The 144179-nt window shown below is 43.4% G+C and overlaps 1 protein-coding gene across 1 annotated transcript; it reads right to left on the bottom strand.

Annotated features, from left to right (window-relative positions):
• Positions 1–34078: 34078 nt before the first annotated feature.
• LOC136626666 (alpha-2-macroglobulin-like) lies at positions 34079–143478 on the bottom strand. Its single transcript, XM_066601684.1, has 36 exons — positions 143353–143478; positions 134757–134940; positions 130159–130318; positions 129123–129175; positions 126664–126684; positions 126286–126442; positions 122254–122338; positions 112660–112780; positions 111696–111810; positions 101993–102102; positions 101474–101647; positions 98476–98709; positions 95470–95542; positions 91424–91569; positions 88554–88709; positions 84890–85021; positions 84500–84608; positions 82547–82619; positions 77762–77987; positions 73983–74103; positions 73476–73594; positions 72330–72381; positions 69745–69828; positions 69452–69628; positions 67916–67991; positions 64357–64513; positions 60184–60252; positions 59402–59564; positions 57574–57755; positions 56021–56236; positions 55755–55882; positions 54606–54696; positions 43674–43742; positions 38450–38552; positions 35466–35507; positions 34079–34208 (listed from the first exon to the last, which is right to left on the bottom strand). The coding sequence occupies exons 1-36, from the start codon at positions 143418–143420 to the stop codon at positions 34183–34185; spliced, it is 4272 nt and encodes a 1423-aa protein (XP_066457781.1). The 5' UTR covers positions 143421–143478; the 3' UTR covers positions 34079–34182.
• Between the last annotated feature and the right edge of the window lie 701 nt (positions 143479–144179).

The raw sequence follows: 144179 nt of genomic DNA, 5'->3' as shown, positions 1-144179 counted from the left end.
AAGTAGAAGGGGAGGCACGGAGATCAGGCAGTGCATGTTCAGCGCAGGCAGCGGAACACTCTCCAAGGCCTTTGCCAGCTTTATGGCTCCCCAGCAAGACTGTGTCACAACTCCCCAGTCAAGGCTGAGTCAGAGGGAGCACTGTAAAAAGATGGTGAGGGAGTACGTAGCCGATCGTACCACCGTCCTCCGTGACGCCTCTGCTCCGTACAACTACTGGGTGTCAAAGTTGGACACGTGGCACGAACTCGCTTTGTATGCCCTGGAGGTGCTGGCTTGCCCTGCGTTTTGTCAGAGAGGGTGTTTAGTGCAGCTGGGGAAATCATCACGAATAAGCGTGCCGACAGGCTTACACTCATAAAGATGAAGAAAGCCTGGATTTCCCCAGACTTCTCTTCTCCACCAGCGGACAGCAGCGGTACCTAAAGATTATTTTCGCTGCAACTGCGGATGCAAGCATTGTTCTCTATCACCTTAAAAAATGGAGACCTTTACCTTTGTCAATCTGTGTATGATATTCGTCCTCCTCCTCCTGCTCCTCTTCCTGAAACCTCACGTAATCACCCCGAACGGGCAATTTTTCTGTGGCCCAAAAGGCTCTTGTAACTTTTCTAAACAATATTTAGACGTTTCAATTCTCATTAAAGCATTGAAACTTCCACCTGAACCAAATTTTATTTTAACTGGGCTGCCTCCAGGCCTAGTTACAACTTAAGCCATAGTAAGGTAAGCGATAAATGGGTTTCACCTGCCCTCTGGGTTGGGCATGGGCAATTTTTCTGGGGTACATTTGTACTGTCGGTACATCAATTTTTTGGGCCCTCGCTTAGAATGTAATCCAAGTAATTTTTAAGGGCTTCGCCTGCACTCATGGTACACCAATGTGTCGGGGTTGGCCTACACTTTTGCTACAGAAATGTAACTCTGTTCTGCCTACCTATACCTCTGCCCCAGTAATGCTAGAGGGGTCTGACTATACTTCTTCAACAGAAATGTAACTTTGGTCTGCCGATACTTCTGCTCCTGAAATGTTACCTTGGTTTGTGTATACTGTTACTACTGTAATATTACTAATACTGGGCTCTGCCCATACTGCTTCTACGGAAATGTTACTAGGGCCTGTCTATACTGCTACTACTGAAATGTTACAAATACTGGGCTCTCCCTATACTGCTGCAATGGAAATGTTAATGTGCTGCTTTGCCTATACCGCTGCTACGGAAATGTTACTGGGGTCTGTCTATACTGTTACTACAACTGAAAAGTTACTGGGGTCTGTCAATACTGCTGCAAATGAAATGTTACTGCAGTCTGTCTATACTGCTGCTACAGAAATGTTAAAGGGGTCTGTCTATACTGTTACTACTGAAATGTAACTAATACTGGGCTCTCCCTATACTGCTTCTACGTAAATGTTACTGGGGCCTGTCTTTCTGCTAATACTGAAATTTTACAAATACTGGGCTCTCCCTATACTGCTTCAATGTTAATGTTACTGGGGCCTGTCTATAATGCTACTACTGAAATGTTACAAATAACGTGCTCTTCCTATACTGCTGCAAGGAAAATGTTAATCTGCTGCTTTGCCCATACTGCTTCTACAGAAATGTTACTGGGGCCTGTCTGTACTGCTACTACTGAAATGTTAAAAATGCTGTGCTCTCCCTATACTGCTTCTACGTAGATTTTACTAAGGGTCTGTCTATACTGCTACTACTGAAATATTACAAATACTGGGCTCTCTCTATACTGCTTCTACGTAAATGTTACTGGGGTCTGTCTATACTGCTACTACTGAAATATTACAAATAATGTGCTCTCCCTATACTGCTGCAAGGGAAAGGTTAATCTGCTGCTTTGCCATACTGCTTCTACGGAAATGTTACTGGGGCCTGTCTATACTGCTACTACTGAAATGTTACTAATACTGGGCACTGCCCATACTGTTTCTACGTAAATGTTACTGGGGCCTGTCTATACTGCTACTACTGAAATGTTACTAATACTGGGCTCTCCCTATACTGCTTCTACGTAAATGTTACTGGGGCCTGCCTATACTGCTACTACTGAAATGTGACAAATACTGGGCTCTCCCTATACTGCTTCTACGTAAATGTTACTGGGACCTGTCTATAATGCTACTACTGAAATGTTACAAATAATGTGCTCTCCCTATACTGCTGCAAGGAAAATGTTAATCTGCTGCTTTGCCCATACTGCTTCTACGGAAATGTACCTGGGGCCTGTCTATACTACTACTGAAATGTTACTAATACTGGGCTCTGCCCATACTGCTTCTACGTAAATATTACTGGGGCCTGTCTATACTGCTACTACTGAAATGTTAGAAATACTGGGCTCTCCCTATACTGCTTCTACGTAAATGTTACTGGGGTCTGTCTATACTGCTACTACTGAAATGTTACAAATACTGTGCTCTCCCTATACTGCTTCAACGTTAATGTTACTGGGGTCTGTCTATACTGCTACTACTGAAATGTTAAAAATACTGTGCTCTCCCTATACTGCTGTAACGGAAATGTTAATCTGCTGCTTTGCCTATACCGCTTCTACGGAAATGTTACTGGGGCCTGTCTATACTGCTTCTACGGAAATGTTACTGGGGCCTGTCTATATTGCTACAACTGAAATGTTTCTAATACTGGGCTCTGCCCATACTGCTTCTATGGAAATGTTACTGGGCTCTCTCTATACTGCTACTACTGAAATGTTACTAATACTGGGCTCTCCCTATACTGCTTCTACGTAAATGTTACTGGGGTCTGACTATACTGCTACTACTGAAATGTTACAAATACTGGGCTCTCCCTATACTGCTGCAATGGAAATGTTAATGTGCTGCTTTGCCTATACCGCTGCTACGGAAATGTTACTGGGGTCTGTCTATACTGTTACTACAACTGAAAAGTTACTGGGGTCTGTCAATACTGCTGCAAATTAAATGTTACTGCAGTCTGTCTATACTGCTGCTACAGAAATGTTAAAGGGGTCTGTCTATACTGTTACTACTACTGAATATTACTGCGGTCTGTCAATACTGCTGTAAATGAAATGTTACTGAGGTCTGTCTATAATGCTGCAAATGAAATGTTACTGGGGTCTGTCTATACTGTTACTACTGAAATGTTACTGGGCTCTGTCTAGACTGCTGCTACTGAAATGTTACTGGAGTCTGTCTATACTGCTGCAAATGAAATGTTACTGGGGTCAGCCTACACTGCTGCTAGGGAAATGTTAAAGGGGTCTGTCTATACTGTTACTACTACTAAAATGTTACTGGGGTCTGTCTGCACTGCTGAAACTGAAATGTTACTGGGGTCTGTCTGCACTGCTGGAACTGAAATGTTACTGGGGTCTGTCTGCACTGCTTGAACTGAAATGTTACTGGGGTCTTTCAATACTGCTGTAAATGAAATGTTACTGGGGTCTGTCTATACTGTTGCTACTGAAATGTTACTGGGGCCTGTCCTACTGATACTACTGAAATGTTACTGGGGTCTGTCTGCACTGCTGGGACAGAAATGTTACTGGGGAATGTCGCAACTGATACTACTGAAATGTTACTGGGGTCTGTCCCTACTGTTACTACTGAACTGTTACTGGGGTCTGTCCCTACTGTTACTACTGAAATGTTACTGGGGTCTGTCTATACTGCTGCAAATGAAATGTTATTGGGGTCTGTCCCTACTGCTGCCAATGAAATGTTACTGGGGTCTGTCCCTACTGCTGCCAATGAAATGTTACTGGGGTCTGTCCATACTCTTACTACTGAAATGTTACTAATTCTGGGCTCTGCCTATACTGCTGCTACTGCTATGTTACAGGGTTGTGGAAACGGAGGCTTCCCAAAGACATGATGGTGGCGAGGCCGCGCTAATAGGTCCCCAGGCGCGACAATTTTTCAGCGACGCAGTTACTGGGAAGGTGCATATAACCACGGACATGTGGACAGGACACGTACTGCCTCAAAAACATCCCCCTCCTCCTCCTCCTCCAACAATGAAAACATTCTTGGCAAATGCTTTAGCAGTGGTCCATCTGGTGGCAGTCCAAGAATTTCACCCTAAACGACACAATAAGAATGCCCCCCCCACCACGGCCCACTTAATCCTGGCCACATTCCGAAAACCAACTAAATAAAACTGCGCTAATAGGTCCATACTCCACAACTTTGTCCTGGCCACATTCCAAAAACCAAGTAAATAAAACCGTGCTACTATATCTACACTCCATAACTTCATCCTGGCCACATTCCGAAAACCAACTAAATAAAACCACGCTACAATATCTACACTCCACAACTTCATCCTGGCCACATTCCGAAAACCAACTTAATAAAACCGCGCTACAATATCTACACTCCACAACTTCATCCTGGCCACATTCCAAAAACCAACTAAATAAAACCGCGCTACTATGTCCACACTCCATAACTTCATCCTGGCCACATTCCGAAAACCAACTAAATAAAACCGCACTACTATATCAAACACTCCATAACTTTATCCTAGCCACATTCTGAAAACCAACTAAATAAAACCGCGCTACAAGGTCCACGGTCGCGACCACTTTCCCACCAACGCGGTTACTGGTAAGGTGCATATAACCACGGACACGTGGACAGGACACGTACTGCCTCAAAGACATCCCCCTCCTCCTCCTCCAACAATGAAAACATTCTTGGCAAATGCTTTCGCAGTCTTCCGTCTGGCGGCACTCCAAGAATTTCACCTTAAACGACACAATAATAAAGCCCCCAACCATCCCCCCACCACGGCCCACTTAATCCTGGCCACATTCCGAAAACCAACTAAATAAAACCGTGGTAGTATTCCGTTATCCCTAGCTGAAGCTTTCAGCCAACTGGTAGAGCAATGGTGGCTTCCAACTTGTTGGTACTGCTAAGTCCAAAGATAAGCGTACAGGTGAGGTCAGAATACAGGTGACTATAGAACACAGCATCCCTGCAAGGCAAGGGACAGAGTTGCAGCAGGTACCGATCCTTAATGGAAGCAGGCCAGCTGAGAACCACATACTCCCTGAATGATTTTGGACTGACCGATGATGAGGCCTTTACTTGTGATCATCTTTGGTAATTCCTAAGAAAGATGCGTGGTAGTAGCCGGAAACTTGGATTGCTATTTGCTAACACTTTGAAATGGACAACATAAACCATAGGAATGAAGCCTTTCGATTTTTCAGCTTGAGATAAGAAGGAGTGCAGACTTTCAGTACCTTAAATATCCTTTTCATTGCAATCAAATGCCCCTGTCTCATCTCAGAAAATACTAGCTTTTCCACATAGGTGTTGTCTATCTGTCTATACTGTTACTACTAAAATCCCACTAATACTGGGCTCTGCCTATACTGCTGTAACGGAAATGTTACAGGGGTCTGCCGATACAGTTACTACTGAAATGAAACTGATACTGGACTCTGCCTATACTGCTGCTACTGAAATGTTACTGGGGTCCGGCTATACTATTACTACAGAAGTGTTAATAGGGTCTCTCTAGACTCCTGCAACATAACTGTTAGTGGTGTCAGCTTATACTTTTGCTAAAGGAGTATTACAGGGGTCTGTGCATACTATGGGTGCACTAAGTGTTCCCATCGCGGTGTTCAACGTACATGGCCCAAAAAAAAAATAACCCAGACTGACTAGGGCATGCAGTGTGGGTCGAAGCCCACATGTATTTTATCTGACGTTAGCTCTGCTGTCCAGGGCACTGCAATGGGATTTATTTATGTACCGCCGGTGGCTTCCTGGGACCCCCCCATGCTGTGGGTCTACACGGACTTCACATTAGGGAGTTGTACCTGCCTGTGTATACTTATAAAAAACCCCAGTCTGACTGGGGCATGCAGTGTGGGCCAAAGCCCACCTGTATTTTATCTGACGTTAGCTCTGCTGTCCAGGGCACTGCAATGGGATTTATTTATGTACCGCCGGTGGCTTCCTGGGACCCACCCATGCTGTGGGTCCACACGGACTTCCCGTTAGGGAGTTGTACCTGCCTGTGTATACTTATAAAAAAACCCAGTCTTACTGGGACATGCAATGTGGGCCGAAGCCCACCTGTATTTATTCTGACGTAAGCTGTACTATCCGGGACAAACTACAGGAGCAATACAGCGCTAATGAGATGTGCACAGCTACGCTAGCATTGGAGTCCGCTCTGGGCCCAAGATTGCTGATGGTTTGTGCAGAGGCCTATGTCCTGGGTGCAGTGAAAGTCCGCTTCCTGCCTACGATTGCTGAAGCTGTGGGCCGAGGCCTATGTCGTGGGCGCGGTGCCAGTCTGCCATGTTTGGCCGTTCAGATTTATTAATTATTCATGTCTTGGGTTGCCTAGGACCCACCTATGCTGTTGGTGCGCACTTAGTTCCCATCGCGGTGTTTGACCTGTCTGGCACAAAGACACTGACTGACTTGGGTAGGGAGCAGAGTGCAGATGGCTTTCCCCTTGCGGTGTCGATTGAGCTATGCGACACCTTGACAGAATGAATACTGTGTGGGCACATGAATTCCCCATTGCTATGCCCACGTTTGCAGCTCCTGACGGAGGTGGCACAGGATTGGATTTCTCATTGCTTCTGTACAGCATTGTGGGCTATCGCCCCGCCCCTTTTAAAGAGGGTCGCTGCCTGGCCCTGCCAATCCTCTGCAGTGTGTGCTTCCGGTTCCTCCTCATGGCAGACACACTTATAAATAGACATGAGGGTGGTGTGGCTATGCAGCCAGCGTGTGGCATGAGGGCAGCTAAAGGCTGCGCAGGGACACTTTTGTGTGCGCTGCGGATGCAGGGTCGTGTGCGGGGGTTGGGCAGCATGTAACCCAGGAGAAGAGGCAGCGGTGTGTCCCGCAGGCAGTGCTTGTGCTTAGTTGGAGGTAGTGTGGTGCTTTGCTAAGGTGTGCCTTGCTAATAAGGGTTTGCTCCTCCGGCTTAGAATCCCAGAAAGTTGGATTATGTCCTTACTTCGTGGTCCCCCCCAGACATGGGCCTACTCCTTACCCGAGAGTTCAGCTTGCCTGCAGTCAAGAGAACTTGGAGGTATTTTTGATGAGCCAGACCGTGCGGGGTTGGCGGTATCTCGTCTCATGTCTCTACATCAGGGGCAGCAGTGGGTAGAGGACTATTGCTCTAAATTTAGACTGTATGCAGGTGAAACCTCTTGGAACGATAGCGCCATTAAATGTGTTTTTGTTGGGTCTTTTTTTTTTATTTTTGGTCATATATCTCGATGACATTCTGGTGTACTCGCAAATTTTTACCGTAAATTCATTAAGAATTATTCTGTTATTGCTCAACCCCTGACTGATCTTACCAAGAAGGGTGCCGACTTGGTAAGATGGTCGCCAGAGGCCCTAGAGGCTTTTAGTCATCTCAAAAGGGCATTTACTGCTGCCCCGCTGCTAGTACAGCTGATGCGCGGCGACCGTTCTTCATTGAGGTCGATGTGTCTGAGGTGGGGGCGGGGGCTGTATTGTCTCAGGAAGTCAGCTGGAGACCTGGGTATAGTCCATGTGCGTTTTTCTCGCGAAAGTTCAGTTCGGCGGAACGTAACTACGACGTGGGTAATCGTGAGTTATTGGCGATTAAGTGGTCTCTAGAAGAGTGGCGTCACCATCTTGAGAGGGTAAGGCATCCCATTACCATGTATACTGATCATAAAAACTTGGTATATCTCGCCAATGCTAAGAGACTCACAGCTCGTCAGGCCAGGTGGGCATTGTTTTTTGCCAGGTTTAACCTCGTCGTTACATACAGTATATTCCAGGAGAGAAGAACGTGAAGGCAGACGCCCTCTCAGAGTTTCGGTTCACCGGAAAGTGAGACAGTGGCTCCCGAGAATATCTTGGCATCTGGGGTGGTGGTGGCAGCTGTAGAATCTCGTTCGTAGATCTCGTTCCTCATCTACAAAATTGTCAGCAGGACGCTCCCTCAGGGGTGCCGGGGGGCAGATAGTTTGAGCCAGAGACCTTGCGTTTGAGAGTCATTGAAGAGTCTCACTCATCTGTTCTCGAAAGCCATCCGGGGGTTCAGGGGACTCTGGATCTTTGTACTAGACACTACTGGTGGCCAGGCATGTCTCGTGAGATCCACGACTTTGTTAAGGGATGCTCTGTCTGTGCAGGCAGTAAAAGTTGGCGGTGTTGTCCGGAGGGGCCTCTGAGACCATTACCGGTACCTTTTCATCCATGGTCACATTTATCGGTAGATTTTATCACCAATCTACCTGAGTCTCAGAAGTTCACCACTATCCAAGTTGTTGGAGACTGTTTCTCAAAATTGGCACATTGTATGCGATATAATTTTCCAAGATTTTTGTAAAATAAATCATTCGTCTACATGGGGTTCCCAAGAACATTGTATCTGATTGCGGTGTTCAGTTTGTTGCGCTATTTTGGCGAGCCTTCTATGGAAACCTGGGAACGTCGCTTTCCTTCTCGTCAGCATTCCACCCGCAGACTAATTGTCAGACTGAGCGGAAGAACCAGGATTTAGTGCAAGATTTATGGTTGTTTGCTAGCGAAAAGGCTCATCAGTGGGCAGAATTCCTGTCGTTGGCAGAGTTTGCGCTAAACAACCATACTTGTTCTTCCACTGGGGTATCTCCATTCTTTTGCGTATATGGTCAGCATCCTCGCTTCCTTACAGCTACTCCGTCTGCCTGTCCTGCAGCTGATGTCGCCACATATGCGCTGCAGGGGGTATGGAAAGTACAGAAGAGCCTGGAAGCAGCGGGGGCTCGTATGCAGTTGCGTAGTGGAGGAGTCTGTCAGTATCTGAACCTTACAGGATGGGACAGAAGGTATATTTGTCTTCTAGAAATCTCAAATTGAACGTTCCGTCTTTGAAACTGGTGCCGCGTTACGTGGGTCCCTTTGTCATCACGCGTGTAGTAAATCCGCTTGCTTATGAACTTGATTTGCCAGCTACATGGAGGGTTCATAGGGTTTTTCATAAGTCATTATTGGAACCTTTTGTCACTTCGCTGAAGTAAAAAGAGTTTTTACTTTCTCCAAAGTGGCTTGTGCCTCCAGGGACCAGTTAAAAGTGTGTGCTTTCTATGTGAGGGAGGGGATGGGAGAGAATACCTTTGAGAAGTCCTTAATAAATCTTCTGTAGAAGTTAGCAAAACCGATCATGTGCTGTACTTCAAATTTTTTGGAATGGGCCAATCCAGGATAGCTTTAGTCTTGCTGGGGTCCATACTCAGACTGTCTGGGGAGATAATGTATCCTATTTGTGTCTGTTCAAACACACTTCTCTACTTTGGTGTAGAGATTATTCTTTTGAAGTCAATCCAAGACCACACAAACGTGCCTGCAATGTTCCTCCAAGTTATCAGAGAAGATGAGGATGTTGTTGAGATATGCCACTACAAATTGGTCCAACAGGTCTCGAAGTATGTCACTGATAAAGTGCTGGAAGGTGGCGGGAGCATTGCAAAAGCGGAACGGCATTACTAGACATTCTAAGTGTCCATATCTTGTTCTGAAAGCCATTTTTCATTCATCTCTAGGGCGGATCTGTACTAGATTATATGCTTCTTTGAGGTCCAGTTTCCCAAAGCCTCTCCAGCATTTCTAGGATAGCGATTCTTAATAGTGATCTTGTTTAGTTCCCAGTAATCAATGCATAATCGAAGGGTAGAATATTTCTTTTCAACAAAGAATATGGGTGGCCCCACTAAGGAGGAAGAGAGCCAGATGAAGCCCTTCTTTAGATTTGCATCCAAATATTCCTGAAGGGTTTTCAACTCTGATTCTGAGAGGTTGTAGATATGCCCAAATAGAATAGAAGATCCAGGGAGCAGCTCAATATGACAGTCAAATGGCCAATGAGGTGTCAGCTGTCTTCTTGCTGCAGACATCCCTGAACATCTGGTATTGAACAGGTACCTTCTCAAAGTCGTGTTGACCATCCTCAGGGTCTTGCATTGGTTTAAGGGCAGATGGTGCTATCTGGCAGATCTCTTTACAGTATTCTGAAGGGAAGGTAATGCTCCTTGATTCCCAGTGATAGAGGGATTATGGGTAGAGAACCAGGGAATCCCAAAAATCAATGGAAATTTAGGGGATGAGATTAGCTGGAAGCTGATCATTTTCTTGATGGTCAGGATTTATGCAGGGCTCCAGTTCATTTTTTTTTCCATGTGACAGGTCCCAAGGACAAGGATGACCCATTCATGTTTTCCATATCAATCAGTATGGGTTTCAGTCTGGTGGCAATGTTTTTGTCAAGAGCGAATTTTAATTCCATGAAGTTTCCTCCTGCTCCTGAATTCAACATCACCGAGCACTGCATCTTCTGATTACCCATTAAAATCTCTATTGGTAGGACAAAATAGTGGAGCGGGGGAAGGGTTTTCCCACCATCTTAAATTACTGGTGTAAAGGTGTGTTTGGTGGCATCCCCTTGTTTCGTTGTCTTGACATTGGTTTCAGTCTGGTGGCAATGTTTTTGTCAAGAGCGAATTTTAATTCCATGAAGTTTCCTCCTGCTCCTGAATTCAACATCACCGAGCACTGCATCTTCTGATTACCCATTAAAATCTCTATTGGTAGGACAAAATAGTGGAGCGGGGGAAGGGTTTTCCCACCATCTTAAATTACTGGTGTAAAGGTGTGTTTGGTGGCATCCCCTTGTTTCGTTGTCTTGACATTGGCTAGGGCAAGAGTCCTTTGGAACTTGTTTTTGACAGTTTAAGGCATAATGCCCCGAGCTTTCACAATAAAGGCACAGATTTTCCACATGGCACCTTTCTTCTTCAGGTGTGGAAAGGAGTTGGCGGATGACATCAACCTGTATCAGTTCTGGTGCTGCTTCAGTCCTTGGCGGGGGGACTCAACGTGGATTGACTAAAGGAGTAAGGGGTGTAGGTGTCCAAACCCAGCAGTCTCTCTTTTCACTGTTCGGAAAGACTCTGGTCAATTTGGATGCACAGCTGAATGAAGTCTTTCAGGTTATCAGGGGTCTCCACTCTGGCTAGTTCTTCATCCTGTAAGCACTCAGATAAGCCCCGACAAAATTGACTCTGTTGCGCAGCTGGATTCCATGTGGTATCATTTGCCCAACTATGACATTCCGCCGCATACTCTGCAATGGAACGTCCAACTTTTCGTAAGTGTTAGGTCCAGGAGACCAAGGCGTCATCCGGTCTCCTGATTCTGTTTTGTTCCAGCAGTCACAGGGTTACTGTGTCTGGCTCCTCCACTCAGCTTAGGAGGATTTGTAATCAAGCTTTCTACTTAAACCATCCAGTCTGTACCCATGATACTGTTGTTGTCACTTCCTGTGTGATTGCTTGCAAGCTCCAGTCTTTGTCGGAATGCAGTTTGTTGTGCACCTAACCACTGTACTATCTCTTAGTATTTTCCAAGATTCCTGTGTGCCTACTACTGGGTTCTATCTGTTTAGACTTTATATATCTTATCGCTGCTCAGGTCTGCTTCTGGTTCCACTTTCTGTGTGCTCCTGCATATGTGCGTGCTCATTCCAGTGACCCTGGATTTCCTCACCATCAGGTAGAGACGGACATCTAGCAGTCAGGGTCAGGAAAGGCGGTCTGTACCTCTCCACCTTCTGGAGTACCTCCAGCACAGGGACACCTCATCCATCTAAGTGCAGGGTAAGGTCTCTTTTTATTGTACCGAGTTCCTGTACTCTGTTCTGTCTTTGCATTGGTGTCAGCATTATAACACTCACCTCAATGTTTTTAAACTGATGTATGTTTGTTTGTCACACTTTTTTCTGTCCATCTATATGTACTGGTACACCTTCAAATGGAGGGGTGACGGGGCAAACTTGACCGCATGGATGGATGAGAGTTAATTACTATAGATGAGCGAGTATACTCGCTAAAGGCAATTGCTCGAGTGAGCATTGCCTTTAGCGAGTATCTCCCACACTCGAGACTGCAGGTTCGGGTGCCGGCAGCGGGCACGGAGCTGCGGCAGAGAGCAGGGCGGAACGGAGGGGAGATCTCTCTCTCCCTCTCTTCCCCCGCTCCCTCCTGCTGACAGCCGCTACTCACCGCTCCCCCGTGCCGGCACCCGAACCTGCAGTCTCAAGCTGGGGAGATACTCGCTAAAAGCAATGCTCGCTCGAGCAATTGCCTTTAGCGAGTATACTCGCTCATCTCTATTAATGACCCATGTTCAGGCTGTGATGAATGTAAAATGTGTGATGCAGATATTGACTGGGGATAAAAGTTTCCTCCCCCCTCTGCATAAGACTTTACTTGTTTGTGATGTGGATGGGCAGACTGTAAAGTTTAAATGAAGGTATGAAGAAAGACGCAATCGGCCAGTATCGAAGGGGTGGAGCTTGATGATGTAAAAGTACGTAATGGGTCATCCCTCTCTTGTTCACAAAGGAGGGGGTAAGAATCTTGGGCAGCCAGTAAAAGTTTTTTTTTTTTCCCTCTCAAATTTGATAAGACATTGCAGGCAGGATCAGATTAATAATGAATTTGCTCAAAGGATATCACATTTCAAATATGGATAGATGTTTCTAGATTATTCTGCCCCGATGTAACTCATGTCTGTTATTGGTGCTAACATCTTACAGGCCTTATCTGCATCCATCAAATTTTTTTCCAATGTTGTAATACTTTGAACCCGGCTACTCTTCTTCCAATTGAGTACCCTGGTTCAAAGGGGGGAAGGAGGAAGGCATAGGTGATCTAGGTATTGCAGATCAGCTATTTTTAATTTTTTTGCAACAAGATTCTGATCTATTTGAAATAGAATATCAGCCTGATTGTCTAGCATTGATGCAACAAGAAAATTTAAGTTTTAAAAAGTTAATGGAACCCCTTGTTAACAATGCATATTTTGAGCTTTTTGTAGATGGTCCCAGGGTGATTGACGACTGCACACCGGATATGCAGTGGTCACACAACAAGATATTCTAAAAGCAGAATGCCTCCGCATGTCTCAGCACAAGAAGCGGAACTGAAGGCCCTCACTGAGGCGAGTAGAGTGGCAGAAGGTAAGACAGCAAACATTTACACTGATTCCAGGTATGCATTTGGCATAGCTCATGATTACGGCCCAATATGGAAGGCCACACAGTTTCTTACCTCAGCAGGACAGCCAATTAAGAATGGTGCAGCACTGCAGAGTCTCATGGAGGCCCTACTTCTACCTGACAAAGTGGAGAGCTCACACCAATTCCTACACTGGAGAAGCAAAAGGCAACACCCTCGCAGACCACACAGTAAAGGCAGCGGCCTTCAAGCCGTGGAAGAAAAAAAGAAAAGAAGACATTGAAAAAAAAACTTTGGACATTGAAAAAATTTGAACATTGATAAAAACTTTGGACTTTGATATGCTAAGGACTTTACAGTTACAAGCCAGCAAGGAAGAAAAGGAAAAATGGACTAAAAATGGGAGCAGCAGAAACAGGACGGCGTATGGCGAACAGTCAACAGAACTTTCCTACCACGGTCCCTGTGCCCCATGATGGCCCAGCTGATGCACGGAAAGACGCACTTATCAAAGCAGCAATGATGTCGGCACTTGAACGAGGACAGGTGGCTCCTGGGTTTTCTGTAGCTGCTGCATCATTTGTCCAATCTTGCATGAGCTATGCAAGATTGGACCGCACAGAAGTTCATAAATGAGGTAATCAGCAGATACAGGGTACCAGAAGTGATTGAGTCAAGCAAAGGTACACACTTCACAGGTGAAATAATGCAACACATCATGTCTGCTCTGGGTATATCCCAGGCCTTATACAGATCCTACCATCCAGAAAGTAGAAAGCATGAACGGTACCCAGAAATTTAAGATACAGAAGGCAATAGAGGAAACTGGCAAATCTTGGATTGAGTGCCTTCCATTAGTTTTTCCTCAGGAGGGTACATACCACAGTAGCTGAGCTTGGGGAATGATTCTCGTTAATTTTGTCATAGGCCTCTCCAAGGAATTGTCAGTAACACATTCTGCAGTCTCTGCTTCTCTCCCAGTTCCTACAGACGAGTGTCACAATCTAAAACCAGGTGACCGGGTCTATGTGAAAAAGTTTGAGATAGAAGGACTGCAAACCCGGTTTGAAGGTACCTACCAGATGTTGCTCACCACCCCAACTGCAGTGAAGCTCGAAGGAAAGCCCACTTGGATCCACGCTTCACACCACAAAAAGGCCCTGGGTCCTGGACCACAGAACTCATGATCCTGCATATCCTTTACATGCTATGGGCAGGGTGGGGGACCTGGGTTGAAGTGGCTGTCACACGTTCAGGGGCAGGAAAGGAGGGAAACTGGAATCCCTAGTCCGGAGAACATGAAGGGGAAGTGACATTGTGGTACAATTCCTCTAACACACACATAGCCACATACACCTTTGATTAATGTACACTAGCCCTCTGTTTCAGGGATCAGAACAAATTAATACAATCAAATGTGCAATATGAAGGCTACACTAAGGGTGAGAATTCAACATCACATCGTACTAAGAGAGAAATTGACGCTCCAGGTGGCAGTTTTGATCCACATATATATAGACTAGCTGATATACCCGGGTTTGCCCGAGTTAATTTGGTACTGGTGTTTATCTGGTGTTCACACGGAAAATCTAATGCAGTCGTGGTTACTTTACAGATACCGGGGAAAAAATATGTTCACCATTTTGCATTGTTCTTTGTGTTACCCAGGAAACACCACATGGAGGCAACCATGCGACGTTTCCTTTATATAAAATGACATCAGGAAGTGAGAGAATTAGATTACGTACATAAAATTTGGACGCTAATTCTTTTCCGCTTAGAATTGAATAATTGAGTTGGGACCCATTAACGTTTCCAATTTATGACATAATCAATGCCTGTGCCAAATTTCAAGTTTCTATGACACCGGGAAGTGAAAGAATTAGATTCCGTACGTAAAATTTGGACGCTAATTGTTTTGCGCTTAGAATTGAATAATCGAGTTGGGACCCATTAGTTTTTCCTATTTATGACATAATCAATGCTCCTGGCAAATTTCAACTTTCTATTACACCAAGAAGTGAGAGAATTAGATTCCGTATGTAAAATTTGGACGCTAGTTCTTTTGCGCTAGAATTGAATAATCGAGTTGGGACCCATTAACTTTTCCTATTTATGACATAATCGATGCTTGTGCCAAATTTTAAGTTTCTATGACATTGGGATGTGATAGATTTAGATTATGTACGTAAAATTTTGACGCTAATTTTTTTGCGCTAGAATTAAATAATCGAGTTCGGACCTCCTTACTTTTCCTATTTTGGACATAATCTATGCTCTTACCAAATTTCATGTTTCTACGATATTGGGAAGTTGGAGAATTAGTGGCGAGTTAGTGAGTGAGTCAGTGAGGGCTTTTGTCTTTATGTATATATAGATACAATAGGAGTGCCAAGGGGGTTGGCAGATAAATTCAAGGCCAGAGATCAGGTTAAAGCAGGTTTAGAGTCCTTATTTGGTATTGTCACTATTAACAAGAATGTAGACTGGATAAATGATTATCCCCTTGATCAAAAAAAGTATGAGTAACGGACTAGACAATGTGACACCGACATTACCCTTGTTCGAAAAAGATGAAGAGCCAGTCCCGATAATGCCAACTACCGTACGTTACCAAAGACATGGAAAGATAGACTAGTACTGCACCTGCCTCGATCTCCTAAGATGGACTGTCAGTGGATTTCCTATTTGCCTAGGGATAGTGCAGAAGACCTTAGGTTCCAGCGAGAGCACACTCTGCGGGGTGTTAACTTGTACAGATAGAGGGTATGGATGTCCGGAAAATGAGCCCAGGGAATCCATGGCCTCCTTCTGAGGTGAGGTAGGGATCCCCCCTCCTAGGAGTAGGGGCTTATGGGCAGTGGGAAACCCCTGACGCAAGGAAGAGGTGACCGAGGAAGAGGGCAAGGTCTGGTGCTTGATCTCCATATAAAGTTTTTAGGGGGGTTTGAGAGAGAAATATATATTTTTTTAGGTAGAAAATATATATATATATATATATATATATATATATATATATATATATATATATATATATATCATTATGTGTCTTTCTTTTCATATGTATACTAATTCTATTTATATATACAGTATATATACACAAATATATACACACACACTACTCCTATGCTCTAGTACAAAAACTTAATTTGTCGCCTTATATCAGAAAGCTTTGCAAGGCTGAGAGAGATGTGTCCAGAAATTCAGAGATAATACAGAACCGCATACGAAGGCCGCGTGCTTGGCTATTTTCCCAGTATCAAGATAACGACTGTTTAACTACATATATGACTAACACTGACTGCCTCAGGTGGAACTGCGGACTTCACATATATGGTTATGCGGTGGTTTTGAGCCAATGAGACCATTACCCATTTCTAGTGACGTGACCAAAGGGTATAAGACCCCATGTAATCTGTAATAAAGTGCGCAGTTATGTCCCTGTGTGAGGAACTATACCAGACCCCCGTGTGTGGTGTTTCTTCTTTACCGCTGGCATCGGGGCATTGGGGTGGGCCTGATTGGTGCTGTACGCAGAATTTCCCTGACAGTCTCTTCTGCTGGGTGGTTCCATCTGGCAGTGGATCAACAAAATCCATAACAGTAGGTTATGTAACCTCCCTTCGGCCGTGGCACAACGGTTCGGATCATCAAAGATTTAACCCATAGCGGTCGTGAAGATATCAAGGCTATCACAAAGATTACTGTTGATCTCTATGGATGATGAGGCCCAGGCAAGCGCTTCATCAGTGAGGAGGTTGATGATAAAGAATACCTTTTTCTGGTCACTGGTAAACAAGGTGGACTGCATCTGAAAATTGATTCGGCATTAATTTAGGAAACCTCTGTATTGGTAACAATCTTCCGCAAATTTCGTTGGCAGTGGTATGCAGATGTCTGCCGCTGAATTGCGCATCTCCATGAGTTGCTTTTGTAATCCATTGATCTCTTGTTGCATATTAGCAAACTTTTTCTAGTAGGAGGCACAAAATTCCTGGAGCTCCTAAATTAATTTTTTTTAGAGTAGCCACTACGGAATACTGTTTGGGTGTGATTATTTTGTATTGGTTTCAGGCAGTTGGTTGGAGCCTCAGATGTAATAGCCAAAGGTTTGGAGAGTAGTCAAGGAACAGCCAAGAGTCAGCAACAGGAAGTCTCAGTTTGCAGTACAGATGGATGTGGCGGGTAGAATAGTCAGAAGGGAAGCCAAAAGTCAGCAACGGGAGATCTCGGTTTATAGTATAAATGGATGAGACAGGTAGCATAATTGGAAGGGAAACCAGAAGTCAGTGTCAGGAGGTCTTGTAGAAATAGCGGAGGAACAGGTAAATGGAGCTTGATCAAACGGTGCTGTGGAGCAGAATAATCATGCACTAAGGTAGTAGCAGGGTCAGGCTTTTATGCGAAGTGCAATCAAGACAGAGGGGGGTCAGGACCAGGAGGCAGGAACTAGGTAACTGGGATCAGGAAACATGGCTGAAAGACAAGGGAACTCGGTAGTGAGAGCTACTCACTGCAGCACAGGAGGTCTCGGGTTCGATCCCTGACAAAAGCAGTCACACATGCTGAGTCTTGCTTCTCTCTCTGTTCCACTAAGTATCCATAGGGATCTCTGGTGTGGAGAGCAGATGCCTCAGAAATTGCTGTATGTTCTCTTATGTCAGAAGAGATGTCGAGCAAGTGATAGGAAAGTGACTACCTTGGAAAATTTACTGAATAGCTAAGCACTAGCTATAATTTGGCTGAGCGCTCAGCCAATCAGCACAGCCCTTTCAGGAGGCGGCCTGCTGAAAGTGCTGTACAGCAGTGTTGGGGAGCCAGCCGGAGGACGCGTCTGAGCGGCAGAGAGGTGAGTAATTTTTTTTTCTTTTTTTACCAGTTAATGATGATTTTCAGGGAAGGGCTTAAATTTCAAGCCCTTCCCCAAAAATCATACTGCGGGATTTGCCACAAACCACTGCTTTCAATGGGACCGGCAGAAGCAATGGGATAGCATGCTGCACTTCTGCCACATCTGTCACAGCTGTGACAGCTGTGGCAGAGGATTCCTTTATCCCCGCAGTCCCCACGGGGATGAAGGAAACTCCTGCCACAGCTGTTGCAGCTGTGGCAGAAGTCCGCGGCATTCTCCCTATCTTTTCAATGGGACTAACGATGCTGCCGCTGGCCCCATTGAGAAGACTGGCGATATCCCGGCGTCATGCCGGCATCTTTCTTGCGCTGCGAGGTGAGTGTTTTCACTTGCTCTCGCAGCACAAGAGAGAATAAAACGCCAGTGGGTGTCAGCCCTAACTGTCCTATCTGAGGTATGTGGTCAATCAATTGGTTTGTGGTATAGGGATGTCTGTATTGAGTTGTTTGAAATTTTTATGGTGGCGTCCAAAAAGTTTATTTCTGTATATGAGTAGCTTAATGTCAGGTTTATGGTGGGGTGAAATTCATTGACTCTCGCATGAAATTTTATTAGTTCTTGTTCAGTGTTGGTCCAAATGATTATGATGTCATCAATGTAGCGGAAGTAGGACAGTGGTTTGCTGGAGCAGAGGGCCAGAAAGTCACTCCAGTTTTACCATGAAAAAGTTGGCATATTGCAGTGCCATTTTACTGCTAATGGCAGTTTTGGTGAGTTTCAGGAATATCTTTTTGCCAAAGGAGAAATAATTGTGTATGAGGATGAACCTTGTGAGTTGTAACACGGATTCAGAGGCAACCCCGTTGGCCTCAAGGTGTGCCTGGCAGGCGATCAGTCCATCTTCGTGTGGGAAGTTGGAGTATAAGGACTCCACATCCATGGTGGCCAGGATTGCGCCATCTGGGAGGGGACCTATGGTTGAACAGTGAAGTGCTCTGTGTAGGTGACCAGGCATGAGGTGTGAACAGTCCTGTTCAGTGTGTATGTGTTATGTATGATGAATTGTGGATCCACTGTGTCGTCCTGCCGAGTGGAACCACCCGACAGGATAGACAGCGGACATCGAGGAGACGACTGACCAGACTGCAGAAATTCAGTACGAGAACGAAAATGGGCCTTACCCTGAACTGTGAAGGATGAGCTATCCCTGTCCTGGAGATACTCCTGAAGGTGGAGAGATCCAGGCCGCCTTTCCTGACCCTAGCTCCTAGATGTCCCTCCGTATTTGGTGAGGATGGAAATCCAGGGTCAAATGTACCGGGTCACACAGGTATGAAGGATTAAACATGAGAAAGAAACCAGAGACAATCCTGAGCAGAGATGACAGGTACAGAGAATGGACAAACAAACCCAGCAGCAAAGAAACGGAAGCTGGGAACACCAAGGTACAGTGTTAATTGGTTTAGGATAAACACAGAACTGAACACAGACAAAAGGCTTCTCAAGCAGCTTGCATGCAGTCACACAGGAAAAGACAACAACACCCAAGCATTGTGGGTAAGGTCTGAAAGGTTTAAATAGGAAGCTGATTGCAAAATCCCCATAAGGTGGGTGGAGGAGCCAGACACAGTAACTCTGTGAATGCTTGAAGAAGCAGAAACAGACTCAAGAGACAGGACGACGCATCTGTTTGCTAGACCTAACAGTACCCCCCTCCCTAAGGCCTCTCCTCCTCCTCCCCATTCTCTGAAAAAATTCCCGAATCAGGCATGGGGCATTGATGTTCTCAGAGGGCTCCCACAACCTCTCCTCAGGCCCATAGCCCTTCCAATCTACTAAAAAATGGGTCTTTTTCCTAACCATTTTAGCATCCAGAATAGCTTTGACCTCGAAGGTGTTTTCTGCCTGTATCTGGGATGAAACCAGCCTGTGTCCTTTAGAATACCTATTGAGTACTGGAGTTTTGGCAGGGAAACGTGAAATGAGTTTGGAATATGCAGGTAGGGAGGGAGTTTCAACCTGTAGCAAGCAGAGTTAATTATCCCTATTTCCTCAAACAGGCTCAAAAACCGTGGAGCAGTTTGTAAGAGGGTACCCTCAACCTGATATTCTTCGAGGAGAGCCAAACTTTATCCCCAGGTGCAAAGTTGGGGGGCAGCCTTCGCTTGCGATCTGCAAACCTCTTCCACCGATTTTTCAAGATTCATCTTGGTCTCTTGCCATATCCTAGCAAAATTCTCTATGGAGGAAGCTGCTGCAGGAACCTCGGGGATGATGGTGACAGGCAAAGGGAATCCCGGGGTGGTGTCATAGACAATGAAGAATGGAGAGGTTTTAGTGGAGTCGCTAACATTTGGGTTGTAGGAAAACTTGGCTCATGGCAGAAGGCTGACCCAATCATCCTGATGGGAATTAATGAAGTGACAGAGATACACAGACATAATTTGACTCCCCTACTCATTGAATTGTGGGTGGTAGGATGAGGAGAAGTCCAGGAATATGCCCAAGAGCTTGCAGAGAGATCTCCAAAACCTGGACGTAAATTGCACTCCTCTGTCCGATACAACCTCTTGGCCAGCTGCCCTGTGGAAGGCAGCCCAGGCAAAGGCACAAAATGTGCCATTTAAGAGAAGCGGTCCACCACTACCCATATTACGGTACAGTTGTTGGAGGATGGTAGATCCATGATGAAATCCCTGGCAATATGTTGTCATGGGACTTCAGGTATGGGTAACAGACACAGAAGGCCCGCAGGTCTTGACTTCATTATTTTGTTCTGAGCATAAGAGGCACAGGTTGACACAAACTCATAAATATCTTGTCCAATAGACGGCCACCAGTACTTCCAGTGGATGAGTTTGTTGGTCTTTCGTTGACCGGAGTCCCCACTTAACCAAGACCCGTGGCCCCAGACCAAAACCTTTCTTCTCTTGGCCTCAGGTATGTAGGTTCTCCCAGGTGGCACGTTCCTCAACCAGGCAGGTGCCGCAGTTACCAACCTAGCAGGGTCGATAATGTACTGTTGAGTCTCCTCCACATCCTCACAATCGAAGTCTCTGTTAGCGCATCAGCTTTGACATTTTGAGCCATGGGTCGGAAATACAACAGGAAATCAAATTGCGTGAAAAACAAGGACCATCGAGCTTGCCGAGGATTAGGCCGCTGAGCGGTCTGCAGGTATGTCAGGTTTTTATGGTCCGCATAAATTATGATAGGATGAGAGGCTCCCTCTAGTAAATATCACCAGAACTCCAGAGTCATTTTAATGGCCAACAGCTCCTGATCCCCGATGAAGTAGATCCATTCTGCCAGAGGAAATGATTTTGAGAAAAACCCACAGATTCTCTTTTTGCTAGATGCGGCTTTTTCCAGTAAGACCACCCCTGCTCCAGATGATGACGTATCAAACTCATGTAAAAATTGTTTCCCCTCCTCTGGTCCATGTAATAATGAGGCCGGTGAAAATGCCTCTTTAGAAGCCTGGAAGGCTGATTCTGCCTGTGGAGGCCAGTGGTTGGCATCTGCTCCCTTTCTCATGAGGACAGATATGAGTGCCGTCAGGGAGGAAAAATGCTGTATGAATTGCCGATAGAAATTGGCAAACCCCAAGAATCACTGCGTAGCCCGGAGTCTGGAAGGTCGAGGTCAATTCAAAACTGTGGAAACTTTCTCTGGTTCTATCTCTAAACCTTGCTTGGAGGGAGGAAGTGAGCTGTGACTATTGTGAATGGTGGCTGCTGTGTTATCTTGATATACGTGTCTCCTCTCAGTGTAATCCTGTCTGTGCAGGGAGGGGAGGAGGTGAGCTGTGACTATTGTGAATGGTGGCTGCTGTGTTATCTGTATATAGGTGTATTCTCTCAGCGTAATCCTGCCTGTGCAAGGAGGGGAGGAGGTGAGCTGTGACAATTGTGAATGTTGGGTGCTGTGTTATCTTTATATAGTTGTCTCCTCTCAGTGTAATCCTGCCTGTGCAGGGAGGGGAGGAGGAGAGCTGTGACATTTCTGAATAGTGGCTGCTGTGTTCTCTACATATAGGTGTATTCTCTCAGTGTAATCCTGCCTGTGCAGGGTAGGGAGGAGGTGAGCTGTGACTATTGTGAATGGTGGCTGTTGTGTTATCTGTACTTAGGTATCTTCTATCAGTGTAATCCTGTCTGTGCAGGGAGAGGAGGAGGTGAGCTGTGACTATTGTGAATGGGGTCTCCTGTGCTCTCTACATATAGGTGTATTCTCTCAGTGTAATCCTGTCTGTAAAGGGAAGGGAGGAGGGAAGCTGTGACTATTGTGAATGGTGGGTCCTGTATTCTCTACATATATGTGTCACTTCTCAGTGTAATCCTGCCTGCGCAGGGAGGGGATGAGGCAAGTTGTGACTATTGTGAATGGTGGCTGCTGTGTTATCTGTATATAGTTGTGTCCTCTCAGTGTAATCCTGCAGGGAGGGGATGAGGCGAGTTGTGACTATTGTGAATAGTGGCGGCTGTGTTATCTGTATATAGTTGTGTCCTCTCAGGGTAATCCTGCCTGTGCAGGGAGGGGAGGAGCTGTGCTGTGACTATTGTGAATGGTGGTTCCTGTGTTCTCTATATATAGTTGTATTCTCTCAATGTAATCCTGTCTGTTCAGGGAAGGGAGGAGGTGAGTTGTGACTATTGTAAATCGTGCGTCCTGTGTTCTCTACATATATGTGTCACCGTTCAGTGTAATCCTGCCTGTGCAGGGAGGGGGGGAGGTGAGCTGTGACTGAATGGCTGCTCTTTACACTGAACTCTCATTGTGCAGGATTTTATCCTGGACAATGAGTGTGTATAAACAGTCTCTCCCCCACCCCCTCTAAGTACACTGAACAGCAGGAGAACATGCTGTACTGTAGAGGGACTTAGAGGGGGCAGGGCCTGGGGGGGGAGACTGTAGATCAGTTCAACAGAGGTGGGCGTATCATGGACGGGGTTAGGACAGGAGCTGAGCTAGGCCAGGAAATCCTGCTTTTTCATTTCTCTTGCTGCCATCTGGAGTGTGCACACAGAGGGTTAAGAGCGCAGGGCATTGTGGGAAGGCAGCACAATGGCACTATCTTTTAAAAAGCTGCATTGAACATCAGATTTCAAAGTAAGAAACGGACATTACAGATCATATGCCTGCCGGTTTGAGCCCCTGTATGCTGTGTGTTACAATGCTTAGTGAAAGGGAAGCATCATTTTTATTAAAAAAAAATTTACCCTGTGTGGCGGGACAACTCCTTTAATGACCAGGTCAAATTTTGGAAATCTGAACTGTGTCACTTTATTTTAGAATAACTCTGTAAAGGTTTTGCATATCCAATTGATTCTGACATTGTTTTTTTGAAACATATTGTACTTCATTTAGGTGGTAAAAAAAGACAATTAGAATTGTGTATATTTATTAAAAGTGCCAAAATTGGGAAAATTTTGAAAATATTATTTTTTCACACTTTCAACTGCAATATCCCAAATATGTACAAACGTACTGTACAAAGTTTTGAGGATATATATATTTCCATCTGTTTACTTTATTCTGGACATGCATTTGAAAAACTTTAGTTTTTTTTTTTTAATTTAGGAGACGTATTTTATATATATATAAACAACATTACTTATCAACATTTTGAGGAACACTTACGTTTTCCTACACCAAGCCCAGATTGCAAATACTTCAACTGTCTTTTTACTTTTACGTGATCGCTATTATCCTTTGGATAACGGCGATCATGTGACAGGAGACCACTCACCGCGGCTCTCGGTCACTGCTGCAGGCTCTTGGCTACCTTTAGTAGCCAGGAGCAAGGAGAATTTAAATTTCCCAGGCCCTCTCCAAATTCTGCGCTTGCATCCGCCATTTTGGTGACGGGCTCGTGCGCAGAAGCCGGGGTGAGGTCCACAGATAAATCTAGGGGCCTTAGATACGTAATTTCATCTTTCCTTATGGAGGTGATCGTAGAGGAGAGATGAAACAAACTTTTTTTTCACACTTCATTTTTTTACTTTTACATGATCGCTGTTATTCATTGGATAACAGCGATCATGTGACCACGGACCACATACAGTGGTTCCCGGTGACAGTTCCCTGCTCTCAGCTACTTATACTAGCTGGAAACAGGGAGTTTTAAAATTTCCTGGGATTTTGCGCATACGCATGACGTAATTCCATCAGGTGGGCATGCACAGAAGACTGGCGTCAGGTCCTGGCGTGACCGGGGGAACTTCCTGAGGCCCCACATGACAGCTCCAGGATGTTGAGTACCTCGGAAACTGACAGCATGGAGCTGTCACGTCTAGAGATGAGCGAGTACCCAAATGCTTAGGTCCTTGTTATTCGAGTCAAGCTTTTCGTAAAATTCGAGGGCTCTATTCGAGTAACGAACCCCATGGACTTCAATGGGAGACTCGAGCATTGAATCTCTCTCTCTCTCATTTTCCCAGCCAGCCACATACTGCGTGAAAACCCGGCTGATACACGGCCATCTGAATAAGCCCTTATTTTGATAGATTGGACTTTTACAGACACAGTGATACCAAATGTTTTTTTTTTTTTTTTAACATTAAGATTCTTTTATTATAAATATGGCAAAAGGTTTTTTTAAAATTTTATTAGCTTTTTTTTAATGCAACTCATATGCTATATAAATATACAGAAATATATTTGATGTTTCCAGCCTATTTCACAACTGTGATTAACCCCTTAACGACGGCCCCATCGGGATTCTACGTCCTGGTCGGCTGGGCTTTATTCCTAGAGGACGTAGTTTTATGCATCCTCTAGGAATGACAGCCCTGCAGGCTCAGGATCTGATAGCTCCGTGCTGCCGGTTACCGGAGGTAGCTGACAGCATGGAGCAGTCATCCCGGGCCGCGGAACCCCACCCCCGTTAACGCGATCGCCGGTATCCACCGGATACCGGCGATCGCGTTAAAGTCAATGCAGAGTTAAAAACAATTAAAGTTTCAGCTCCGCTTACGGATCGGATCCGTAAGGGGAGCTGAGAGTACTCACCCCCGGTCCTCCGCAGCGTCCGGATCCTTCTGTCTTCTCCCCGGCACTGCCACCGGCGTCTGCGCATGCGCGCCAGACGAATTACATCACGCGCATGTGCAGAGAGCCGGGAGGCCCGGGAAATTTAAAAACTCCCTGCTCCCGGCTCCAGGGAGCTGTCACCGGGAGCCGCTGTATGCGGTTCCAGGTCACATGATCGCTGCTATCCAATGGATAGCAGCGATCATGTAAAAGTTAAAAAAAAGTTTAAAAAGTGTAAAAAAAAAATAAAAAGTTTGTTTCATCTCCCCCCCATGGATCATATCCATGAGGGGAGATGAAATTAGGTACCTTAAGATGCCAGATTTATCCGCGGACCTTGCCCGGCTTTTGCGCACGCGTCCGTCGCCAAAATGGCAGACGCAGGCGCAAAAGCCGCAGATTGGCGCGGTAATTTAAAATCTCCCCGCAACTGGCTACTAAATGTAGCCAAGAGCCTGGAGATTTCATGGGTGGCCACGGTACGCGTTTCCCAGTCACGTGATCGCCGTTATCCAATGGATAACGGCGATCATGTAAAAGTTTTAAAAAAGCTCAATTTTCACCTCCCATCACGGATCGGATCCGTGAGGGGAGGTGAAATTACTAAAATAAGGCGAGGTTCCCAGCGAGGTTCCCTGATGGGATCCTTATCTGCGGACCTTCCCCCAGTTTTGGCGCATGCGCCCGTCGCCAGAATGGCGGCCGCAAGCGCAGAAACTGGGGAGGGCAAGAGAAAAAGGTAGCCAAGAGCTTAGAGATGTCACGGGGGGCCACAGTGAGTGGTCTTCGGTCACGTGATCGCCATTATCCAATAGATAATGGCGGTCACGTAAAAGTCAAAAGACAGTTAAAGTTTGACGCTCCATTCAGTTTGGGCCCCGTTGTGTCGTTTTGGTCGCTCACGGGTTCTAGAAGTGGGCAATGGGGCCTTAAATATCTTCAACCAAAATGTCTGTTCTGAAAACCACCTGCTGCTCCTTCCAGTTTGGGCCCCGTTGTGCATACGGACAGAAGATTAGGGCAACAATGGGTATGTTTCTGAACAAGGGACAAATGGGAGTATCCATTTTTGGGTGAAAGCCTCCATTTATATGTCTGCTGTCCAAAAAAAAATGTTTTTAAAATCACATAATTGATAAAAAAAAAAAAAAATCGTAATTTTTTCCTTCTGCTTTGCTTTGCTTCATTCAAAAACTGTTGCGTCAAAATATGCAGTACACCCCTAGATTAATGCGCTAAGAGGTCTAGTTTCCAAAATGAGGTCATTTGTGGGGGTTCTCTATCGTTTTGGCCGCTCGAGGGGTCTACAAGTGAGCAATGGGGCCTAAAACGCCTTCAAGCAAAATGTCTGATCTGAAAGCCACCGACTGCTCCTTTCGGTTTTGGCCCCGTTGTACATACGGACAGAAGATTAGGGCCACAATGGGTAAGTTTCTGAACACGGGACAAACGGGGGTATCCATTTTGAGGTGTAAATCCTCGTTTTCATGTGCACTATAGAAAAAAATTCTGTGTTAAAAATTAGGTATTTGCAAAAATATGAAATTTTATTTTTTTTACTCTAAATTGCATTAATTCCTGAAAAGAAACTGTGGGGTCAAAATACTCCTGACCCCCCTCAGTGAATACACTAAGGGGTGTAGTTTTTAAAATGGGGTCATTTGTGGGGTTATCTATAATTCCGACACCTATGAGCCTTTACAATCTTGGCTTGGTGCCGGAAAATAAAGCGTTCCTCAAAATGTTGATAAGTAATGTTAAATTTGTACGTCTCCTAAATGGTTTTAAAAAAAACGAAAGTTTTTCAAACGTGCATTCAAAATAAAGTGAACAGATGGAAATATATATCTGAGCAAAAATTTATACAGTATGTCTGCACATATTTGAGATATTACAGTTGAAAACGTGAAAAAATGACAATTCTTTCAAAATTTTCCCATTTTTGGGGTTTTTAATAAATATACACAAATTCTATGGGTCTATTTTTACCACCTAATTGAAGTACAACATGTGCCGAAAAAACAATGTCAGAATTACTTGGATATGTAAAGCCTTCACGGAGTTATGATATGTTAAGTGACACATGTCAGATTTCCAAAATTTGGCTCCGTCACTAAGGCGCAAACAGGCTTCGTCACTAAGGGGTTAAGTTATAATTAGCATAGCAGTGTACTGAATGTTATATTTTGTTTACTTCTTATAGCACCTCTATCAACTAGCATTGTACTGGAGGCTTATAGTTTGGCTGCTTCTTATAGCACCTCTATCAACTAACACCCTGTGCTGCATATCATTTCAGTTGTATCATTTCTCTGAGGTCAGCATGCTGTGTGAATAATAAAGTGGCTATAAATGACTGCTCTTTCAGCTTACCTAGGAAACTTATAATCAGATTGTTTGCATAGTACCTTTATTAAGTCACACTTTTGTATCATACCCTTTTAGCTTGCCTAGCTAATAGAGATGAGCGAGCACCAAAATGCTCAGGTGCTCATTGCTCCAGTCGAGCTTTCCGCGATACTCGAGGGTTCATTTCGAGTAACGAACCCCATTGAAGTCAATGGGCGACTCGAGCATTTTTGTATATCGCCGATGCTCGCTAAGGTTTTCATTTGTGTAAATCTTCAAAACCTACGAAAGTGATGGAAACGACACAGATACGGATAGGGCAGGCAAGGGGCAACATGCAGGGCTGCATCTCAGGTTCCCAGTTCTCACTATTAAGCCACAATAGCGGCAAGAGTGGCCCTCCCCAACAATTTTTACTTTGGACAAACCCTCATTAGCAAGGCACACCTTAGCTAAGCACCACACTACCTCCAACCAAGCACAATCACTGCCTGCGGGACACACCGCTGCCTCTTCTCCTTGGTTACATGCTGCCCAACCCCCCCGCACGACTCTGCGTCCAATGGGGACTCCATGTGTCCACACACTACTCATTCTGTTTGGATGTCGGATACCTCATCGACAACGCAAGAGGTAAACCATCTGCACTCTGCACCCTACCCAAGTCTGTCAGTGTTTTGGGGACAGACAGGTAAAACACCTCAATGGCAAGTCTGTGTGCACCCACAGCATGAGTGGCTAGCAGGAACACACAGACAGTACAGAAAGAAATCCCATTGCAGTGCCCCGGATAGCTGCGGTTGCGTGAGAGGAAATACATGTTGGCTGCGGCCCACACGCCATGCCCTAGTCAGTCTGGGTTGTTTTTCGGGCCAGATAGGTAGAACATCGTGATAGGAAGACTCAGTGCACCCATAGTATACACAGACCCCTGTATTATTCCTGTAGCAAAGGTATAAGCTGACCCCAGTAACATTTATGTTGCAGAAGTCTAGGGAGACCCCATTAACATTTCTGTAGTAACAGTATAGACAGACCCCAGTAACATTTCATTAGTAGCAGTATAGGCAGACCCCTGTAACATTTATGTAGCTGCAGTATTGCCAGACCCCTGTAACATTTCTGTAGCAGCAGTATATGCAGACCCCCTGTAACATTTATGTGGCAGAAGTATAGGCAGACCCCTGTAACATTTACGTGGCAGAAGTATAGGCAGACCCCTGTAACATTCAAGTGGCAGCAGTATAGGCAGACCCCTGTAACATGTAAGTGGCAGCAGTATATGCAGACCCCTGTAACTTTCTTGTAGCAAAAGTATAGGCAGGCAGACCCCAGTAAAATTTCTGTAGTAATAGTATAGGCCAACCTCTGAAACATTGGGATACCATGAGCGTAGGCGAAGGCCAGAAAAATTAAGTGCATAAGAGTGTAGGCGTGGGCCCCAAAAATTAGGGTACCAAGAGTACAAGTGTACCTCTGAAAAATGTATTAACCGAGAAAGCAGGTGAAACCCATAAACATTTTTTTAAAGATACAGCTCACTGTTGCCTAATTTGTAACAGAGCCTGGAGGCAGCCCTGTTGAAAAAATTGGTTCATGTTACAGTCTCAATACTTTTAAAACTTTGAAAAATTGTTAAAATAATTGGTAGATGTAGATGAGCCTTTTCGGCCGCAGAAAAATTGGCCATTACGCGCGATAACATGTTGTTTCTGGAGGAGGAGTAGCAGGAGGAGGACTAATGTCAGAGACAGATTGACAAACATAAATGCCCCGTTTTCCAGGTGATAAAGAACAGTGCTTTTATCTGCGGTTGCAGCGAAAAGATTCTTTAGGTTCCGCTGCTCTCCGCCGGTAGAGAAGAGAAGTCTGGGGAAATCCAGGCTTTGTTCATCTTTATAAGTGTACGCTTGTCCGTGATAATTCCCCCAGCTGCACTAAACACCCTCTCTGACAAGACGCTAGCGGCAGGGCAAACAAGGACCTCCAGGGCATACAGGGCAAGTTTGTGCCACGTGTCCAGCTTTGACACCCAATAGTTGTATGGAGCTGAGGCATCACGGAGGACGGTGGTACGATCGGCTATGTACTCCCTCACTATCTTTTTACAGTGCTCCCTCCGACTCAGCCTTGACTGGGGAGTGGTGACGCAGTCTTGCTGGGGAGCCATAAAGCTGGCAAAGGCCTTGGAGAGTGTTCCCCTGCCTGCGCTGTTAATGCTGCCTGATCTCTACACCTCCCCTGCTACTTGGCCCTCGGAACTGCGCCTTCTGCCGCTAGCGCTGTCAGATGGGAAGTTTAGCATCAGTTTGTCCACCAGGGCCCTGTGGTATTGCATCACTCTCGAATCCCTTTCCTCTTTGGGAATGAGAGTGGAATGGTTCTCCTTGTACCGTGGGTCGAGAAGGGTGTACACCCAGTAATCCGTAGTGGCCAGAATGTGTCTAACTCGAGGGTCACGAGAAAGGCAGCCTAACATGAAATCAGCCATGTGCCAGGGTACCAGTATGCAACACATCGCTGTCCTCACTAGGAAGATCACTTTCCGGATCCTCCTCCTCGTCCACAGGCCATACATGCTGAACAGATGGGAGGCAAGCAGCATGGGTACCCTCTGCAGTGGGCCCAGCTGACTCTTCCCCCTCCTCCTCCTGCTCCTCCCCCTCCTCCAAAACGTGCTGATATAGACATGAGGGTGCTCTGACTATCAAGCGACATACTCTCTTTCCCCGTCTCCTGTTCTGACCGCAAAGCATCAGCCTTTATGCTTTGCAGCGAACTTCTCAGCAGGCATAGCAGAGGAATGGTGACGCTAATTATTGCAGCATCTCTGCTCACCATTTGGGTAGACTCCTCAAAGTTTCCGAGGACCTGGCAGATGTCTGCCATCCAGGCCCACTCCTCAGTAAAGAATTGGGGAGGCTGACTCCCACTACACCGCCCATGTTGGAGTTGGTATTCCACTATTGCTCTACGCTGCTCATACAGCCTGGCCAACATGTGGAGCGTAGAATTCCACCATGGGGACACGTCGCACAGCAGCCGGTGCTCTGGCAGATTAAACCGATGTTGCAGGGTCCTCAGGATGGAAGAGCCGTGGTGGACTTGCGGAAATGTGCGCAGACGCGTCGCACCTTGCCGAGCAGGTCTGACAAGTGCGGGTAGTTTTTCAGAAACCGCTGAACCACCAGATTGAAGACGTGGGCCAGGCATGGCACGTGTGTGAGCCTGCCGAGCTGCAGCGCCGCCACCAGGTTCTGGCCGTTGTCACACACGACCATGCCCGGTTGCAGGCTCAGCGGCGAAAGCCAGAGGTCGGTCTGCTCAGTCAGACCCTGCAACAGCTCGGGGGCCATGTGCCTCTTGTCACCTAGGCTGAGTAGTTTCAGCATGGCCTGCTGACGCTTGCCCACTGCTGTGCTGCTGCGCCACACCGACTGCTGGTGACGGGCTGCTCACATTTCTTAATTGAGAGGTAGAGGTTGCGTAGGAGGAGGAGGAGGGGGAGGGTTTAGAGGAGGTGGCATAGACCGCCGCATTTACCAGAACCGAGGAAGGACCCGCTATTCTGGGTGTGAGTAGGACGTGTGCGGTCCCAGGCTCTGACTCGGTCCCAGTCTCCACCAAATTCACCCAATGTGCCGTCAGGGAGATATAGTGGCCCTGCCCGCTGGTACTTGTCCACGTGTCTGTGGTTAAGTGGACCTTCCCAGTAACCGAGTTGGTGAGGGCATGATTGATGTTGCGGGAGACGTGCTGGTATAGGGCTGGGACGGCACACTGGGAAAAATAGTGGCGACTGGGGACTGAGTAGCGTGGGATCGCCGCCTCCATCATGTTTTTGAAAGCCTCCGTTTTCACAAGCCTGTACGGCAGCATCTCCAGGCTGATCAATTTGGCAATGTGCATGTTTAATGCTTGAGCGCGGGTGCGTGGCGGCGTATTTGCGCTTGCGCTAGCGACAGCTGGACGCTGCACTGAGAGACATTGCTGGATGGGGCCGAGGACAGCAGAGGTGAGGGTGTGGGTGCAGGCCACGAGACGCTCGTGCCTGTGTCCTGAGAGGGGGGTTTGATCTGAGTAGCAGGTTGGGGCACAGGGGGAGAGGCAGTGGTGCGACCCAGAGGCGGTGAACGGCCTTCTTCCCACCTTGTGGGGTGCTTGGCCATCATATGCCTGCGCATGCTGGTGGTGGTGAGGCTGGTACTGGTGGTGGCTCCCCGAGTGCTCTTGGCGCGACACAGGTTGCACACCACTGTTCGTCAGTCGTCCGCGCTCTAACTGAAAAACATCCACACCTTTGAAGACCTAGGCCTCTGCAGGGTGCCTTGGCGCAAGGGGGTGCTTTGGGAAACAGTTAGGGGAGTCTTCGCTCTGGCCCTGCCTCTACCCCTGGCCACCCCACTGCCTCTTCCAACCTGTCCTGCTGTTGCACTTGCCTTCCCCTCTGAAGACCGGTCCTCAGTTGGCTTAGCGAATCAGGTGGGGTCAGTCACCTCATCGTCCAGCGGCTCTTCCTCCTCTGTGCGCTCCTCCCTCGGACTTACTGCCCTTACTACTACCTCACAGATAGACAACTGTGTCTCATCATCATCGACCTCCTCACCAACCGAAAGCTCTTGAGACAGTTGCTGGAAGTCCCCAGCCTCATCACCCGGACCCCGGGAGCTTTCCAAAGGTTGGGCATCGGTCACGACAAACTCTTCAGGTGGGAGAGGAACCATTTTTTCCCAATCAAGGCAGGGACCCGAGAAAGGTTCGTGGGAGTCTTCCTGCTCATCTGAATGTGCCATTTTCATGGAGTGAGGAGGCTGGGAGGAAGGAGGAGCAGCAGCGAGAGGATTCAGAGTTGCAGCAGTGGACGGCGTAGAAGACTGGGTGGTCGATACATTGCTGGATGCATTTTCTGCCATCCACGACAGGACCTGCTTACACTGCTCTGTTTGTAATAAAGGTCTACCCCGTGGACCCATAAATTGTGATATGAAGCTGGGGACCCCAGAAAGTTGCCTCTCTCCTAATCCCGCAGCAGCCGGCTGCGATTGACCTGGACCAGGAACTCGGCCTGTGCCCACACCCTCACTTGGACCTCCGCGTCCTCACCCGCGTCCACGTCCACGTCCTCGAGCCCTACTCCTACCCCTCAGCATGGTGGATTACGAATAGAGCAGACACAGAGCGGTGTAAATAATTATGGAATTATTTGCATACACTTTCACGCTGACAGCGGTATTGTAACGCTAACTCCAAGCAGAAACAAAAAAATACGGAAGGCTGCAAGCAGGCCTAGCTGTGCAATAGTGATGCACTACAACTCCCACCAGATACCCTGTAAATTTCAGACGGTCAGAGGTAGCCTATCAAAGGATCTTTTTTTTTAAATTTTTTGAAAAAGAATACAGGCTATATAGCGTGTACATGACTTTCCCTCTATCAGTGGCTGTGGCCGTACGCTGTGCGTTAAGTTGACTGCAGACACTGACCGGTGTAAATAATTATGGAATTATTGGCGTACAGTTTGACGCTGAGAGCCGTATTGTAACGCTAACTCCAAGCAGAAACAAAGAATAAGGAAGGCTGCAAACAGGCCTAGCTGTGCAATAGTGATGCACTGCAACTTCCACCAGACACCCTGTAAATTTCAGATGGTCAGAGGTCGCCCAACGAAGGAGCTTTTTTAAAAAAATTTTTGAAAAAGAATACAGGCTATATAGAATGTATATGACTTTCCCTCTATCAGTGGCTGTGGCCATATGCTGTGCGTTAAGGTCACGGCAGACACAGACCGGTGTAAATAATTATGGAATTATTGGCGTACAGTTGGAGGCTGACAGAGGTAATGTAACGCAAACCGCAGGCAAAAAAAAATTATACGGAAGGCTGCAAACAGGCCTAGCAGTGCAATAGTGATGCACTACAACTCCCACCAGACAGCCTGTAAAATGCAGACGATCAGAGGTAGCCCAACAAAGGAGCTTTTTTTAAAATTTTTTGAAAAAGAATACAGGCTATATAGCGTGTATATGACTTTCCCTCTATCAGTGGCTGTGGCCGTACGCTGTGCGTTAAGTTCATGGCAGACACAGACCGGTGTAAGAAATTATGGAATTATTGGCGTACAGTTGGAGGCTGACAGCGATAATGTAACGCAAACTGCAGGCAGAAAAAAATTATACGGAAGGCTGCAAAAAGGTCTGGCTGTGAAATAGTGATGCACTACAACTCCCACCAGACAACCTGTAAAATGCACACGGTCAGAGGTAGCCCTAGATGAGGAAAAATAAATTTTGGTGCAAAACTGCTCCCAGCAGTCACAACAGTAATGCACACGGTCAGATGTGGGCCTAAGAAGGACCATTGGGGTTCTTGAAGACAGGAACCTACACTAACACTTTTTCACTATAGCAGCAGCAGCAGCACTCTCCCTAATCTCTCCCAGTGTGTGTCTGGGGCGAGCCGCGGGCGGGACCGCTTTAAGTACTCTGCGGTCACTTGATCTCACCAGCCACTCACTGCAGGGGGGTGGGATAGGGCTGGAACGTCACAGGAGGAAGTTGTAATGCCTTCCCTGCATGTCTATTGGCCAGAAAATGGCATTAAACATGCAGGGAAGGAAATGGATTTGACTCGAGTACCGCATGGTGCTCGTCTCGAGTAACAATCATCTCGAGTACCCTAATACTCGAACGAGCATCAAGCTCGGGCGAGTATGCTCGCTCTTCTCTATTCATGATCATTATTTGCTCCTTAATTCGAATACACAAAAGTCACACAAAGGACAAGACTTCTGTTAGGACACATATTTATAAGACACAGAATTTGAAGGTTTATATAACCAGATGTTCTTCCTCTTTTTATACAGTTGTCCAGATCTGCTCCATAGAGTAGATGCCACAGTGTAATGTGCATTCAGTGGTTCATGATTAGTAGTTTTCTGTTTTCTTAAAGTCTATAAAAATAGAAGAATTTTGTAGATCAAATAGACAAATTTCTGTAGAGCTTTCAGAAATATTCTAGCTGGGACCTGATAGGTCATTTTATTATTTATTATACAGACTGCAAAATTGATTTAGATTAATAAAACCCACCCTGATACTTTAGAAAAGTGGTGCCTAATTTCACATGAAATAACTGTTGGCAACCACTATCTTATCTCAATACGAAGAAGGACACACACTGATACCAGACTACAGCAATTCTGCTTATTACTTGAGGGAACAAAGTATGATCATGCTGAAATTCAGTGGTGTACATAGAAGAGATGGGACCTCAAAGTGAAGATCAAATAATCCTTGCCCCCCTTTATGGTGCAATTCAGGACAGAAGGGTCTGGTATTTGCCCCACCACCACCACCAATGACCCTCGTAAAAATCCCTCACCCCTTTGTTTGATAACAGTGTAGTTCTTAAAACTTGTTTCTCCCGTGTATGGAAATGTCCCATGCGTAGATATAAACAATTGTTTGGATGCACACCAGGGCTCAGAAGGAAAGGATCAAAAATTGTGTTGAAATAATTCTTGGAAGTACCCAGTACTGTGGAACCCCCCTAAAAATTATTCCCATTTGGAAACACACTTTAGTGTATTCATTTAGGGGTATAAAAAGTGGTAGAATTTTGAGGGAGGATTTACTGCTATGTCAATTTATGATCTGGGGTGTATATAAACTGTGTGGAGCACATCAGGGATTAATATTTTTTTTTGGGGGGGGGGTAATTACATTTTTGTTGTACAGATTTCATTTTTATTGCATTAACGCATGGTGTAAATCATGTTAACTTTATTATGCGGGTTAGTATGATTACGGTGACAATAAGTGTAAATAGTTTTTTCATGTTTTACTGCTTTTGCTTAAAAAGTACTTTTTCGTCACCATAATCCATATTCAGAAAAACATTATTTTTTCCCATCTACGACAATATGTGGGAGCTTGCTTTTTGTGGAATGACCTTCAAATCCCTTAGATGTCACTGTCGCATTGATGGGGTTAAGTTACGTGGATCAGTGCTAGCTTTGATAGCTTTGGTAGCTGCAGCAGGAGTTCAGTTGTCAGTTATAGCCAAGTCTCACCTAGGACACTACTAGCTCAGCAACGTACATGTACAATAGTCTGCGCTAATACCTTGGCAGCTGCAACATACCTGTATGTCGAATGTCACCTAAGGGTTAAATCCAAAGACAAAATAATCATGGCTTATTCCTTACCTGAACTGCAGGGGGCACTATAATCAACCACAGTACGATCATCTGCAATTTAAATAATGTATATATTTAATAAATCAGGAGCAGAATTTCAATCAAAATAAGGCCGTATTTACAATGACGATTGCAATCTGGTTGGAACTCGCACAAAGAATAGTCCATTATTTTCTATGTGTTTATACACAAATGGGGATCTTTTTTTTCTCAGACCAATAGTCCGAGATAGCAAAATTTCATGTCCTATTTTTGAGTGATTTTACTCATTCATTACGCTCACATCTAAATGTTATTTGCATGCAATTGCGACATGCTTTTGTTTGTACTATTAAAACTAAATGCGACTTTCACACACTTGAAAAATGCATTTTTCTAGCAAAATGCATCACAATCACACAGTTAAAATCACATTTACAAGCAGGATATTGATCTGATTTTTTTCTGACAAATATCTTGCTTGCCTGTGTAAATATGGTATAACTAGTCTTTCCAAAAACATATTGTGGTGATAGGGCAGGATCATGATTAGTAGCAGACCCTGCATAAGGACCCCCTATTCTTTGGATAGGAGAAAATAATAAGTAGAAGTGTCATAATACACTCTAAACAATTGTGCTATATTGTACTCTGCCAATATAATACAAGCATTCAGTACTAAATAAAAGTACACCAAACACAGTGCCCACATAATCAGCACATATAAACTGAATGATCACTTTATTAGAAATACCCATCTAGTAATACATGGGATCTGTTTTGGCCATTACAATAATTCGTTGTGATATCCATCCCTACATATAAGTGGACCTGAAGGGAAATGGGGGGTGGGGGTTTGTGTGTTGAATGTGGCTCACTGGTTAGCACTGTTAACCTTCAGTGCTGGGGTCCTAGGTTTAAGTCTCATCAAAGACAGATCCTGCACGGGCTTTTAAAAAGTACAAAAAAATCTTGTCCTTGGTCATATTATAATCACTGATAACTTGAGAAGAGTTGGTTGGGAGTTATCCTGATTGCTAGATTGGAGTCAGGAAGGAATTTTTTCCCCCTAGAATGAGGAAAATTGTCTTTTAACTCAGGATTTTTTTTTGCTTTCCCCTGGATCAATTAGATCATCGGGGGGATGGTTGGGGGGTTAATAGGCTGAACTAGGTGGATACAACTCTTTTCAGCTTTAGGGCTCCTTCATATTGGCGATGCGATTTCCGTCCACACGCGTCACGGCAGCAACGTGGCCAAAAATTGCATGAATGGGAGGCAGCCGCGACCAAATTTCCTGTTTAAATGCCTGTTCAGATGTGTTGCGTGCGGCACATATACGTTGCAGCCCGAATACTGTCAGGCAGGGGGAGAGAGTTTAGCTCTGCTAAACTCCCTCCCCTCTCTATCCCTTTCTCGGCTGCTGGCAAAGGGAGGGGACAGGACGGGATAGGAGCTAGTGTGCTAATCTCGCGCCCTGCCCCTTCCTTTGCCAGCAGTCGGCAAGGGGCGGAGAGGGAGTTGAGCAGATTTGCTGCTAAACTCCTTTCCTACCCCCCTTTTCTGGCAGCTTCCATAGGAGTCTATGGGACCGGCTGACATATTCCGCCCAAAAGATAGGTCCAGACTAGAGATGAGCGAGCACGCTCAGATAAGTCAGTTACTCGAGCAAGCCTCGCTCTTCTTGAGTAACTGCATTCTTGTCCGTGCGTGCTCGGGGGGGTGGTGGGGGTGAGCGGGCAGCGGTGGGTGGGAGAGAGAGAGAGCTCTCTCTCACTCTCTCCCCCGCTATTCCCTGCCGACCCTCCCCCCCCCCCCCCCCGAGCACACTCGGACAAGAATGCAGTTGCTCGAGAAGAGCGAGGCTTGCTCGAGAAACTGACTTATTCGAGCGTGCTCGCTCATCTGTAGTCCAGACCTATCTTTTCCGGCTCTCGTGCAATCGGCCGGCTGGAATGCACACTGTGTGTGCTATCTATTCCAGCCGACCCATTTTACACCCCCAAAAATCGCCCACCTGAATAGATGCATTGGAATACATCAGATCGGCACAATTTTCGGCTGGCATTTAATCGCGGAGATTTTGCTCTTGTGAATAAAGCCTTACATACTATGTTGCTTTTTGGTCAGATTTGAACCCAAAACTCCAGAGCAGCTAACAACTTATGCAAGGTCTTCCTAATTTATTCTCTGGAGAAGACGAAACACAGAGAACATACAAATTCTATGCAGATGTTGTTCTTGGTTACACTTTAACATAGGATACCGGCACTATAAGGCAATAGTGCTAATGACTGAGCCACCATGAGGAGAAGGAGCAGAAGAAAGTGAAGGAGAAAAGAAGGATGATGAAAAGAAGCAGGAGATAAAGAAGAATATCAAGAAGGAAGAACCAGGAGGAGGAAAAAGCTTGTTGACTCATGGGCTAGCACTGTTGCCTTGTAGAGCTGGGGTTCTAAATTCACATCTGACTATGTAAAACATCTGCATGGAGTTTGTATGTTCTCCTTCTGTTTATTCTTCTCTTTCTTCTCTACCTTCTCCTGTTTGTCATGCTGCTGCATGGAGAGCCCGTTTTCGAAAAGGTAAAAAAACTCGAATAAAACCCCTTTAGATGCTGTATAGAATATTTTTCACCCTGTATAGCACTGTTATTTTGACAACTCTGTGTGTAAGTGAACATATTGTACTGTTATGTGGGCACTATCTTGTGTGTCAATGATATAATTATTCACTATATACCGGTAGTAGACAGTAGATACTTGCTGTATACCATATGAAAGAGGCACACCATCCAGTATAAGTATCTGATAGATAGGCTCTGGCTATAAAAGCTACATTTCACAAGAGTATACAAAAATAGAACTACCAGTTCAACAGTATAGGGTCTAATTAAATTAAATTAATTGTGACAGCATTTAATCTGGTGAACAGAATTCAGAAATCCAATGTATAATGCATGGATAGCTTTCTATTTCAACAAATACCTGGATCATAGTAATCAGGAAACATACCTGGATCATAGTAATCATGAACTACAGCATAAGCAGGCTGCAGATTCTCTACATGAGTTTCCCGGCCCATAGAAAAGGCAAGGCTTACAGAGTCATGAGTGAGCTGCAAAAGAGCCGAACAGAATGAATAAAATGTCTTCACACATAAGAGAGATTGATCTATCAACTAGAGGTTCACACTGATAATGTATTTAGAGAAGATATTTTTAAAAAGTGCTTTGTAACACTGAGGTTTAGGAGTTGAATGCAACCAATGAAAACATCTGCATTGAGTTTGTACAGATATTTTCTTCCTTAAATTTCCTCTTGGCTCGGCATATACCAAAATATATCACATAAGATAACTAGTAGAGATGAGCGAGCATACTCCTCCGAGCTTGATACTCGTTCGAGTATTAGGGTGTTCGAGATGCTCGTTACTCGTAACGAGTACCACGCGGTGTTCAGGTTACTTTCATTTTCTTCACTGAGAAATTTGCGCGCTTTTCTGGCCAATAGAAAGACAGGGAAGGCATTACAACTTCCCCCTGCAACGTTCAAGCCCTATACCACCCCCCTGCAGTGAGTGGCTGGCGAGATTAGGTGTCACCCGAGTATTAAAATCTGCCCCTCCCGCGGCTCGCCACAGATGCATTCTGACATAAATCAGGGAAAGTGCTGCTGCTATAGGGAGACCGTTAGGAGTTATTTTAGGCTTCAAGAACCCCAACGGTCCTTCTTAGGCCATAGAAATCGCAGATCGCACATATGTGCGATCTGCGATTCCTGTTCTCTTCTCTATATGCGCTCAATGGGGCCGGCGGCAGCAGCGCCGACCCCATTGAGAACATATAGAAGACAAATCATTCTTCTCTTCCACAGCTGTAACAGCTGTGGCAGAGAAGAACGATGTTTGTCCGTTGAATTCAATGGAGCCGGCAAAACAGCAGGTTCCACTGAAAGCAATGGGCTGCCGGCGAGCACAGGATGAATTGTTGGGAAGGGCTTAAATATATAAGCCCTTTCCTGCAATTCATCCAGAAATGTGTTACAATAAAAATATATACCGGCGTATAAGGCGACGGGGCGTATAAGACGACCCCCCAACTGTCACCTTATACGCCGGGAATACAGTGGAGCAAAGAATAAAAATCATTACTCACTTCTCCTGGCGTTCTGCGGTGCTGCTGCAGGCTGTCGCTCCCTCCTGGTCCACGGCAGAGCATTGCTTTCTCTACGAAGGGCTTTAAATCCCCGCCTCCAGAAACACACGTGCCTTCAGCCAATCACAGCCAATGACAATGATGTCATTGAATGGCTGTGATTGGCTGAAGGCACGTGTGTTTCTGGAGGCGGGGATTTCAAGCCCTGCGTCCAGAAAGCAATGCTCTGCCAGGGACCAGGAGGGAGCGACAGCCTGCAGGAGCGCCGCAGAACGCCAGGAGAAGAGAGTAATGATTTTTATTCTTTGCTCCACTGTATTCCCGGCGTATAAGGTGACAGTTGGGGGGTCGTCTTATACGCCCCGTCGCCTTATACGCTGGTATATATTTTTATTGTAACACATTTCGGGATGAATTGCAGGGAAGGGCTTATATATTTAAGCCCTTCCCGACAATTCATCCCGCGATCGCCGGCAGCCCATTGCTTTCAGTGGAACCTGCTGTATTGCCGCTCCATTGAATTCAATGGGCAAACATCGTTCTTCTCTGCCACAGCTGTTACAGCTATGGCAGAGGAGAACGATCTTTAGGCTGACAGTGCGGGGGGGGGGGGGGGGGTTTACTCTTGCCGCTATTGTGGCTTAATAGTGGGACCTGGGAACTTGAGATGCAGCTCAACATGTAGCCCCTCGCCTGCCCTATCCGTTGCTGTGTCGTTCCCATCACTTTCTTGAATTGCCCAGATTTTCACAAACGAAAACCTTAGCGAGCATCGGCGATATACAAAAATGCTCGGGTCGCCCATTAACTTCAATGGGGTTCGTTACTCGAAACGAACCCTCGAGCATCGCGAAAAGTTCGTCCCGAGTAACGAGCACCCGAGCATTTTGGTGCTCGCTCATCTCTAATAACTAGCTTTTAAAGAAAAGCATTATTTTGTGATACTCTGTTGGGAGATATGTATATACTAAATTTATCTAGGTGGGCACATATACATGTGTGTGTATGTATATATATATATATATATATATATATATATATATATATATATATATATATATATTCCTGTGAACGACTTTGTAGCACCACTTGCAAGGATTTTCAGGGGGGCTTGAAATATAAGCCTTACCCTGAAAATTAGCCATAGTTGCAGGAAAAAAAAAGAAGAATACAGCACCTTAGAAGTGCTGTATGGGGCTTCGCTGCATCTTCTCCCCGGTCCTCGACACTGTTCTTCATCTCTTCTGGCCGGGGATTGAAAAATCCCCGTCTCCAGGAAGCACGGCCTCTGATTGGCTAAGCATTGTGATGCTTAGCCAATCAGAGCCAGCGCTCAATGAATGGCTGTGATTGGTTCATCGCGGGCTGGCTCTGATTGGCTAAGTATCACAAAGCTCAGCCAATCAGAGGCAGCGCTTCCAGGAGACGGGGATTTTTCAATTCCCCGCCAAAAAAGATGATGAACAACAGTGCTGGGGACGGGGAAGAAGACACAGCGGAGCCACGGACAGCGCTTCCAGGTGATGTATTCCTTTTTTTTTTTTCTGCAGCTAGGGCTTAGTTTAGGATTTCCTACTGTCAAAGTTGCATCGCACCGCACGAAAATTGCGTTTTCGTGTGATGCGATGCAACAGAGAGGAAAGCTCCATAGGGAAACGGACTGCAAAACCTCACAAGTCGCTTGCATATCGCGAGACCTGAAAAACATTGCAAATGTGAAGAAACCCATAGGAAAGCACCTAGAGAGGCTTAGCCCCTTTCAATCAGTTTCAAGAGCCCCTTTTGGGACCCTCTGATGTAAGCTGGCCAGCACATATTTTCCTTAGCCAGTAGCCAAAGTTGGAGAAATTTGCAGATCTAACCCGTGTGAGGGGAAAGAGTGGCCTAATTCACCTCTCTTCTCTAAACTGCAGCTCAAGATGGGAACACCGCGACTGCATCACCTGTTCTACCCAATAGTGATGCAGCCAGGCATCTGAGCCCTGATAAGTATGGGGAGTAGGAGGTAGAGAATTCCACTTATGCTGCTACGAGACACAGGGCCTGCTCTGAGGTTGAAGAACGATGGAAGGGACACTAGCTGGACAGCACGCTGTGTAAGACAGACCAGTAATAGGGGAGGTAGCCCACTAGCCAGTTTACACACAATCCTCTTGGGATAGTCTTTCTTTATCAGTTATATTGTTTTGGATTGGATATTGCTATTCACAGATTTCTAGAAGAGTTATTCAGTGTTGTATGATTGGTCTGACATTCTGTGCTAAAATTTTCAATATGCCAGATCTTACGAAGAATTTTTTTTAGTTACCGTATATACCGGCGTATAAGGCGACGGGGCGTATAAGACGACCCCCCAACTGTCACCTTATACGCCGGTATACAGTGGAGAAAAAAAAAAAAAATCATTACTCACCTCCCACGGCGTTCTGTCGCGCTCCGGCAGGCTGTCGCTCGCTCCGGCAGGCTGTCGCTTGCTCCTCGTCCCCGCCGCAGCATAGCTTTCTGAATGCGGGGCTTGAAATCCCCGCTTCCAGAAAGCTAATACACACGCCGGCAGCCATGACATCATTGAATGGCTGTGATTGGCTAAAGCACACGTGGCTTCAGCCAATCACACTATTCAATGACATCATTGAATGGGTGTGATTGCTAACACGTGCGCCTTCAGCCAATCACAGCCATTCAATGCTGTCATGGCTGCCGGCGTGTGTATTAGCTTTCTGGAAGCGGGGATTTCAAGCCCCGCATTCAGAAAGCTATGCTGCGCCGGGGACGAGGAGCGAGCGACAGCCTGCCGGAGCGAGCGACATCCTGCCGGAGCGCGACAGAACGCCGTGGGAGGTGAGTAATAATTTTTTTTTTTTTACACTTTTTTTTTTTTGTATTACCGGCGCATAAGACGACCCCCGACTGCAGAGCAGATTTTTCGGGGTTCAAAAGTCGTCTTATACGCCGGTATATACGGTAGGCAAGAGATGCTGCAGAAGCTTGGTCTGCCTTTTCAGAAAACCAATTTTCACTTTTTTTGGATAGGTGAAGTGATGGAGGCTGATAGAAGGGGGTTGCCTGAAAGAGTGCTGATGAGAATTGGAAGGCATTATAGACTTTATGTGAGGCCTCAGTTTTTGGAAGGACAGACTGGATGAAAACGATACCCACCCTTCTGACTTCTTTTTTTCTAATTATTTTTCCTCAGTTTTTTTTTTACATTGTGTTTTACTCTCCCCTCTCCTTTTTAAAATTCCATTATGTGACAAGTTAACATAGTTTTTTTCTTAGAAGTTGAGGCATGTCTTGCTTGGATGATAGGACACTCCTTTGTCTATTGGAATTCCTTGAGAGCACAGGTCAGGGCAGATGGAAGACATCATCTAAATATTGTGATATTTTAGAAGTTTGGACTTTTAGAAATACTTACATACTTTTAAATAGCAAATATGTGTTTTTTTAATGTTTTAGATTATTTATTGGAAACATGGAAAAAGGTTTTTCTTTTAACTTTTAATATTTTCTTAATGGTAATAACACCTTATTAAATATTTGTCTTCACTTTTATTTAGTCCCCACAGGGGACTTAAACTTGCAATCGTTTGGTCGCCTGTACTATATGCTGCAATATTTTGTTATTGCAATATATTGTGATTTTTAATGTTCCCTAATAAACACTGTTTGATGGACATCTGTGCATGGCAGACCTGGGACTCATTATCACCCACCCGATCACATCGTGTGGGTGCCAATGGGGTTCAGCAAGGGGTGTTCCCTTCTTCTGTTGACTGTTTTGAAGCATGGTCGGCTTTGACGGCGGCATCTACACAGTTAACTGCTGCGATCACAGCTAACTCTGACGGCAGCAGTTACCTGCGGCTTTCCGCTGTCTGAAACAGCCAATAGCTTGGCTCCCGAGCCAGTTACATACACCCTTTACAACCACTTGATGTAAACTTACATTAGGCAGTAAGGAAGTGGTTAGACTGTATATGCTTTTGTGAGAAAAGTTCAGGAAAAGCTGGATACGATGGTCCTCATTTATCAAATCTATCTGATGCCAATTGTTTTTATAAGGTGCTTTTGTGTCTTACCTTCCTCAAGTAAATGGTGATGTTTTGCGTTGATATTTCTGTTCTTTCCACCAGATTATGTTCATTCAGCTAACCAAAATAAGAGGATATGTCTGTACGTTAAATCGAACTTGAAGCCGAGGCTACGGGAGGATATAGGGGTAGGAGACGAACAGGTGGAATCTCTGTGGGTAGAAATACAGGGAGGAAAAAATAACAAAATCCTGATAGGGGTCTTCTATCGACCACCAAAAGCAACAGAAGAAACTGAAGACCTACTACTAAGGCAGATAGAAGAGGTGTCAAAACGAAACGAAGTAATTATCATGGGGGACTTTAATTACCCAGATATAACATGGGAGAACGAAACCTGCAAATCTCACAGGGGTGATAAGTTCTTGAGAGTAATTAAAGACAATTACCTGAACCAACTTGTGCAGGAACCAACAAGAGGGAGGGCCATTCTGGACCTAGTGCTAACTAACAAACCGGACCGAATAAAGGGGGTACAGGTTGAGGGGCACTTGGGGAACAGCGACCACAATATAATCAACTTCCAACTGTCAATCAATAGGAAGCCTTATCAGGGAGAGACAAAGAAACTAAATTTTAGTAAAGCAAAATTTGATGAGCTTAGAACTACTATCGGTAACATTAATTGGGACAACATCCTCAAAAATATCAGTACGGAGGAAAAATGGGAAAAGTTCAAAAGGATCCTAATCGCCTCATGTGAGCAGTTCATTCCCTTTAAAAATAAAAGAAACTCAACTAAAAGGAAACCAATGTGGCTCGACAAGACTGTACGAGGGGCAATAAACGAAAAGAAGAAAGCGTTCAAACTACTAAAGCAAGAAGGCAGCGAAGAAGCGCTAAAATCATACAGGGAAAAAAACAAAATATGCAAAGATACGATCAAAACTGCCAAGGAGGAAGCAGAAAGACGGATCGCAAAAGAGAGCAGAAACAACCCGAAGCTATTTTTCAACTACATAAACAGCAAAAAAATTTGCAGGGAGAGCGCTGGCCCTTTAAAAAACAATGCAGGAGAAATCATTGATGATGACGAAGGGAAAGCAAATCTACTAAACAGCTTCTTCTCAAGTGTGTTCACCAAAGAAAAGGAAATGCCACACGAGATGCAGGGGAATAAAACGAACCCCTTACAAAATATCTCATACCTAACGCAGGAGGAGGTGCGGAAGCGTCTAAAGAAAACTAAAATTGATAAATCACCGGGCCCAGATGGATTACACCCAAGGATACTAAAGGAACTAAGTGACGAGATAGCTAGGCCGCTATACCTAATATTTCTAGACACTATCAAGACCGGAGTAGTACCATTGGACTGGCGCATTGCCAACGTGGTTCCAATTTACAAAAAAGGGAGCAAAAGTGAGCCTGGTAACTACAGGCCAGTAAGTCTCACTTCAGTAACGGGAAAAATTTTCGAGGGGATTCTGAGAGACGCCATCGATGAGTACCTCAAGGAGATTAAGGGAATAACTCCTCACCAGCATGGATTCATGAAGGGTCGCTCATGTCAGACAAATCTGATCAGTTTCTACAATGAAGTAAGCTCTAAGCTGGACCTGGGAGAGTCTATTGATCTCGTATATCTGGACTTCTCTAAAGCCTTTGACACCGTGCCACATAATAGGCTAATATACAAAATGAGGCAGCTCGGACTGGGCGAAAACGTGTGTAAGTGGGTAAAAAATTGGCTCAACGATAGAAAGCAGAGGGTGGTAATAAATGGTTCGTACTCTGATTGGACCACAGTCGCTAGCGGGGTGCCACAGGGTTCAGTATTAGGCCCCACTCTGTTCAACATATTTATTAATGACCTGATAGAGGGGCTGCACAGCAAAATATCAATATTTGCAGATGACACAAAATTATACAATATAATTAATGCAACGGAGGACAATGTGCGGCTACAAACGGACCTGGATAAGATGGGGGCTTGGGCAGAAAAATGGCAAATGAAGTTCAATGTTGAAAAATGTAAGACTATGCACATGGGCAAGAGGAACGGATGTCACAAATATTCACTTAATGGGGTACCGCTGGGGAAAAGTGATATGGAAAAGGATCTGGGGGTATTAGTGGATAATAGACTAAACTGGAGTAACCAATGCCAGTCAGCTGCTGCAAAGGCAAATAAAGTCTTGGGGTGCATTAAAAGAGGTATAGGGGCGAAGGACGAGAACATCATCCTTCCATTATATAAGGCACTTGTCAGGCCTCACATGGAATACTGCGTACAATTCTGGACACCGGTGCTCAGGAAAGATGTCACAGTGCTTGAAGGGGTTCAAAGAAGGGCAACTAAACTAATACATGGAATGACGGGACTGGAATACCCACAGAGGCTATCCAAATTGGGACTATTTACTCTAGAAAAAAGAAGGTTAAGAGGCGACCAAATAACCATGTATAAGTACATGAGGGGACAACACATGGATCTCTCCCGCGATCTGTTTACACCCAGGACCACGACGGTAACAAGAGGACATCCGCTACGATTAGAGGAAAGTAGGTTTCATCACCAACATAGAAAGGGGTTCTTTACTGTAAGAGCAGTTAGACTGTGGAACTCTCTACCGGAGGAAGTGGTGATGGCAAAATCGATAGAGGAGTTTAAAAGGGGACTTGATGTCTTTCTGGAGAAGTATATTACAGGATATAAATATTAGGTTAAGGGTCAATCCTGGTATACAGGCAGGTAGGAACTATTAGGGGTTGATCCAGGGAACAGTCTGATTGCCATTAGGGAGTCGGGAAGGAATTTTTCCCCCAAAAGGGCTAATTGGCTTCTGGCCCTGGGGTTTTTTGCCTTCCTCTGGATCAACACAGTAGGATAGACAGGCTGGACTAGATGGACAATGTCTTCATTCGGCCTTACATACTATGTTACTATGTTACTATGTATGACATTTCATGTAAATATCAGTTCTTGAAGAGTATCAAACGGAAATAATAGTGACCAAAAATCTTTAAAGCTTTTAAGAATCAGTTTTTATATAGAATTATTAGAGTTTCCAACAACAACATATTTTGTATATAAATGAGATTACAGGAGTTACATGACATATTTGAATTGAAAACAGATCCCATGTGTATGAAGGTCCTCCATATTTTTAACAAGAATTTTAGGAAAAATTGGCATGGATGTGCAATTAATCAGAAATTCTCCACCAGTTTTCCTCTTTGGTTAAACTTGACATTTCTCAACAGGCTGAATTATATCGGAATTCAGAATATTTTGTTACTTTTTGCATTAATGTTAGAAGGGTTGCATATGTTTCATTTTACATATTTTCCAAATGTGAGAATAGTATTACACTTCATAAAGAAGACCTATACTTTCTTGGAGTGGAGGTTTCAGTGAGATATTGGATGTTAATAGACTTTGTAATATATTTAATTACTGGATTTTGTTTTCTTCTTGCTGAACTTCCATGCAAACAGCTTTCACAGTTCCAGTACTTGAGTGCAAATTGTTGTTACTATGTGAAATCTGTACACTGTATCACTCTTTTGAGCGATTATTTGGGTGACTGTTGACCCATGGAAAAGTACCCTTAGAATGTGCTTGCACTGTTACTCTGTGGCTATTGCAATATTTACATAGTATGTTACACCGACAAAAGAGTAACGTTCATCCAGTTCAGCCTATTTGCCCTCCAATGTTGATCCAGAGGAAGGAAAAAAATCCAATTTAAAAGGGAAAAAAATTCTTCCTGAATCCAATCTGGCAATCACAATAATCCCTGAATCACTGACTCTTCTGAAGTACCGTATATACTCGAGTATTAGCCGACCCAAGTATAAACCGAGTCAGTAAGTTTCACCACAAAAAACTGGTAAAACTTATTACCAGTACCCTTAAAAACTTATTACCATAAAAGTACCCTTAGAATGTGCTTGTACTGTTACTCTGTGGCTATTGTAATATTTACATAGTATTTTACACCGACAAAAGAGTAACGTTCATCCAGTTCAGCCTATTTGCCCTCCAATGTTGATCCAGAGGAAGGAAAAAAATCCAATTTAAAAGGGAAAAAAATTCTTCCTGAATCCAATCTGGCAATCACAATAATCCCTGAATCACTGACTCTTCTGAAGTACCGTATATACTCGAGTATTAGCCGACCCAAGTATAAGCCGAGTCAGTAAGTTTCACCACAAAAAACTGGTAAAACTTATTGACTCGAGTATAAGCCTAGCTATACTCGAGTATATACTAGGTAAAGAAAAAATGCAATACTCCCCTACCAGCCGACATCTTTGTCCCTGGTGCAATAATCTCCTCGGCTGTGTGACAAGCTACTTGAGAATTCTCCCTGCTGTCATCTCCCTGCTCGGCTTTGAATTCCCCCGCCGTCAGTGCTGTGTAAGTAAGCGCTGTGATTGGATCGAGTGCCAGCAAATCACAGCCGGAACTCTATAAACTAATCACAGCCATTCAGTGATGACATTCACTGAATGTTTGTGAATGATTGAGCACTGGCTGTGATTGGCTGGCACTCGATCCAATCACAGCGCTTACTTACACAGCGCTGACGTTGGGGAAATTCAAAGTCGAGCCTGGAGAATTCTCAAGCAGCTTGCCGCTCCGCCGGGGACACAGACGCCGGCTGGGAGGTGAATATTGCAGGGTTTTTTTTTTACCTCACTCGAGTATAAGCCAAGGGGGGCTTTTCAGCATAAAAACATGTGCTGAAAAACTAGGCTTATACTCGAGTATATACAATAATTAGTTATTATAATATGTAATTTTGTATGGCTTAAGAAAGGTGTCCAGGCATCTCAAAATTTTTTTTATCGAGTTCATCATCATCACATCCTCAGGCAGGAAGTTCCAAAGTCTCACTGCGCTTACAGTAAAGAACCCCCTTCTATGCCGGTGTAGAAACCTTCTTTCCTCTAGATGCAGAGAGGACCGCCTTGTTACAGTCACAGTCCTTGGTATAAACCAGTGATTCCCAAACTTTTTCAGCCATTTTGAAACAAAAGTTTTATTCATTTAGGGTGTGCGTCAGGGCTCCAGTAGTAATAGAGTCCTCCATTGTGGCCCCAGTAGTAATAGTGTCCCCTATATTGGTGGCCCCAGTAGTAATAGTGACCTCCCTATAGTGGGACCACAATGAGGGGCACTATCACTACTGGTGCAGCAATGGGGGAGCCTATTTCTACTGGGACTGCAATAGGGGTCACTATTACTACTGGGGCCAATATAGGGGTCACTATTACTACTTGGGCCAATATAGGGGACGCTATAACTACTGGGTCCGCAATGGGGGAGCCTATTACTACTGGAACCAATATAGGGGAACACTATTACTACTGGAGCCACTAATATAGGGGGTCAATATTACTACAGGGGCCACCAATATAGGGGACACCATTACTACCTGGGCCACCAATATAGGGGTCACTATTATTGCTGGGGCCACAATGGGGGACCCTATCACTATTAGGGTGGCCATGGAGGTCGCTATTACTACTAGGGGGTGGTAATGGGGGCGCTATCACTACTGGGGCCGCAATGTGGGAGCCTATTACCACTCGGGCCACAAAATAGGTCACTATTACTACTGGGGCCAATATAGGTGTCACTATTACTACTGGGGCCACACTGAGGGAGCCTATTACTACTGGGGCCGATATAGGAGAACACCACTACTACTTGGCCCGCAATAGGGGGTCACTATTACTACTGGGGCCACTAATATAGGGGACACTAATACTACTAGGGCCATCAATATATGGGACACTATTATTACTGGAGCCACAAAGACAGGGGTCACTATTACTACTGGGGCCACCAATATATGGGACACTATTACTACTGGGGCCACCAATGTAGGGGTCACTATTACTACTGGGGCCACCGATATAGGGGGTCACTATTACTACACCGTGCGGATTTGCTGTGGAATTTACAGTACCTGTAGTAGCAAAGTGGATGAGATTTTGAAAATCTCATCCACACGCTGTGGAAAAAATCAGTGTGGAAACATGTAATAAAGTTGGCTTTATTATTATTGTTATTGTCTATAGCATCTAATCAAATTACTTATTTCATGATAAACCTTAACCTAAAAAAAGGCTGAAATCTGGTTGGTTGCTGTGGATGTCAATTTTCCAGATGATTCATTGGATGAAGGATAATGTTTCTGTTGTGGCAGTTCTTGGATTGCTGCCTTCCTGATAGTCTGGTGCAGGTTTTGCAGGGGGTTCTCCATCTTTTGACACTGGTGGGTGTTGTATTATGTGAGACATACTTAGCCGCACCTGTGGATACTCATCAGGGCTATTTAGTCTGGCTGGTTCTGGACTGCATTGCTGTTGAATCTTCAGTCTTGCTCTGACTGTTGTCTAAGTCAGAGCTTGGTCCTGGATCTATCATTTGCCTGCTGCATCTCAAAGTCAAGTTTGTGTTTCTTTTCTATTGTGTTTCTTATGTTATTTCCCTGTCCCACATAGGGTTAACTAAGGGCCTAGGTATGAGGTCAGGTACGTCCTTGTCAGGGTGAATTGCCTGCGTCTAAGCATGTCCCTGTCCCTGAGGTTAGTTAGATAGGAAAAGAGTTTCCATTTTATAGTTTATAATTGTTTTAACCCCTTAGTGACCAAGCCTGTTTGCGCCTTAATGACCAGGCCAAATTTTGCAAATCTGACACGTGTCAATTTAGCATGGAAAAACACCAGAAAGGTTTTGCATATCCATGCGATTCTGACATTGTTTTTTCGCCACATGTTGTACTTCATTTAGGCGGAAAAAAAAGACCGATAGAATCTGTGTTTATTTATTAAAAGCGCCAAAATTGGGAAAATTTTGAAAAAAATCATCATTTTTTCACATTTCCAACTGCAATATCTCAAATATGTTAAAACATAATATAGAAATTTTTGCAAAGATTTATATTTCCATCCGTTTACTTTATTTTGGGTGCACATTGGAAAAACTTTCGTTTTTTTAACCATTTAGGAGACGTACAAATTTAACATTACTTTTCAGCATTTTAAGGGACACTTTGTTTTCCTACACCAAGCCAAGATTGGAAAGGCTCATAGGAGTCAAAATGATAGATACCCCCACAAATGACCGCATTTTAAAAACTACACCCCTTAACGTATTCACTAAGGGGTGTCATGAGTATTTTAACCCCCCAGTTTTTTTTTTAGGAGTCAATGCAATTTAGAAGAGAAAAACTAAAATTTCATATTTTTGCAAATATGTCATTTTAAAGACAGGAATTTTTTCTATTGTACACATGAAAATGAGGATTTGCACCCCAGAATGGATACGCCTGTCTGTCCCGTGTATTACGTCTGTATACACAATGGGGCCCAAAATGAAAGGAGCAACCGTTGGTTTTCGGAACAGAAATTTTGCTAGAAGGAGATTTAGGCCCTATTGCACACTTGTAGAGCCATCGAGTGACCAAAACGATGGAGAACGCCCACAAGTGACCCCATTTTGAAAAGTAGACCCCTTAACGAATTTATCTAGGGGTACGATGACTTTTTTGACTTCACAGTTTTTGAATGAATCTAAGCCAAGCCGAAGGAAAAAAATAACGATTTTCATTTTTTTGGTAATTCTGTCATTTCAAAAGCAGTTTTTTTTGTACAACACATATATAAATGAAGACTTGCACCACAAAATGGGTACCCCTGTTTGTCCTGTGCTCAGAAACATACCCATTGTGGTCCTAGTATTACGTCTGTATGCACAATGTGGCCCAAAATGAAAGGAGCAACCGGTGGCTTTCGGAACAGAAATTTTGCTTGAAGGAGATTTAGTCCCCATTGCACACTTGTAGAGCCCTTGAGCGGCCAAAACGATAGAGAACCCCCACAAATGACCCCATTTTGAAAACTAGACCCCTTAACAAATTAATCTAGGGGTGTACTGCGTATTTTGACCCCACAGTATTTGAATGAATCTAAGCAAAGCAGAAGGAAAAAATTACGATTTTCATTTTTTTGGCAATTTTGTCAATTTAAAAACTGTTTTTTTTGTACAGTGTACATAGTAATGAAGACTTTCACCCCAAAATGGATACCCCCGTTTGTCCCGTGTTCAGAAACATACCCATTGTTGCCCTAATCTACTTACAGGACACATGGCTAGGCCCATAATGGAGGGAATGCCCGCTGGATTTCAGGGCAGAACTGAATAAATTCCAGGCCCCATTGCCCACTTATACAGAAAAAAAATTTACTTCCTAAAAATAATCCCCCGCCATCCCCATTTTTTGGCATTCCCTAAATATTAGATAAAGGTAATAATATAAACTACGTTTTATGTCCGAAGAGAGGGGTAATTACGGAGGCTGGTTGGGTTGGGCACATGGGGCAAGAAAACCGTGTATCCCCCCTCCTCTCATGCTTTTTGGGGGGTATTTTGTGACCTCAGCGGCAGGGATGGGGTGTAAAAAGTGGCGCTGTGAGGCTTTGTGATCTTGCTGCGGTGCAGCGGTCTCACAGAGAAGGCGCTCAACAAGCTGCTCCTGGAACTGCATGAAGGCGAGCGTTCCCGGGGCTTCTTGTAAATTACGGATTACAGGTAGTGGTCTGCATAACGCCGGGCTCACACAGCCGTATGCAGAATCCGCTTGCGGAGGCCCGCAGTGGATTCCAACTGTGAGCCCGGCTGTGACCCTGCGTACGGCCACGTAATGTACTGCGCATAACTGTCTATTCACACAGGCGGTCATGCGCAGTACACCGTTGTTTGTTTTTATTTCCCGCGCCGTCGCTTAGAGATGACCCGGGTACCCGCAGCCCGTACACAATGTGTTTGCATATGGGCTGCGGGTATATCCGCGGTCATAGAGCACAATGGGCTCTAGGTCGCGGATATCCGCGGTAAAATATAGCATGCCGTGTTCTCTTTCTGCGAGTGGATTCCGTAATTCCGACCCACTAACTGGGGGGAATTGTGTAATCCAATGCATGAGATTGATCCGTGGATTACCGCTGATCAAGCGCATGCAGATCCCGTAAATCCTCTCCGGTCTTGTGTGACCGGCCTAATGTTAGATCGCTACTTTATCACGTGACCGGGGACCGCTCAACAAGGCCGCCGGTCACTGCTCCAAGCACTCAGCGACCGTTGGTCGCTGGGAACAAGGAGACTTAAAATTTCCTGGGCTCCCCGGCTGCTGCGAATGTGTCCGGCATTTTGCCGGCGGGCACATGTGCAGCAGCCAGAAGGGTCCATGGAGGATAATCGCATCTGGATTCAAATGTGGAAGCCTCCGAGAAGATGTTTCATCTCCTCTTACCGATCGCATCGGTGAGGGGAGATGAAACTGTCACTTTTTAAAGAACTTTTACGTGATCGCCATTATGCATTGTATAACGGCGATCACGTGACCAGTAACCGCATACCGCAGCTCCCCGTGACATCTCCAGGCTCTTGGCTACCTTTGGTAGCCAGGAGCAGGGAGATTTTACATTTCTTGGGCAATATTTCACTTTTGCGCATGCGTCCACCATCATGCTGACGGGCGCATGCGCCAAAGCTGGGGTAAGGTCCGCGGATGAACATCCCATCAGGGAACAAATCCGTGGACCTTGGGTACGTAATTACATCCCCCCTTACGGATACGATCTGTAAGGGGAGATGAAACTTTAACTTTTTAAACTTTTAACTTTTTTCTTTTTTTTTTACTTTTTAACTTTATATGATCACCGTTATCTGATGGATAACGGTGATCATATCACTGGAAACCGCATACAGCGGTCCCCAGTCATATCTCCCTGCACTCGGCTAACTGTGACAGCCGGGTGCAGGGAGATTTTGAATTTGCCGGGCTCGCCGGCCTTCTGCGCATGCGCGCCACATCGGCGCATGCGCAGAAGCCAGCGGGGGGTCCGGAGACCGGCCGGAGGACATGGAGGAAGCGGGGTGAGTATTTTCACCTCCCCTCATGGATCCAATCCATGAGGGGAGGTGAAGCTTTTCTTTTTTTACACTTTTCTTTACTTTTCCGCGATCGCCGTTATCCATTGGATAACGGCGATCATGGTACCGGGGACCACTCACCGCGGTCCCCGCGGACATCTCCTGCCTCCCGGCTACCTACAGGAGTCGAGAGCCAGGAGATTTTAAATTTCCCGCGACGCCGGGCCTTCTGCGCATGCGGCTGACGTAATGCCGCCTGGCGCGCATGCGCAGAAGGACGGCTACGGGGCCTGGAGCATCGGGAGAGCTGGGAGCAGTGCGACGGACCTCGGTGAGAAATTTCAGCTTCCCCGATGGATCCGATCCATCAGGCCAGCTGAATCTTCAACTTTTTTTGCACTTTTATTTACTTTTTTGCGGTCGGCGCTATCCATCGGATAGCGCCGATCGCAATGCCGGGGTGCCGATCGCAATGCCGGGGTGCCAAGGGGCTTTTTTCTCTGCAGGACACGTTTTTACGTCCTCAGAGAATAAAGCCCACTTCGGGAGGACGTAAAAACACTATGGGCTGGTCGTTAAGGGGTTAACATAGTTTGTGTACATTTGTACGAGATCTGCGTGTTACGGATCCAGCACGTTGTGGGTGGACATGACAGTATAAAGGTTAGCATCAAAGAGGTTTTCCAGACACAAATATTATTGATGACCTGTCCTCAATATACGTCATGAAAGCTGATCAGCTAGAGTCCCCCCTCGGGACCCTGGCCAATCAGCTGATCAGGTACCAGCTGTCAGTGCCTGGATACACAGGGGTTGGAGTTTAAGCCGCTGCTCGACCCCCTGCTAAGTGGCTGGCGCTTGTAATTGCAGGCGCAGCTCTCACTGAAATCAATGAGGAAAGGTCATCAATAGTATTTTCTTTGGAAAACACCTTTAACTATAGAACAATATTCTTCTTATTACCCATATGCAAATATGTATCCCCTTCAGAGCCGAATAATTAGCCCTTTAGTCATGTTTCTCACCTTTTCTACACTTTTCTTATCTGGAACATATCCTGACACATGATCCACCACAATCATAGCCATATTGGTCTCTTCTAGTTTTCCCGAATATCTAAAATAAAAATCAAAAAGAAAGATTATGGGAATAAGACTGAGAAAAAGAATAGTCTCAGAACCTTCTAGGGTTACAGGACAATATTTGCTTTATTTTGCACAATACACGCATGCAAGGCTTCCTAGATTTGCACATAAAAGGGACCATCTTAGCAAGATAACCCCTTTAAAAAGACATCCGCTTTGATGACCAGTGTGGACATTGCACCCCTCTGCTAGTGAAATGTAGTATTATATGATAGCCATTTGAACAAATAATCAATTATATAATACATGGATGTGGAGGAAACACACCACTTAGCATATATAGGTTCTGGCTCATAGAAGGTGGTCTCAAGAAGGGAAGCCCTTCTATAATGCTTCCTGTTTTGATTACATAAACCTATTAAATGGGTACTGCCTTCTTGTAATGTTACAACATATAATTAGGATATTTCCTACCAACCTCTGGGGTCACCCATGATCCAGAAAAAGAAGTGAAGTGAGCTAATGTTAATAGTGGCACTCCAGAGTCACCTGCTGTGAACGGAACTGTAGCATATCCCCATTATCCTAAATAGCACTATAGTTCTTTCCTTGTGAGGATCATGGCAGTTCATGCAGTTGGAATCTCAGTGATCAGAGGCGCTGAAAACTTTTTTTAACCCCTTAGTGCCTCAGGATGTAAATGTACATCCTGGCTGCGGTGTACTTAACACAACAGGACATAAACGTATGTCATGTGGATGGCACAGGATCAGAAGCTGAGCCTGTGCCATCCCGCAAAGGGAGCCAGCTATTACCGATAACTGGCCTCCCACTGCAATAGTGGGGGTACACAAAAATCGTTCCGACCTCATGGCCAAAATAGGCCATGTCCTTAACAGATTAATTCCCATCTCGGTTTCACTGCGCGTTTCTCTGGTTTTGCAAAGGATTTTTTAGATGTGCATCTTTTATTTAAATATGGCATTTTGCAATTAAACTGCATGCAGTTTTGTTGCGCCATTCTTGGCTGTACAGCACACTGACCCGATTTGTAAGAGCAGTCATAATTCCTGGCATCTTTAAACTCACCTGACATCCATATGCACATTAAACTTTTTCTGAGAGGCATGGGAGCTGGTAGAGGGCTCAGTGCTTACGTTGAAGGAAAAGTGTCCTTTTTCCGTGCGGTCAGGTAGTGCATAGTAATGTAAATGTGACTGCGAACAAAAGGATAAACTATGAAGAATCAAACATTTTTATAGAAAATCATTATCAGTTTCCAGCAATATGATTCCACAGCTCAGTAAGCAATATGTATTTTATTTTTTAATACAAAATGAATTAGCCTTTTCTACCTGCACATAGACGAAGCCATCCCCTCTAACTTTAATGGTATATTCTCCAGGGACTTCTGGAAGGTCAACTGTTTGTACAAGAAGATTGTTCCTCTTGTCCACATGAATTATCTTCTGGAAGCCAGACTTTGAAGTAATTGTTACTGTTGAATCTCCCCTCATGTTCCTGATGGCTTTGGCATATTTAGTCAGAGCTTGAAGAGCCATGGTTTTATCCTACAGAACCCGCGACAAAATAAAGAGAAAAGAGCCAATTGAAAAAAGACGCTATACAAATAAAGATTATTATTATTAGAATTTCAAACCTAATTACTTTAGTGCACAAATATATCAGATGAAACCCATCTGAAGCCGCTGATTTCTGCGGGGTTGGTCAACAAACATAAGGTGTATGAGGGCCACCTGGATGTCCGTCGAAGGCAGATTTGTGAAAACAGATGAGAACAGAACACACCACAATCTTTTTCACATGGACGATTGGTCTGTGTGAAAAAATTGTGCATATGTATGGTCTCATAGGCTACAATGGGGCCGTGTGGAATCCGCAAAAAAATCCATTGCAAATCTGCAGTAAAATCTGTACGTCCATCATGAGATTTTTGAAATTTTCTGTTGAAGAGTTTTCCGTCATGTGCGAAACCACCCTAAGGACTCATGTCCACGGGGAGAATCAGGTCCGAGCAGATTTCTGCTGCAGATGCACTATAATTGTCTCCTTTTTTCAGACCAATTGCTCCTGCATACGTGATCTGCACTAAAATGGAGCATGTCACTTTTTTTTTCCACATGGGTGAAATCCGCAAATCACTTAAAATAACACCCGCGGCTATTTAATTAACTGCGGATGGTCAATGCTTTCCTATGGGATTCGGATTTGCGTTTTTTTCACGCGTGGATTTGCAAAATATAATTGCCCCGTGGACATGAGGCCTAGGGCCCGTACCCACTTGCGTGTTTTTACGCAATTGTCAATTGGACTTTGTAATGTTAAAAAACGCATCGCACAAAAATCGCAAAGCACAAACTTGTGATGCGTTTTTAACATCAGAAAGTCCCATTGACAATCGTGTTAAAAAAACGCAGTGATATCCAGCGTTAAAAAAACACAAGTGTGTGGGAGCCCTAAGGCTGCTCTCACAGATGCGTTTAGAAAACACAGTGCAAATCTGCGGCATTTTACTGTGATTTCGCGCAGCGATTTCTAATGCATGTTTCAGCGTTTTTTAATGCACCCTATCACTGTGATGGATGATGAGGTGCTTTAAAAAGTGCTAAAATGCGTGAAAATAGAGCAGTCAGCTCTAAAAAATGATGGCGTTAGAAGCACCGCATTCAAGCACTGGTCTGCGAGGCACTATTGAAATCAATGGCAGCATTGTACCGTGGTTAGTGCGGCGTTCCGGTACAATCATGGTAAAAAGTGTCCTGTGAGACAGTGGCCTAATTCTTCTCCTTTATGGAAAAAGTCACTGAGAATGTGCAATGAAGGATTTATATTTATAGTGATAGTCACAGAGGAAAAAGATAGCTGGCTGAGTTGGTAAATTAGGTACCTGACAATAACGGAAGCCACCCCATGAACGTTGCTGTGTCAGCATCCAGCGAACGATATCCCCACAATCGCCCAGATTCTTAATAGTTGTTATTTTCTCAGACAACAGGGCCAGAACAACATATGAGGCTGTGTCAACTTTTCCATCCCTGAATGTGGCAGTTTCCCAGTGCTTTAATCCTTCTATTTATAAAAAAAATGACAATAAATTTAAAAAAAATTACAGTTGCACGGGCGATTTTCCGTGCGACCTGCGCATGCGATGTGCGATTTTATAAAACCATTGCTTTGCAATGGTATCGGACACATGAGTGTTTTTTATGCGCTCGTCCGATAAATTGTAGAACAGAAATCGCAGATCGCACCTATCTGCGATCTGCGATTCCTGTTCTCTTCTCTATATGCGCTCAATGGGGCCGGCGGCAGCAGCGCCGACCCCATTGAGAACATATACTAGACAAATCATTCTCCTCTGCCACAGCTGTAACAGCTGTGGCAGAGAAGGATGATGTTTGCCCATTGAATTCAATGAAGCCGGCAATACAGCCGGCTCCATTGAAAGCAATGGGCTGCCGGCGATGGCATGATGAATTTTCGGGAAGGGCTTAAAAATATAAGCCCTTCCCTGAAATTCATCCAGAAATGTGTAAAAAGTAAAAAAAAATATATACTCACCTTGTCCCGGCAAACGGAGTTCAGCCGCGGCCGGCCGGCAGTTCTCCTAAACTGCTCTGAGTAGTATTCAGCAGCCGGGGATTTAAAATCCCCGCCTGCTGAATGAGCTGCCTCTGATTGGTCACAGCCTCACCAATCAGAGGCAGCTCTCACTCACCCATTCATGAATTCATGAATGGGTGAGTGAGTGCTGCCTCTGATTGGCTCAGCGCAGGGACCAATCAGGGGCAGCTCTCAGCTGGAATGGAATGTATTTGTTCAGTCCTTTAGCAGCTTGAACAATGGATTTTATGCAGAGCTAAAATCCATAGTTTAAACAAAAAGTGCATGATGCCTGCGTTTACATCTAAGGATTATCGCTCATTTTTGACCGTTTGGCCGAAGTTTGAGCTAAATCGTTGTGTGTAAAAGGGCCTTTAGTTGCATTGGGTGTGCTTCAGATAACACATCATTTGCATATGCGTGCTTTTCTGAAGGATTTTATTCAGGGGTTGAACAATTCTGAGATTGTGGTAGTAATTTAAAGTGGCAGTTTGTGTTAAATTTGGAGAAAGCACTATGCTGGGGATTCTGCTTTCCTGCTTCGTACGGGGAGCAGAAAATGGGACTTCCCGCAGCCGAATGGTTCAGTCTCTGGTTGGAACCAAACAGCACTGGGTGGACCCTATTAACTATAATGGAGTCCAACTGCTTTCCGTCCAGCTTGCCGGCTTTTGTACAGAGGAAAAAGCACTGCATGTAGCGCTTTTTCTTCCGGTATTTTGAGCCACAGCCAGATGTGAAACCACCATAACTTATTCTTCATTGATTTTGTTGCAAACAAGCTGAAAGTTTGTAATTTTGGCAAATAACCCAAATTTGCAGTGGGGTTGAATACTTTTAATTGCAACTGTATATATTATGCACTGACTCTTTAGCACTGCCTGACAATGGCTCTACAGTGAGAGCTGAAATGTTGCTTTTGTAATAGGTGAATAAATGGTTTGAAATTGGATTTCTATTGGGAGTACAGCGTTTCTATGGAATAAGTATTGGTCTTCTATCCTATCAGGATGCTGGCACCTACTATTATTATCCATTTTTACACAGGGTGCTTATGGCTGCTTGAAAATTAGATAGACACAGTATATTGTAATTATATTTCTCGGTCTCACCTTTCCTTATAGCTGTCTCATCCAGTTTCTTCAGTAGTTGATCTCTCAGCTCACCGTCTCCTGATAAGCTGAAGGCATATGCTAGAACAGCCTGGGTGTACACCGATGTAACACTGTCCGCTAATTTCCTGAGACAGCTCAGGGCATCTTCCACAATACTTCTCTGAATACAACATAAAAGCCCAATTGTCTTAGACATACTATCATACTTACATAGCATAAAGCAAATTACGGTTGATGGAGCTCATATGACCCTCTTTCTAAAAAGATCTGTTATTGCCAGGAAAAGTCTCAGCTAACATTACATTGAACTGCAGGGGAAATATAGTAGGACATGCCTGCCATTCAAATGAATGACCAACTATGTAACATGTACATTTATAAAATTATAAAGCTTGGTTCACTCTCAATAGTAGTGGGCACACGGATACTTACCGCAAGGCAATATCAGAGCTTTTTAAATTCTTTGCTTTTACAAGTGAAACATAAAAAAAACCGTGTGTCATCTGTAAAAACTGTGTGACCAATAACTGCATCACAAAACCATATCAATTCACAGTAAAATGTCTGCGGTTTTGCTGGGTTGGAATAAGCCACGTACGACACTATCTTAGTGTGTGAACCCAGTCTAATGATTACTATCAATTTCTACATAGGTTATCTAATGCTATCTTTTCTCAGCAAGTACTGAATGATTAAAGATTTGTAGATTATAAATTCTCTCATACTTTTCAAGTTTTCCTATATTCATTGAGAAACAAAATGAGCACAAAATTACTTACATTATGTATGACATTATGTTCCAGGAGAGCGATTGTGATGTAGGCTGTGCGTGTGATCTCATTATCAGCCTAAAGTTTAAGAAAGTTCAGAAATATAAAGTTTAGTTTTGATATTGCTTGCCATTTATGGAAGTTGTAAGATATTGTCCTTTTTTTCCTGTTTCAGTCCTACTTCTCTCTATATACTGTACAGTTGCCTCAAGCGGCAGTACCTTATGATAAGGGGTGCAGCGCAGTGTAAAAATTTTACACAGAGGTTTGGCATAAGGTGAACTTAACCCTTGTGTTGTACTCTGTGGTCTATTTGACCACAGCCTTGTTCATTGCAGCCCTGCACTTTGAAACTGGCACCATAGAAGGGTTAACAACCAGCCAGGACAAAGGACTCCTTGGGGTCTCCTCTTACTCCCAAGATGCAACACCTTTGACCTTGGAGGACAGTTTATTTCCTACTATTGGGGAGCATTGTTTAGCCTGCTAGACACCAAATCAGACTTCTCCTCTACTTATCAACTCCCAATCCAATCGGCAGGTGATAATTGTGAACCAGACACTAGAAGTATACTAGCAACACTTTGTGTCCTCTCGTCAAGTAGACTGGATCTCATTTCTACCCGGGGTTGAGTTCTCACAGAACAATCATGTAAACAAAATCTGCAGGAGTCTCTCCTTTCAGGCGACGGACAATATGCACATGTTCCGCTTTTGGTGGCTTCAGCTTGTGAGGTACTGGCAGCTAACATGAAGAATTGCTTAAAAATTGGCAAAAAGTCAGGAAGTCCTTGTCACATGCAGCTGTCCATATGAATAAATGTGGCAACAAGAAGTGGAGACCTCTACCTAACTATTCTCCTGGAGATCCAGTCTGGCTCTCCTAAAAACTTTCGCCCGAGGTTACCATTCTTCAAATTTGCACCCAGATACCTGGGACCATTCCAGATCATTAAGCAACTAAATCCAATTGCCTCCATTTTTCTCCCACCTGGGAGATCTCAACCTTTTTCCATATCTCCCTCTTGAAACCTTTGATTCTGAATCGGTTCTGCAAGTCCTCAATTGCAACTTCTGTATCCTTGAGTCTTGCAGACGAATTTGAGGTGAAACGAGTCCTGGACATCAAAACAGTAAGACCAGATTCACATGGACAAATTTGTGCAGCTTATTACTCAAATTTTGCACGCCTAATACGCAGTGAATAGAACCTATTGATTTCAATGGATTCATTCACATGAGTATAATTTGTGCACACATTTTGTTTGCACAAAAAATATGCAGCATGTTCTATTTCCATGCATACTGCAGACAAAAATAGCATATGTTAAACTAATTAAGCTTAAATGCCCATTGAAAGCATGCTTGGGTGTTTTTGCATGTGCCAAATACACAGGGCATGCGGATGCAAAAATTACAGTAAAATATGCACAGCCATGAGCAAAAGCACAATGCCCATTGCACAAGTACGCAACACAAATGCAGCTGTAAATATGCTTTCACCCATGTGAACTCGGCCTAAGAGGGAAACTATTTTTCTTGGTTGATTGAAATGGCTTTGGTCCTAAGGAGAGGTTCTCGGAGACAGCAGAAAACATGAATGTCTGACACATCTGAAGAGATTCAATTAACTGTTCACACCACAAAAAGAGGGGGCGTCAACCGACTCCCTTTACTCCCTCCCTTTGAGGATCCCTGTGCAATCCTCCTGGTCTTAGTACTTGTGGCAGATAAATTCTGACACGGGCTCTCTATCAATGTTGACCTTAGGCCTCTTTCACATAAGCGGTTTATTGCGGCTATTTTGCCGTGATAAAACGCCGGGCGAAAATCACGACCATCTAAAGCATTTGATTCCAATGCATTTCAGATGGGCGATTTTCTGGTGCATAAAATCATCTGGCCGGAAAAAATAGCACATACAGTGTGCATTCTGCCCAGCTGCTTTTACGTACGGCCAGAAAAGATAGGACTTATCCTATCTTTTGCCAGAACACGCCGTCCATTCCCATAGACTTCTATGGGAGCTGCTGGAAAAGGGTGGTAGGAAGGAGTTTAGCAGCAGCTCCCATAGCCGAGATGTGGCTGAAAACTGCAATGCCCACTTGAAAGAGGCCCTAGGATGTACATTAGCCCTTTAAAAGTCAGGCCTTGCATGCAAGCACACCCTACCGGCAGCATTGACAGAGCACCTGTGTTGGCGGAGAATGCTTTATCTGTCACAAATGACAAAAGCGAAATGATAGGGGTCATGACCGCTAGAGGGGCAGGTAAGCGGAGTTGGTGGCTGCGATCCTGGAGCATAACAGGGGCTAAATCCACAAGTGTATTCTCATGCAAATCCGCAGCAGAACTTCGAGGCTTGATCTCTGAGTTCTGCTGTAGATACTGCCATATTAATCACTGTGTGAACTACGTCTTAGAGTGAGCACTGAAAAAAGGGCAGTAAATGAATACAGCACCAGAACCAAGTTCACAAGCTACCAGAATGTAACCCCCGTCCTCCTACTTTTGTCTCTTGAGGCAAATGCAGCATTCTCCTGTGACACAGGCCTTTTGTCAATGCCACCAATTGGATGTGCATGCATTGCTTGCCTCTTAAATGGTCAGCTCGCATCTAGCCTTCCTATCCCCAGCCAACCTGGGCTAGTTTTTGTCTACTTAAGTCTCCCTATCCCTCAAGTGGGTGCATGAGCAATTAGCCTGTCTAGTGTCCAAAAGTGCTATATTGTCCTGTTTCCTAGCTTTGGCCCGTGCCTGTTTTAGTTGGCTTTCTCCTCATTTCCACCCCTGACTTCAGCTTGTTTATTTTACACACTAAAGCCCTTTTACACACAAAGATAATTTTTCAAAGGGGTAATGGTCTAAGGTTCCCTGCAGCATAGACTAGATCCCGATTGGTGGGCTTAATATTAGGGTATGCTGGCTCCATATCTCGTCCTAAGCCAAATCGGTTTTGTGGCACAGCAGGCCCACATCCGCTGTCTTGACAGCCCCATTCAATCGGGAAAATCCATGTGCAATCTTTTTCACTGTGATGCAAATTTCAAAATCCATGCATGGAAAAATCTGTGCCATATGGCATGGATTTCCGTAGCAGTCATTTGAATGCTAAGATTCTGCAGATTTCAGCAAGAAAATCAGCGTTGAAATCCATGAAAAAAAAAGGATCCTAATGGATTGTACACCTTTATGATGCTGAATGTGCACATATAATGTAGATCTATAATGGATGAGATGAATATATTGAACGTGGGTCCGTACGTAGTAATAAACTGCAGGGATTAAGATTTTTCTTTGCTGTCTGTCTGCTATAACCCTCATCTACACTATGTGCCATTTCACTGTTTGCCTCAGGCATCAGAAAGGCTAGTTTTAGCCCTGCATACAGTACAAGTACTGATACAATGACTTATAGTGTTTCAAATAGGCTCTGCAGTTTTATAAGGTATCCCTAATTGTGACATATCTCCAGGGCCAATTCTTTTATATTTTTATTTGCTGCCAAATCCTTTGTTACTTTGTAATATGGTACTTTACTATTTATAGTTGTGAATAATCCAGGAGATTAATCAAAACCGGTGCAAAGAAAATGTGAAGCAGTTAACCAATACTAACGAATCAAAGGGTCTCTGAAAAACAAAGGCTGAAATCTAATTGGTTGCCTTGAGCAATGACTTCTCTTTTCTTTTGCACTGGTTTTAATAAATCCTCTTTGCCTACTGTGTAGATTTGTGAGGAAAATAGCAATGAGGAACGATAGGCGTGCTGGCCAGGATTATAGATACAAGCAAACTTTATTGGCGAAAGACTAGACATTTCTGTGTCGCTGCAGAAAAGAAACGCGTAGCCTTTCTACCAATAAAGTTTGCTTGTATCTGTGATCCTAGTCCTCCTGCTCAGCGCGCCTGTTGTTCCTCATGGCTGTTCACCTCACTTCTGCTGCATGGAAGTTTTCACCAGTCCGTTGAGGTTGGCTGCTGCTGTGGGGATCTGCTCACACATGTGTTCTTCCAGTGCACAACCGTTGGGGGTACCAATATTCCATTGTCAATTCCTTGCAATTTTCCGAAGTCCCTCTACACTACGAAGCATTGTTTCTTCTACTTTCATTGTGTTGATTTACCCTGTGAGTTATTATATATCAAAATGTATGTTAAATATATCAAAATCTATATTTACCTCCAGGTAATTGTTATAGTGATATCCCACGTGTCTGAAGCAGCCATTAGCCTGTTGTTTGTTGTGCAGCCAATTCACAGCCTGTTGAATGTGTTTCTCATTTATGTGGATGTACTTCTGAGCTCCATCGTAAGCCCTGACTGTGAATGCAGTGAGCCTGTAAAAAGACCATTAAAAACCATTAAGACCAGCCGGTAATTAAGAAGAAAGGCCAGTGTGGGTATTTATATTTACCGGCTATATAAAAAATTATTGTCAGCTGAGAGCACCTGCAGCTGGCCAGCAACCCCACAGCACAAAGGATTTCACTTATACTCACTCCGCACCTCCCGCCTGCTCCTGTAATTAGAGCTGCGAGTTCTGGCCTTCCACCTGCAGTCAGAGGATCTCCAACATTTGGACATACAGTAACTTAGTTGCTACATGTGGCCTAGAATCCACACCCTAAAGCCTCATGTCCACTAGCAAAATTGAATTACGGATTCTACTGTGGATTTCTGCTGCGGATTCCGCATTCAATTTTGCCCATAGGGAATAATTGGCCATCCGCGGTCAATTAAATTGAATTTTGCACCCGCGGATGGCATTTTATAAGATTTGCGTTTTTCATGCTCAGGAGAAAAAACGCGGCATGCTCCATTTTACCGCGGATTGGCCACATTGCTATCACATTGCAAGCAAAGGGTGCGGATATCCGCATGAAAAAATAACATTTAAAGCAAATCCACGTGGAATCTGCTGAAATCCGGAGCAGATTCTGCGCGGATTGTATTTTTCTAGTGGACATGAGGCCTTAGGCTGCCTGTCCATGGGCAACGCCCATGGAAGGCAGCCTTACAGTATAATAGAATGAATGCTATAGATAATAATTTGGGTGACTGATGGATACCGATGAAATGCAAATAGTAAACTCTGCATATATCATAGTAAATAGCAAAGGTCAAAATATATTTGGAGGTTGGTGAAGAAGCTCTAAAAAATGGAGCACTGAATCGTAGCTGAAATATGCCATCTTCATCTGATTAGGGACTAAAGGGCCATTTACACGGGACGATTATCGTTTAGAATTGTTCAAATTCCAACGGTGACGCAGGAATAGTCGATAGTCGTCCCATGTAAATGCACGCAGCGACTGCACGATGAGCCGTTCAGTGTAAACAGCAGTGATTCGCTTCTGAACGACTGTCTGTTGAACCCCTAATGACAGGGCCTATTTTGGGCTTAAGGACGCAACAATTTTTCGGGGATTTTCATCTCCACTATTCAAAAGCCATAACTTTATTTTTTTGTCGATACGGCCCATATGAGGGCTTGTTTTTTACGTGGTGAAATATAGTTTTATTGATACCATTTTTGAGTGCATATAATGTATTGTAAAACTTTTTTATTTTTTTGAGAGCCGAGAGAGAAAACACATCAATTCTGCCACTGTTTTTTTTTTCAAAGCATTAGGGCTTATTCACAGGAGCGTATATCGGCCGCTGTTTTCACGGCCAGCCGATATACGCTACCATCTGAGCTGTTCTCTCCCTTACTGGCTCTCTCCTCCCCTCCGGCTGTTTGCAATTGGAGGGGGCAGGGGCGGAGCTAAGCTCCCATTGCTGGCTGTGGACCCCTCCCATTGCAAACAGCTGAAGGGGAGTAGAGAGGCAGAGAGCCGGTAAAGGGGAGGACAGCTCAGATGGTAGCATATATTGGCCGGCCATTAAAATGGCAGCCGATATACGCTCCTGTGAATAAGCCCTTAGGGCTCCTGCACACTTGTGTTCTTCTTGCGTTTTTTTTTAACGTGGTATCGCTGCGTTTTTTTCACGTGATTGTCAATGGGACTTTCTAAAGTTAAAAATGCACAAAAATTGCAAAGCACCAACTTGCAATGCGTTTTTAACATTAGAAAGTCCCATTGACAATCGCATGAAAAAAACGCAGCGATATTGCGTGTGCAGGAGCCCTTAATCATACAGCATAAGGCCTCATGTCCACGGGGAAAATCAGGCCCGCTACGGATTCTACATGGAGAATCCGTAGCGGGTCCCTCCTGCCCCGCGCACATGAGGGCTGAAAATAGGAATTTAAAAGAATTTACCCATCCGGAGCGGGCGGGGAAGGTCTTCTCTTCCTCACGGCCGGATCTTCTTTTTCCGCCGAGCCGAAGCAAGAAAGATCCGGCCGTGAGGAAGAGAAGACCTTCCCCGCCCGCTCCGGATGGGTAAATTCTTTTAAATTCCTATTTTAGGTCTCCCGCGGATCCGGACGGCTTCCATAGGCTTCAATAGAAGCCCGCGGGAGACCCGCACGAAAATGGAGCATGGTCCAGATTTTTCCATGCTCCATTTTTTTAAAAATCCCTTTTATTGACCATCCGCGGGTATTTATCTACCCGCGGGTGGTCAATGCATCCCTATGGGATGCGGATCCGTGTGCGGGTGATCTGCTGCGGATCCTAAATCATATTTTTCCCGTGGACATGAGGCCTAAATGTCACAATAGCTTTTTTCTGTGGGTCGGTATGTTTTTTTTATACTACTTTATGTTTTGTTTTCTTACACTGTTTATGTCCCTGTAGGGGACTTGATGCAAAATAGTGGTGATCGCTATGACAAAGCATTGCAGGACTTATGTATTGCAATGCCTTATCGCTTGTAATAGTGATCATAGGCAATGGCAAAGCAGGACACCTGTATCTGTTGCAACCCGTCGGCCCTCTGCAATTACATGCCCTTTGACTGTGAACCCTGCGAAATATAAAAAAAAAAAAATTGTACTGCGCATTAATGACGGCGAGCATCCATGGTCATCCACAATACAGATTTTGCAGGTACGTGGGATCGCCGTCCGGGGTCACAGTCGGATTCTGCTACAGGTTCCCACATGAGGAATCTGGCTCTCCCATGTGCAGCCGGCCTTAGAAAGACGAAAAACCTATTTCTTTAATTTACAGGGCCTAGTCAGAGCTAGTACATATTCCTCTGGAACACATCTGCAAAGCTGCAACCTGGTCTTCCAGTTCAGTTCATGAAATGTTACAAGTTGTATATCCACTCCTCAGAGGGTCTGACCTTTGGAAAAAAAAAGTACTAGAGCAGGCAGTTGTCTCTTAATCCCTCCCTATTTGCTGCTTCTTAAATGCCATTGGACATCCAAGAAAGACTAGAACAAGCTTGTCATCTTTATAATCATTTTTGTTTTCTAGCATATACATGGTTTTCTATTATTTGCTGCCTTTTATATGTGTGGATTGGCTGTCTAGTTGTGCTAATTATGCAATTAATCACTGTATTTAATTATTGCTGCTTAACATGTTTTCTACTCTGAGTGCAGGTCAAGTGTGGTAACGTTTCACCTAAAGGCCCTTTTAGACACAACGATTTTCACTCAAAAAATTTCTGGTAAACTTTAATCTATTCTGCTTAAGTTCAAAATACCAAACCAAAGAAGTGACACACAGACTACTCAACTTCACTGCCATGCATGATATATTCATGTCAATTTACTAGATAGTTGGTTTGTCAGCACTTTTGTAAACATTAGGTAATCAGCATTTTTATACTGTACATACCATACATTTCCTGTGCCACCTAGAAAATATGCGTAGCATCCACCTTCAGCCCTAAATGTAAGCTGTTTTTGGTAACCTAAAGATAAAAAAATGATTACAGTGAAACAAAAGAATTCATTCCAGCACACTTTTCAAAACTTTCTCTAACAAGAATTGGTTAAAATAAATTGTTTGAAAGAGTAGTAAATCAAGGACAATTTGCAAAGAAAACTGAACTGGTGGCATTTGTAAGACAAGTTAGTATCAGGGCTTATTTAGACGACTGTATATCGGCTCGGTTTTCACGCCGAGCCGATATACGGTGTCCTCATCTGCATGGGGGGAAGGATGGAAGAGCCAGGAGCGGGAACTGAGCTCCCGTCTCCTCTCTGCCCCTTGCCACTATTTGCAATAGGAGGGGGCAAGATGGGGGCGGAGCTAAGTCCCGGCGCTTAGCTCTGCCCCCGTCCTGCCCCTCCCATTGCAAATAGTGGCGAGGGGCGGGGAAGGGGCGGGAGCTCAGTTCGTGCTCCTGGCTCTTCCATCCTCCCCCCCCCTGCAGACAAGGACACCGTATATCGGCGTGAAAACCGAGCCGATATACAGTCGTCTAAATAAGCCCTTAATTTGTTTTAAAGAGAACTGGATAACTCTAATTTCATAAATACTTCTATTGCTAAAATAACAATTCTGGGCCATCTTTTGCCAGTCCTCTGCATTGTTCCATCCTTACTTCCTTGAAATGTGTAAATAAATTGACAACTGGAAATAACCTCTGCCTTGGCAATAGGGTGGGTCCCAAAGGGACACTGTCAGCACTGATTGAAAACTGTAAGTAAAGCCACATGAGACAACAGTGCTGTTGCACTTGGCCTCTGTGGTTTTTCAGTTTATTGTAAAAGAGCTGTATGATTTTGCTGGACCACATAGCCATTGATAATGATTCTTTGTAACGATTGCACAGGTCAATCAATGTTTATCTGCAAAATTAAGCGGCCATGTAAAACTAATTTAAACACTATAGCAATCACATTCAACCAAGGTTTAGCCCGTATAGCCGCTGCATCAGTGCAGTCTTATGTAGTCTTAGGGTGCGGGCAGACGAGCGCATAAACGGCGCGTTTTTGCGACCAAACGTATATACGTGACCATCTGAGGCAATGGTTTCGAATGTATTCGTTCACATGGGCGATTTTACGGCACGTAAAAACGGCAATTCGAAAAAAAACGGAACATATGCGACCGAAATACGCGCCAACGCATATTCGATCGCCGAAAAGACCGTTTGCAAAGTAGGAACAAACGAAAATACGCTTTCTAGCTCTGGTCGTGATCGGTGAAAAACGATCGCTCGGGCGATTATACGTTGCGCTCGTGCGAACGTAAATACGCCTACGCTCGTCTGCCCGCACCCTCACTTTCAGAATGTGTAGGGACACATCCCACTGACAAGGGGAATCGTAATTACTAATTGTCAATTTATGCATAGATTCCCAGAAAGAATAACGGATAAATGGCAATTACTATACACCATCATATTTGATTCATGCCACTCACCTTTAATTAATGATTGTAGAGCCTTATCTTTTTTTTCGGGTGTCAGCTCTTGTATGCTCTCAAGATACTCCAGTGTGTAAACATATCTAGAAAACTTTGCTATGTTCTGTTCTGCACATGCATCAGGCAAATAGAAGAGATTATCCAACCTAGCAACAATATTGGCCATGACATCACCTGGGAAAACATGTTATAAATTACTTACTCATAGAAAGCCATTATATACTCTAGTGTTATATTTTCCTTTAAGAGGAACTTTCCAGGTAGGATATTTATCGCTGAAGATTACTCACCTTGTATGATGAGGTGTGCACGTTCAGAGCCGGGTACTAGTCTCTCTGGAGCATTGATATTAATAGTAATTGCCTCGCAATTGTCTTGCAAGAGTAAAGATAAAAATATTCATGATTTATTGAACTCATTTACTTAACTTGCTTATATAGCGCATACATATTCTGCAGCGATGTACAGTGATTGATATCAATTGCATAATATTACATGACTTGTCCCTCTCCACTCCCAATCTCTTGTAATGGAAATATCAGTTTTCTATTTCTTGCATGCATTCTACATTAATAAAAAATTCTACATTATAAAATATCAAACAACAATGGAAGCCTGATAGAAAAACACAAATATAAATAGAGCCTTACTGTTTATGTTATGGCAATTCCCAATGCTTCCAAATTAAAGTACAATATGTGGTTAAAGGGACTGTCTCATCACAAAAACCCCTTTAATATAGATATTGTTGTGGTTTTGGCTCCTGAGTTCTCCAGGAAGCTGCAGCCAACCAGGCCTTTTTACTACAGTGACCAGGGGCGTAGCTATAAGGGATTCAGAGGATGCGGTTGCACCCGGGCCCACGCACCTTAGGGGGCCTTTAAAGCCTCTCTTCTCCATATAGGGAGCTCAATACTATGAATAAAGAATTATAGTTGAGGGCTCTGTTACAGTTTTTGCATTGGGGGCCAGAAGCTTCAAGTTACGCCTCTGACAGTGACCATCTATTTAATACATAGATTGCTCAAGTCCACCAGAGCAAGAGCCATTCTCGAAGTAAGGGGCCACCCTCTGTGATGCCCATTTGCCATAATAGGACACGTTGACAGTTGTTAATGGAGTAATTGAATGACAAACATTGATGGCATGTTGTTAGCATATTTTATCGATGTCAGTGGAGTTCTGATGTAATACCAGACACAGAGCTTGGTCAAGATTACAGAACAAGCAAATAGTCTGACTACTGGGACGTCACTGTTCATACATAGCATCATAGCCTTATGCTATCAATATCTTTGTTTGGAAAATCAATTTTTACAGCTTCAGGGCTTAGTCAGACGGGCGTTTTTTGCCGCGATTTGCGCATGCGCATGCGTCCGGCGATTTTTTAAAACCATTGCTTCGCAATGGTATCGGACACATGAGCGCTTTTTATGCGCTCGTCCGAAAAATTATAGAACAAAAAAATCGCAGATCGCACCTATCTGCGATCTGCGATTCCTGTTCGCTTCTGTATATGCGCTCAATGGGGCCGGCGGCAGCAGCGCCGACCCCATTGAGAACATATAGAAGACAAATCATTCTTCTCTGCCACAGCTGTAACAGCTGTGGCAGAGAAGAACGATGTTTGCCCATTGAATTCAATGGAGCGGCAATACAGCCGCTCCATTGAAAGCAATGGGCTGCCGGCGTGCGCGGGGTTAATTGTCGGGAAGGGCTTAAATATATAAACCCTTCCCTGCAATTCATGCTAAAATGTGTTAAAATTAAAAAAAATTGTATACTCACCTTTCCGCTGCAGCTGGAGTCCAGCCGCGGCCGCTGTCAGTTCTCCTGAACTGCTTCTCGGCACTATTCAGCCGGCGGGGCTTTAAAATCCCCGCCTGCTGAATGATCTGCTCTGATTGGTCACAGCCTGACCAATCAGAGGCCGGTTTCACTCACACACCCATTCATGAATTCATGAATGGGTGAGTGACTGCTGCCTCTCAGCGCTGAGCCAATCAGGGGCAGGTCTGACTCACATCCATTCATGAATGGGTGTGAGTGAGGCATGCCTCTGATTGGCTCAGCGCTGAGCCAATCAGGGGGCAGGTCTGACTCACACCCCCTTCACACCCACTGCAGGACGGCTGCCCGGAGCTGCAGGCAGAAGGTGAGAATGCAATTTTTTTTTATTTTAACACATTTTAGGATGGATTGCAGGTAAGGGCTTATATATTTAAGCCCTTACCGACAATTCATCCCGGGCTCGCCCGCAGCGCATTGCTTTCAATGGAGACGGCTGTATTGCCGTCTCCATTGAATGCAATGCGCTGGACAGCTCCGGCCCGTTTCTAATGAAACGCGGCTAGGAGCAGATTTTCGGGCGATTTGCGGGCGACTTGCGCGCACCGGTCACGCGATTTGCGGATGCGCATCCGTCATGCGATCCGCAAATCGCGGCAAAAAACGCCCGTCTGACTAAGGCCTCACTGTGAATGACTCTTAGTAGAGGTTCATACTACATTTAGAGTTTATACAACGCATACTCTGGGAAATTCACCTCCATACATGTCTAACATGCCCAAAAACTTCTATTAGCCAGAAATATGTTATTACCGGTAGTATCCTATTGGCATACCTACATTAGTGAAGCATAATCAAGTACATGTTTGTTTCCCATTTGGAGCCAATAGCAGCCATATGCAGCTTTTTATGCCTAAGGGTATATAGTACACTTATAGTACGTAATGACAGTCCCAAACACAGTGAATCTAACCTTACCTATATGTAATCTATTGTGAGAAGCTACTGTATAGTTTTCATTTTATATAAATTTTTCAATGATCATCCTTGATCCTCTGCATTTGTTCCTGTTCTCATTTTTAGTTACCTGATGATTGAAGAAGGAAAGTTTTTGTCTGTTCCGCTTCATATCCTTTGGGCTGAAAAGAAACAAGAAATGTTGTATAGATTCCATTTACTTTATGTAAGCTTTCTGTACCCTATATTTTTAGTACAGAATGCTTGTTGTAAAGTGTCCTATTCCAAACTTCACAAACAGCTCCAAGTCATGTAGTAACTGGGACTCAGGGCTAGTTGTAGGAATAGGTGACCTGTGCATTTACATAGGGTACAGTCCCTTGTAATTACTGAAGGAGGCACTACTAACCCTGAAGGTGACTCTACTCACTCTGATGCTCTGGAACGACTGGAGGTTAGTCACAATCTCACACTTGCTGAACGGACATATTCTCCACTTATTGGTCAAGTTTTTTTAGGCAGCTATCTGTCAATGTTATTTGTACATTATATTACTACTTGTATATTATTTGGGTACCATATAGTACACCATAGGTAAAGGATAAGTCCCCTGGTGCAAGCAATGAGTCATGACTGACTCCTAGGGTGACATCATATAAGGGGATATCAACAAAAGATTATGCCTAGGGCACTAACCAACTTACAACTGGCCTTACTAAAAGAATTATGAATTAAAGGGGTTGTACCAGAATAGCAAGTAATCCCCTATCTACAGAATAGGGGATAACTTGCTGATCAGTGGGGGTCTCACCACCGAGACCCATGACAATCTCCAGAATGGGACTCACATGTCCCACTCTCCTGTCACTCTGGGGGTCGCTTTTAGTCCCCGCATTGATGTCACTGTGAATGGAGCACTGGCTGAGCATGCATAATCAGCTCTCTAATAATTTTAAGGGAGCTGACAGTAAGAGCCAAGCAGCACCCGTTTGTCTATCTTGGCAGTCCCATTGAAAGTGAATGGAGTGCTGACTGTGACGTCAGTGCGGGTGGGGATGCACTAACCTCACAGTGAGGGGGGTGGGGGACACAGAACTCCCATTCTTGGGATGATATGTGGATAGGGATAAGAATGACCTGTCCACTACTTACTTAGTTATTAGGAATCCAACGTAGTTGTATGAGGGCTTACAATTACTAAGAATTCAGGTCCTCTTTAAATAAAACTAGAGTTTTATATGTACAGAATATATACGCTCTGGTTAGTTTACCATACCTTCACCACAATGGTTTTCTCCACTGAATCCTTTCTGTGATCTTCTATTGCAAGAGCATCTTGGGTGCAGTCTCCCTCCACTTCTATAGACCCACTGTCAACATGAATCTTTAGTGTCTCTGAAAAGTCAAAGCAGGGTCATGTCATAATTACTAGAAAGCAAATAACATTATGAAGCACTTCATAAAAGCAAATTATTTTTCATTTCTGTTCTGGAACTAAGAGCCAGAATATCACACTTTCTGGATCATAAAATGCTGGATTAAAGGAAGCTAAGTGCGGTACTGTATACAGCTAAAAGGTAATTCACACGGTTTGTATTAAACTGTAATAGGGCTCATTAGAAGTGTATGAGGCCATTAGTATATGTCCATATGCTGTCATATTTTGACCACCTAATATGTGATGAAACAGTCCCATTGTATAAGTAACAGTAAACAAAAATATTTAATTTTTAATTGTAATAAATCTTCTCTAAAATGTAAAAATATTTAATCATTACAGTACTTGGTTTTAGGGCTGAAACATCCCAGGAGAACGTGTGTGAGTGCCCCTCACAGATGCATCTTGTCTGCTTCTTATCCTGGGCTGTAACCAGATCTTCTGATTTGGACAACAGGATGACAACCTGTTATAATGATAAAGCAAATGGAAATATATTTCAGAAGTGTAAAAAAGACAAAATATATATGGTTAACGTAACTTTATATCCTTGCTAAACTCTTAGTGAAGCTGTGAGCGTTACTCTAAGATTGACCTCTATTTTGCAGCAATAGGAACCTCCACACCTCAGAAAAGTTTTTCACAAGATTCTGAAAGGAGTTGAGGAGATTCACATAGGAATGCATAAAGGAACCATGGACACCATAGCAAAACTTGGAATATGTGATCTTGCTTAATCAACACATGAAAGGTTTATGACTACTTTGGATTCCACTTTATCCACTGTTTATTGTTTTTCTCTGCTTGGTCTGACATTCATTTTTCTAGTCTCTGTTTCCATCATCCTCAGTTATTTCTAAGTGCATCTCACTTTTGGTAGAGTAAAGATATACTCTGCATTTGTTAGGCCCAATAGTGGCTGCTATGCATTCCAAACTTTTGGCATTGTGGAGGGCTTCTCAGTAGAGATGAGCGAGCATACTCGCTAAGGACAATTGCTCGATCGAGCATTGTCCTTAGCGAGTATCTCCCCGCTCAGAAGAAAAGGTTCGTCTGCTGGCGTGGGAGACAGGTGAGTTGCAGCCATGAGCAGGAGGAGCGGGGGGGGGGGGGAAGAGAGGGAGAGAGAGATCTCCTCTCCGTTCCTCCCTGCCACTCCCCGCCCGCCGCTGGCAGCCGATTCTTTGCTTCCGAGCGGGCAGGTACTCGCTAAGGGCAATGCACGATCGAGCAATTGCCCTTAGCGAGTATGCTCGCTCATCTCTACTTCTTAGCTATGAAAAGCCAATTTATGAAATTCCTGAATAATACATCTTGTCCAATGTTGAGCAAACTGAAACAGTAGAACCCACTGAAATTCTCCTTCTTCTTTCTTTTATAAAAGAAGGAAAAAGAAAGAGAAGAAAAAAGTAGAAGGAAAGAGAAGGAAAAAGAAGATGAAGGAAAATAGAAGAAGGACAAAGAAGGAGCAAATTGAGACTTTGTAATAAACCTGTAAGCTATGGAAAGATAATGGTTTTGTGATAATGTGTGGCTAAAGTTCATAGCTACAATGGTTCATGCCTACAATGGATTATTTTTCCCTGAGGCAAGAATAGTCCAAAATTATTATTAGAACCACTTCACTGAATTGTACCTACAATGAAAATTTAATCAGCAGTTGTCAGATTTGACAGTAAAAATATTGTTGCATATAGACAGATTCCATTATAAATTCATTGGGAGCCATTGGGATCCTTAGTATAATGTATTTTGCATGGCATCACTGGCTTCCATTATAAATAGAAACCACAAAGTAGAATTTAGCGAAAGAGTGTGATCTGACATCAGTCCCACAGAGTTCTTCAGGGTGACTTGGCTTTATGTTTAATTTTATGTGGCTATGTCCAAGTACAGTATGTGGCTAAATTTTTGAGCCACTAATAAAAAGTAGTGCTGCCATAGTGTTACTGTTGATCACGTAATGAAGGAATATTTTGATAAATAATGGTAACCAGCTAGTGCCACCTACTGTCTGGTTCACAAATTTATAGAAAATCAAATAAAACAGTGTGATATGCAGTTTGTGCCAGCTTGCATAGCTGAAAACGATCTGCAGCGGTTGACTGCGACATGTAAGACTGTTCCCTTTGCCACCCGATCATCCTCCGACAACACATTCATGGGTTTCCAAATGGCCGTCATGGCAGCCAAAGACAAGTTAAGGTCTCCAGACCTGCAATTGCAGTGTTTCTATTAAGTACTGTCAGAGGCAAAAAGATAAAGACACGAGAAATAGAAAAAATTGAGCCCTGACACGCACAATGCACTACAATACATAAGTACATAAATATTGAAGTGTATTGTACAAGCAATCATATTCAGGTACCACTTGGAGACTTAAAAGAAAATGTAAAAAAAAGTTTAATAACATTTTAAAAAAATACATATAAAGCATATTAAAAGTAAAAGAAAACCTCTCCCCATTTTTTACAAAACGGAATTGGTATTGCTGTGTCTGAACTATGAAAGGGGTTATCAAGATAATAAACATTTTTCCAAAGCTGGTCACAAGACTGTAAAAAAGACAGAGGTCATATTCACCATATTCCACCGCCCCCCATTACGCATGTGCCTGGTTTCCCTTTGGTCATCATTGTCAACTGCAGCCGTGATGATATCCCCATACAGGGACATGTGACTGCTATAGTTATTCATTGACCAAAGTTAGCTGTTTATTGGCTGCAGTGGTCACATGTCCCTGGCAGTAGAGGACCAAAAACTGGCGAAGTAGGAGCAGATGGCCACTGGATGAGCTGAATATGATTTCTTTTTTTTACAGCCCTGGTGAATGACTATGAAAAAACTATTTTAATCCCCCTTTAATATATCAAGTTATTTATCTCCCATGGTGAATACTGTAAAACAAAATACAAAAAAGCATTGTTGGAAGTGTGTTTTTGGTCATCCTGACTTGCCCCAAAAAAAGGATTGAAGAAGAATCAAAAAGGTATATAAACTTCAAAATGGTGCAAATAACACCTATAGTTCATATTGCAAAATGAAATCCCTCGCAGAGTTACATCAATAAAGAAATAAGAAAGTTATGGGATTCCAAATCTGGTAACTCAAGGCTAATTTTTTTTAAACGGTAAAACATTTTAAAAAACTGCTTAGTGAATACCTTAAAAACAAGACCCAAAAACAAAGGTGTGGAATTACATTTTTTTCATTCCCTCCCACTTACATTTTTTAAAGTGTTTCAATACATCACCTGATATTTTAAACAGTACCATTAAAAAATAGTACCGTATATACCAGCGTATAAGACGACTTTTGAACCCCCCAAAATCTGCTGTGTAGTCGGGGGTCGTCTTATACGCCAGTAATACAAAAAAAAGAAAGTGTCAAAAAAAAAAAAATCATTACTCACCTCCCCCAGCGTTCTGCGGCGCTGCTGCAGGCTGTCGCTCCCTCCTGGTCCCTGGCAGAGCATTGCTTTCTGAATGCGGGGCTTGAAATCCCCACCTCCAGAAAGCTAACACTCTGATTGGCTAACACACGCCGTCAGCCAATCACAGCCATTCAATGACATCACTGAATGGCTGTGATTGGCTGAAGGCGCGCGTGTGTTAGCCAATCACAACCATTCAATGATGTCATTAAATGGCTGTGATTGGCTGAAGGCACGTGTGTTTTAGCCAATCACAGCCATTCAATGATGTCATTGAATGGCTGTGATTGACTGACGGCGTGTGTTAGCCAATCACAGTATTAGCTTTCTGGAGGCGGGGATTTCAAGCCCCGCGTCCAGAAAGCAATGCTCTGCCGGGGACCAGGAGGGAGCGACAGCTTGCAGCAGCGCCGCAGAACGCTGGGGGAGGTGAGTAATGATTTTTTATTTTTTTTTGCTCCACTGTATTCCCGGCGTATAAGGTGACAGTTGGGGGGTCGTCTTATACGCCCCGCCGCCTTATACGCCGGAATATACGGTAATTGCCTCACAAAAAGTAAGTCCTTATATGGCTTCATCGACAGAAACAAAAAAAGTTGTAACTCTGGGAAGGCAGTAATGAAAAACTCCAATAAAAAAAGGTTGTGTTGTGAAGGAATTAAGTAATCAAAATAAGTATAATTTTTCTTACCATAATACATTTCTTCACATAGCTGAAGACAACGGCCTGTACTGTAAACTTCTCTCCTTGTACGACTGAGTAGGGAACAATTAGGTCAATGAAGTAAGGCTGGAATGTGGTGAGCTCAACGTCTTTTACACTGGCAAAACCAGTCTTGCTCAAGCAGAAACCATCAGTAACCCACTTGGTGATAGTGTGTGGGGTGGTTAGATGCAGTACAGAGTGTCCATCTGAGCTGTAGAACATTAAGTGCAAAAGGAAATATCAGAGGTAGTAAGACTCACAGATAAAAATAAGACCTTAGTCTTCATTGAACTTTATGACATCAGTAAAAATTTTCTTGCACTTTTATTAATTTTAACTCTTCATATTTCACAACGCAAGCTATGCACAATGAATGACAATGAAATATAAATTTTGAGCTAACAGATCTCTATTCTCTATAACAGGCCATTCTTCCTTCAGACAAGCCCTTTCATTTTTGAGCTTGTGGTAGGCTTGTAAAACGGGTGGGAGTACCTTTTCTGCAGATAATGGACTGTCATAAATCTTTAATAAGTTGACCATATCTTTAAACTGATCATTGCTTTCCTGAGCAGCTACTCAGATACTCATTTATTTGCACCGTGTTTATTTATGTTATGTTGCACTAGATTTGGTGTTCTGGTTTGCAGGTCAGCCGGGTGACAGACCATGATGTGATACTCCTGTGCGAGTACGATTCTGTCACTGTTCATGACTGGTTAGGAGAATGGTAGTTTTCTGGGAGACAGTCATAGAAGAGGTATGGAGGACAGGCTGGGCCCAGGAAGAGCCCAGAGTTGGCTAGGAGATGGAGTGTAGTGACATTGATGTGCTGCACCAGCATGCTGATAGGAGGTGACAAAGGAGAGCCTATAAAAAGAGACGGTTAAGACCAGTGTAAAGAGGTAACTGATAGGAGCGGGCTTGTCACCATGTAGTTGGGTGCAGAGAGGAAGTTGAGCTGAGGAAGTCATGAACCAGAGTTTAGTAGTCTTGCTAATCATGGACCGGGTACATGTGTCAATGAGTTGACAGTGAGCTAATTTGTGACCATTTGTGATTAAAAGCTGACAGTGAGGTGCCTTGTGAAAAGTGGGACTACTAGTGCTCTTTGTGATCGGCATTGTGGACAGTGCTGGCTGCTGCATAAAATTACCTCTGTGTGGTCGCTCCTGGGATTCCACTGGGCATGTGGGAATAGTCAGCCTAATATGGGAACTAGTTTTGATGATGAATGATACTGTGCTCAAGCCTGGGGGGAGGCTGTAGTCATTTTCAGTGTGGGAATGGGAGGGCTCCGTGTTAGGCGGCTCAAAAAGACAGCGTAAGGCCTCATTCAGACATTTACGTGCACACAAAAACACACATTTATTTAGAAACATTGGTTCCTTATGCTGTGTTCACATGTCTGTGTTTTACAGGTGTGCAAACGCATGTACCTGCAAAACATAGGACATGCGTGCATACATAGGTCGGTGCTGCGTGTCAATATTCCTCTCGGGGAGTCCCCTTGTCACTGAACACTGTGACAGCACTGTCACAGTGTTCAGTGACAAGGGGACTCCCCATGGGGAGTAAGGAGTCCCCTGCCACAGCTGTCACAGCTGTGGCACAGGATCGCAATGTTCTTCCATTGCTATCAATGGGGCCACGACTGCTGCCGGCGTCCCCACTGAAAACAATGGTCTGCCGGCAACCCCTGCAGTGATTTTCAGGGAAGGGCTCTAAATATACGCCCTTCCCTGAAAATCATCCCTATCTGGAGAATGAGTGTTTTTTGCGTGTGTGTCTGTGCACATACTATGCGTATGTGCGCAGGCACCGCTAATTCACAAGGGAGGGAGGGGGTACATCCCACCCTGATTTAAATGGCTATTTAACCAAACGAGCTACTCGTGATTGCAGGTATGTGCAGTGTTTTGTGCATTCCCGCACGTAGATATGTGCATGTTTGCACACCTCCCATAGACGTCTACGGGCCTCTTTGGTGTGCAAATACACATAAAATAAAGCAGGTCCTATTCTTTGCACCAGCGAGAACCACTTAATTCCAGAACTTGTATATTTCGGTATTGTTGATGGGCTTGATGATCATAGTCTTCTGGGAATTCAGAGAGCATTGTATCAGGCGTGGAAACTGATTATTGAATGTTGCATGTAGACTCCCCATCGCTCTACTCAGTAAGTAGGAGATTTTGTAGCAAAGATAATAGAGGTTATATCTGTGGAAAGGGAATATATCAAAAAAGGCTTTTTGACCAAGGCTGGGCTCACACGAGTGTATGATTACCGCATGCTACTCGTGCACTGTATGCCCGTGTGATACGAGGTAACTCGCTGGCAATCAATTACATTGCCTTGTGCAGTTCCGCTCACATTTGCATGTCAGACCTGCGTAATATGTGAGCACAAAAAGAGAACACAGCCTGTTCTATTTAGTTGCATATAGATGTGCATGACAGCCTATTCTCTGTGGGCTCAAGAAAAAAAAAAAAGGTGGACTGCGCATGTGTAAGATATGCTGTCATGCGCACTACAATTTTGCCAAAGCACGAGGCAGTATCCACAGCTGTGAAACACTGCATGACCCACGCCGGCCAAACTATGATTAACTGCATTGTTTTATGTATATTATACTTATGCATGTATAAAGGTGTAGAAATTAAGGGGTAATTGCATTCAAAAATATAACTTAAAAAAAAGATCTAATTTAAAAAGCAAAAAAAGCACCTCAGCCAATCAACTATTGATGACCTATCCTGAGTATAGGCTATCAGTGTTTGCCAGAAAAGCCCTTTAATTAATCTAAAAATAAAAGTAAAAAGAAACATTTTTCCCATTTTAACATAAAAAAGAAATACATTTGTTATCACAGCATCTGTGAGTATCTATTCTATTAAAATAACTTATTATTGATCCTGCAGGATAAATGCTGTCAGGAAAAATACACAACACCAGAATTGTGCTTTGCACCACGTCTCCAAAAAAAAAAAGAAATGTATAAAAAGTTAAATGTATCCCAAAATGGTACCAATAGAAACTACAAGTCATCCTGGATTAAAAAAAAGCCTTCATCGACAAAAAAAAAAAAGCTATGGTGGTCATAGGGTGGGGACGGAACATATTTTTTTTTCTTAAAAAAGGTGTTGTATTTTTAAAAGCAGCACAACATAAAAAACTATATAAATTTAGTATTGCCATAATCGTACTGACCACAGAATAAAGTTCACATGTAATTTTTAACACACCATGTACTAAGTAAAAACAAGCCCTTCCCCTAAAATGAAAAAAATATGTTTTTTTTCCACCCCACAGAAATTTTTTTAAAAAATGTTTTCCAGTACATTAACCCCTTCCCGCTCCATGACGTACCGGTACGTCATGGGAGCCTGGTACTTCGCGCAAAATGACGTACCGCTACGTAAGTAGATCGCGGCAGGGAAAGAGTTCACAGAGGGAGCGCGGCTCCCTCTGTGTCTCCGGCCGGCTCTCGTGATGTCATCGCGAGAGCCCGGCCTGTCACCATGGCAACAGGATGCCAGACACTGGCGTCCTGTATTGCCTATGCCTATGATCGCTGTATAAGCGATAAGGCATGACAGAGCAGTAGCTCTGCCATGCCTTATGACAGCGATCATCGGTACAGTGATGTAAGTCCCTCAGAGGGACTCAAATTGTGTAAAAAAAAAAAAAAAGAAAAGAAAAATGTAAAAAAAAATGTTAAAAAACCCCCTTTTTATGCTTTTTCTAATATTAGCATAAAAAAAGGTAAAAAATAAATTAAAACCCCACATATTGGGTATTGACGCGTCCATAACGACGTGTACAACAAGTTGAACACGCTTTTGATTTTGTACAACAAAAAGCGTAAAAAAAAAGCTAAAAAACAGAGGCAAAATGCTAATTTTTAGCGTTTTGCCTCACAAAAAATGCAATAAAAGTGATCAAAAAAGCTGTACATTCCCCAAAATGGTACCAGTAAAAACTACAGCTCGTCTCGCAAAAAAAAAGCCCTTATAGAGCTCCGTACATGGAAAAATAAAAAAGTTACTTTGAATGCAACTATAGAGAAAAAAAAGATTTGCAAAAAAAAGGCTTTTTATTGCAAAAAAGTGTAAAAACCTAAAAAAAAAATCTAAGAATTTTGGTATCGTTGTAACCATACCGACCTGCAGAAAAAATTTAGTGTGTCATTTATGCTGCATGATTAACGCTGTAAAAAAAAAAAAAAATCTATGGCAGAATTGATGCATTTTCTCTCCCTGTTATCATAAAAAAAAATAATAAAAGTTTTAGGATATTGTCTATGTACCCAAAAGTGGCACTGATAACAACTACAGCTCGCCACGCAAAAAACAAGCCCTTATACGGCCGCGTCGACGGAAAAATAAAAAAGTTATGGCTTTTGAAAAATGGAGATGGAAAAATACCAAAAATCGCTTGGTCCTCAACGCCAAAATAGGCCATGACATTAAGGGGTTAAATAGTACCACTGAAAAATACAAAAAAAGCCCTCATAGCTCTGACGCTGAAAGAATAAGAAAAAAATTATAATCTTTTGAAAGTGAGGAAGAAAAAATAAAAACAAAAAAAAAAAAAAGGTTAAAACGACCACAGCTGCTTATACTTTTTATTTGTGGGGTATAAATTCAGTACATTGGAAAATGGTTTATATTATTGCTTCTAACATTCAAGAAAACCAATGAAACTAGAAATAAATGCAAATCTCAAAGCCTTAGTGTAAATGTATTAAAATGGAGGCACACTCACCTCACAGGAACTAATTCAAACAGCCAGGTGTCTGGAAAGTAACTTCTTGTAAAATATTTCGGGTCCTTTTTTACTAGAAAAGGAAAGTACAAGTGATTCCGACTTAAGAAGTTCCCGCATAAGATATTTTCCCGTCTAAGAAGTCGATTTGTCTCGGTCGTGAAAATTGTCAATAAGATCAATGTAGTTTTTTTCACACCTAAAAGGTTTGGCTTAAGACATTTTCCTGATTAAGAAGTGGCATCTTGTAGGTTCCGGGCGGAATTTTTCCCATATAAAACATTTTGGACCATTTTTTTTTACCAATGTAATCCATAATCACAGCAACACACGCATTTCTTATGGTGTTGCTATGTTTTATATTTACAGAGCCTTTGACCAATCAAGGAGCTTCCTTACCTTCTAGGTCAGGTGAACCAATGGTAGCAGAAGGTTCGGTTGGTGAGTACCTAGCCTTCTCCTAGGTCCTCAAGCTTTTGCCTGGGAGTGCTATGATTACACTAATTTAACTCTCCTCTGGCCACATCTCCTAATTAACTCTAACTAGCATCACCACCTCTTCTGTGTAGTGTTCTAAATTCTTTTATTGAACCATTCCATGTACAAAGTCCCATTTATTGTAGTGGTTTAAAGACACTTTAACCAATCAAATATTATTGTCACCTTTAATGGTAATTTTTTTGGCATTTCCCACTTTAGAATTTTATTTTATGTATTACCATTAAAAACATCTTAAGATGGACTCTGCCTAATAGGTTTTTCCTCTTAAGTTTAATCTGCTTGGTCCTCTGAAAAAAACATCTCAAGTCGGAATCCATGTATTACATTTAAAATAAAGTCATTAAACATGACTCCCTGTAAGTGAGCAGAGGACTGGAAAAAGGTGGAGCAAGCTGTCGGACAGCAAAAGATGAGAGCATGGGCTGTTTTTTATTTGACTGCATTAAGGGGGCATTATTGAGTGATGGCATTATTACTAAGGTGGGGGAGGGCATGCAGTGGCATTATGGAGTTAGGGTATTTTTACTTAAGGGGGCACGTGGGAAAATTATCAATGAGCAAAGGCATGTGGGGGCATTATTATTGTAGGAACACTAAAAGCTTGTTTCCACAGGCATATGCGTAACTATGCTCACCACTATGGAGAATAGTGCATTAACAATGTAAAAATCTTTTTTTCCCCTTACTTCTCATACTCTGCGCTGTTCCACGTGAGTTTAAAAAAAAAGCGGGAAGATAGGTCATGCCCTATCTATCTCACTTGTGGTATTAACTACAAGAAAATAGGGCAGATTCTATCTTTTCTCAGGCATAATATTAACCCCTGAGAATGGTTTTCGCAACCGCATAACGGGAGAAAATCACGCCCATCTGTTTAAGCCCTAAAGAACATTATCACTGTGAGAGGTTAAATAGGGCAAGCTGTCGAGCAAATAATGCCTAACACCAAGTGATGATCGTTTCTGTGCTGTTACCCAGGAGCGAGCATCGCTCACAGCACTGCCAGCATGGAGATATTCTCCCCCCACCTGCCTCCTTTTACTTTAAACAGACAGTTGTTCATAACTGATCGACTGCTGTTTACACTGAATGGCGCATGGTTCAGTTTTCTGCATGCACCTCTTGTTCAGTCGCTGCCTGCATTAATATGGAACGACTATTGTTCAAATTCCCGCGGGAGAGCTGGGATTCGAACAATTCTGAACAATAAGTGTCCAGTGTAAATGGCTTTAAACTGGCACTATTAGGGCACAGATGGGAATGATTTTAGTTTCAATATGTGGCCGTGAAAATCACATCCGCATAACTGGACAAAACGAAACCATTGATTTCAATGGGTGCGCTTTCACTAGCGGAACTCTCAGGTGTTAATACTACGCCTAAGAAAAGATAGGACTTGCCCCATCTTTCTCGCACATAGTTAATACTGAGGTTTAGGATTTATAGAATTACCTGTATGTGCACGTGACTTCAAATAGGTGATTTCTTCTAATAAAGGAACTGGGACACATTTCATTGGTACCTTTACCTGAGTGTTGGTTAAAATTTGTAGATTGCTTTTCTGTAAAAGAAAAGGAAATATAGATATGTTAATATTAGATAACTGATTTTATACCAAGTCAATCATCAAACAGTGCTTTTATTTCTCAATTTATTCATATTCAAACTTCTATTCCTATTTTTATTCTAAAATATGCATTTTTTGGCATTAGTGCCATTGAGTTCATAAAAATACAAAAAAAGTAAAATGTATGTGCATTTTCCATTGTAAAAAAATATTTTTTTTTACCGATAGCAAAAAGATACAGAAATACAGTCTGAAAGTAATATTTAGTAATTTACCTGAAACAAGCTGTAAACGTCTAAGCGGCCATCAGCTTCAGCTCTCATATTCCCAGGGCACTGGTGTACATCGGGCTCCACTGTTAGATATGTGTATTTATTATTATCAACCGTGTACCTCAATTGTTTAGTCTGAAAAGAAGACCAGAATCAAAATTGATATCTACGGTAATTTATCAAAACTGCATGCAACATCTGAAAGGGTAGCTGCACAAAGGATGGAAATGTTCTCATAAATCTGCCTGCAAATTTTACCAAAAATCTGCGGTGAATATGCAATAGAATCTGCAAGCTACACATGCGCATTTTGCTGCAGATTTGCAGTGAATTTCACCCCTCTGCATTGACAGGAGTGGAACTCTGTAGTAGAAACTAATGAGCTGCATGTTTAAAACTCTGCACCATAGGTCAACTTCATACAGAAATGTTCCACTGCATTTTAATGAGAATTGTGAAAATGTTATTCTCTTGAACTTTACTGTAATCTACTGTAGCAGAGGTGTAGCTAGCAGGAAGGCAGGGGGTGGCAGCTCGGGGTCCACTTCCATGGTGCCAGTGCCCCAGAAAATACCACTCCCAACTCTATTGCCATAGCATTTTGTGTTTTGTAGGCTGCTTCTATCCTGCATCCTATAGAGAGCTAGGAGAACAGTGATATCGCTGCATTGCCCCACCTGCATTAGGCCAGATGAGAATGCATTCTGCGCTCGTCAGGGTTAGGCGAGTATAAGTTTTATTTGATTTGGGGGGAGGGGCATAAGTTACTATTTGGGGATACTCAGGGAATATTTGTTTTTAGGGAGCTCACAGCAGGAATTAATACTTTTTAGGATGCACTTTTACCAAATCATTTTTACCATCAGCGGGACATACATGAGACATTATTACTTTTTAGGGGGCATTATTTATTTCTTTAGTGCATTCAGAGGCATTATTACTTTCTAAGAGCAACAATGAGGCACTATTACTTTGTAGTATGCACAGTGATGGACATTATTACTATGTGGGAGCATAAAAAGGGCATTATTACCATGGAGAATCACAGAGGGGGCACTATTATTGTGTGGGGCACTAAGAGGAGCACTATTATTTTGTGATACACTGACTGAAAAGATCACAATTACTTAGTGGAGTAAAAAGGATTGCACTATTACTATTTAGGCTACAACAGATGACAATAGTATTGTATTGGTACAATATTACCATCTGGGACACAATATGGGGCATTATCAGTCCGGTACCATTATTTCTGGAACATTATTTTCAGGGGTTCTTTCTGTATGGAAATATTTTCTTAGAGATAATTATACTTCTGACAACATTATTTCTGAAGCACAATATTTTGGGACACTATTGCAATACAGCAAGCATACAAACAGGGGCAGATTGGGCAGCAACATGTGCAAAATTAAAAAGAGCAGCAGGATGGATAGTTTGTGTAGGGTACAAAAAATGTTCGTTGAGTGCTGGAGTGAGGAGCCGAAGATGTCTGTGTTGCAAAATTTCCAAAGACAAGGCATGGCTGGAAGTCGTCATTATGGTGGTCTGGGCTGGATAGAAATGATGGGAAAAGTGACCAACATCAGTCAGATAGAATATCACCTGTGAGTCCCTAGACTTTAGGTAATCAATTGCATATGTAACAAAGTTTAACCTGACTACAATAACTTAGGCTGCTTTCACATCTGGGTGGGGAGTTCCATTCTCCTGCTCCATTATAGAGGCAGGAAAGGGGAATTCCCTGGCTGAACAGATCCGTCTTATGATGGAACTGAACAGCACCAAATGGACCCCATTGACTCTAATGGGGTCTGTTCAGTTTCCGTTCAGCTGACTTTGGCATATATTCAATCCGTTCAGCTGACCGTCATTTTACAGAACAAAAAAGTTCTGCATGCAGGACTTTTTCTTCTGGTATTCTATGTCAGATTTGTGTTGGAGCTTCCAGCGCAGGTGTGAAAGCAGCGTAATTGTGACAATTTATCTTATTTAAGCCATTAAAAAGCTATTGTTGTCTTAACATGCCAAAGCCATTGTAAAGAGATTAAAAAGGCAAACAAACTGTGATACAAAGTTATAAACACATTAAACGTAAAGCTAAAAACTTTGTTAGTATCTATATACAGTGTGCTTGTATACTGTTATTAGGATGTGCCTCTGCATCTGCAAACATGCATTATCTGGGTTAGAAGCCCACTTGGGGTTTTGATGTTCTTCCCATGCTGAACCTCAAGCTATGTGCTGCAGAGTTCCCATTTGTAAATCTGGACTGAAAAAAAACCTTATTATTCTTGCTCTGTGTTCAGCTATCCTTACAGACCACAATGAATACATTGTGAAATTAATCTACCTGGGGTTTAACTTAGACCTCTGTTTTGATACTACTTACCCCCCAAATCTGTGTTCTAGTTATATAAGTGTTCATGGCCATTAGCCAGAGAAACCACTGCTATTTGTTTATGAGGTGGTAGCAACAGTTCTCAAATTCACATCCACTCTATCTTTTCAATGCAGCTATTGAATTTTAATTATTACTTTGTGTGGGCACAAAAAGGAGACTATTGCTGTGTGGAGGCACAAAGGTGGGTACTACTAATGTGTGTCTCACTCTTCAGTGAGTAACACTTTTACTATGTGGGACCTAAAAAGAGGCAATATTACTGTTTGAGAGTACTTCCACTGTTTGTGGGAGACAAAAGAGAGTACTATTACTGTGTGGGACATGAAGTTGGGTTTTATTACTATCTCGGACACTATTATATCTGGAGATCTGGAGTACTATGAATGGTGAGTTTATATAAAAGTTGGGAAAAGTTGAGGATGTGCTGGAGAAACAAGGAGGCAAAGATGTATGTGTGTTAAATTTTGTAGAGATAAGAGTTGTGGCGTGAAGTAAAAACATCACCTGTAAGTTATGGGATGTAACAGTATTCTGTATTCACACCAGTTCCATGCAATATTGTAACATCCTACTAACAAAATCTTTGAATTATGAAGTTCATGACCATTGGATGGACACAATAGGATAGGGATCTCATGACAGAGCATTACAAAATAATATTTTATTTTGAAACCTGCTTATCTCATGGCACACACAACTGCTAAGAGGAAATGTAAAGATAGACACATCTATATTTTAATTGTATTTTTTTTAGGGGGGGGGGGCATGCATCATGACAAACCCTAGCATTGCCAGTGCAGCCCTCACATCCATGAAACAGTTTGCAGGATGGGAGGCGGTGGCAAAATTTGTCCAGGGAATCAAAGGGCTCTAGTTATACCTCTGCTGGCCAACTAGGATGCTATTGTTGCCCATATGTTCCCAATTCTAGTTTTTGTGATTTATTTTTGAAGAGCTCTCTGCCCTTACAGCTTCTTATCTCTGCATTCAGACACAGGCAAGCACAGACAGAGAATTCAAGACTCAGTCACACTGGTGTTAAGCCTGTATTCTGGCTTTCAATCTGTCTCTTCAATTTTTGGAGCAGAGAGACAGAATTGAATAGTTCCATTTTTTGTCCCATTGATTTCAATATTTGTTGTTCTTTTTTTTTTAATGAAAAACAAATAGAAAACCTTCCGTTTGCTTCCGTTCCGTTACCTTGCTAGAAAAAGGAAACAAGTTTATGGAAAAACAGTAAAATGAGAATTAACTCAGTCTTACCAAATCAATTAGCAGATAATGGTCATCATGAGGCTTTTCAAGCAAGTATCCTTTATCTACAGAGCGCACAGAGCACAAGGATCCAGGATCTGCTGTAACTTCCAGGTCCACAGTCTCCCCAGGTCGGACTTGTTCTTCAGAAAAGCTAAGTTTCATCTATTCGTATAAAGCAGGGGTGTCAAACTAATTTTCACTGAGGCCCACATCAGCCTTATGTTTGCCTTAATATTGTAAGACTGTATAGTAAGGGCTTGTTCACACATGTGTATTTGCACAGCATGTTGTGTGCGCAATATTTTCCCACATAAGACACAGTGAATAAAACCCCTTAATTTCAGTTGGTTTGTTCACAAGTGTATTTTTTCACACAATATGCGAATGCATAAAAAAATACGCTGCATGACCTATTTTGGTGAATATTGCACACCCCAACAGGCCATTGAAGTGAATGGGCTGGCACAAGTATGCAGTGAATACGCGTATTTATGGCGTATTTGTGCAGCATTTCAAGGGCCTGACTGTATTCTTCTTGCGTAATAAATATGCAATGTATTTGCATACACAAAAAGACACCAGAGCAGCCATAAAAAACACGGGCACAAGGGCATTTGGGCCACGTAAATACACAGCTTATTTGTGCAAACAAAAATGCCCTTTCGTTTGTGTGAACGAGCCATAATAGACCTCAACAGTGGCCCCAGTAGCAATAGGGTCTTCTAAAGTGAACCCAGTAGTAATAATGACCCCCATAGTGGCCCCTGTAGTAACAGTGCCCAGTGAATACTTAAGACTGTTTTTACTATTTACTTTTATGCTGATATACAAATACCGGAAGTTAGAGGACCAAAGCCTGAGACTGGCTAAGGCCTCCCTCACACAGGTGCTTTTTACAGCGATTAGTGCAGCGTTTTCAGCGCTGCGCTATTCATGGTATAATGCTCCCATTGTTTTCAATGGAGCTTCTCAGACAGCCGCTCTATTGCGACGCTTTCCAGCATCGTGGTTTTCGAGCGGAGTCTGTTCTATTTTTGACGTTTAGCGCCCCTCATCAATGATGAGGTATGCTAAACTCTGCTGTCGGATGCAGGGAGCTGCAGGCAAAAGTTAAAGTAAAATTGCGTCGCTTTGCCGAATGTCTGTGTGAGGGAGGCCTTAGGGTGCTTTTAGATGAGCCGATTTATTGTTTGAATGAGCGAACAATGTCCAAGTTCACCCATTCGCTCATGCAGCCTGTTCACCCATTCGATCGTGCAGATACTTTGTTGGCTTGTGCAAGTGAGAAATTGATCAGTCGTTCACACTCGCTGTGTATGTGAATGAAAATGCCTGAATGAGCGCTGTTTTAACAAAATGATAAGTCAATGAGCCAATGATGATTTTTATCCCTGTATAAAATGAACAACGAGCGAAGAGCGAATGATTATCATTCAGTTCTTGACGTGCATTTAGACTGAATGATTATCGTTCAGTTTTGCTAGTTTGAATGATAATCGTTCCATCTAGGAACAACCTAAGGCCCCCTTCACATGGCGTATGTGCTTTTGCACATGCTTCAGCGTCATGTATTTGCGATATGTATTAGGCTTTTCTGCATGCGTATTGGCGTATTTTACTGTACTTTTTGCTCACTTGGGGACTGTTCAGACAAACACGCTCCAATTTAAATGGCTATTTAGCCAAGTGCGTTCCAGATTATAAGTGCTCAACAATACAGACTCTAAAGCCTTAGTAATACTGTATTCATATGCTGGCATTTGCAGGAACAAGTACAGTTATGGTTTCACATCTGTGCTCGTGGTTCCTATTTCCTGTTCTGTTCAGGGGGGCAGGAACGGGAAATTCCCGTAGCCGAACACCTCCGTCTTAGGACGGAACCAAACAGTGCCGAACGGTTCCCATTGACTGTAGTGGGGTCTGTTTGCTTTCCGCCCAGCTGCCCGGCTTGTAGCCAGAGGAAAAAGTGCTGCACGCAGAGCTATTTTTTGGGGGAAGATTTTTTTTGCCAGATCTGCGATGAAACCTCAAGCTCTAAAGGAGATGTGAAACCCTCCATATTGTGTAGCTAAACAGTTAGGTTGCTTAGACAGTCTCTGATGTGCCCTCAATGGATGTTTAGTGGGTGGTGCCGATAACAGACCTGGTGGCCATTGGAAGTTGAAAATCACCAGGTCACTGTGCTAGGTGGAACATGTGCGCCGGATGAATAAATGAGGGATTACATCATGCACTACAGGGTGGTGCTTTTGGTATATAAGGCAGAGTATGATATGCACATAGGCTGTTGTGTTGCCGCACAGGTGGAGTGAGCAGCAAGTACAAGTGGCTAGCTTAAGAGCAACTGTAGTGTTTTGCAAGGATCCTCACTTAAGCCCCATTTACACAGGATGAATGCAAACGATGCCCGACACTTGTCCCTGCATGTACTCGCTCCCATGCAGTTGCACAGGAGCAAGTATCATTAGCTCACAGTGGGGCGGCTGGAGGAGATTTCACTCCGCGCTTTCCCCCACCCCTCTCCATTCACTTAACACAGCTGCCATTCAGTACTCCATGGCTGCTGAATGATCATCTTTCAGGATTTTATGCAGCCTAATCGATGAGCGATAATCCTGAACAATGAGTGTAAACAGCAGTCGTTTAGTACTGAACGCACTGTGTTAAGTGAATGGAGAGGGGATGGGAGAGCGAGGAGTGAAATCTCCTCCTGCCATCCCGGCCCCCTGCTGGCCACTCTGTCAGAGCCAACAATACTCGCTCCTGTGCAGCAGCACGGGAGCGAAGACACACAGGACCGAGTGTTGGGACCGACATTTTGTCCTATGTAAATGGGGCTTAAGACAATAAGTAAATGTTCTTTATAAGCTTCTTACCTTCTTCTGTACACAAGGTGAGACATTGTAATTTGTAACTCTCACAATTGTCTCTCCATTGGGCAGAACAGAGAAAACAATAAGACTGAATGAAGGGAAGAACTCTTCATCAATATGGAAATTTAGAGGGAATGAGCCATGCAGATCTAAAAATGAGAAAAATGAAAATAAATCAACTGGTCAATCAATCAATCAGACATACATCAGGGCTGTCTCCTTATTCCCCTGTCCCTATTGAAATAGACATGCATGATTGGTTGTCCCATGCAAGCCAATATATAGAGGAATCAGACAGGGCAGCTTTCTGCTAAGTGAACATCTGGCCAACGTTTATCTCAAGTCTACAATCAGTGTCAGTCCTTCAGTATACTGAGGCAGCCTGAAGCTTCATTCCAAAGTACCATAGGCCGTGTTATGCTACTTTCATATGACATATGGTGCTGTACTGATATCCTACAAGCCTAGTCTAAGGGCTCCTTCAGACAGATGTATGCACTATGTACAAGGCTTTTTTGCGCATGTATTGGCACATTTTACTGTACTTTTTGTGCACGCAGGGCATGTTCATTTGCATGTGACAGACGAACATGTCCCGATTTAGGTGGGTATTTAACCTAAAGGGTTACAGTATGTTATTTTTTAATGGAATTGTGCAGTATTTCATTCATTCCCTTGTGTATTGCACATGCATTTGCGCACCTCCTATAGACTTCTATGGCAACCTTCAGTGCACAAATACTCACAAAAATAGAACAAGTCCCATTGAAAGCAATAGAAGAACATTGTGATCCTCTGCCACAGCTGTGACAGCTGTGGCAGGGAATTCTGCAGTCCCATTGAAAGCAATGGGCTGCCAGCAAGCCCTGCAGGGGTTTCTGGGGAAAGGCTTTAAATATAAGCCCTTCCCTGAAAATCATCTATACAATGTGTTTTTAAAATAAAATAAAAATATATACTCACGTATCCTCATCTACCGGGGCTCAGGCGCATCCAGTCTGTCTTCTCCCTGCACTGGTCTGAAGCTCTTTCAGCAGGCAGGGATTTAAAATTCCCGCCTGCTGAAAGGGCTGTATCTGATTCATTGAATTCAATGAATGGTCAAGCGCTGCCTGTGATTGGCTAAGTGCTGTGACCAATCACAGGCAGCACTCAGCTGTCATTCATTGAATGGCTGAGTGCTGCCTGTGATTGGCTGAGCGTGAAACTCTGCCACAGCTGGCACAGCTATGACAGCGGTGGCAGGGGACTCTTTACTCCCCGTGGGGAGTCCCCTTGTCATTGAACACTGTGACAGTGCTGTCACAGTGTTCAGTGACAAGAGGACTCTCCGCTGGGGAATATTGACATGCACCATGGACCTATGCTTCACGCATGTCCTATGTTTTGCAGGTACGTGCGTTTGCATGCCTGTAAAACACGGACATGTGAACACGCCATAGGAAACCAATGATTTTAATAGATGCATGGTTTTGTGCACACAATTGTAAGCACATAACTCGCTCGTCTGAATGCCCCCTAATGAATTAGGTTTGAATGAGGTTAGTGATTTTTTGTCTATACAGAGCGGAAACTATCGGCTGGATATTTGTGCTTGTGAAACAGATTTTAATGTTGGGGAAAAGCTGTGTATAAGCAACTTTTTCTGAATGTTTACGCAGCAGAATTTAACATAGAGGTAATCAAAAATCCAAATCCCCAAGTGTTTCCGCAGGGGTAAGTTGCATTGCGGGTTTTAATGCAAATATGCATGTAAATACACATTGTTCCTTCAGTGACAAAGTTGAGTAAAGTAAATAAAACTAAGGGAAATAAAAATTGCAATAAAATTTGCGCCGAAAAAAATGCACCATTAGGGCGCCCACCCACTGGCGTTTGCGATTTTCGTGCGTGAAAAACGCAGCGTTCTTGCCGCATTTTCCGTGCGTTTTTCGCGGCGTTTTTTGCGGCGTTTTCGCGGCTTTTCCATTAATTTCCATTGACATTCATGGGTGCATTAGGAGAAAAATAAGGACACATATGCAACTGACAGTTCCTATGTTAAAAATCGCAACGCACCGCAAAAAAAAACGCCAGTGGACAGGAGTACATTCAATTCTAATTGCTCTTGAGAAAAAACGCAAAACGCAAAGAAAAAAAAATCGCCAGTGGGTGGGCGCCCTTAGCCTAGAAAAATGCCACAAATCCGCAAAAACAGCAACTTTATGTCTTGTGAATCTCAGGACGGTTGAACAACTGCCCTGCGGAAATTCTGCAGTGGTCATTCTGCAACGTATCTGTCCTGTGTGAAAGTAGCCTAAAACAGCCTCACTCTTGTGAGGACCATGCATGTCTATACCGTATATTAGACAGGCTACTCACTTGTTACAATGGTTACCATGTAAAGTTTTTCCTGCATGGTAATTGAATACGTTACTCAGTTCTCCTGCAGATATAAGTGATCACTGGGGGTCCCAGCAGCAGTTCATCCCCCAGTATTCAGGTGATTTTTGGTGACCTCTTCAATTTAGCAAACTACTTCTTTAAAGATGTTGAATGTCTGTGATTGGTCAAACACTCAACCAATCAGCAGCAGCGCTTCCAGGGGGTGGGAATTTTTCAATCCCTGGCTAGAAGAAAATAATAAGGAACCGTGATGGGGACCTGGGTAGAAGATGCAGCAGACCCCTAGACATCGCTTTTAGGTGATGTATTTTTTTTTCCTGTAACTAGGGCTTATTTTTGGGGCAGGACTTATATTTCCCTGCGGGGGTTGCCTTCATCCCATTGCTTTCAATGAGGCCGCAGCTGCGCTGGACCTATTGAAAGCAATAGGATAGCATCGCACTCCTATAACACAGCTGTGGCAGGGGATTCCTTCATCCCCACAGGGAGTCCCCTCATCACAGGATACTGTGACAGCATTGTGATAGGGGATGTGCAGAGGAGTGTGATCTGTGGCAGAGGAGCGTGATCTATGACAGCTTTCATGGATGTCCCCATATAGCTTAACCTTGTGACAGTACTTGCAGGGGATTCCTTCATCCGCATGGGGAGTCCCCTGGTCACTGAACACAGTTTTTTATACATGCGTTCTGCGTTTTGTTTGTTTTTTCACGCACCTATACATGCATGAAAAATGTGCTTGTCTGACTGAGCTCTAATGAAGTTATAGAGAGTTGAAATGATTAGCTCTTACCAATGAAAAGTGATAAACATAGTGGTTAAAGTGAGCCGAATTACCAGCTGATGTCAGATATCAGGTATTCCAGTGATGATAGGTTAATCAGAGTTCACATATTTCATATTGTTATGCACAGGAATGTGAGAAGATTTTTTTTTTATATAAATTTGCTTTTTTGTGTAATTTATTACATTGAATTGAAAATTGAAAAAATGAAAAACATTTGAATTTCTGCCAATTGTTCTCTATGTAAAGGATGAAATTAAAAGATACTGGCCCTCTTCAGGCCCTATTAGAAAGCCCAATCTGTATCAGAAAAACATTAGGCATCAAGTAAAAAAAATAACCCTTTGGGCTGAAACAGATGGGCGTGTTTTAGTCCTGTCATGCGGGTGTGAAAATCACGAAAACATAACAGGACGAAAAGAAACCATTCATTTCAACGGTTTTGTTTTCATTATTGGGGTTCTCTGGTGTAAATACTATCAACGAGCAAATATAGGACTTGCCCTATCTTTCTCACACGTAGTTTTTCTATGTGCGAGAAAGATGTGGTAGGACTTATCTTCCCGTTTTTCTTTTCAAACTCGCATGCAGTTGGAGTTTGAATAGTCAAAAAAAAACTGGTTCATGTACTAATACGCTCCATAGTGGCGAGCGTATTAGTGCTTGCACCCATGTGTTTTTGCGATTAGAATATATTGTTTTTAAAATATAAAATGTTGACCAGGGCATTTAGGCATTAAAGGCCTTAGAGGTCATGAAAGGGTTAACAAATCAGATTATTAAAGTAATGTACGGAGGATAAAGGGTACAGCAATCAATATTTCATAATTTTTTAGTTCTGTTCAATTTTTTTTAATATTAAGATGGACATTTTACTCACTTTGGCTGTTTGTTTGAGCATTGATATCTACTTTATGTTCCTTGTAGGAGAAGATTCCACTTTCGGTTATAAACTGTGAAAACATGGAGAGCAGGTCACATATTTATGAATAGGAAATACGTTGGTCTCAACATTTCTGTATTATTGTTACAAAAGGAGTCACCAGGTTACTGTTGCTGAAAAAAATCAAAGGTCTTACCCTGAATATACCTGACTTCTAGCACACATATATCCTGATATATGACCCCCCCTCCAACGTTATCATGATTGTGAAGACCATGGCACATCTGATGGATATGTCCTTGCAGGAACTTTCTTCAAGTCTCAAGTAACCTCTATTATTTCATCCAATTTCCCATATACAGATGGTCCCCGACTTGCGAACAGGTTCCGTTCCAGGAGCCTGTTCGCAAGTCGATTTGTTTGCAAGTCGAACAAATGCTTTTATGGAGCGGGATCGCTGGTGGATCCCACTCCATACAACGTCGGGTGCAGGCTGTTCTTACAGCGGGCACCCGGCGGCAGCAGTTCCGACGAGCCGTGGCGCTCGTCTGAACTGTTAACACTTTAAATACCGCTCTGTAAGAAACAGCCTGCACCCGACGTTCAGGGGGTCCGTACAGCGTCCCACGATGAGATCGCGGGACGCTATGTGGTTGCTAGGCAGCCGGGGACCTCCTGAAAGGCCCCAGGGCTGCCTATGCAGAGTGCCCATCAAGCGCACGGCTTGATAGGCGCTCTGCATAGACAGCCCTAGGGCCTTTCAGAAGGCCCCCGGCTGCCTAGCAGCCGCGATCTGACCGGACAGGCTTCTATCAGGCTTGATAGAAGCTTGTCCGGTCCCTGCACAGTATGATGTAATGCCATAGCATTACATCATACTGTGCAGGACAGATAGTTTGTATATTGCGAAATTCGTAACTCGAATGTTCGCAAGTCGGGGACTATCTGTAAATTAATAGTCCGCCTCAGAGGTGTTACTTGAAGCTTCTGGGCCCCAATGCAAAACATGTAACAGCGCCCCAACTATAATGCTTTATTTGTTGTACTAGGCTCCCGATATGGAGAAGAGAGGCCTTACGGGCCCCCTAGGGCTACTGGGACCAGGTGCAACCGCATCCTCTATAGTTACGCCAGTGGTCCTCCTCTTTGCAGACAAATCCAAGGGACTTAAAACTGAACACATAAATCTGGATACATACAGTAGCTCAGTGAAAATGTTCTCTTGTCAGTATTTGAGCATGTACATTCCTGAGTTCCAGACAGTAGTTCTCACTTAGCTACTAGTTAATCTGGACAGCTCCTGTGCTAAACACCTTGTGGTAACTTTGCTCTGCTGTGAGTTTACTGCACCTAGTGCTAAATTAAAGATTGCACTTGCTTTACGGCCAATCACAGCAATTGATGCCCTATTTAAACCCAAAACTTTGTGCTATAATTGTAGTATATTGATATGCCGAGCTTGTAACCAATTATTGTAACCAGAATCCAGATTCTGTCCACCTGTATAGAAGACATTCCTAATTACTGACTTTTTTCAATAGATTATGATGTATGTGCCCCCCCTCTCCTGTTCTGCTTAAGGGCTCATTCACATGGGAAAAAAGTCTCAGCTAGGGCTACAGAAAACGTCTGAACGGAAGAACTTTTGTAGCGCAGGTTGTGAACGTCAGGGCCATTCACACGGCCAGGACTGACCAAAAAGATGCGCTGCTGAAGAGAGAGAGATAGAGGGAGTCCCCAGGGAACCCCCTTCATCTCTCTCTCTCCAGTGAAAGGAAGCCCCGCTGTGGAGATGAAGGGGTGCCTCCAGTGCCTCCCTCCATCACCGGGGACTCCTTTCATGTTGGCGCGATACTGGAGTTTCCCTGCAAGGGAGAATGGGGAAATCCCCAGCGACACAACGCCGGGGTTCCCCTGCATCGTGCTGCTGGGGATTTGCTTATTCTCCCCTGCAGGGGAACCCCCAGCTTCACGCTGCTGGAGATTTCCTTATTCTCCCTGCAGGGGAACCCCAGCATCGTACTGCTGGGGAATTAATCTCCCTTTGACGGCCACCTTGCATAGTTTCCATAGGAGTCTATGAAGGCTTCTGTGATTTTCTGCCAAAAGATAGGTCAAGATTTATTTTTTTACGCAGCAGGGAATTTCAGTTGCCTAATTCCACCGCTGATGTCCTATCTTTTTCGTTGTGATTTTGTGACGTGGCTACAAATTATTCATCTGAAGGTTTCCATAGAAACCATTGGTTCCACTAGTCACGATTTTTTGAAGCATGTAACTTAGCTGCAGAAAATCGTCCGTGTGAAGGAGGCCTTACCTGTTCTTCATTGCCTTATATAGTGTAAAAAGTTGCAACCAAACTTGTAGAAAATCTGACTATATAGGGAAGGTGAACATAAAGGGTCAGCATTGCAATCTAGGCCCGCTGTGCACATGATCTCTGGATCACCAATCCACAAATACATAAATATACAAAACAGATCACAGAAATCTTGATGAAAAATGTTGCTGTTTATTTAAGCAGGAACATTCAAAGACAATTTAACATTTTGGCAGAAAAAAGGAATAACTGTTGGCATATCACATTGTATGTGGATGTACCTGCCTAAATAAACAGCAACATTTGTCAGTAATATTCCTGAAATACTTTGATCTATTTTGCATACTTGACTATATATTTTTATTATGATTTCACCACTTCAAGTCGACTAAATTGGTTGAAAAGAATCACGCTGCAGTAATATTCAGTCATCAGGGATTATGTAATCCTTTTCTTCTACTTTTTTAATACTTTATCAATAGAGCAAATCTAAGGATTCACTGGGGCTCTTTTTACACTACCGATGGGTTCAGTTTCCATCAGGTCTTCGTGTTGATTGATTGCAAGAACAGCATAGTTTGCTGTAAAAGAAAATAAACCCAAGGAAACCTGCTGACCCACTAATCAATAGGATCCATCTATGCCCAATTCGCTCCCAAAATATCAAGAAAAAGAATACTTACAATGTAGAAAAAGTGAAGATGATCGGTATCAGACTCAATGTTTTTCTTATGGATGTCATATTCCACATTCACTGACTGCTCAGAATTACATGATACGTCATTTGAATGCTTTTGTATAGACAGTAAGCTTTCACTTTTGGAATAAAATGGTAATAGCTTGAGCCAATCTTCCGGAATTCCAACTTGAAAAAAATCCCACATATACTGCTCATCAGTATCAAATGAGAGGCGCACCTGAGGAAAGAAATGACAACTGGGTGTTCAAACATTTTGTGTATCTTCCTAATGATAATTATTAACAAAAACTACAAACATACTAATTGTGGCGGACCATACAATGATTTGTATACTCAAAATTCTACATTGGTTTGCAAGTGATATAGTCTGGTCATTAAATGTCTGTCAACTATTTGTAATCAATGACATCATTCAGAATAATTTAAATATATAAATATGTTCTGATCATTTGATGGCTTGTAATAGTACAGATATTAGAGCTCTTCCCCACTGGCGATAAGATCTTCCAGTGATTTGAGAGTGAGTGAAAACAAATTAGTTTGAAACCAATGATCTTCAATGGTTTTATTGTCACTTGGGATGTTTTCACTCACTGCAAGTTCCTATAAGAAAATCTAAGATATCACCCATCATTTTCAATGGGGCCGGCAGCAACAGCGCCGGCCCCACTGAAATCAATGGGAGAACATTGAGGAAGAGCTGTGGAATCCCCCATTGCAGGGAGAGAAAGGGGGCAGAGCTACAGGGGATCTCTTACATATCTCCTAATATTGGGAGAGATAGGGGCGGGGTAGAGGACTTTCCCCAGGTGTGAGGCTAGAGAGGTTCTCATAGTCACTATGAGAACCCTAGAGCCCGTTTCCTCTCTAGCCCTGCCCCCGCACTCAGTGAAGCCCTAGGAAAGTTTTATAGCCCCGCCCCCTATCTCTCCAAATATGGGAAGATATGTAAGAGATCCACTGAAGCTCCGCCCTCTCTCTCCCCCTGGTCTGTTGAGGGCGTCCTGAGTCCAGCCTCCTTGTGTGCATGGCCTCATGCATACACTGGTCCCAACATTTCCTAACATTTCCTAACAATCTGGTAAGAACAGCCCAGGTGTTTGCAGTGGGTATATCCTTTTATACCCACCCTCAGTCGCCCTCTGTTTTCAGTGGTGTCATGAATGACAAAACTGGACTGCTGCAGAGGAGAACCGGGTTGTCTTCAGTGTCAAATCCATTTTTGGCTTGGGCACTGATGACGGCTGTGTTTGTGGCTAGAGACTTAGGGGTGTGCTCTTAAATCCTGCCTTTGCTGTGGAGCGGCACACTGCCCCCTGCTGGTGTGATATTCTGGGGGGAACAATAACAGCTCAGCGATGTGTTCAGGACATCCTGCAGCCACATGTGTTGTCTCACATGGCAGGGCTTCCAAGAGGAATTTTCCAGCAGGATTATTTTCCAGCTTGGCCGAACACAAAAGGGGGTCACAGGAACACCTCCACAACATTGCCACACCTCCATGGGCTGCCCAGTCGCCAGATTTATCACCGATAGACGATGTATGGAACCATTTGGGACACCAACTTTGACAGAGTTTGCAAGATCTAGAGGCTCAATTCCAGAAAATGTGGAGCGATATGCCGCAGGATACCATACAGGACCTGTATGCCTCTATGCCCACCTGTATTACATTGTGCATCCAAGGTAGAGGCAGCCCAACAGGGTACTAGAGCCTCCATGGCCACTCGAATCATATTGTGCATCCAAGCTAGAAGCGGCCCAACAGGGTACTAGAGCCTCCCTTAGTTTTCCACAATAAGTGATCCTTTTGCTTTGATATTGTAATATATCAATGTTACATAGAAAGTTTAACTTGATTCTGACAACTCCTTCTAGATAATTGATTTATTTTTACAATGAGTGTATATTAGAAAATTGTATAAGTTTTCATCGCACAATAAATAATCCTTATTTGTTGAAAATGGAATACCCTTTTTAAGGGAACCTGTCACAATAATAATGCTGTCCAATCTGCAGGCAGCATGTTATAGAGTAGGGGTAGCTGAGCAGACTTATATATAGTTTTTTTGGGTACAGATTCAGTATAACATTTTTTTCATTGAAAATTGTTTTCATTCTTGGTTTAGAAGTCCAGTGGCCATTTCTACTTAGTGACTGACAACCTTTCATGTATGACTGTGCATCGTGATAGCTATCAATCACTGATAAGACCGCCCACTGGACTTCTAAGCATAGAGAGAACAGAGTTTTCAATGAATAAAAAATAAGTTCTACTAAGTCTTTACCCATACAACTATATATCAATCTTCTCAGCACTTCCTCCTCTATAACATGATGCCTGCAGTTTGGACTGTGTTATTAACATGACATGTTCCTTTTTATTGTATAATAAAATTGGTCCTTGTACCTGCCTCATTAATCCGGTTTAATGGCTCTACCATATGTGTAAGGGATGGAACAAAGGTTCATTGCTGCTGTGCATTTTACAAGAGTATTAACTGTAAAAGCTCTCTAGTTTTAGGCATCTTCTGACATTTCATGTTGAGGGTGCCTGTCCACGGGCGTGATTTCGCCGGTGGTAAACCACAGGCGAATCATGCCCTCTAAAGCTTTCCATAGCACTGCTATGGAAAGCGCTGACACACTGTCCACGAGCGGAGAATCACTGCGATTCTCCACTCGCGGCAGGCAATTCGCAGCATGCTGAGAATTGCCCTGATTCTCCCCGGTCAGCCTATCTATCAGATAGGGCTGACCGGCGGAGATTCGGCGGCAGCTCTTGCTCCCGGGCGGCCTCTCACCTATTCATTTCATTGCTCTGAATGTTCAGTAGCTCTGAACTATGTTGACAGAAGCTCCGTAACACACCATGGACAACTTTGTTCTAGCAATTGTGGATGCTCCCGCTCAATGTGCATCAATACTGTTCTTATGTACAAGAATAAAATGTACTTATATGTAACGATCTTCTGACATACCCTCAAAGTAATAAGTGATTGCCGTTTGGAGGTGTCAACAGTAAACTGTGCAATTCCACTTAAGTCGGTTACCAGTTTCATAGGCATGACATGATTATCGACTTCATCATATTTTACATATAGGGATACAACTTGATTAGCCACTGGCTGTTTCTTCTCATCACTGACTTTAACCTGAGGAAGAGTAAAGGAAGCAGTTGGTAGGAACCTTCTGAAGCAGCAGATCCACCAGACATCACACCTATGAATTGTCCTCTTAGGTGTCCTACATATTAATGTAAGCACGCTATGAAGCCCTATTGTACCATAATAGTGGAGGTTCCAAGATCACAGATTTCCCTAATGTAATCCTCTCTAATGTTTTAGCAGGATCTCTGCTTTGATATATTAGAGGGCTTTTTCATAGTATAATAAATGTAATCTATAACTGTACATCATTACCACATAAGAAAAGCTCACTTCCCCTCCTGCCTTAAATATAAAATTAGCTATCTCCTCACTTGAAAAGTTTTACCTTACCTTGCCATGATATGGAAACCCTGTTTGGTAAAGATTTTCACATTCCACGAATTCAATTGTGTTCGTTACTTGGGAGAGGTGGAGCTCAACGGACGCTTTTTCACTATAGCCTGAGAGAATGAATTCAGATTTTTAGAGGGAAGGGAGCAAAATTTATTTGTGGTAACCTGCAATAGGAATCTGGGGTTGCACAAAATACAATTTTTTATGTTCTTATAATGTTTTATGATAGGCACGTTCTATATTGTTTTCAGTATTTACTTAAGATTACATAATGCTCTAAAATGATAACATATGTTTATAAATGTACTTAAAGGGGTTGTTCAGTTGCAATCTATTGATGGCCTACCCTCAAATAAGTTATCACTACCGTGTTTCCCCCCAAATAAGACCCTGTCTTATATTCATTTTTGCCCCCAAAGTGGCACAGGGTCTTATTTTCAGGGAGTGTCTTATACTCACCTAGCAGTCGCTGTCCGGGTCCCTCACGCTGGTCTCCTGCGCTCCTGCAGGCTTCTCGTGCACTTGCCAACGCCAAGAGATCATCTCTTGCTGGTAACAGGGCTTGAATGCCCCGCCGCCTCAGCCAATCAGAGCAACCTTTTGCTGGAGGCGGGGTATTCAAGCAACAGATGATCTGTCGGCACTGACAAGTGCACGGGAAGACTGCAGGAGCGTCGGAGACCAGCGGGAGGGACCTGCTAGGTGAGTATTGCTTTTCTAAAATTTAGTGTAGCTAGGGCTTATTTTCGGGGGAAGGGCTTATATTTCAAGCCATCCTCCCTCCAAAAATCAGGGCAGGGCTTATAATCGGGGTAGGTCTTATTCCCAGGAGGAACACGGTAGTAGATTGGCAGGGGTCCATTGCCTGGGACCCCCTGTCAATCAACTGTTTGCCAGGCAGGTGTGCTTGTGCAATTGAGTGGATTCATTTAAATGGATGTGTTTGCACACTGTATATGTTGCAGAGGCTAAGCCAGCAGCAGAGAATGATCATAGAGTATCAGATGCTGTATACAGTTAGCGGGCGCTCTATGGAGGTTGGTCACTTGACACATGTGGAGTGTCTGCAGATCAAATACAGGTGTGTCATTTTAGCCTGCTTTGAGGAAGTAACCAAAATAGTCAGTTGTGATGACGCACTGATCAGTATGACCCTCCATGTTGTCTGCATGCTGGACCAGATGCTACAGGGCCTCTGGGATAATATGTTGTTGTCACAGGAGGAGGAGGGGATAAGAATCTCTCAATTGTCTGGCCAGTCCACCATTGCTCAACACATCAGGAGGATGGCTTTGGGTAAGAAAGGGGAGTGCCTTCTCCAACATGTTTCTCTACCCATGGGAGAAGCATAGAGGAGGGAGATAATATAGGCATGGCATGTTCCTTCTATCCATTGTAGGTGGATGGCGGGACCAGCCAGAGGATAGTGTTAGACCTAACTCTAAGGAATATGGCGTATCACCCTCAGGCAATTTGTGGCATATAAGTGATTTTGTATTGCAGTGCTTGCAGTAGGACTGTCACATAGCTCTCATCAGAAGATCAGATTTTTACTGGGCTGCGACTTTCCTAGATCCCCACTTAAAGGCCAAAATGAAAAATCTCATTTCGGTAAAGGAGAGGGACCTCAAAATGCAGCACTGTCAGGACAAACTCTTAAGCAGCTTGAGCAGAGCATTTCCCCTCGGCTGTAGGTATCTATCCGCAATGGATTATCAGGAAACTGCAATCTAACAGAGGCGTGGCATAGGTTTTTCACCTGTTGAAGCCTGCAACAAAAGCACAGGGTATGACTTATCCATGATGTTCTAAGAGTATGTCAAGTCCCGCATGGATGTCCTCAAACATGGCGTTGGCCCCTTTCACTTCTGGGTGTCTAAGCTGGATGAGTGGCCAGAGCTTGCACAACATGCTTAAGGGTGCGTTCACACGAGCGCATAAACGGCGCGTTTTTGCACCCAATCGTATAAATGTGACCATCTGAGGCATTGATTTCCAATGTATTCGTTCACACGGGCGATTTTACGGCGCGTAAAAACGGCAACCCCCCAAAAAAACGGAACATATGCGACCGAAATACGCGCCAACGCATATTCGATGGCCGAAAAGACTGTTTGAAAAGTAGGAACAAACGAAAATACGCTTTCTAGCTCTGGTCGTGATCGGCGAAAAACGTTCTTTCCGGCGATTATACGCTGCGCTCGTGCGAACGTAAATACGCCTACGTTCGTGTGAACGCACCCTTAGAGGTGCTTGCCTGCCTCTCTGCCAGTGTGCTACCAGAAAGGGTGTACAGCACAATTGGAAGCTGTGATAACTGATCCACACTTCTGCCTGTCCACAGACAATTTGGATCACCTGACATTTATAGAAATTAACCAGGCATGGATTTCACATGCCTTCTGCACCCCAATGGCAGATTCTATTGATTAATTAGCATCCTGGTAACTTTTACTCACATATGACTGAGCATAGCTTTATACTAAAGACCACAGTCTGTGTGGTGGTGGTGCTGCTTTCCTTCTTCTGCTTCTGCCATGTTTCCTCCTCCTAATTCCCCCCAAATGAGAAATATGTAAATATGGAAGTACGGAGCTACAGCTCTCATGTTTCCACAAGGAGCACACTCTGCCCTCAAGGTGCTGGTGGTGGTGAAACTGCCGCTGCTCTTCTTCTCCTCTTCTGCTACCATGTGTCCTCCTCCTGCCTTCTTCCAAAAAAAAAAACATTTTCTAAAGCACAAGAAACAGCTGCAGCTCTATAGCTTTTCTTTGGAGAAGACCTGCTCTTAACTGTTCTGTTCACCTATTAGAATTTGTCCTTTGCAAATTTTATGACATTGCTTTTAAAACAAGCACCACACCTGCTGTCTCCCTTGGCATAATTTATGGTAACTTTACTGCTTTTCTGAAGAGGAGTAGTAGGCCCATGCTGAAGTGCTGCGTTCACCTGGCAGAATTTGTCCTTGCAAAATTTATGACATTGCTTTTAAAGCAAGCAACACACTTACTATCTCCCTTGGCGCAATGATTAATCTAGCAGACCCTATGTGGGCCTTCTTTTGACAGTGACACACGTGTTACAGGGTCTGATTTTAAGGAATGCTGCCATTAAATAGGTGGCGCTGTAGAGGTATTATTTGCATATATTTCCCAGAGGAGCAAGCATGGCCTTGTAAGTCTCCTCACTCACCTCTTAGGTGTTTCCACACACCTTCTAGTTGCTCTCCTTGAAGAGAAATGATACCCATCCTGACCTATGTCACAGGCGTCTCACTAACCAAGCCAGAAACCTACTCCACACTGATGAGGGGCAAAAACCCTGAAACAGCTTTCTGTGTATGGTTTTCTGGCTTGGATTTCATTTTCCAATCATTGTTTTAAAGACTTTTTAAAGTGTCTGACATTGATTTGAAGGAATACTGCCATCCAATAGGTGGCGCTGCAGAGGTATTGTTCCATCTTACGTATTTGCATAAATATCCCAGGGGAGCATGCATGGCCTTATAGGTCTCCTCACTCACCTCTTAGGTGTCTCCACACACCTTCTAGGTTGTCTCCTTAAGGAGAGATGATACTCCTCCTGACCCATATCACAGGCCTGTCACTAACCAAGCCTGAAACTACTGCACACTGATGAGGGGCAAAAACCCTGAACCAGGTGTCTGTGTATGGTTTTCGGGCTTGGTTTTTAATTCTCAATCATTGTTTTAAAAACTTGTTTAAAAGCTCTGACATTGATTTGAAGGAATGCTTCCATCCAATAGTTGGTGCTGTAGAGGTATTGTTCCATCTTCCTTATTTGCACAATTGACTCTTACAAACTGTACTCTATTTTGGGAAAAGTACAGTGTTTCCTAGATGTGTGAATGTATTTCCATGCAATTTGGGGGTGGGGGCTTTGGCTGCATTGGGAACCTTCAGGAGGGCAAATTAGTAACCCTGATTTTTACTCCCATTGACTTTACTGGGAGTCGGAATCGATCGTCCTGACTCACGATGATTTTTGTGAAATTAGTCCGATACCAACATGAACCAATTATTCCGCTAATTGCTCATCACCAGTTAAAGCCACGATCATCAGAAGTTATTGTCACTAATTTATTTCAAATAGATCATTGATCCAGGGAGTTCTTCAGACTGCTAAATTTGGGGTCAAGAATGAATTGACTCCAAATTTCGTATATGGTACGACAAATGAGGAAAATTGGCTTCCACCACATAGGTTTTTTTGTCTTCCCCTGGATCAGCATTGCAAGATGATGGGCTGAATTGGATGGACGTGTGTCTTTTTTCAGCCTTACACACTATGTTACTGTGTAACTGTGCCTTCATCTTTGTCGTACTGTGAAGCTTTTGGACCGAGTAAATGGAAAATGTAACTGTTTTCTCCCCTGACACTCTGGACTTATTTAGGGGTAAACACTGCACTACACTATCAACACACTAGGGAGAGGAGACCAGCGCAAATGCACATCACCATCAACCCCACATACTTTTTTAAAACTGTGTGTGACTAATGGAGTTGGAGAGTGACACAATGTGACAAGTGTAAGGCGTACCATCCATCATGTAGTCCAGGGGCGTAACTATAGAGGGTGCAGGGGATGCGGTTGCACCCGGGCCCAGAAGCCCTAGGGGGCCCATAAGGCCTCTCTTCTCCATATAGGGAGCCAGGTACTATGAATAAAGCATTATAGTTGGGGGCCCTGTTACAGGTTTTGCACTGAGGCCCAGAAGCTTCAAGTTATGTCTCTGTGCAGCATGGTTTAGGTATGGGTACGGGTACAGATACAGATAGAGGGGGGAGGGGCCCAGCTCACGTTTTGCATTAGGGCCCCTGAGCCTTTAGTTACGCCCCTGATGTAGTCCTAATCATTACAGTCATATTTAGATGCCATAATCAGCAGTACAGGATTCATTCATTACTATCATTTTGTTTAAAGGGTCTGGCATTGATTTGAAGGAATGCTGCCATCTAATAGGTGGCACTGCAAAGGTATTGTTTCATCTTACTTATTTGCATATATATCCCAGAGGAGCATGCATGGCCTTATACGTCTCCTCACTCGCCTCCTAGGTGTCTCCATTACCTTCTAGGTGCTCCCCCTGACCCACATCACAGGCCTCTCACTAGCCAGGCCAGGCACCTACTAAACACTTATAAGGGACAAAAACCCTGAACCAGCTGTCTGTGTATGGTTTTCTGGATTTGTTTTCAATTCCCTATCATTGTTTTAAAGACTTGCTTAAAAGGTCTGACAATGATTTAAGGGAATACTTCCATCCAATAGGTGGCGCTGCAGAGGTATTGTTCCATCTACCTAATTGTTCCTCATGTAGTCAAGCCAACTCCTAATCATTACAGTCCTGACATATTCACATTCCATAATCAGCAGTATAGGATTCATTAATTACTAATTTACTATAATTTTGGTCTAAAGCACTACAATACCAGGCAAGGCTATGAATATCTAATCTCACCATTATCTTCTCTTTGCATCTGCAGCTTTGGTATATCCAATAAACAATTAGATTATTGCAGTGATCATAGTAGCAACATGAAAGTGTTAGGTATTGCGGTGATGTGCTGTTTATAATGTCCTAGCTGTATTAGGCCCCCTGTCCACGGGCGATGCGAAGTCCTGCGGCTGATCTCCGCGGCGGGAGCCGCCGCCGATTCTCCGCCAGTGAGCCCTATCTGATAGATAGGCTGGCCACTGAGAATTGGGGCAATTCGCAGCATGCTGCGAATTGCCCGTCGCGAGCGGAGAATCGCAATGACTCTCCGCTCGTGGACAGGTGCCGGCGCTTTCCATAGCAATGCCCATGGACAGGCACCCTAAAGGCCTCGGTCACACGGGCGTTTTTTCCCGTTGAGTGAGTGAGTGCTGCCTCTGATTGGCTCAGCGCAGGGACCAATCAGGGGCAGCTCTCAGCTGTCATTCAGCTGAGAGCTGCCCCTGATTGGTCCCTGCGCTGAGCCAATCAGAGGCAGCACTCACTCACCCATTCATGAATTTATGAATGGGTGAGTAAGAGCTGCCTCTGATTGGTCAGGCTGTGACCAATCAGAGGCAGCTCATTCAGCAGGCGGAGATTTTAAATCCCCGGCTGCTGAATACTACTCAGAGCAGTTCAGGAGAACTGCCGGCCGGCCGCGGCTGAACTCCGTCTGCCGGGACCAGGTGAGTATATATATATAATTTTTTTTACACATTTCTGGATGAATTTCAGGGAAGGGCTTATATTTTTAAGCCCTTCCCGAAAATTTATCGTGCGCTCGCCAGCAGCCCATTGCTTTCAATGGAGCCGGCTGTATTGCCGGCTCCACTGAATTCAATGGGCAAACATCATTCTTCTCTGCCACAGCTGTTACAGCTGTGGCAGAGGAGAATGATTTGTCTACTATATGTTCTCAATGGGATCGGCGCTGCTGCCGCCGGACCCATTGAGCGCATATAGAGAAGAGAACAGGAATCGCAGATAGGTGCGATCTGCGATTTCTGTTCTATAATTTATCGGACGAGCGCATAAAAAGCGCTCATGTGTCCGATACCATTGCAAAGCAATGGTTCTATAAAATCGCCGGACGCATGCGCAAATCGCGCGAAAGAACGCCCGTCTGACTGAGGGCTAAATGTGCACTTTGTTTATAGGCTGTTGACAGAAAAAATAAACTGTTATCGACCACCCACTGTAAATGAACAGCAGGTGGTCATGCAAGAGATAGCTGAGCCTGCTCCATACCCGGCGGGTATTGGTTGTCTGAAGCAGCTGGCACCTGTTGGCAAAGGCTACAATTGTTATTGCCTTCACCATCCTCGAGGGGGGTCCATGTTGCATAATATGACTTAAATCCGTTAAGAAAATACCCCCTTTTCAAGCACATGCTCACATGGGCAGCCATGTCCATTCATGTGATTATACTAATTAATATTGGGCTGTTTATGTGAGTAGCAATATGAGAAATTGGGAAGAATACTAGATCTGGTTAAACTGATTCCAGTGCACCTTCAGTGTGCCATTTTTTCCAGTGATGGAGATTGTGAAAGGAAAGGGTCTTGGGAAGATGGCTGCAAGTGGTTAGCACATCATGATGGTGGCTGAATTATAAAAAAACAGCAATATTTCAAAGTTATTTCTTTGGTCTCACCATACAGTATTTCTAGGTAATTTTAATTTGTTTATTTGATTGCCCTTGTTTCCTCCCGCAATATACGTGTAAAATAGCTGCAGGATAGATGTGCCCCTATTTACTAATATTGTCTAAAGACAGTCTAAACCAGACCTGGGCAAAGCACGGCCTGCGGGCCACATCCGGCCCGCTGAATAGCTCGGACCGGCCCGCAAAGAGTGTCCTGGTGACTCACCAATGAGTCCGGTGTCAGCAACGGGAAGCAGCGAAACTATGCACTCCGAAGCCTTGTCCATTTTGTTCACTTCTGTGCTGTGCTAATAGTTATTCAGGCCTTACTTATTCAAGCACCTCTACCAATGACGTAGGCTTGAATAACTTTATTAAACAGCACATAAGTTAACAAAATGGACAAGGCTTCGGAGTTTGTAGTTTCACTGCTTCCCGATGCTGAGTAAGTGATGCCACTGTAACTTCTGAGTGCCAGGATGCTCGTTGCGGACCTTGGGGAGTGCCAGGACAATCGTTCCACGCTCGTCATTGGTAAGTGTCAGGACTTTTCCCTTTGCATTGTAATTAGAATAATAATACTAATAATATTCACTTTTTAATCTCTCTTCTTGGGGCAGCTCTCTGTGCCCTCTCCTAGGAGCATACTACTGTGTATTAAAAAAATCTATTTTCCGAGGTTAGCTGTTAACCCTTAAATATGGCGGCTAACATTAAAAAAAGAAAAATTGATGCAGAATGCCGAGTTTTTAACAAAGAATGGACTTCTAAATATCTATTTACTGAAACCAAAGGTAAAGCTGTGTGTTTAGTTTGTGGAGAGCAGATAGCTGTATTTAAAGATTACAATTTGCATCGCCATTATGAGACTAAACACGGAGAGAAATACAAGAACTTGACGGAGGCAGAGCGGGCACGGGTATCTGAAGATTTGCTAGCAAAACTGCAAAGTCAGCAAGGATTTTTTAAAAAGCTTCACTCATCCAGCGATGCAGCCGTAAAGACCTGCTTTGTAGTATCCTACAAAATTGCAAGAAACAGTAAGCCATTCTCTGATGGGGAGTTTGTCAAAGAATGTTTGGTGGACTCTGCAGCGCTAATTTGTCCTGAGAAAAAAGAAGCATTCGCAAATGTGCCCCTCTCCAGGCGAACTATAACGAGACGGGTCGAAGACATAGCGGGGAATTTGTTGGTCTGGCCCTCTAAAACCATTCCAATTTCTCATGTGGCCCCATGGGAAAATTAATTGCCCACCCCTGGTCTAAACCCTTTCCAAAAGTATGCTGTATATGTATGGTGCATATTGGGTATCATTGTATGGAGCAGGCTTGGAAGCTAAGCCTAATACATACAATGGCGGGTGGCAGCTGTCTATGCCCGCAACAGAGACGATGACAGACAACTCTGATGGTGACTGTTAACCATTTAACTGCTGCTGTCAATTCTGACAATGGCATTTAATGACATGAAAAAAATGTGCAAGAAAAATGCAGGTGTGCAGGAGCCCTTAGACAGCTTTGTATAACTTTATATTAGCTGTTACTTTACACCAATTTTTATATCAAAATGTCCCTTTTTTTTTGCACAGTGTCCCATTCAGACGACCGTTTTTCCGCAGGTATTTCCGCAGTTTAAAAGTTGCACATAAAATGCGCCCATGCAAGCATTGGATTTCAATGGCTTCATTCAAACGAACGTGTTTTTTCCATGCAAAATATTTGTGCAAGTAAAAATAGGACCTATTCGATCTTTTTCGGCAGTCTTTTTAATACAGCAATAAAAAGATAGGTCTTGACTAGGGATGAGCGAGTATACTCGCTAAAGCACTACTCGCTCGAGTAAAGTGCTTTAGACGAGTATCTCCCTGCTCGTCCCTGAAGATTCGGGAGCCGCCGCAGCTGACAGGTGAGTTGCGGCGGGGAGCAGGGGAGAGCGGGCGGGAGAGAGGGAGAGAGAGATCTCCCCTCCGTTCCTCCCCGCTCTCCCTCGCCGCTCCCTGCTCCGCGGCGGCCCCCAAATCTTCAGGGACGAGCAGGAAGATACTCGTCTAAAGCACATTACTCGAACGAGTAGTGCTTTAGCGAGTATACTCGCTCATCCCTAGTCTTGACCTATCTTTCAACGTGTTATACAGCAAGCTCCCATAAATTCCTATAGCAGCTGCAAAAAATGGAGGGGGAGGGAGTTAACCTGCGTACAACGCTGGGAGAAGAAGACAGCTCACCCTAAATAGGCATTAATTGTCATTCCGAGCATTTTACTTCGATCGTTGCTTGCCATCGCTTCAGCATGTTTCTTTTACATATACACAGCAGCGCCCCGTGTGAATAGCTTAAAATATGCAAATCAATGTCCGGAGTCAATCGTGGCAAAAATTCATGTATGCGAATATATACTCGAGCAAAAATGCAACAATACATGGGGAATAACATCGGTACAATGCTGTGATTTTTATGCAGTGTTTTACCATACATATGTGTGAGCCCAGCCTAATGTGAAGTCATTTTCATTATTGTTTTTAGCAGTGTTGCAGTGTTTCCTTCCTATCACTTACCTGTGCCATCTTCTGTCAGTTCACATTTAATTTGTAAACACTTTTTGCCATCTGTGGCTGTGAAATTAAATTGTTCAAGCTGGATCTCTCTGGAGACACATCCTTTACTGTCAGTCTATAAAGAAAATATCAATAATGTTAACCAGAAGGGAATATCACAGTAATATTGCTGTTTCCATCTCCATTGTCAAAAGCACCAGTTGCTCAGGACATGCAGCTCTCAGGATAGAATTGATAGTCAACAATGAGGAAATCAAACTAAGAGGGCCACACAAGCTCTTTAGAGGGTGATAAAGAAATTCCTATTACAGTTACTGCTGATGATAAAAGGCCCTTGTCACACAATTATAATGAATGAGTTCACAGTTTATCCTCCTAACTGTATACTTATATGTTTGTAGCTAATTTAGGTGGCTATATAGAGTAGTGATAATCATGCTGTCCTCCCAGCAGGCAGAGATGGTACAGGCTCTAGCTGCTCATGTGATGCTGTGCTGATGCATCATGAGATTGATAGGACAGGATAGTGAAACAGAAAGCAGGCACAAATCTCAACATCAAGATCGTGCCTGATAAGCATCAGACAAGCAGCTGCACTGCATGCAGGTGCCTGCAATAGCAATAGGATACATCCAGAGTGTGACAGGCAATCAGGTGAGGGGGACAGCAATGGAAAAATGAATGTGTTTTCACCAGAGTAGCCCTTTAAGGAATTACAAACCGATAGTAAGGATTTCAAAAACTCCTTACAACAGGACTTATCTAACTCAGTCTTTTGATGAATCTATGAATAAATTAGATGCTGTTGTTGCCTCTGTGGAGAGGTACAGATAACACTGCTTTACCATTAGGTTTTTTTCACACACATATCAGCCCCCTGACTATTTTTTTTAACCCCGAAAGCTCTTTTAAGAAAATATAAAATAGCAGTATTTAATAGGGGTTCTATAGTGTTTTTTCTCACCTTCTCTCCTTTAATGGTTATACAATTTTGCTTATATGCTTCTTCTTCACTGTTGTGGACGAGTATTTCCTCACATACCAAAAGATCAATGGAGCCTTCCACTGCCTTTCCATAAGTATAGCTGGAAATGAAGACACGAGTTACAGATGCTGTCACTCCCTTATGGGCTGTTCAACTACTGTCTTCACTATCAGTCCAATTTAGAGGTTTAGGTCTCATTAGGAGAAATGGTATAGTGATACTTTATTACTCTTTCAAAGTAATTTTTAACTTTCTCTGAAGTGTATAGAAAATTGCAACTATAGATTCAGAAATCTGAAAATTTCTGAGTCCAAAGACAAAAGGACATGGGACTGGAAGAGGTAATCCAGCCCTTTCGTCCTCGCAATTGAAGAATCGAGAACCTGTGATTAAATAGGCACTACATTTTGAACAAACTGATTCTTATATGCTAATGTGATAACTAGCAAAAGCACAAATCATTGTATTTACATAAAATATATTGTGCTGAAAAATCTTTCTCAAATGCTGGCCACTAGGGGTCTCCCTTTCTTCTAATTTGATGCCCACTACATGTTGTCATGTGAAGTCTGTTTCTAGTAACAGAGACACTGAAACCGATTACAGGGGGAATGGGGAAACTTTTCTTGCTGCGGTCTCATGCTACTCATAAAGGTCTATAGAAAGGCAAAAGGGAGGAGGAGAGAGCTGAAACTGTGGGTATGCTTTAAAGGGGTGTTAAGGGGTTTGCCACAAAAAAAACGTTATCTCCTATCCAAGAGTAAGGGATAACTTGCTGATAGCAGAGAGATGGTGAGGGAATACTTAGCTAACTTAAATGAATTAAAATCTCCAAGTCCAGATCCTGGGATACTGAAGGAAGCAGCAGATGTGATTACTGAACCACTCGCCATAATCTTTGAAAGTTCCTGGAGAACAGTGGAAGTCCCAGAAGATTGGAGAGGGGAAAATGTTGCCCCTATCTTCAAAAAAGGGAATAAGGTGAAGCCAGGAAACTTCAGGCCTGTGAGCCTGAGCTTTATTCTAGGAAAAATCTTCGAACAAATTATTAAACAGCGTGTATGCAAGTACTTGGATGAGAATGCAGTAATTAACCAGAGACAGCATGGGTTTGTAAGCCAGACTAATCTAATTTCTTTCTATGACAGAATAACGGACTGGGTTGATCCCAGTGACATGCAATAGATATAGTATATCTTGACTTCAGTAAAAGATTTGACAAAGTATCTCATGTCATCCTTATTGAAAAAAATTACCAAATATGGGATTGACAAGATAACTGTTAGGTGAATTCACAACTGGTTGAGTGATTGTACTCAAAGAGGGGTCATCAATGGCTGCACATCTAATTGGAAGAATGTGGCAAGTGGAGTACCATAAGGCTCTGTCCTAGGCCCAATGTTCTTCAACATTTTTATAAATGATCTGGAGGAGGGAATTGGGGGAAAAATGATCAAATTTGCTGAAAACGCAAAGCTAGAGGAGATAGCTAACAGTATAGGAGAGAGAGAAGATTAAAAAAAAATCTAGAAAAGCTTGAACAGTGAGCGGCGACTAACAGAATGGTATTTAACAGGGAGAAATGCAAAGTCCTACATCTAGGCAAGAAAGTACAAAAGTACTTTAAAAAGTACAAAAAGAATGTGAGGAATTGAGCTAAGCAGCAGTACATATGAAAAAGACTTGGGTATACTAATAGATCATAGACTGAACATGAGTCAATAGTGTGATGCATCAGCAAAAAAGGCAAACACAATTCTTGGATGCATTAAGAGAAGCATAGAGTCTAGATCACATGACGTAATTATACCCCTCTACTCTTCCTTAGTCAGACCACATCTGAAATATTGTGTCCAGTTCTGGGCATCCTAATTTAAAAAAGTTCAGTGAAGAGCTACCAGGATGGTGAGCAGTCTGCAAACCATGTCCAATGAAGAACAATTAAGGGGGTTGTCCCGCGCCGAAACAGGTTTTTGTTTTTTTTTAACCCCCCCCCCCCCCTACCCCGTTCGGCGCGAGACAACCCCGATGCAGGGGTTAAAAAAACAAACCGGAGAGTGCTTACCTGAATGCCGGCGGTCCGGCGTCTTCATACTCACCTGCTGAAGATGGCCGCCGGGGTCTGCTCCCTCCGTGGACCGCAGCTCTTCTGTGCGGTCCATTGCCGATTCCAGCCTCCTGATTGGCTGGAATCGGCACGTGACGGGGCGGAGCTACACGGAGTCGGCATTCTGCACGAGCGGCCCCATTGAAGACAGCAGAAGACCCGGACTGCGCAAGCGCTGCTAATTTGGCCATCGGAGGGCGAAAATTAGTCGGCTCCATGGGAACGAGGACGCCAGCAACGGAGCAGGTAAGTATAAAACTTTTTATAACTTCTGTATGGCTCATAATTAATGCACAATGTACATTACAAAGTGCATTAATATGGCCATACAGAAGTGTATAGACCCACTTGCTGCCGCGGGACAACCCCTTTAACAGACTTTCCATCTTTTGAGCAATGAAAAGAGGTACAACTAAAGTAGTGCGTTAAGCATGCCATGCCAAATTTTTGGGACAGGCTATGCCCCTTTATGCTTAGTCACACCCTCTGTATCCTGTAATACAGCTCATAAGTGACCCCCTCACAGCAATAGTGGGCAAATCTGGGACTGTCTCGCCATCTCATTTGCTCTGGCTGGGACACGTACTAAACCAGCAACCGAATTATCACATCTTCAAGTCCAATTGAGTGATGAGAACAAAAGTTTAAATTAAAAAAAAAATGTTCCCTCCAAAACTCACCTTTTTATATAAAAATACATATATTATGTATTTCTGCTTCATAAAATTCTGCACTATAAAATTATTATATTTGTTACACTGCATTATGAATAGTGTAAAAAAAAAGCTAGAATTGGTATTCATCCACCTCCCAAAAAGTGCAATAAAAAGTGATCAGAATGTAACCTAAAATAGTATCAATGAAAACAATGACTCTTCCCACAATAAAGAAGACATAATACAGTTCAGCTGCTGGAAAAATATAAATGTTTATATTAAAAGTGGGTTCTTTGTATAAAACGTGGGTCACAAGGGAATGGACTTTATAGGTAACACTTCTTACCACGTCTTTCCTACAGCACCAGTCATCAACAAATAGTCTATATTGTATAAAAGTCACAATCTGTACCCCTTATGGGTGATCTGCATTGGTGATTATAAAGGACTATTTTCATGTTGATGTACTGATTTTCCTGTTGTCACTGTGCGGCTCTATACAGTATGCAATAATAGTATAAACTGGAATACTCGCATGTGAACTATGATAGTTAAGTACATTCTTTGTATTAATGGAATGCATTGTAGAGAAATACACATTTCACACTAGCACCTTTTTAAATAAATGAACACTTTATATGTGCAGAAGATACACAAAAAATATCAGTTGTCCAATTCATGTTTTTTGTCCATTAATGTAAACCCCTTAAAGGGGTTGTCCCGCGATAGCAAGTGGGGTTCAGCACTTCTGTATGGCCATATTAATGCACTTTGTAATATACATCGTGCATTAAATATGAGCCATACAGAAGTTATTCACTTACCTGCTCCGTTGCTGGCGTCCCCGTTGCCATGGTACCGTCTAACTTCAGCGTCTAATCGCCCGATTAGACGCGCTTGCGCAGATGGGTCTTTCCCCTTCGGCTCTGTTCGGCAGCAGCGGCGTTCGGGCTCCGCCCTCTTGTACGCGTCATCGCGTAGCTCCGCCCCCGTCACATGTGCCGATTCCAGCCAATCAGGAGGTCACTGATCACTTTTATTGCATTTTTTGGGAGGCAAAATGCTAAAAATTAGCATTTTGCCTCTGTTTTTTAGCGGGTTTTTTTACGCTTTTTGTCGTACAAAATAAAAAGTGTGTTCAACTTTTTGTACACGTCGTTACAGATGCGTCAATACCAAATATGTGGGATTTTAATTTTTTTCCCCTTTTTTTATGCTAATATTAGAAAAAGCATAAAGGTTTTTTTTACTTTTTTTTTTTACATTTTTCTTTTTTTTACACTATTTGAGTCCCTCTGAGGGACTTGCAGCACTGTGCCTATGATCGCTGTCATAAGGCATGGCAGAGGTACTGCTCTGCCATGCCTTATCGCTTGTACAGCGATTATAGGCACAGGCAATACAGGACGCCAGTGTCTGGCGTCCTGTTGCCATGGCGACAGGCCAGGCTCTCGCGATGACATCGCGAGAGCCGGCCGGAGACACAGAGGGAGCGCGAAGGGGTTAACAGCGAGGGGCGCATCTCCGATGTCCCCCCGCTGTTGCAGCGGGACGCCGGCTGTGACTGACAGCCGGCTCCCGCTGCGGGATAGCGCGGGATCTTATGTGATCCCGTGCTATCCCCGGGACGTACCGGTACGTCCTGTTGCGGGAAGTACCAGGCTCCCAGGACGTACCGATACGTCCTGGAGCGGGAAGGGGTTAAAGATCCAGACACTTTTTAGGGATTTTACCCATGTGGTGGTTTTACTGCCCTATTTTTTCCTTTAGCTATCAAAATTATTTATGTAGCATTTTTTTACTGTGACATATAGGGCTATTTTTTAATATCTTTTTCACTGACTTTTTTTTGTTTTACTAGGGGTAAAAAGCTAAAAAAATGATATTTTTTAACATTTCTAGTTATTTTTTTAAAATTAGTATATTTATGCGAAAATAAAGTATGGGAACTGCTTCCTCATTTTGTTTCGGACGTTTTGATATATAAATTGTATGGTTTTAGATTACAGCGCGCTTATAGCGACGGTTTTGCTTGGCGTCGGTTTTGGGTTATTTTTAGAGATGAGCGAACGTACTCGTTTCGAGTACTTACGCACCCGAGTACCGCCATTTTCGAGTACTTCAGTACTCGGGTGAAAAGATTCGGGGGGCGCCGGGGGGCGGGGAGAGACGTGGCGGTGCGGGGGGTAGCAGCGGGGAACAGGGGGGAGCCCTCTCTCTCTCCCTCTCCCCCCTACTCCCCACTGCTACCCCCCGTGCCGCCACGGCGCCCCACGAATTTTTTCGCCCGAGTACGGAAGTACTCGGAAATCGCGGTATTCGGGCGAAAAAGGGGGGCGGGGCCGAGCACGTTCGTTCATCTCTAGTTATTTTCTTTCTTATGTATATATTGTTATTTTATTCTGTAATTTTGTTTTACTTATTTATGTAATTATGTTTTTTTACTATCTATGACCCCCATGACATTAGTTACTGGCAGAGCTGGTCAGGGTCTAGTACGACCCTGCAGCTCTGCTATAGCAGGGAATTCCAGGGGGCACGTGACCCCTGGGCTCCCGTAGTGAAAGCTACACTTCCACTTTCACTTTTCAGTACACAGTGCTCATTGAACACTGTGTACTCAGGGAAGGAGAAGGCAGTAAGGGTTAAAAACCCCTCCTGCCTTCTTCTCCGGGTTTTACATACGTCTGGGCTTTAAGCCCAGGACCAGGCGCCGTATATTTACTGTGCTTGGTCCTAAATGGATTAATGGAGTGCAGATTGTACGGCTGATCCAAAAATTGCATCAGTTGTCTCCTATAGACATATAAACATACAGGTTTCCATGTTTAAAAAGTTTCTGAATAGCAACCATTAGACAGCATTTAGTTTTTTTATTTAAATAGGTAAATTCCATGCCTGATTTCTTAAAAGGGTTTTGTCATTACAACAAAACCCCATCCAAATGCTGGGCCCGGCCTGAAATTAAAAAAAGAGGGCGTATTCACCTCTTCAGGAGCCCCGGGATGCAGCCGACAGCTGCTGTCATTATCGACTTCTGGGTAGACGGGCCAGTGGAAGTCAGCTGTCCGCTGTGTCCAGTCAGAGGCCACAGCATTACCGTACATACTCCTGGTTTCAGTGACAAAACCCTTACATAAGCTATCTCTATATTGGTTGAAGCTATATTTTTCTGATACAGAGCCTATATCTCCTATAGATTTGTTCTTTATTATCCTTCCCCTTGGCACAATAATGTATGTTTAAATACTATGTGTGTCAGGAGATAACTAGCTTTTAAAAACAATATGATTTTGTGATACTCTGAGGGAAATGTCTATCCTGTATGTGTCTATTGTGGTCACTCTGTGGTTGCATTAGGAATTGCAGTCTGTCAAGGGTTTTGCTAATACATTATGATATTGCTTTGAATTAGTGTCAAGAGAAGTTGCAGTCCTGAACAAAATTAAAAATAAACTAAGAACAGACATATCTATCTACAGACAAATAGGTACAGTAAGTAATAAAATTCTATCTGCCTGCGGCCATGCGTGCCTTACAAGCTAAGGTTCAGCTTTAAACACCTAAAGCACTTGGCTTTTTCTGTCGGTGTCATTAAAATGTGTTACCACTGTTCCATTCATGCAGGAATGCTCCAGTGTCACCTTCTCAGGATTTGTAGGGATCCTAGCAATCAGGCCCCCACTGATCATGGAATTGTAGAGTTGGAAGTGACCTACAGGGTCATCTGGCCCAACCTCTTGCTCAATGCAGCATCACTAAATAATCACAGACAGATGTCTATCTAGCCTCTGTTTGAAGACTTCAATTGAAGGAGAAATCACCACCTCCCTTGGCAACCTGCTCCACTCATTGATCACCCTCAGTTTCAGAAAGTTTTTTTCCATATCTAATCTGTGTCTCCTCCCTATCAGCTTCATCCCATTGCTTCTAGTGTTTCCTTGTGCAAATAAAAATAAGGCTGATTCCTCTAGACTATGACAGCCCTTCAGATATTTGTAAACAGTTAATAAGTCTCCTCTCAGCCTTCATTTTTGCAAGATAAACATTCCCAGGTCCTTTAAAGGGGTTGTCCCGCGGCAGCAAGTGGGTCTATACACTTCTGTATGGCCATATTAATGCACTTTGTAATGTACATTATGAGCCATACAGAAGTTATCAAAAGTTTTATACTTACCTGCTCCGTTGCTGGCGTCCTCGTCTCCATGGTGCCGACTAATTTTCGGCCTCTGATGGCCAAATTAGCCGCGCTTGCGCATTCCGGGTCTTCTGCTGTCTTCAATGGGGCCGCTCGTGCAGAATGCCGGCTCCGTGTAGCTCCGCCCCGTCACGTGCCGATTCCAGCCAATCAGGAGGCTGGAATCGGCAATGGACCGCACAGGAGAGCTGCGGTCCACGGAGGGAGCAGACCCCGGCGGCCATCTTCAGCAGGTGAGTATGAAGACGCCGGACCGCCGGGATTCAGGTAAGCACTCTCCAGTTTGTTTTTTTAACCCCTGCATCGGGGTTGTCTCGCGCCGAACGGGGGGGGGGGGTAAAAAAAAAAAACCTGTTTCGGCGCGGGACAACCCCTTTAGCTGAATTTTTCATACATGCTTCAGCGGAATTGACATTGTCTGATGTTTCATGGTGTGATACGGTTCACATACGGACATAGTGAAATTGTCTTTAGCCTAACACTTACAACCTAGTTACTTATACATGTTCTGATCGCTGGAACTGTTCCACATACTAGGCACTCAACAGTTTACAAGTAGACAACCCCTTGAACACCCTAATAATAAAATGAGAAAAGCCCCCTGAAAATGTCACTTTTTAATTGCAGATTTTTACATTTAGGCATAAATATATAGGGGGACAATACTGAGATCTCTTCCAGGATCTATTTATACCCAGGACTGTGACTGTAACAAGGCAGGAATCCTTTATGTTTAGAAAAAAGAAGGTTTCAACACCAACATAAAAGGGAGTTCTTTACTGTAAGAGCAATGAGACTGTGAAACTCTCTGCCTGAGAACATGGTAAGAGCGGACTCACTGAAAGAGTTCAAGAGGAACCTGGATAATGATATTATACTAGTAATTATTAGGAAATTGTAGTGGTTCTGGTGGCGGTACCAGATCCTAACTCCGCACATCACATAGATGTACTACATCCATCCTGATTCCCAGATAGCACACACACAGCTGTACTATATGCATCCTGATGATTCCCACACATTACACACACAGCTTTACTACATGCATGTTGATGCGCAGACATCACAGACACAGCTGTACTACATCCATCCTGATTCCCACACATGACACAAACAGCTCTGCTACATCCATCCTGATCCCCACACATTACACATACAGCTCTACTACATGCATCCCGATTCCCACACATGACATACACAGCTCTACTACAGTTATTCGGATTCCCACAAATCACTCACACAGCTGTACTCCGTTGATCTTGATCCCCACACATCACACAAACAGCTCTACTCCATCCATCTTGATTCACACATATCACACACACAGCTGTGCTACATCCACATCCATCCTGATTTCCAGACATCTCCAGGGCTGCAGACTCTGGGATACAGTGATCATCCCCTTGTCATGTGATCCCTGACTCCACGCACACAGCTGATCACATGATGGTGACATCATCACAGACCCTGGTAGCTGCTGTCACCTTATCCAGTATACAGTACTTTCTACCAAACTCCAAAATGGCTCTTCCCACAGCACTGACATCACTGCAGGTCCTTCAGCCTGCCGGATCTCTGTGGTGGCGGTAGATCGGTGTCTCTTGTCAGGACCGCTAAATTGTGTCTGAGATAATAATGGCTTAGTTGTATTCTCATTTCCCCTTCCAAGAGTCCTAATTGTGTTGTGTTGTGTCTGTCAGTCAGGCTCTGTGTTTCATATATGTTGTAGGACCTGCAATGACGTCTCCAGGGGTGGAGCGATGATGTCACCATGGGCGGAGTCTGAGAAGCACCCACACACATACATACTAACAGACAAGTAGTCATTAGTAGTTTGACTAGTAATTATTAGGAAATTATAGTACCAGTGTTTCTGGTGGCACATCACACAGACAGTAGCTTGATTACCACACAAGACAAAAACAGCTTGGCTCCTCCCACAGCAGTGACATCACCACAGATCCTTTAGCGCACCTGATCGCTGTGGTGGTGATAGGTCAGTGTGTTGTGTCAGGGCTGCCAAGTTGTGTAGGAAATTATATTAACAGTTCTGCTACATGGTACATGCATTATGATCCCCACACATCACACACACATCCTGTTCTGTCAGGACTGCTGATTTGTGTCTGACATAATAGCAGTTTAATTGTATTCTCATTTTATTATTTTTGTCCTACTCTTTTCAAGAGCCCTAACATTGTTGTTTTTCTGTCGGTTAGACTCTGTATTTTATATATGTCGTAGGACCTTCAATGACGTCACCAGGGGGCGGAGCAATGACAACACCAGGGGTGGAGCATAAGAATCACACACACACACATATACATACATACTCATAGACAAGTGGTCAATAGTAGTTTGATTGACTGATTACTTTAAAATAGGTGTTGATCTACGGAGTTTTTCTGATTTCCAAACTTGCAGTCAGAGAATATTTTTTTTTACAGAAATGAAGAATATTTAATCTAATCTAATTCATGCTTTGCCTTTCACTAGATCAACATTTCAGGATAATAGGCTGAGCTGAATGGATGTATGTCTTTTTTCAGCCTTACATACTATGTTACCCTAAGGAGGAGTTTAGGAGTCAATAACACTATTGCTCTTCTTACCTTCCGCAAGCATCCAGGTGAAAGGACTTATCTGTCAGGGCTACTTTGGATGGGATTTTGATATTTAACTCGAACCTCTTTGGCACTAGAGGGAATAGAAATGGCAATTACAAATTCTGAAAGTCTATTGTTAATTGGCAACTTATAGCACTTTTTTCTCAAGGTAATATGTGAATATTATGACATGTACAATAGTGGATAATGTGAAAACATGTAGGCTAGGCAAGAGTGGTTTCAGATTTCTGCATGCCTTTAAGTGATAGAGTCACAGAGAGCCTTATACCTCAACTTTTTTCACACAGCCAGAATACTTTATTATACACCAGTTATGCCATGAGTAGCACTAAGGGTATACGTCCATGTATATTTACAGGATTTCTTGCATTGTGTTTTTGCTTTAAATAGAGTGAATATAATAACCTCTCATTTGTTCCAAAGAGCGCCAAAAAAAAAAAAATGCGGATGTATGCCGCAAAGTTTGTAATTTGACCACTTAAGGACGCAGCTACCTCTGGCCTCATGGGCACAGTCCAATTTTTCAATTCTCATATGTGTCACTTTACGTTATAGTAACTTTGGAATGCTTTTAACCTATTCTAAGTGATTCTGAGATTGCGTTCTCATGACCACATATTATATTAATAATGAGTTTTGGTTGATATGTTTTTTCTTTATTTATAAATAAATTTTACAGAAAATGTAGCGAAATAAGCAATTTTCAAAATTTTATTTTTTTTGTACTTGTTAGGCAGCCTGCACACGAATGGGTCGGATTCCACCTGCAAGATCTCGCAGCGGAATACAACCCTGTACCCCGGCGGTGACCCCTGTGTACCTGTTCAATGGCTTCGCGTGCAGGTGGCTTCTATACATGCCGGCGCACATGCGCAATACATAGTGTGACGCGCCGTCGCTAGGCAATGATTCCGCGGGCCATCTGCACTGCTCCCTGTGCAAGGGTATTGTAATGGGCAGTATTTACTGCGGGATCCGGAGGCAGATGCCCGCTCCAGATCCCGCAGTGCAAATACGCCCGTGTACAGGGGGCCTAAGGCAAATACTCATACCACATAAAGTAGTTAATAAATAACATTTACTATGTTTATGTTGGCATCATTATTTAACCCCTTCACGACCAAGGACGTACCGGTACGTTCTGTGGCCGCGGGGTATGTATGAAAAGAGGTTGCGATGCAACCTCTCCTAATACAGTGCGGGCGTCAGCTGTTTATAACAGCTGACACCCGCGGGCAATAGCCGCGGGCAATAGCTGCGAGCGGCCACGCGGCCATTAACCATTTAAATGCCGCTGTCAATTCTGACAGCGGCATTTAGAGCCTCCGAACGCTGTTCGGGGGTCCCGCACGGCCACCCCGCGGTAAGAACGGGGGAGCCGTGCAGGTGTCATGGCAGCCGGGGGCCTAATGAAAGGCCCCAGGGCTGCCTTAACAGACTGCCTATCAAGCCATCCACACAGGGTGGCTTGATAGTGTGCCTGTCAAAAAGCAGTATGACGTAATGCTATAGCATTACGTCATACTGCAGGAGCGATCAAAGCATCGCATCTAAAAGTCCCCCAGGGGAACTTCAAAGTAATGTTAAAAAAAAATCAATAAAGTTTTTTTCAATTGAAAAAAAAAAAAAAGTTGTAAAAGTTTAAATCACCCCCTTTTGCCATATCTATTATTAAAAAATCTAAATAATAAATTAAAAATATGTATTTGGTATCGCCGCGTCCGTAAAAGTCCGAACTATCAAAGTAGCACATTATTTTTCCCGCACGGTGAACGTCGTTCAAAAAAAAATAAATAAAGAACGCCAGAAAAGCACTTTTTTAGTTACCCTGTCTCCCAGAAAAAAACGCAATAAAAAGCGATCAAAAAGTTGTATGTATTCCAAAATGGTACTATCAAAAACTACAGAACATCCCGCAAAAAATGAGACCTTGCTCAACTACGTCGACGGAAAAATTAAAAAGTTATCGCACGCACAAAATGACGGCGGAAAATTATTGAAAAAAATTTAATGTCTTTGAAAAAAAAAAAAGAGGAGTATAGTAAAAAAAAAACGATACAAGTTTGGTATCGTAGTAGTTGTACCGACCCATAGAATAAAGTTATGTCGTTTTTGTTGCGGTTTGTGCACCGTAGAAGCAAGACGCACTAAAAGATGGCGAAATGTCTTTTTTTTCATTTTACTCCACTTTGAGTTTTTTACAAGTTTTGCAGTACATTATATGGTACTTTAAATAGCACATTGAAAAATACAACTCGTCCCTCAAAAAACAAGCCCTCATACAGCGATGTCGATGGATAAATAAAGGAGTTACGATTTTTTTAAAGGGGGGGAGGAAAAAACGAAAATGGAAAAAGAAAAATGGCCGCGTCATTAAGGGGTTAAGCATGCTTTTAATTTTTTGGACATCAGAAGGCTTATAAGTAATTTCTTTTTGAATTTTTAAAAAATGTCCAAAACCTATTTTTTAAGGGACCAATTCAGTTGTGACTAGAGATGAGCGAGTATACTCGGTAAAGGCAATTACTCGAGCGAGCATTGCCTTTACCGAGTACCTGCCCGCTCGAGATGAAACGTTCGGGTGCCGGCGGCGGGCAGGGAGCTGCGGGGGAGAGCGGAACGGAACGGAGGGGAAATCTCTCTCTCCCTCTCTCCCCCCCGCTCCCTCCTGCTGACAGCCGCTACTCATCGCTCCCCCGCGCCGGCACCCGAACGTTTCATCTCGAGCGGGCAGGTACTCGGTAAAGGCAATGCTCGCTCGAGTAATTGCCTTTACCGAGTATACTCGCTCATCTCTAGTTGTGACATAACTTTGGGGACCTATATATTAGAGACACCCATGAATGACTCAATTTTAAAAACTGCTCCCTTCAAAATTTTGTTCAAAATGGTATTTACAAAGTCTGTTAACTCTTTGGGTCTTTCACAGAAATTAAAGCAACATGGAGGAAAAATTTGAAAATGACTTTTTTTTGCAGATTTTCAGTTGTCATAGTTTTTTTTCCTCATGGAACACAGCAGGATTTAACAGAGTAGCAAAACTCAATATACAGTATATTACCCCGTATCTGCAGCTTTTAGTGTGCAGTAAGACTAAAACACAGGCATTAGAAATAAAGGCTTTTGGAGGGCAGATTTGAGGATGTCACGTCTCATTTGTAGAGCCCATGAGGTACCAGTACTGTGGACCTCCTCAAATTAACAGAATTTTGAAAGCTGCTGCCCTCAAGGAATTCATTAATATGTAGTAAGTGTTTTAACTACACAGGTGTTGAGTGGAATTTTAACATTGAACCGTTAAAATGAAAACTTACAATTTTTCCAATAATAAATAGGTTTATCCCCAAATGTTTCATTTTCCTGACAGGTGTAGGTGTGCTACTGAACTGTACATTAACCGAGCAGCATGCCATGCTCTTTTGGGTTAGCATTGTTACATCTGTGCACAGGACACAAATGCAGGGCACAAATCAGTGGGTATTTATTTCTGAAGTTGCCCCCTAATATTTGCCCAATTGTGCTGGGTGCTGACCTCGGTCTGTAGCAATGTGCTGATACTGTTGAATCAATGAGGCAACCAACCATATTTTAGTTGACCTCAGACCTGCGTGCAATATTCTGGCAGCCATGTTTTCCTTTGGCTTTAAAACCTGCATATTTATCCTGTATGTTTACAAAGGTTCTGCATTAAAACCTGTAGGCACTCTATGGGTTCTGAGAGATACCACATTCTCCACTAGAAGCATTCTTCGATCATCACAGAGAATACCTACAGAATACAACATGCAATATCACAATTATTTCGCTCAAGGATTCCATCTAATAAAATTACCATGTGCCTCCGCATGTGATCAGAAGTACATGAAGGAACAGAATAGGCCCAGAGTAGGCCAAAGGCACCATATTCAGTTTATAGTTTATTACACTTGAAAATTCTACTCTACACTTTTTTTTTACAATTCATCTACATGTATTATTATATGATAATTCCATTAATTAAGTTGCACTTCAGCATACCATATTCATCAACTGTAAATGATTTTTCACAGCTATTGGGCATTTTAATTTTGTAGTTCCCAAGAGTCAATTCATTGGCCAGAAGAAAGCTGAAGTCAGCAAATCCTTGTGTTGTAGATACATCCAGCCACTGTGCTATGCGATCATTATTTGGGTCCTGTAGGAAGAAAGGGAAATAATGGGATTTCTTATAGCACTAAAGCCTAATTTAGGATTGGACTGGCTGTCAAGAGGACCAGAGCAGACCAGAGGTCTCCTTCCATTCTATTTTGGTAAACTTACTATTTTGGTCTTCTCATTTATCCATAAACTTTTGCAATTAAATGCATCAACCAGTAATAAACTCATCAGTTCTAGAAGTACATATTTTATACTTACTAGTATTTCGACCAAAGGATACTAAAAAAAAAATCAAAAAATAAAACTGTTACACACAAATAGATCAAATATTAAATATGAATGAGTCTAAACATGTCATGTTTAGTGAATATTATATCATGTATACTAAAGCTACAAAAGAACCTTGTGTAGTCTGAACTCCTAGTCAGGTGTTACTCTACCCTCTCTTCTTGTAAAGCTACAGTATAAACAGCAAGAGATAGGGTAATAACAGATGACTAGTGTTGAGTGAACCAAACCAGTAGAGCCCTGTTTTGGGTCAAACTATGCAAAAAGTTTGGTTTGGCACAAATTTGAACTGAGCTTTTAGCCAATTTCTGCCCAAAACAGGGTTCTACTAGTTCAGTTCACGCTAGAGTAGTCCTGAATATTGGTGTGTAATACTGTCTAAGGGTGCATTCCCACGAAGTAAAGCGGCTCGGTTTTCATGCCGAGCTGATATACGTTGTCCTCGTGTGCAGGGGGGGGGGAGGATGGAAGAGCCAGGAGCAGGAACTGAGCTCCCGCCCCCTCTCTGCCTTCTCTCTGCCCCTCTGCACTATTTGCAATGGGGAGAGGCGGGGCGGGGCTAATTCTCCGAACTTAGCCCCGCCCCACCTCCTTTCATTGCAAATAGTGCAGAGGGGCGGAAAGGAGGCAGAGAGGGGGCGGGAGCTCAGTTCCTGCTCCTGGCTCTTCCATCCTCCCCCCCCCCTGCACACGAGGACAACGTATATCGGCTCGGCGTGAAAACCGAGCCGATATACGTTCGTGGGAATGCACCCTTAGAGACCTAAAAGCCATTCTGAGTGTTATACAGGACTTTTATGGCTCTTAGATAGTGTTATACACTACTTTTAGGGGTTTTAGAGAACTTCCCATTCAGTTCAAACTAATTCGGTTTGAATTGAACATTTTGCAAAACTTTGGTAAATTGTCAACTGAATTCAAACTGAAGTTTTTTAAATTTTGCTCATCACTACACATGACTGTAGAATTGGCCTATACATTATTTCTAACTATGTAGACACAGGTTTGCAGAAGTTAAATGCACGAAACAGGAGATTTTTAATAAATATTAAATGCACTGTTATCTTATTTTAGATGTTTTGGAGAAATAAAATATGGTTGCAAAAATGCACAAAAGGGTTTAAAAGAAACGCTTAATGGGTGAGACTTCACATGGGCGAGTGCGATATCGGGCCATGAATTACAGCCCAATATCACACTAGCAAACATGCAATTTTGCCGTGGATACAAGGTGTTTTTGTAGCAAAACCTCCTCACATCACTTCTGAGAAGTGTCAGTCACGGCAGAGGAGCGCAGAGTTTCTCCGATTGTTTTCAATGAGAGATCTCGCATCTCACCGCATACACCTAGCACACAGCGCGATACTGCCACCAGCACCATTGAAAACAGTCGGAAATGCAATGCGAGACCACGCTCCAAGATAGGATGTGCAATGCTCATGTGTATGACCCCGTTCAAAAGAATGGGGATCATATTCTCGCATGATTTTCTCCCTTGTGTGAGGCTGGCCTTAACGTATATAGCAAAAAGAAAAAGTGAAGGAGTTGTCAATAGCAACCAGTCAGAATCAAGTCTTTTGACCAGTAATTTTTGTTGTATTGCATCTAAGTCTGGTTTATTAGTGCAATTTGTAATTACAGATGGTCCCCTACTTGTGAACAGGTTCCGTTCCAGGAACCTGTTCACAAGTACGTTTGTTCCTATGTCTGAACAAATGCTTGTATGGAGCAGGATCGCGGGTGGATCCCAGTCTAAACAACGTCGGGTGCCGGCTTTTTCTTACAGCGGACACCCGGCAGCAGCAATTCCGACGAGCTGCGCTGCTCGTCGGAACTGTTAACACTTTAAATGCCGCTGTCAAAGCGGTATTTAAAGTGTTAATAGTTCCGACGAGCAGTGTGGCTCGTCGGAACTGCTGCCGCCGGGTGCCGGCTGTAAGAAAAAGCCGGCACCCGACGTTCAGGGGGCTTTTACAGTGTCCAGCGATAAGATCGCAGGATGCTGTGCGGTTGCTAGGCAGCCGGGGGCCTTCTAAAAAGCCCCAGGGCTGCCTATGCAGAGTGCCTATCAAGCGCACGGCTTGATAGGCGCTCTGCATAGGCAGCCAACCACACAGTGTCCCGCGATCTGAACGGACAGGCTTCTATCAGGCTTGATAGAAGCCTGTCTGGTCCCTGCACAGTATGATGTAAGGCCATAGCATTACATCATACTGTGCAGGACAGATTGTTCGCATCTTGCCAAGTTCGTAACTCAAACGTTCGCAAGTTGGGGACTATCTGTATATTTTTTATTATTTTCAGTGTCACTGATGCTGGTGTTACTATATAGAAACCTGTCCTGTTGCTAATACAAGTTAGAATAAAATTACAGATGGTAAAATTAATTTACCAGCTTCAATATATGCAAAGAATACAAAGTTCCTCACCTTTTTATTTATAGCTTGAAAATTCGAGTTCACAGACATCAACCGAAATCTCACTAGCATAAAAGAATATCAGGGAAACAGCAATTATTATTCCACACAGAAAACAAGTCTTGTGATGTTGATACAGTGAAACTTTTAAGACGACCACCCAAGTTTGCATTGATAAAAATAGTTTTAGGGAAGGGGAAGTCCAATCAAAGAAGACAGCAATATGCATGAAAGGCGCAAAACTCACTTCCAAAGTATCCTGGAAGCACCTTATTCTCTAGGCAAATAAAAGATCAATGGGGAAACCTTACTAATCCTGGCATTTTCTACACTGGGCTTAGTATGATTTTCCCCAGAGCATGGTGTGCTGAATACATGAAGAGGCGCACACCTCTTCATGTATTCAGTGCATCCTGACACCTCTGCGCTTTCATTGAAATGCATGCTTAACTCCAACCAGTTGTGCACTTCTGGCATAGTTTATGCCAGTTTGTGGCATAATTATACATAAATCTGTCTGTCAGGGGCTGCCACAACCAATCCTGGCAAGCCCAACCCAGTTTTCTGAAATGTTCAAGGAGAGGGGTGGAAGTGGTGCAGGAGGAAGGAAATATGCTTACACTTTTTCAAGCATGTTGAGATCCAACATTCAGTTCAGTACCTCATCTCTATTTCCCTCAAAGTATGATTAAACTTTCCAAAAACTTTTAACATGTTATAGGAACAGGCTAAAAGTTTTGATCGATGTGGGTCCGGGCAGCTGAGACACCCACCAAAGACAAGGTCATTAGATCGATGACTAAAATCAACCTTTATCAACTTTAAATGCCGTATTATAATTTATTGGAACAACCTCTCACCCATATCACCTGGTATACATTTTCCTTGACCATATAGTCCTCGCTCAATGGAAAGTCACTGGCTCACGTGGTAACGAACAGTAGTAGAAAAAGATTTTCCAGTCGAGGGATAAAATCCATGCTATGAGTAATAACCACAAGGTTTGAAACGCTGTGAACTTACTTTCCTTCTCAGTGAGTAAGCTTACCTGTGTCACCTGGCTTGTACGTGGACTTATCATGCTGGATGATGCATACATCAGTTTTTTTTAGGATAACAACTTTCTTGCTGTCATCCACATTAACATGTTCCCCATGTGCAGACACATGTAAATGCCAGATTGATCGATCTTCTTTTATTATTGGAACCTAACAAGAAATAAAAGTATTTTTTTTATCAGCTCTTGAATTGTGAGACACAGACACCCTCACCTTCAAAGACTATTCCAGTTTCAGTAAAAAATGTTATCCTTTGTATAATGAAAACGGTACACTGAATGGATACTTTATTAGAGATGCCCATCTAATAACGCATTGGACCTTCTTTGGCGTTCAGAACAGCAGAAATTCGCTAAGACATAAATTCCATTACGTGTTGAAATTATTCCGCAGGAATATTGGGCCATGTGGATAGGAGAGCTTCTTCTTGCATTTTCAACAAATAAGTGGGTTACAGGTAAAGCGTCAAGTTACAGGTTACATCAGTGGTGGCGAACCTATGGCACGCGTGCCAGAAGCGGCACTCGGAGCCTTCCCAGCTGGCACTCGCCGCCATCGGCCGCTCACCACATTAGTAAATACCGGCAGGGGTGCCGCAGCTCCCCTGCTGGTATGCACTCAGCAGCACTGCTAGAGGCGCTGATCCCGGCACACACTGTGATGTCAGTGTGCAGCTGGGATCCTCCTCCCCCCTCCTCTGACGTCTCCTACTTGGTTCTGAGAGAGCAGGGAAGGGAGGAGGTGTCCGCCAGCATGTCACGGTGTGCTCCTGGGATCAGTGACAGCAACAGCGCCAAGCAGAGGAGGTGGGGTGGGGGGTATTTGGGTCTCAGAGGGTGGTGGGGGCGCTATTACTACAGGAGCCACTGTGGGATGTCACTATTACTACTGGGGACGCTGTGAAGTGTCACTATTACTACTGGGGACCACTGTGGGGTGTCACTATTACCGCTGGGGCTGCTGTGGGATGTCACTATTACTACTGGGGGCTGCTGTGGGATGTCATTATTACTACTGGGCCGATGTGGGATGTCACTATTACTACCAGGGGGCCACTGTCGGACGTCACTATTACGACTGGGGCCACGGTGCTGTGTCACTGTTACTGCTGGGGCTGCTGTGCGGGGTCACTATAATCACTAAAGCTGCCTTGGGGGGGGGGGGGTCACTATAAGCGCTGGGGATGCTCTGGGGTTGTCACCCTTACCTGCTGGGGCCGCTCTGGGGGGTCATCATCACTGCTGGGGCCGCTCTGGGTGGGGAGGGGGGGGGGCAATATCACTGCTGGGATATGTTTACACGTGGTGAAAATGCTGCAGAATGTCCTCAGCGGAAATGTCCGTGGCAAATTCCACAGCATTTCCGCATTCAAAAGAAGTCAAAATCTGCACCATCTATTTTGAAACAGCCTTGTCCTTTTAAGAACGACAGAGGTAAAAATCCTACGTCGTGATAAGCCCCGCCCCCTGACATGTTGGCACTTTACAATAAATAAGAAGGTTTTGAGTTGCAGTTTGGGCACTCGGTCTCTAAAACGGTCGCCATCACTGGGTTACATGATGGCGCAGCAGCTGACAGACGGAGACAGAGACAGCATTTTTTTGCGAACAAATAAACTTTACTTCTGGCTTGACTTCGCCTCATAGGAGGGTGCATATTACGTATTACACAGTTACCAGGAATTTCACACGCTCATATCTCTATATAATAATATATTAAGGCAGCGCTTAGATGGCATGAGGGTGGAGAAGTGAAGGTGTAAATAATTATAATATTCTGACGTGCTTGAAAAAGGAGGCTGAGCTTCCTCCAAAACCTTAACCCTTTCCAATCCACTGTCTGACCTCTGAAGACATTATGATTTAAGGCTGTACAGCTCCGATGTTGGAAGACATCTGTCAGGGTTCTTTTACTGTATATTGTCAGCCTCTCTGCTGTCGGAGCCCATTCAACGTGTGACCTCATGCAGTACTGGCTTTAGCCAGCATATAGCGCCATTGTATAATGTCAGAAAAAGAGTAAGCCCCCTAGCAAAACCTGGATACAAATTGGATTGGAAAGGGTTAATGTTTTTTTGTTTTCTAATTATTGCTATATGTTCATTTACTTTTATAAATAAACCAAAGTAACTTATACATCCCCATTGTGGACCATTGATTTTGAGCCCCAGTGAACACCGCTATGGCATATTGCTGATCAAGATTGAGGTGATGTTCTTAACGGAGACCTCACCTGTAAAGTAAACTGATTAACTTTTCTATCTGCATGGCTATATTCCCTGGAGCACTGGGTATTGTGTACTCATTCTACGTTTCATATCTATATATATATATATATATATATATATATATATATATATATATATATATATATATATATATATATATCTCAGAACATCAAGGCACTTTATAAATTGTACTTTTACTCATAACTATCAACTACCTACTGTACTCTCAGAGGTTCAGGTCATAATACCACATTGTGAACTTGCACACTGTAGGTTCAAGCGTCTGCACAGAATGCAGATCATTACTCTCTTCTACCATACATTATTGCCATCGCATAATACAAAATGTCTTTTCATCTCAGTACAAATGTTCTACGCATAAGATTATTATTTACATATACCATAGGTTCGCTAACTCAGTTAACTATAAGTTTTTCATTGAAGTCCTTGGTTTACAACAGTCCATTGTGGGAAGGTGCTCCCCTAAGTTCACATATGTCATTGTTCCTAAAGGGTGCACGCTTAATCATTGGAGACTGGTCTCACGTGTCTGTCAGCTTTGTGCTTTTGCCAGTCAGTGGCGATGCGATTTGCTTCTGGGACCGAGCCCCATGCAAGAAGGGAGTCTCCGTTGAGGTGATGCATCAGATTTTGCCCCTGACGGTTATCTGCAGCTATCTTGCTTTGGTATTTCTGTGACCAGACCCTAGTATAGGGATACATCTGCTCATGCCTCTCACCTTCACAGCAGCCTGTAATCATTCTTTGGGCCTCCCTTACAGTGAATACCACAAGAAAAAAATACAAAATGCCCAAAATGTGTTTTCTTATCATTCCACCACTCAAAAAATTGAATAAAAAGTGATCAAAAGTTGTAAAATATATACTTTATATATGTATAAAGTATATATTCTGGGATGATTTAGTGAATCCTGCACTGAGCAGGAGGTTGGACCTTATAACCCTGGAGGTTCCTTCCAACTCTACCATTCTATGATTTTACCCCTTAATGGTATCAATAAACACTATGGCTGGATCATCCAAAAATAAGCTGTGGTACAGCCCCATTGATGGAAAATAGAAAAGTTATGAGGGTCAACATGAGGTGACAAAAAGTATTTATATTTATTATTTTAGTCTTGTATGTTTCAAAAGTAATTAAAAATAATAAAAACTATTTACATTTGGTATCTGCATAATGATACTGACCACAGAATAAAGTTTACATGTTATTTTTATCATACTGTGAATGTCAATACACTATACATTAAATAATACCATTAAAAATACAAAACATCCTGCAAAAACACTTATAGCCCCTGGAATGCACAGATGAAGAAATGAAAACTGGTTTTTCATTAAGGAATTAAATGGTTTGTCCAGGACTCAAGTTAACAGGAGCAAATACTATTTACTAAAGATAAAAAAATACTCACCTGAAAGATCTCCTGCAACTCCAGTGCAGCCTCTCCGGTAGCCCTTGCCGTACATCTTCATGACCATTGCAGTCAATCACTCGCCCCATTGTATACAACATGAGGCAAATTAGTTATAGCATTCACAAGGATGTACTCCCTGTCACCACTGCAGAAAAATAAAGACTAGCAGAGACCACTGGAGTGGCAGAGGTGAAGGGATGGAGGAATTATCAGGTTAGTAATTTTTTTTTATTATATAGTATTACCTCCTGCTTGTTAACTTTTTTTTTCAAATTCAAGACAACCCCTTTAATAGAAAACACTTTATATTGATGTACAGTTGCTGCAAAGTTTAACTTCACCATGATAACTTTTGGCAACAAAAGTTAAAAGCTATTGTTTTTTTTTTTATCTTAGCCCAATAAAAAACATCATAAGGCAATAAAAAGCATAAAGAACCTGTGGCACAGAAAGTTATCATAATTCATTAAAAGTGGAGTTAAAAGGGGTTGTCTGAGTCAAGTGGTTCCTCATGCATTATAATTAAAAAAATCAGCAGTTACTCACATCTTCCCGCTTCCTCATTTGTATTCTGCTGTCAGCTTTGGTCTCCCTGTGATGTCACTTTTCAAGCTGAGCCCGTGAACAAACATGCTGCAGCAGCCAATTACAGCACTCAGTGATCATGGTTGAGCACTGCCATTGGCTGCAACAGTAGGTTTATGGGAGGGACGTCACAGCTGCACGTAAACAAACAACGGAAACCGGAGTCAGTGGTGAGAGGAAATGAAGAGAGGTAACTGCTGATTTTTTATTTTAATTCATGGGGGACCCATTGACAGGAGTTTCCCTAACTCAAACAACCCCTTTAAACTTTACTGCATCTGTACTGTACACTGTTCAATCAGCTTTGGCACGTCTTACTTTGGTAATATATACAAACCTGTAAGGCATAGCAGTTGGTATGATCATGAGTGTTTATCTTATGTTTAGCTACACTGAGAACTTGGTCTTCATTCTTCAGGTCTATTCTGAGGTCAGCTTCCCCCTTCAGATCTAGGAAGGTCACACAGACTTGCTCTTCTGTCCCCTGCTTTAGGTTTGCAGGGACTGCAACCACATAATGCCTGTAAATACACAAAAACTGAATTGCTAAGTATTTTATGAATGTATCAGAATAGAAGTAGAATAATGTTACACATGTATTTTTGGTACTGTTATAGAAATTTAAAGGAACACTAAATATAAAAACTGCACAAAACAAAATCACCAGCACTTTCTTCCCCTGTCTTCTCCTTTCCGTCGATCCTATTTTGTTTCATATCACTGTTAACCCCTTAGTGACAAAGCCTGTTTGCGCCTTAGTGACGGAGCCAAATTTTGAAAATCTGACATGCGTCGTTCAACGTAGCATAACTCCGAAAAGGCTATACATATCCAAGTGATTCTGACATTGTTTTTTCGCCACATGTTGTACTTCATTTTGGTTATAAAAAGAGACCGATATAATTTGTGTATATTTATTAAAAGCACCAAAATTGGGAAAATTCTGAAAAAAATTGTCATTTTTTCACATTTTCAACTGTAATATCTCAAATATGTCCAAACATACTGTACACATTTTTGATAAGATATATATTTCCATCTGTTTACTGTATTCTGAATGCACATTTGAAAAACTTTTGTGTTTTTTTAACCATTTAGAGGACATACAAATTTAACATTACTTTTCAGCATTTTGAGGAACACTTTGTTTTCCTGCACCAAGCCAAGTTTGCAAAGGCTCATTAGTGTCAGAATAGTAGATACCCCCCCAAATGACCCCATTTTAAAAACGACACCCCTTAATGTATCCACTGAGGGGTGTCATGAGTATTTTGACCCCACTGTTTTTTTTAGGAATTAATTAAATTTAGAGGAGAAAAAATAAAATTTCATATTTTTGCAAATATGTCATTTTAAAAACATATTTTTTTCCCATAGTGCCCATGAAAATGAGGATTTACACCCCAAAATGGATACCCCCGTTTCTCCCGTGTTCAGAAATATACCCATTGTGGCCCTAATCTTATGTCTGGATGCACAACGGGACCCAAAATGAAAGGAGTAGTCGGTGTCTTTCAGAACATAAATTTTGCTTGAAGGCGTGTTAGGCCCCATAGCACCTTTGTAGAGCTCTGGAGCGGCCAAAACTAAAGAGAACCCCCACAAATGACCCCATTTTGAAAACTAGACCCCTTAACGAATTTATCTAGGGGTGTACTGCCCATTTTGACACCACAGTTTTTGAATGAATTTAAGCAAAGCAAAAGGAAAAAATTGTGATTTTCGGTTTTTTGTCAATTCTGTCATTTTAAAAACAGCTTTTTTTGTACAGCTCACACATGAATGAAGCCTTGCACCCCAAAATGGATACCCATGTTTCTCCCATGTTCAGAGACATACCCATTGTGGCCCTAATCTTATGTCTGGATGCACAACGGGACCCAAAATGAAAGGAGTAGTCGGTGTCTTTCAGAACATAAATTTTGCTTGAAGGCGTTTTAGGCCCCATGGCACATTTGTTGAGCTCTTGAGCGGTCAAAACCAAAGAGAACCCTCACAAGTGACCCCATTTTGAAAACTACACCCCTTAACGAATTTATCTAGGGATGTACTGCCCATTTTGACCCCACAGTTTTTGAATGAATTCAAGCAAAGCAAAAGAAAAAAAGTGTGATTTTCGTTTTTTTGTCAATTCTGTCATTTTAAAAACTGCTTTTTTTGTACAGCACACACGAATGAAGACTTGCACCCCAAAATGGATACCCCTGTTTGTCCCGTGTTCAGAGACATACCCATTGTGGCCCTAATCTTTTGTCTGGATGCACAACGGGGCCCAAAATGAAAGGAGTAGTCGGTGGCTTTCAGAACAGAAATTTAGCATGAAGGTGATTTAGGCCCCATTGCCCACTTGTAGAGCCCTTGAGCGGCCAAAACAACAGAGAACCCCAACAAATGACCCCATTTTGAAAACTAGACCCCCTAACGAATTTATCTAGGGGTGTACTGTGTATTTTTACACTTCAATTTTGGAATAAATCTAAGCAAAGCAGTAGGAAAAAAATTACAATTTTCATTTTTTTGGCAGTTGTATCAATTTAAAAACTGTTTTTTTTGTACAGCACACATAGGAATGAAGACTTTCACCCCAAAATGGATACCCCTGTTTGTCCCGTGTTCAGAACCATAACCCTTGTGGCCCTAATCTACTTAAAGAACACATGGCTAGGCCTATAATAGAAGGAGTACCCGTTGGATTTCAGGGTACAACGGAATAAATTCTAGGCCCCATTGCCCACTTATAGAGCCATTGAGCGGCCAAAACGATAAAGAACCCCCTCAAATGACCCCATTTTAAAAACTAGACCCCTTAAAGTGTTCATCTAGGGGTGTACTGCGTATTTTGACCCCACAGTATATGAATAAATCTAAGCAAAGCAGAAGGAAAAAATTACGATTTTCATTTTTTTGGCAATTTCGTCAATTTAAAAACTGTTTTTTTTGTACAGTGTACATAGGAATGAAGACGTTCACCCCAAAATGGATACCCCCGTTTGTCCCGAGTTCAAAAACATACCCATTGTGGCCCTAATCTACTTACAGGACACATGGCTAGGCCCATAATGGAGGGAACACCCGTTGGATTGCAGGGCACAACTGAATAAATTCCAGGCCCCATTGCCCACTTGTACAGAATAAAAATTGACTCCCTAAAAATATCCCCCCCCCTCATAGCCCTTTTCGGCGTTCCCTAAATCTTAGATAAAAGTAATAATGTGAACTATGTAGTATTTAAAGACAGTGGTAATTATGGAGGCTGGTTGGGATGGGTACATGGGGCAATAAAACCCCTCCTCTCATGCATTTTGGGGGTCATTTCTTGACCTCAGTGGTGGGTATGGGGTGTAAAAAGTGGGGTTCCAAGAGTCTCCGTAAGCTTGATGAGGTGCGGCGGTCTCACACAGAAGGCGCTCAACAAGGTGCTCCTGGAACTGCATGAAGGCGAACGTTCCCGGTGCTTCTTGTAAATTGCGTATTACAGGTAGCGGTCTGAATAACGCCGGACTCACGCAGCCGTAGGTGGAATTCGCTTACGGAGGCCCGCAGCGGATCCCAGCTGTGAGACCGGCTGTGACCCGGCGTACGGCCGCGTAATGTACAACGCATAACTGCCTACTCCCACGGGCGGTCATGCGCAGTACTTTTTTTTTGTTTGCATTTCCCGCACCGTCGCTTAGCGATGACACGGGTACCCGCAGCCCGTATACAAGGTAGTTGCATATGGGCTGCGGGTATATCCGCAACCATGGAGCACAATGGGCTCAATGTTGCGGCTATCCGCGGTAAAATAGAACCTCCTGCGTCCTCTTTTCTGCGAGTGGATTACACAATTCCAACCCGCTAATGTGAGCGGAATTGTGTAATCCAATGCGATTGATCTGCGTATTACCGCGGATCAGAAGCATGCGGAATCCGTAATTCCTATCCGGTCATGTGAGACCGACCTATGTTAGATCACGTGACCGGCAACCGCTCAACGAGGCCACCCGTCACTGCTCCAGGCTCTCGGCGACCGTTGGTCGCTGGGAGTAAGGTGATTTTAAGTTTCCTGGGCTCCCCGACTCCTGCGCATGTGTCCGGTGTTTTGCCGGCGGTCACATGCGCAGAATTCGGGAAAGTTCACGGAGGAAGATCGCGTCGGGGTGCAAATACGGAGGCCTCCGGTAAAAAGTTTCATCTCATCTCACCGATCGCATCGGTGAGGGGAGATGAACCTTCACCTTTTTTTTTATTTTACGTGATCGCCATTATCCATTGGATGACGGCGAACACGTGACCAGGAACCGCTCACCGCGGCTCTCCGTGAAATCTCCAGGCTCTCGGCTAAGTTTTGTAGCCAGGAGCAGGGAGATTTTAAATTATCACAGCTTTTGCGCATGCGCCTGCCATTGTGGCGACGGCGGCGTGCGCAGAAGCTAGGGTAAGGTCCGCGGGCCTTAGGTACGTCATTTCATCCTCCCTCACAGATATGATCCGTGGGGGGAGATGAAATGCAAGCTTTTTTAACTTTTTAAAACTTTTTTAAACTTTTTTTTTTACTTTTTACCCTTTTTTTTTTTTACTTTTTACCCTTTTTTTTTTTTACTTTTTACCCTTTTCTTTGCTTTACATGATCACTGTCATCCATTGGATGACAGCGATCATGTCCCCAGTGACATCCCTCTGCTCTGGGCTACACATGGCAGCCCAGAGCAGAGGGATTTTAAATTTCCCGGGGTTCGAGCCCCTCTGTGCACGCGCCCGATGTCAATCATTGGGCGCGCATGCGCAGACGGGCACTTCGGGTCCCGGGACATCGCAGAGGACCCGAGGTGAGTATTTTCACCTCCCCTCATGGATCCGATCCATGAGGGGAGGTGAAACTTTACTTTTTTTCAAATTTTTTTTAACTTTTTCGTGATCGCCGCTATCCAATGGATAGCAGCGATCGCGTGCCCGGGGACCGCTCACAGCGGTCCCTGGTAACACCTCCTGGTTCCCGGCTACCTTCAGGAGCCGGGAGCCAGGAGTTTTTAAATTTGCCGGGGTCTCCCGGGCTTCTGCGCGTGCGCGTGACGTCATCGTCTGGCGCGCATGCGCAGAAGGCCGGCGGCGGGTCCGGGAGGACCAGATCTTCAGCCGGCAGTGGGTGAGTATTTTCAGCTGCCCTGCTGGATCCGATCCAGCAGGGCAGCTGAATATCTAACTCTTTACACTATTTTCTTTACTTTTTTGCGATCGGCGCTATCCATTGGATTGCGCCGATCGCAATGCCGGGGGGGGGGGGGGGGGGACTGTCCGCAGCCCGGGATGACAGCTCCATGCTGTCAGCTACCTGCGGGCACCGACAGCATGGAGCTGTCACGTCCTCAGGCAAGTGGGCATTAATCCAAAGAGGACACATAAAACTACGTCCTCTAGGATTAAAGCCCACTTACTGAGGACGTAGTTTCCCGATGGGGCAGTCGTTAAGGGGTTAAAAGTGAAAAGCAATGGAGAAAAACAAATTCTGCCATCTGCCGTCTTGTGTCTACGCCACGCAAAATGCAACAAAAGCGACTTGATAACTTTATTGTATGGGCCAATACGATTACTACGATACCAAACTTACATAGTTTTTTTTCTGTACTACTTGTATTTTTTTTAAAGATATTTAATTTTTTAAAAATTATTTTCTGTCTCTATCTTCTGTGCAAAATAACTTTTTTATTTTCTTTCGACATAGTTGTGTGAGGGCTCGTTTAGTGCAGTACATCATCTAGTTTCCGTTGGTACCAATTATTAATACATACGACTTTTTGATCGCTGCTTATTACATTTTTTCTTGAGACAGTGTGACCTTTCAGAAGGCCTCCTGGCTGCCATAACACCCACACAGCTTCCTGCAATCTCATTAGGAGTGGGGGGGGGGGGGGGGAAGCGTACAGGAGCCCCGAACATCATTCGGGGGATTTAAATGCGGCAGAGTTGATAGCAGCATTTAAAGGGTTAACAGCCCTAATTGTCCGCTCGGGGCTGTTGCCCGCGGGTGTCAGCTGTAAGAAACAGCTGACAACCACGATGTTTGGAGGATTGCGGTGCAATCTCCCTTCATACACGTCCTGCAGCTGGGATGTAACTAAGAGGGATAAGGAAGTTGTCTGAAGTAATTTTTTATTTTAAATTCCATGCCTAAAAATAATAAAAGTTTGTATACTCACCTCTACTGGATCCTGCAGCTCCAGTGCCGCATCCTCTGGTCTCCCCTATGCTGCTGTTTTACAGGCTGCTAGAACATCACAGGCTGTTGCAGCGAATCATAGACCTCAGTGCTCAAGTACTGAGGCCTTTTTTAGGTTATAGCAGTCTGCAATATCCCATAAACAGAGTGACCGCAGTCTGTCAACACAGACCAGGTGCCCAAAACTGAGCTGCGGCGAGCTGGGAGAGGTGAGTATACAATCTTTTATTATTTTTAGGTATGGGGAGCAGAAATAAAAAAAGATAACTCAGACAACCCTTTTTATCCCCCTACAATTTAGAAAGAGCTTCTGTTCTTCTGGAAAAGGACATGACGGTTTTGGACAAACAGAGCTTGTTCTTATTTAAATGACTATAGTTCTGGTTCTATCAGTTCTATCAACATATATTTGAAGTCACTTTAAAGCTAAGATTATTGGCTTTAAAATGACACCCAAAAATGTTTAATTACCCGTACAATAATCCATGCAACATTGAATTCAATGAATGGCAGAGGGCTGCCAATCACAGATAGCGCTCAACTGTCATTCAATGAATGGCTGAGTGCTCAGCGAATCACAGGCAGCACTCATTCACATTCATTGAATCGGAATCAGATGCAGACCTTTCAGCAGGCGGAATTTTAAATCCACTTCTGCTAAAAAGAACTTCACACACAGTGCTGGGCACCAAGCGGCTAGACATGCCTGAGCCCAGATGAGTATATATATTTTTTATTTTTTCCTACAGCTAGGGAGGGTTTTCAAGGAACGCCCTTCCCTGAAAATAACTGCGGGGGTGCCGGCATCCTATTGCTTTCAATGGGGCTGCTGGCAGCGGCATCCCCATTGAAATCAGTGGTAGAGCTTCGCAATCTTCTGCCACAGCTGTGGCAGGGGATTCTTTACTCCCTATGCTGAGTCCCCTTGTCACTGAACACTGTGACAGTGCTGTCACAGTGTTCAGTGATGAGGGGTTTTCCCGCAGAGATAAAGAAATCCTCTGCCACAGCTGTGACAACTGTGGCTGGTGATTCTTTACTCCCCACAGGGAGTCCCCTTGTCACTGAACACTGTAACAGTGCTGTCACAGTGTTCAGTGACAAAGGAACTCCCCGCAGGGAATATTAACGCACAGCCCAGACCTATGGTGCACGCATATGTTTTGCAGGTATATGCATTTGCACGCCTATAAAACACTGACATGTGAACACACCATAGGAGAGTCGCAGAGTTTTGTGCGGTCGTATGTAAGCACGTAAACACGCTCATCTGAATGAGCATATTTTCTCTCCGATTATCACATCTTCCCCAGAAAATAAGTAAAATTATGAGGACTTGCTGATATAATTACTTTTCCACGCCGTTTAACCCTGTAGACACTGCAATCATTGCTGACCGACTTTTTTACAGAAAAAATTGTAGAAACTTTTTTCCCCTTGCATAAAGCTTTAAATATTAAAAAAAACAAGATAAAAAAAATACATATCACTAGTATCGCTACATCCATAATAACCCACAGTATAAAATTTTACATTACTTATCCATCAAGGTAAATTCCGTTAAAAAAAATAGAATATGCCAAAATAGCCGTTTTCTGTTCATCTTGCTTTCCCAAAACAGAAAGTAAAAAATATATATAATTGTATATATCTCAAAATAGTACCAATAAAAACTACAAGTTATCCCACAAAAAGTAACCATGGAGTGGATGAGTATAAGAAATAGCTCATCCGACTCTGTCACATCCCCTAACAGCACCATAACTTAGTGTATGTTGCTGTGGGGATGTGACAGGTTCCCTTATAAAATGAAAGCTCCACCCAACTTCAATCAAAAGTCGGGGTGTCAAAAAAAAATAATCAAATGGAAAACAATGACATAAATGTCATAAAATCCATAGAGACAGGTGTTATATCATGAAAAGGTATCATGCAGAACTCTGTTACATGCATTTTCAAAAGCTTTTCAGAGGAGCTTTTTATAAGGTTTTGTTTCCACTTCAGTTGATATTTGTCTGTTGATTTGAGAAAGGAGGCTTACTCTGACATATATCTCTGTTGATACCATCTTATTTTAATATGTAATGTCATTGATTACATATGTGACTTTGAAGTTTGTATACAGTCAAATTACTGGAACTTTTGACTAGCGAAGGATCAAAGTGGGTAGCAGACAAATACAGCGTGATCCAGCAAGCCAAGTTCAGAAATGTAGAAGACAAGGAAGTTGACAAGAACAGGCAGAGGTCAAATCAGGAGTCAGTCGGAACAAGTAAACACCTTTGCATAACAGACAGGACTAATTACTCTGACACAATCTTGCAGAGAGGTGCCTTAAATAGCCAGAGTCTTGTCCTAATTGGCTGGAGTTGGAAAAGCTGGTCACACACGCTGGTCCTTTAAGAGGCAGACTGGCTGCATATGCACCCTGTTTCCAACAGGAAAGAGACAGCTGGTGCAGTGTCTGCTGCAGACTATATGAGAGACACGGAGCTGGCTGCGACTGACAAAACGTGGGGGTAGGATATGCCTTTGACTGCAACCATTCACCCTAACACTGGGTCTACATAGGAGAATCATTGCCTTCCAAGAGTAAATTCCAACAAATCTATAAATAAATCATTAGTGCTCTCAATGTAGTTATTTCAGGCATAAAATGCACATAATATACAAGGTATTATATGTTCTCTTAGAAAACAGTAACTTGCATTAGAAATAATCATAATCTGGATCTTACAGTTCTGATGCGGATGTAGGGGATGAGTTGAAGATTAACAAGGAGAAGGGTATCAAAAGAAGCCACATGTTGGATCACACGTCAGCTCTACTAAATCTCCAAAATGTCATCTCTGTTATAAAAAGGAGGAGGCCCCGATTTCATTCCCTGTTCAATCCTACTTCATCCCTTTCCCAATCCACCTCTGGTAGGAGACATGTGAGGTCAATAAATCTGTGTGGGAGAATTTTGACTACTAAACAAGATTTCAGCACCAACCTATGGCCTCTTATCTCCTATGAAGTTTGTGTTGATGAAAGTGGGCCAAAATAAATATCTGCCCACATACCGCTTCTTTTACGTAAAATGCATAACCAATAATGGACTGAGTTCTGTGGGGTTCACCACAGGAGAGAATTCAACTAAGGCAATCCTCCATGCATACAGAACATGTACACGTCTACTTTTAATTGCATCATACACCTTATCATAGTACACACAGAACACATAAATAAGGTCTAATAGGTATCACCTACATATCTTAACTGCCTAACTATATAAATGTACTAGCTGATATACCAGGCCTCACGAAAGTTAATTTCATACAGGTGTTTACTTGTTGTTTGCACAGAAAATTTTATGACATCAAGGTTACTTTAGAGTAACCAAGGAATAAAATATGTATACACAAAGAGGAGCGTTAGATTCTCCCTAGGCTGCATGTACCGATGTCCCTCTGCAGAATGTGCCAACCCTCTCAATCTCATTTAGGAACTAAAGAATGCTTACGCCAAATTTCACGCTTGTAGGGCACACAGAAGTTACATTACATAAAAGTGCACTTACTT

Source organism: Eleutherodactylus coqui, chromosome 4 (assembly GCF_035609145.1).
Source record: "Eleutherodactylus coqui strain aEleCoq1 chromosome 4, aEleCoq1.hap1, whole genome shotgun sequence".
In the NCBI taxonomy this organism is placed as follows: Eukaryota; Metazoa; Chordata; class Amphibia; order Anura; family Eleutherodactylidae; genus Eleutherodactylus; species Eleutherodactylus coqui.
Note: the sequence above shows the minus strand (reverse complement) of the source record. Positions and strands in the feature narration are given on the sequence as shown.

Bases quoted from the DNA above. Each gene is read 5' to 3' on its own strand.
- LOC136626666 (XM_066601684.1), bottom strand. From the start codon at position 143,420: ATGTGGCTTCTTTTGATACCCTTCTCCTTGTTAATCTTCAACTCATCC. The intron at 101,648-101,992 runs GTAAGGTAAAAC...ACTCTTCCTCAG, and splicing joins GGTTTCCATATCATGGCAAG to GTTAAAGTCAGTGATGAGAA. The intron at 54,697-55,754 runs GTGAGTTTAAAG...TTTTTATTTTAG, and splicing joins AATGTGCATATGGATGTCAG to ATATTCGGGAAAACTAGAAG.